Raw genomic sequence first — 144179 nt, 5'->3', positions numbered from 1 at the left:
AAGGTCAATCCTCTCTCACACTCAACTAACATTCCAAATGACAGGTTCTTGACACCCATCTCTCCACACCCATACCCTCATTTGTCACCATCCCACCACAAGCCCCCATGCAACACGCATATTCAACCTCATGCCCTTACAGACTGGACAACCCCTTACCTTCCTCTTCCCAATGCCAAGCTCACTCTGTTTTAATAACTCTCTTCCTTTCTATCTCCCTCTCTCTTTGCTATTTTCCTTCCCCCACTAGCACCCATTGTATCAACTACAACAGGCTTTAATTCTAGTTTTAGAATAATGACAGACATGTTAGGAATTTCAGACTCAGAATCTTGTCCAATTTGCCCCTCTGCCCATTAGTAGCTTGGCCCCTGTGTTATATTTTACTTCACATTTCACAGATCCAGGAAACAGTTGCATCATTACATAAACACAATGTGTTAGGCTGCACATTTTAAAAGCTTAGAACTGTTCCAAGAGATCTGATTGGTTAACATCGGTTGAGCAGAGAAAGACTTCTGAACTGGGTGCTGAGGAGAATTCAGTCTGATTGCAGCACTGGCTGTGAAGATTGAATACTGATGAACCCTGGCTGAGAACAGTGTAACATTGAAAGGCGAACTGGGAAAAGCTGGCAAGGATGAGTGGGTAGTGAGATGGAGTCTCCTATTTGGGCCAAAGTTCTCATCTTAACACCGCCCGTGGCGCCACGGGCGCCACGGACTAAATAAAACGGTAAGGCGTTCTGAGGCGGGATGTGTCCGGGATGAGGAAGGGTCCAGATTGGACCCTTCCTCCGGACAGACAATCGGAGGGACCAATCGGCAGGCGCGAAGCGCCTGCCGATTGGTCCCTCCGATTCCCAGCCCCGAGCAATTGCGAGCCGCCCGCAGCGCGGCTCGCAGTTGCTTCTTTGCCGCCGGCCTGACGCCCCGAGAGGCCAGCCCGCATGGCCACAACAGAAACCTCCGGGTAAACACCAACATAAAAAGAAAAATAAACAGACGAAAAGCGCCATTCCCTGGCGCGCCTCGCATTAAGCAGCCGGCCTGGGGGCTCCCAGCCCACATGGCCGCTAAGGAGACCTCCGGGGAAACACCAACATAAAAAAAAAAAAAGGCCGGCCGCTAGGGAGCCCCCGGCCTGACGCCCCGAGAGGCCAGCCCGCATGGCCCCAACAGAAACCTCCGGGGAAACACCAACATAAAAAAAACAACAACAGACGAAAAGCCCCATTCCTTAGCGCGCCTCGCATTAAGCCGCCGGCCTGGGGGCTCCCAGCCCACATGGCCGCTAAGGAAACTTCCGAGGATAAACAGACATACAAAAAAAAAAACGAAACGCACCATTCCCTGGCGCGCCTCGCATTAAGCCGCCGGCCTGGGGGCTCCCGGCCCGCATGGCTGCTAAGGAAACCTCCGGGGAGACACCGACTTAAAAAAAAAAAAAAAAACAGACGAAAAGCCCCATTCCTTAGCGCGCCTCGCATTAAGCCGCCGGCCTGGGGGCTCCCAGCCCCATGGCCGCAATGAAAACCTCCGGGGAGACACCGACATAAAAAAAAAAAAAAACCTGAAAAGCAACATTACCTGGCTCGCCGTCTATAGCAGTGGTCCCCAACCTGCGGGCCGCGGCCCGGCGCCGGGTCGCGAAGGCCATGGCGCCGGGCCGCAGCTCCCTCTCCCCGCCCCCCCCGCAGTAAAAAACAGTTAAAAAAGCTACTTACTGCGAGAGGGCGGGGAGAGGGAATCAGGGCCGGGCTGCGCCCGTGCAGGCCGCGCCCGCGCGGCCCGTTCCGCGGGCGTGGCTTCCGGACGCGGCCCGATCCGCGGGCATGGCTTCCGGGCGCGGCCCGATCAGCGGGCGTGGCTTCCGGGCGCGGCCCGATCCGAGCCGGGTGCGGCTCGATGCGCGGGCGCGGCCGCCACCAACAACGGGCTGCCCTGAGCGGCTCCAGACTCCAGTAACCAGCTCTCTCCTGCCCTCCAGCCCGGCTGCCTCCGCTTCCTGCCTTGCACACGCACTCCGGTAAGCCACGGGCCGGGGGGCGGGCCAGGATTACTCGCTGCCGCCTCCCCAGATGGCCAACACCTGGCCTCGGTGCTCTGGCCCCGCTGGCACCTCTACCTCCACAGCCTCCCTAGAGCCCGCTGTATTTGGATTACAGCGGGCTTATTTTCTAGTGAGAGGATAATTTTCCTACCCAGTCAAACAGGGAGTTAGCACCGAAGAGTGCAGAAATCCCTTTTGTGCTGTGGTTAGAAACTACCTGCAGAAGCCTTAAGAATCAATTAAAAACTCAGAGCAAATACTAGTGCCTCAAGAGAAGGGGGTTGGGCACTGGAAACTAAAAATAATCAGTGAATACTCCAGGAAAGTACACTGGAATGTTTGGAAAACAATGGAACAAAATCCTTTCAACATAAAGATTTTAAGTCACTCTGAACAGCTTAAGAAACTCTCATTAACCTGAAACATAAGAGCAAAAATCTGTGCATGTACTGGTTTTACCTCAGGATTATCTATACTGAGTTACCTTAAAATTTTCAGCCCCTAATTTCACCTGACCTTTCCCCTCTATATTGAATAACACTTTTTTGTTAATTTTAAATTTCAAAACATCACAAGTGCCATGTTCAGTGGTTTAAGTTAAAATGTGATCTTGACCTTTTCTTCAGGTTCCTGGGCTGAGCCAGCAATAAAATATTATAATGAGAAAGGGTGGGACAGTCAGAGTTCTTCAGGAAAGAAAAAAACAGACTGCTAGGGCTGCTCAGTCAGAAAAGGAAAGAAAAATCTAGGGAACATCTTGCCTTTGAGGGAGGGAAAGGATAGGGGGTAGCCATACATCACAAAAGTCTAAGATGGCATATAAGGCATATACATTAGCTGAAAATACTGAAATGAGTAACAATATGTTAAAAGCAAATAGCAACTAACTGAAATCATAGGGACCAATCAATAGATCATCTTCACATTGACTGGATAAATTGGAACCTAGTTCATGAGAAAGAGACAAAAATTCTACATGCCATAAATAATCATGCTTGGAGCAACGGGCTAGGCAGCTGACCAGAGGGGAAGCTAAACTCAGACTTAATCTTAATGGTGTTCAGAATCTTGTACTGTGTTGTTTTACCAAACAGGAACAGAGGTCATCGTGCTATTTAGTCTGGCATCAATATGAATGGAAGGGTGCCCAAAAGCCCAACATGAGTAATACACATTAGAATTCTGCCAAAATAGAGATTACAATTCAAGTAACTAATTATTAATGATGTGCAATAGAACATGACCAAAGGCCTATAAAGGAAAATATCAAAACAAATACACTGATATATTGAATACATTTCCCCAGATTAATGTAACTTCAGTTGTGTTCTGGAGTAATGGCAGAATTGGATTAATAATGTCAAGGGTCAGAACAAACTTCTGTAACCATCCTGCCAGCATAATTTCCACCAAAGGCAATTGGAGTCAATCTTGTTTTTAGCTTTGCAGACAATGCCTGTTTAGGAACTATCTCCATGACTGAATGTAATGCAAAGAGATGGAGAATATGGCAGAGAACATAGATGGTTCATCTGCAACTGTAGTTTTACGAAGTACTGTAAAGTCAGGTGCCCAATACTGGAAAGTTCATGCCTAAAATATCCTAAAATGTTATAATTAGCCCAAGGGTATTGCTCTAACCCTTCCATACAGACCATAGGGAGAGGTATGTGGCATCATCTTACTTCTTTCAAGAATACATATATTGGAAGTTTGTTGAAATCTGAAAACATTCCAATACCAGGAAACAGCATTTAGACACAGATTCCTATTGTTCCAATTTTGTTCCAAATCTCCCTTGTGCCAAACAATGGATATTATTACCTTAATGTGTCATAAGTAGCCTGGAATTAGTTATAATGCTTGACACCTGTGTGATGACTGTGCAAAATTCTTATGATGCTTGAAAAGCATTGACTAAGCTTCCGGTTATGTTGTGAGATTCCTTTGCCTCTGTGGGCAGATTGAATTTCACGAAGGCAATTAATGGCCTCCTCCTGGGTCACACTAGGAAACCAGGGACAGGCGACTAGTCCTGTGAAGGACACAGGTGGCCACCCACTGTCCCCCACTCCCATGACACCTGCCATTTATCTATATTTATGAAAAGATGGGATCTATATTTCAAAATAGTATCCATGTTGTGACTATCGTGCCCAGATTCTTAATTTGCTATGGCTGCCCCTGAGACTGCTTTGATTCAAAATTATTTTGGGGGGAGGTTTAGCCCAGGCTGAGGATTTCTTTTGTACTCACATGGGAGCTAAATGTTTCCTTAATTTACAGGGTCCTAACAAGGTCTGATGACATAAACTAGTGATTCCCCAGCTTGTCACACTGATGTCTTTCCCGGTACCTGCTTGTTTCTTAAGTCTTGGGATAAAATGTCTTGAATGAGGGAAACAGAAAAACAAACAACTTTTGGCAGCATTTGAGTTGAAAAATTACTGGAGATTTGGGGGTGAAGCCTGGGGAGGATTAGGTCTGGGGAAGAGAAGAACCTCAGTATAATGGAATGCTATAGAATCTACTCTTCAAAGCAGCCATTTCCTCCAGGGAAACTGACTCCATCTGAAGATCAGTTGTAATTCCAAGAGATCTCCAAGCCACACCTGGAAGTTGGCAACCCTAAGACAAGAGCTCCAGTTCACTCTGCACCAGCTGACTGAATAGCAAACATCTGAGTTAATCACAGGCTAGTACATAACAGCCTTATACAACCAGCTCACCACAGAGAGATTGCCTGAGGTTTCTGGGAGTGTCAGCCTCTCCCTGCAGCAATTCAAGGAGCAAACTCCACTTTCTTTGGAAACTGAAACTGAAGAGTGTAGGTTCTCACAAAGAGCAGATGCACTTTCTCAGACTAAGGCCTAGCGCTGACAAGGCAAAAGCTTTATCCTGTTGGATTCTACACACCCATGTGAAGCACTTCAGTCAAACACATGGCAGCTTTGCATGGGAGCAGCCTGGTTTGAACAGGATGCTCTGTGAGTGCAGAATCCTTCCACAGAAGCTTTTGCTTCTCCAGCATCATGTTTAATTAGTTTTAAATCCCTTCCTCAAGCCTGCTATTTACCCTCTGGGAAGATCTTGGTGTAAACTGCACGGAGCTTTTATTCCAACCCCAGATTGATTCAGTCCCTGCCCTCTACACAGAATGAGATTTCCATTTGGATTTTGGGTGATTTAAATTTTCCTTCTGCAGCAAGGATTGATCCGGAGTGACCCTACCTTTATTGTGTGATATCTTAGAGTGCTTTTAATCCTCAATATCCAGGCCCATTCCGCACAAGTAAAATGTAGCAGGAGTGTGGCAAATTGTAAACGCTACTAATTTGCAGTTATGCACGACGTCGCACACAATCTGCCACACTCCTGAAAACGATCAGCAAAAAGCGCTTCATTGTAGTGCTTAAAGGGAAATCCCAAAAAGTGGATTCACCCTCCGAAAAGCGCTACACTCTTGCAAGCAATTTGCAACAGTTCCAAAAAAGACCTGTGCGTTCCCATTGTTGCGGATTCAGCAAAGTCCCTCCCTCTGGCTCTCTCCTCTGATCTTCCAGCGAAGCGATCACCTTTTTTTTTTCTCAGAGCGAGCAGAGAGCAACGAACCGGCGAGCCTTCATTCACCCAGTGAGGCTTCTCTGGCTGCAGTCCCTCCACAGAGCTGATTTAAGTCACCAAGCACAACACAGCCCCGTTTGCAAGTTAACTTTATTTTAGGCCGAAAATCGCGCCCGTGCATGGGGGGGATTTTTTTTCACTCGGGGGAGCGTGGCAATGATTAATTGCCAGCTCATATACCACCTGCCAGCTAGATGGGTCTCTCCGTTGCAACGAATCAACGCAGATTCGTTGCAACGTGTTTTTTTTTAAACCTGTCTTAAAGGGAAAGGGGCTTTTCGGGAGCATGATAACAGCCGCCCATTGGCTGTTCGTTTGAGTGACGGGCAGGGGCAGGACAAAGCACAGAAAAAATCGCTTCCTTTCTAGCGATTTTTTACGAGACCGGAAACCTGTGGGAAACAATTGCAACGCTACTGAATTCAACTACAAAGGCAGGTATTCATAACGCCGAATTCCACTATTTTAAATTCCGGAATTACTTAGTGTAAGCAATTGGCCATATTGATTCTTTTGCGGAATGGGCCCCGAATTGGGAAAGAAGGCTCCGTGGTAGAGAACCTCTGATAGGCTACACCTGGTCATGTGACACACTTGCCTTAAAGGAGAAGCCCCTAATTTCTCTCGGTCCTGGATTTTTCCTCCCTCCTCTGCCTTTTTTATCATCTCCCCCCCCCTCCAAGAAAAGAAAGAGGCTCCCTGCTTGGCTCCTCTTCCCCCCCCCCCTTCAAGAAAAGAAAGAGAGAGGCTTGGCTCCCCCCCCTTCTGAGCTACCCTAACCACGTGCAGAAGACTTTCCTGTTTCAATGGGGGGGGGGGAGGAAGATATGAGTTCAAAGTGATCTGAATTCAACAGGATTGACAATGGAATAAACAAAGTAAGTGCAGACTCTGCCCTTGTCTTAGAGACATTTTGCACATTCAGCCTTACTGATGATGTACTTGTTTTCACATATTTAAAGGTGTGTGTTTAAGGGCGTTTGCCTTCACATGTGATTTTAAAAACCCTGTAGATATATCCATGGATCTCTGCTTTTCCCTAAAAGGTACCATCTCTAGGATCTGATTTAAATGGGATGCTAACAGGCAAGAAGAAATTACCCTTGCGATGTTGGGTGTATCAGTGGAGGGCTAATTTACATGTTAAATAATCCACATGGCAGAAACATGGCCTGTTGACCCAGTATGCTTCAGTTCAGATTGGGACCACAGTGCATGGTGAAAGGAGGTAAAAGCCTCTCAGTCAGTATGCTATTTAATGAACCTAGAAAAGCCCTGTCTCTGAGGGGGGCATATAAGTTTCCTTAATCATGCAAACCGCAATTCCCTATGACCATTTTAGGTTGAGAAAATGCTGCAGGTGGAAAGGTTTAACCCAGGGTACCACAATCTCAATCTGAATCAGCCCCTCCCCCCACACCTGGACAGAATTCTGAGACCACATCTATCAGCCATGCTCATTTTCTGGACTTTTAAACATGTGAATTAGCCTTATTTGTTGATTTATTTTCTCACTAGGACTCAAGGCAGGAATAAAATGGCATAAGAGATCTAATAAGCAATACGATAAGCAATTATTCATTCATTCATTCTTTCATATTTATATACCGCCCTCCCCAAAGGCTCAGGGCGGTTTACATAGAACTGAAAAAATTATACAGGAAACATTAGATATAACATATAATTAACTATAACATTAATATTATTAACTAATAGTAACAGTGTAACCGTATAACACAATACAGTAATATAATAATACAAACAGATCCAGGAATCTTGGTTGGTATCTGTGGGGGAGGGGGGAGAGGGAGAGGGTGGTCAGGGGCCCTGTTGATGCTGTTGACTGGTTGTGCCTGGCCTTAGTCAAATGCCTCAGCCAAACAAGAGATCTAATAAGCAATACGATAAGCAATAAGCATATTCTGTACTTGCTGTGGCTCCTAGAAAATTTGCCTCTGTCATTTACCTTTAAGGTGATATAGATCTTGTTAAATCTGAGAGGCCCAGAAAGGAGAGATGTTGATTTATGGAAAGAATTAAAATTTAAGAGAAATGCTGAAATAGGAAGTGGGGAAAGGGAAGATGTCCAAAGGAACATGACAGTATTTCCCAGGGGAAAGAAGGGAGAATATCAAAGAGCTAAACAAAAGCAACCACATCAGAGAGTCATAGAGAACTGAAAGAAGCCCAGGATATAAGGAGACTATATCAGGTGACGTTGGCCTTGTAAGTAGTATTGGGTGTATGATGTATTGAGAGAGAGCTGTGCTTGTCCAACAAGTCTTTATTCACATATCAGGAACAACTACCATATTTCCCTGAAAACAAGACAGTGTCTTATATTAATTTTAGGTTTAAAAAATGCACTAGGGCTTATTTGCAGGTAGGTCTTATATATATCTTATAAGGGAAAGTCTGCGTGGCTCGCCCGTGGGTATGATGTGTGGGCGGGAGTGGGCGTGGCCTGACCGAGGCAGGTCCAATTAGAGGTAGGTCTTATTTTCAAGGGAGGGCTTATACTAGCAGTGCATGAAAAAGTACCACTAGGTCTTACTTTCGGAGTAGGTCTTATTTTCGGGGAAACACAGTAGCAACAGGCAACAATACATGTGTAACCCTTTGTAATGGGGAAGGTTCAATTCAATAAAAGACAGCACCTTTATGGCCTGACAAAATGAGAAATTACTTCAAAAGAAAAGAAACCATTTCAGGCATTGGATAAATTTAACTATAACAATATTTATCATCAACCCCAGAACTGTAAAACTAGATATATAACAAAATCATAATGGCTATGAGCATAGCAACATTAATGGGAACAAAATCTTCAGTGTCCTTCAAAAAGGGCACTCAGCACAGAACCAATCCTAACACACTGGAAGGAGAAAGTCCAACTTGAAATTATAGAAGTGCCTGGCTGCTGCTTCTGATCTTCAGGAGCTGGCTTGCTGCTGCTGCTGCTGCTGCTGCTGCTGCTGCTGCTGCTCAGGGACTCACTCCCTGGCTTGGCCTGCAAAAGAATTAGCAGTTCCCTCAGTCAAGCTCTGGGCCTTCTCTCTGCTGCTGCAGGGCCAGACTGACTCAGAGGGGAAACGCCTTACTTCCAAACAGAACACAATTGAAAAGAAGAAATTATAAGGTGCAACCTTCCCCCCTGGCCATTATGCCCACCAAGTACCTGCAAAAGAATTAGCAGTTCCCTCAGTCAAGCTCTGGGCCTTCTCTCTGCTGCTGCAGGGCCAGACTGACTGAGGGGTGGGGCTTTTGCACTAATATATGAGCAACTTACTTACTGCTCATGCTCAGTAACCTTTGGCTTCCTAGGCCTAAATCCTAAACTGATGGAATTTATTAAAACAAAAATAACATGGGTTACACATGCACACTCTGCATATGTATAGGCTTAGTTCCCACCCAATTTTCCCACATACAGGAAATCGTCTGCTTGCCTCTAAAGGGGCTGATGCCCAATTCACGCAATACATTACAGGATGGTTTATATTGCATGAGAATTTCAATCAAAGTATGGTGATAGAAGAAGCTCACTAAATTTATTTGGGATTAGCTGTTATTTAAAATTGGACAACTGTTAAAGAAACTGAATTGTTACTGTATCCTACAGTGAAACTGTAAGCTGCTTTGAAAGCTTCGTATTGGAAAAGCAGCATATAAATTTAAATACAATTATAAACAGAGTCTTTTGATCAAAGGTTTCTCATATCTGGAACAGTGGCATTAGTATAGCAATGCATTTGTACCTTTTATAGGGTTGCTAGATACCCACTGGCCACCAGCAATGGATGGAGGGTAGAGTTACTAGATCCATGCTGGGAACTCTTGGATTTAGTTGTGGAGCCTGAAAAGGACAGGGACCTAAGTGCCATAGAGTTCACCCTCCAAAACATCCATTTTCTCCAGGGGAACTGATTTTCTGTAGTTCGAAAATGAGATGTAACTCTACAGTATTCCCAGTTCCCACCTAGGCTGAATCTGCACCGAGCTTTCCCCCCCCCCCTGCTTTCAATTCTGCTGAATTCTGATCAATTTGAACCCGAGTCTTTGTGCTCCCCCCCCCATGACTTAAAACAGAAACCCATCTGCACGAGGCTGCGTGCGAGCGGGGGAGGGGGAGGGCTAGCCGAGCCGAGGACCCAGAATTAAGAGAACTTCCTCCTTGATCTTTCAGCCTCTCCTACCTCACAGGGACTGAATCTGCAGGCGGGTGGGGGAGCCAAGATGAGCAGAGACAAGACAGCAACAGCCTCTCACAGAATGAGGCAAATCTCTGCTGCGAGAAGTGTGGATTGTGGAGCACAGTCACATTAAAGTTTTAAAAAGAACTAAATCTTGAAACCAGAAGTAGGAATTCTTTGAACTGGCACCCAGCCAATCAGGGACGGACTTCTTTGCTACAGTGTTGGAGACATGAGGCAGCAACAAGTTATTTCAGGGAAAGCAGACAGCTGCACCTTTACTAATGCCGATCTTTTCAAATATCGAGGGTTAAAACCACTCCAGGATATCACAGGGAAAAGGTAGGGTCACTCCGGATCAATCATGCTTGTTGCAGATGAAAAATTTAAATCACCCAAAATCAAAATGGAAAAAGCCCTAGATGCTGGTATCCCTAGCTTTTTAGACTCACTGTGTATTCAAAGGGTGATGGTGGATTAGCCACAGGCAGCTTCTCTTGCATGTAGAAAGCTACCCCCCTCAAAAAAAAAAAGCACTGCGGTCAGAGTCAGAGTAATTTTGACAATTATAGGAGGTATGCTTCTTTTGCACATTGCGTTTATTAATGTATGTACCATGATGGAATTTACACTGACTGTTACTTTACTATAATTTTGTTTACTTAGGAAACAACCAGTGATGAAAATTCCACATTGAAAATGGCACAAATCTAGAGTCCATTTTGGTTGCTTCATTAATTATTAAACTACAGATAAGACACATTTTGATGTTTGATTCAGTATCTTATTGATGTGTATTGTATAAATATTATACTATATATGGGTTTGGACAGCCTGGGACAGATTCTCTTTTTTCTGTTGGAAGGCCTATGGCTAAGGCCTGAAGATTACATCTAATATCAGCTGGCCTCCCTGCCTGAACTCATCTATTTACACCTACTTAAGACCTGTTTCTAACTCAGCATTCCCCATATCCTGGGAATAGGAGATGTTTCTTATTGAATTGGTGCCATTCATTTTAAAGTATTGTAATTCCACTTTTAAGTTTTATTTTAAAAAAATTATAATTCATGGTGTAGAAATCCCTTTCTTAATCAATAGTCAGTTCTGGACTGAATGAAGGGTTCCTGAAGGCAGTCAATTCTGGACCGGGTGAAGGTTTCCTGAAGGCACAAACTGGCTATTGAAACATCAAATCCTAAGCTTTCTTCAAATGAAGGAAGTTAGAGATCAGACCAGTCAAATGGAACAGTACCATGCAAATGCATTTGAATTTACAGCAAAAAACTTTCACAGTATGTGCATGAACACAAACAACAAAGGGAGCTACTTCCCTGTGAAATGTTGCAGCACTTATGAGTTCACTGTGATCATGTTTGGCAAGAAGTTTAAGTTATTATCCGATGATATACCAATCTCTCCTGAGGGAGGAGATGGGCTACTCGGTGACCTGCCATGACTATTTGCAAGGCCTGCAAAACAGAGCAAGCTTTGTTCGAGGCCACTGAACCTACTCCACCAAACAGAGGCCCCAGAGGCCCCTCTCACCACCAACTGCACCTGCAGATGGAGAGTCGAACCAAAGCACAGTTAACAGCGACACATTTGTAGAGTTGTAAAGTTGGAATGTTTTACTGTGAAATATTATTCTACTGTTAAATGTTCTACTGTTACAAGTTCTACTGTTAGAAATGTTATACATTCATAATCAAAATCCTTCCTTGTACTGTACCACGAATTTTCATTGTAAACTACTCTGAGTTGCGGTATATAAATGTAATAAAATACATACATTTTGGCTCAGCACTTGACAGACAAAATCTCTCACATCCCTTCCGATTTCGACTACATTCGTGACAGGATCAGATGGTGCTTATTCAGTCTGAGGATATGGACAGGATCTTTGGAAAATTGAGGCCTGCAGCCTACTTTTGTGACTCTTGCCTTTCCTGGGTCTTTTCTGCATATGTAGAATAATGCACTTTCAGTGTACTTTTGTAGCTGGATTTTCCTGTGCAGAACAGGAAAGTCTATTTCTAAATTGCATTGAAAGTATGTCATACCATGGACGAGAATGCTGGAAGGGAAGGGAGCATGTGAAGGGTGGGCGCTACTCAAGCAAGAGCTATTGCATGCTCAATCAATGACTATCCCAGAAAGACGAAAACACTGCAGGAGCTCTAAGAAGCCTATTTGGATGAACAGAGAACTTCAAGAGGAACTAAGAAAGAAAAGGAAAATGTTCAGGAAATGGAGGAAAGGACAGAGTTCTAAAGAAGAGTACCTACATGTTACTAGGCACTGTAGATCAATCATCAGAAAGGACAAAGCTGAGAGTGAGCTAAGATTGGCCAGGGAAGCCCATTGTAACAAGAAAAGATTTTTCAGTTATATGAGGAGCAAACGTAAAGGAGGCAATAGGCCCACTGTTGGGTGCGGATGGACAAACTCTAACGGAAGATGCAGAGAAAGCAGAAAGCCTTAGTGCCTATTTTACATCTGTTTTTTCCCACAGGTCAAAGGGTTTAGGCACATCTAGAGATGGCAGTAGCCAAAGGATAGTGTCTGGGTGGCAGGTTGACATGGATAGAGAGGTTGTCGAAAGGCATTTAGCCGCAATGGATGAGTTCAAATCCCCTGGGCTGGATGAAATGCACCCGAGAGTGCTCAAAGAACTTCCCAGAGAACTTGCACAGCCCTTGTTCATCATCTTTGGGACCTCTTTAAGGACTGGAGATGTCCCAGAGGACTGGAAGAGAGCAAACGTTATTCCGATCTTCAAAAAAGGGAGGAAGGATGACCCGGGAAACTACAGACCAGTGAGTCTGACCTCTGTTGTGGGTAAAATAATGGAGCAGATACTAAAGGGAGCGATCTGCAAACATCTGGAGGACAATTTGGTGATCCAAGGAAGTCAGCATGGATTTGTCTCCAACAGGTCCTGTCAGACCAACCTGGTTTCCTTTTTTGACCAAGTGACAGGTTTGCTGGATCGTGGAAATTCGGTTGATGTCGTTTATTTGGATTTTAGTAAAGCTTTTGATAAGGTTCCCCATGATGTTCTGATGGATAAATTGAAGGACTGCAATCTGGATTTTCAGATAGTTAGGTGGATAGGGAATTGGTTAGAGAACCGCACTCAAAGAGTTGTTGTCAATGGTGTTTCATCAGACTGGAGAGAGGTGAGTAGCGGGGTACCTCAGTGCTCGGCCCGGTACTTTTTAACATATTTATTAATGATCTAGATGAGTGGGTGGAAGGACTACTCATCAAGTTTGCAGATGACACCAAATTGGGAGGACTGGCAAATACTCCGGAAGATAGAGACTGAGTTCAACGAGATCTGAACACAATGGAAAAATGGGCAAATGAGAACAAGATGCAATTTAATAAAGATAAGTGTAAAGTTCTGCATCTGGGTCAGAAAAATGAAAAGCATGCCTACTGGATGGGGGATACGCTTCTAGGTAACACTGTGTGTGAACGAGACCTTGGGGTACTTGTGGATTGTAAACTAAACATGAGCAGGCAGTGTGATGCAGCGGTAAAAAAGGCAAATGCCATTTTGGGCTGTATCAACAGGGGCATCACATCAAAATCACAAGATGCCATAGTCCCATTGTATACAGCACTGGTCAGACCACACCTGGAGTACTGTGTGCAGTTCTGGAGGCCTCACTTCAAGAAGGACGTAGATAAAATTGAAAGGGTACAGAGGAGAGCGACGAAGATGATCTGGGGCCAAGGGACCAAGCCCTATGAAGATAGGTTGAGGGACTTGGGAATGTTCAGCATGGAGAAAAGGAGGTTGAGAGGGGACATGATAGCCCTCTTTAAGTATTTGAAAGGTTGTCACTTGGAGGAGGGCAGGATGCTGTTTCTGTTGGCTGCAGAGGAGAGGACACGCAGTAATGGGTTTAAACTTCAAGTACAACGATATAGGCTAGATATCAGGAAAAAAAATTTCACAGTCAGAGTAGTTCAGCAGTGGAATAGGCATGCCTAAGGAGGTGGTGAACTCCCCCTCACTGGCAGTCTTCAAGCAAAGGTTGGATACATACTTTTCTTGGATGCTTTAGGATGCTTAGAGCTGATCCTGCCTTGAGCAGGGGGTTGGACTAGATGGCCTGTATTGTCCCTTCCGATTCTATGGTTCTATGATTCTAACTAATGTGTGCAGAATGGGCCCATATTACTTAGATCTTCTAGAGGGGGGCTGACTGTCTGGGCTTGAGAGGTAGTTAATGCTTCCTTAACAGTGTGGGTGGTCGCCTCAGCTTTGAAAGAGGCTGTGGTGCTAAAGAAGCCTGTTGAAACTGCAATCAACAAATAATTTGGTGAAGTCAGCCTTGAAGGTCTGTTGTTAAGCTGTTTAAGCAGCTGTACCTGTGTGCTCATGGTGAATCAAATGGTCACAGGTAAGGTTGCATTGGAAAAGCCTTAAGCATATGTCCTGGGGATTCCTTTGTTTGAGATGGACTCCTGCCCACTTCCTCTTTCTTCAGGAAGTACAGATCAGTGTCTGTGCTCTGAAGCAAGGAGCAAATTCCATTAGGCTCTCTGCTCTCTCCGTGCAGTGTGCCTGCAGCCTAGCCACAAGAGGTTTGCAATGTTTTCTTTATAACTATATTTTAAGCTCTTGTACTCTGTTTCAGTAAGGAGATTGAAGCAGATGAATATATGTTTTCTGTAAGTAACCATGCAGTAAAAATTCTTTCTTTTATCTGTGCCTCATCAACCAAGGTAACTAATAACAGCATTCTTTCAAAATGCTCTTTTACTTTAAAATATGTGGATTCATAGGAAGAACACCAGGCTACTGGGCAAAAGAACAGCTCTATTAGTGATATATCATTAGTGAGTACATGTTGTATCAGATGACAAGAAGACTGAGAAACCCTTCAGAAAACCCCAATTAATATACAGAAAGCAGACAATAGGTCTCCCGAGTGTGTTCAGTTGGCCAGATTAGCATTGATTGGTTTAAACTATTTGGTTAGTTACGTGTCTACTTGGATTCTGCCTTGGACCTCAAGCTCAGTCCTCGGAAGATCCACCCGCACAACAGTTACTCTGCAGCCCTATTTTTCTGAAGGGACCTAGGACTGAGACTAGCCTGAAAGTCCCAACACTATCCTCAGACTAGGAGATTGCAGTAATTACTGATAAATCTAAACTGTCAAGTCTGAGCAATATCATTGAACACATGATAGCTCGACAACTCCAAACTTTCCTGGATGAGGCAAATTGTTTAGAAGCCTTCCATTCTGGGTTTAGGCCTGATTATTGCACTCATACAGCATTGATCACCCTGCTGGATTACTTAAACCAGGAGATGGACAAAGGGAGTGCAACTCTGTTGATTATCCTAGACTTATTAACAATTTTTCAAACCAATACCATGGATCATGGTATCCTTCCGGATTGTGTATCTGGGCTAAGATTGGGAGGTATTCTAAGGTGGCTCCTGTCCTACATGGCAGGTAGGTTTCAGAGTGTGCTGCTGGGGGACTACTGCTCATCTCCTTGGCATTTGGTTTATGAGGTCCTACAAGGTTCCATCTTATCCCCCATGCTTTTAAATATCTAAAAGGTAAAGGTAAAGGTATCCCCTGTGCAAGCACCGAGTCATGTCTGACCCTTGGGGTGACGCCCTCTAGCGTTTTCATGGCAGACTCAATACGGGGTGGTTTGCCAGTGCCTTCCCCAGTCATTACCGTTTACCCCCCAGCAAGCTGGGTACTCATTTTACCGACCTCGGAAGGATGGAAGACTGAGTCAACCTTGAGCCGGCTGCTGGGATTGAACTCCCAGCCTCATGGGCAAAGCTTTCAGACAGCTGCCTTACCACTCTGCGCCACAAGAGGCTCTACATCTACAGGAAACCATTTGTTCAGGAAGTTGATTTTAATTGTTTTAAAATGTGATTTCATCATGTATGTTTTAAATTGTTAGGCACCTTGGTGGCTTTTATATAAGCAGAAAGGCAGAATACAAATTTTGCAAATAAATAAACAAAAACAAGCAATCACTTACACAAGGGTAAAATTTATCTGGAACCCCATAAGGAGGAAAAACCTGGGGGAAATCTGGAACAAAAAACTTCTGGTGGGAAAAGGATTTGTCATCAGCCCTCACCAGCAGCTTTTTCTTTAAACAGCTAAGCACTTGCCTGCAATGCATCATTTACTCCTAGGTTTCCAATACATGTAAGTTGGCAATTAACAGCACAATACTTAATAAGTGCAAGAATTTCAGCAATGGGGAGGTAAGTTCTTCAGGGCCTGCAAGATGGAGTTCTTCCACAAGGCTGAGGTTGAGGCGCAGGGGGGGGTGGACCCCTAAACTAGGGGCCCACCCTATCTTAGAATCCTGTAACAATATAACAACTAGTGCTGACTTGTTTGGCTAGATTTAGTATATTGTGTTGGGATAGTTTGTTTCTGCCATCTTGTGGGTCATTATATGTACTGTTAACTGTTTTAATGGGGGGGTCGGTAAAATGAGTACCCAGCTTGCTGGGGGGTAAACGGTAATGACTGGGGAAGGCACTGGCAAACCACCCCGTATTGAGTCTGCCATGAAAACGCTGGAGGGCGTCACCCCAAGGGTCAGACATGACTCGGTGCTTGCACAGGGGATACCTTTACCTTTTACCTTACAGGGTAATTGTTTATGGTTTTAATTGTTAGCCACCTTGAGGCAACAAAACTCGTGAGAGGTGGAATATGAATGAATGAATGAATGAATGAATGAATGAATGAATGAATGAATGAATGAATGAATGAATGAATGAATGAATGAATGAAGCCTACAGTCATTCTTCCAGAGGCATATTAGTTAGTCTGTGCAGAGCAGTCTTGGGTCGCCTTAAAAACATAGAAGGGTTTATTAAGTTTTTGTGCATAAGAGTATTCCTTATGTCTCCCAGATTCCAAAATCAATGCAGCTGAACAGATGACTGAGGTTTAGCATATTTAGATGACTAGTCGAAGGATCCATGTATCCTAGAACAGTGGTCCCCAACCTTTTTATCACCGGGGACCACTCAATGCTTGTCAATTTTACTGAGGCCCGGGGGAGGGGGATTGCCGTTGGCAATCAAGTGAGCGCTCCTAAGCGCTGGGACTCCGGGGGGGCGGGGAAGCCAAGGCGGCACTTCTGCTCAGGGAGGCGGGGTGGCTGGGGCAGGGGAGGGAGGCACAGTAGTCGGCATGCCAGTGAGTGCAGGCACGGAGCTCTGACCCTGCACATGTGCGCCTGCCGGATTGTTGATGAAGTAAAGGAGAGGGGAGAAGGCGTCCTTCATGGCCCACCTCCAATTAGTTGATGGGCCACATGTGGTCAGCGGCCCACAGGTTGGGGATCGCTATCCTAGAATAAAAGCAGTTAGAGCCTAGCTATTCTTTAAATTACTCTCCTGTATCTATCCCAGTCCTGCCAGGAGGACTTTTGTGCAGACATGCTTTGTTTCATGCTTAGTTCCTGGGCATGCATGGCCTATTTGAATTGGTACCACAGGACAGATAACTTCAGCTCCTCCCACATGCCATTTCCCCAACCAGTGTCCACAGGGAACAGTGATCTGGCACATTTGAAACTTACTCATAACTGATGTGTTCATCCCACTACCAAAAAATAGTTCCATACAATAGCCCTCATTACTTATGCTAGTAAGATCCTGCTCAAAATCATACAACAATGTCTAGTAACAACCACTGAAAGAGAATTACCTTGCACAGCTGAGGGAGGCGGTGCAGGATCATGGTGACGGCTGTGCCCTGGGATTGCCATGACTGATAACAACAACAACAACATAACTGATGATCACGAGAAGGTTTCTCCAACAAGGCAAAAAGTCTTTGGGAGGCTTCCATAGGGTTGACCCGCTCTTACCTCCTTGCTGCTTTCTGCAGTTGCTCTGCTTTCTATCCACCAAGCTGCTGCCTGGTTCTGGCATGTGCCCCTTGTTGTGGCTATGGCCAGGCCCAGGATCACCAGAGCAGCTGCTGGAGTTGCACCTGGGAGTCTCCCTCTCATCGTGGGCCCCACCAGATGTTTTGTCGTGCTTGTGGATGCCCCCTCCCTGGTAGGGACAGGACTGCAGTTCAGGACACCAGCTAATTTGGGCACCCAGAATTTTGATCCCCCCTCCCCTGAGTTCTGTTCCTGGTGGAGGGCAGAAGGTTGAAGCTCCCTTGCCCTGCATGTTGTGGTACCAACCTTTGGAAACTGAGTTTCAGTTACAGATATTGAAAAGCACAAATTCTTGCAGTAGCTTTAGGGTGCAAGGATAATGGGTGCATCGGGCTCACCCAGGGCGCCTTTTGGCGGGTGGAGGTCGGAGGGGGGAAAGCAACGACTTCTGCGGCCAAGCCGCAGTCCGTGGAAGTGCGCTGCAGCGGGGCTTAGAGCGTCCCCTTTTAGGATGCTGCCCGTCTCCTTTCCCGCCTCTTTGCCAGCTGTGTGGGGCAAGCTACCCACCCACTCTCCCTTTGTTATTGCAGTATTTGTAGTATTGTTGTTGTTGTTTTTTGTCACAGCGTGTTTTGGCACAAGAGAATGAGCCTGTTTGAGGGGAGCCGGTGTGCGATCGGCCTCCCCAGGGTGACTGGGGCCTCCTTAAGGGGGTGGTGGTAATGAGTCGCAAGCAAACCCTGTGGGGTAGGTTTGGGTAGCTCGTTCATGACCAGATGACTTGGGAGGTAACCAAGGAGGTTTGTGCCCTTTGGACCTCCAACATGGGTCATCTCCCATGAATAGGCTGATCCACATGGGAGACCCGTATTCCCAGCGGGGAAATTGATGGGTTCCTTGAGGATCAGCATGCAGGTGTCGCTGTCAGCAGACTGTGTAGGTCAGGTTCATTCCCTTGTTGCCCCCAACCCTCTGTTTGGGTGTTAATAAAAGCTGTGGCCATTTAATGCCAATAAACTGGAGTCGCGTTTTCTTTCCACAAATCTGACCTCTTTCCTGCCAATGTAATATATAGCTAAGACAATAAATAGTCTACCAGCACAGGTCAGTATTTCGTGAGCATATACTTACTGTTTACTACATGGATGGAAGATATTTAACATGTATGCTAAGCACGTTATTTTTTTAATTTATTATTATAAATGTGTCTTTTATATCTCACCTCCCCATTATCAGGCTCAAGGCAGTTTACATAATGGCAATAAAACATAATATTAAAAGTTCTATAATGACATTAAAACATAATAACATCTGGTACAATCCCACCCCACTTCTCACCAGCCGCACCCCTCCTGCCCACCAATATTGGACCCCTTAAGAAGAAGACAGGGAAAGCAAAAGAAGGGGGGATACAGGGGGGGGAGGCCGCCATGGTGGAAAAATGCCATTTTACAGACCTCCACTGGCAATTCATTCTACCAGGCAGGCCAGGGCCAAGGCAATAAAAGGTTGAGGCCAGGTAGAAATCTTTGGGGTCAGGGATCCCCAAGATCTTGGAATTCATTGAGCATGATACTCTCCATGGAACTTATTGGGAGAGGTGGTCCCTCAGATACACAGGGTCTACACATGCCCTCAAATTATGCCACTTACACTGCAATCCTTGAAGTATTTACACCTTTCTGAGATTATTAAAGCCAAAGGGCTTTGAAGAATGCAACTCTTCTTAAAAAAAATTTTTTTTAATTACATTTGTTAAACAAAAAAAAGCTAGATAAATTATAACAGATACAATGAAACTCCCTTGTGGGAGTTTGAATATTATAATTTTTTCCTAGTCCACCCTCAGTTCTTTTTGCCAAGGAAGTTCGAATAGTAGTACCATTGTTCCTGAAATTCTTGTGTTGGTCTCCCATTAACTTCATTAGTTAGTTTGGCCATTTTTGAAAAGTCTGCAAGTTTGTCAAGCCAGGCCGATATCAAGGGTAGAGTTGATGTTTTCCAATCTCTTGCCAAGATCATTCTGGCTGCTGTTGTGGCGTAGAAGAAGAACATTTCTGCTTGACGGGGTAGATTTCCGGAGCGAGACTCAACAACATATTTTGTTGTTGTTAGGTGCGAAGTCATGTCCGACCCATCGCGACCCCATGGACAATGATCCTCCAGGCCTTCCTGTCCTCTACCATTCCCCGGAGTCCGTTTAAGTTTGCATCTACTGCTCATTCACTGTCGTCCCCTTCTTCTTTTGCCCTCAATCGCTCCCAGCATTAGGCTCTTCTCCAGGGAGTCCTTCCTTCTCATGAGGTGGCCAAAGTATTTGAGTTTCATCTTCAGGATCTGGCCTTCTAAGGAGCAGGCAGGGTTGGATCTCCTCCAGGACTGACTGGTTTGTTCGTTTTGCAGTCCAAGGGACTTGCAAGAGTCTTCTCCAGCACCAGAGTTCAAAAGCCTCAATTCTTTGACGCTCGGCCTTCCTTATGGTCCAACTTTTGCAGCCATACACTGCAACTGGGAAGACCATAGCCTTGACTAAATGCACTTTTGTTGGCAGGGTGATGTCTCTGCTTTTTAGGATGCTGTCCAGATTTGCCATAGCTTTCCTCCCCAGGAGCAAGCATCTTTTAATTTCTTTGCTGCAGTCCTCATCTGCAATGATCTTGGAGCCCAGGAAAATAAAATCCGTCACTATCTCCATTTCTTCCCCATCTATTTGCCAGGAATTGAGTGGGACGGATGCCATGATCTTTGTTTTCTTGATGTTGAGTTTCAAGCCGACTTTTGCACTCTCCTCCTTCACCTGCATCAACAGGCTCTTTAGTTCCACTACTCCATTTCTTCTGCGAGATTCTTGTCCACAGTAGTATACCTGATGGTCATCTGAATTAAATTCACCCATTCCTGTCCATTTTAGTTCACTGATTCCTAAAATGTCGATGTTCAGTCTTGTCATCTCTTGTTTAACCACGTCCAGCTTGCCTTGATTCATGGATCTGACGTTCCAGGTTCCTATGGAATAAAAATCTTTACAGCATCAGACTGTCTTTTCACCACCAGTTACTTCCACAACTGAGCATCCTTTCGGCTTTGGCCTAGTCGCTTCATTTATTCTGGCACTACTCATACTAGCCGTCTGCTCATCCCCAGTAGCATATTGGACACCTTCCGACCTGAGGGGCTCATCTTCCAGCGTCATATCGTTTTGCCTTTTGGACTTGTCCATTGGGTTTTCATGGCAAAGATACTGGAGTGGTTTGCCATTGCCTTCTCCAGTGGATCACCTTTGTCAGAGCTCTCTGCTATGACCTGTCCGTCTTGAGTGGCCCTGCATGGCATAGCTCATAGCTTCACTGAGCTACACAAGCCCCCTTGCCACGGCAAGACAGCGATCCTTGAAGGGGGCAACAACATATGCTCTGGTTTTAAAGGAAATTAAAATATAGCACTGACTGTAATATGACATGTAGTTTTGCCCAAAATTTTGCTATTCTACTACAACTCTACCACATATGAAAAAAGGATCCTGTTTTGTCATTACATTTCCAGCAGGTGTTTTTATACTTTTTTGTAAATTTACTTATAACTTTAGGAGTTATATACCAGCGGTAAAACATTTTACACAAATTCTCTCTTAGCAGTTGACATTTTGCAAATGTGGGTAATCTAAGCCATAGTCTTTCCCATTCTTCTAATAACATATTAAGATCCATTTAACCATGCATGTTCGGTTTCTGTGGGATGCAATTCTTCTGCGGATAGCACTGCTATCAAACTAATACTACACTTTCAGTTTGCACCTTGATACTAATGTCTCTTTTTCAGTCTGAATGAGTTAAAAGCTTTGGATTATAGCAATATTACAGCAGCAAATCCATTAACCTAACTCAGAAATTCTAGCGAGGATTTTCAGCAGCATCTGTCCCTATTGCTTAAATTCACAAGAGCTTGCTATTATTTTGAAATATGAAAGGAAAGGAACTCTCAGTTTCCACATTGCAGCGGTCACAGCACAGCAAACACATCAACCATGTAAATCTGTGATGGGATGAAGTGACAAGTCAACCCCTAAATATCACACACTTAACCTAACATTGTTAAAAAAAATGAGGCTCTAATATTTCGTGTCAAAATATTCTAGGCTGCTGTTTTTAATAAAGCATTTTATTCAGTACAATAGGTGTCTAAGGTTATAACATCTGAAAGGAAAGGTGATATTCTTCATTAAATTATCCATTATTCTAGTAGCTCAAGAAAAAATTGTTAGAGTTTGCAATAGAGCTGCCAAGATTCACTGTGTTGTATGCAAGATAAAAGTAGACCAACTGGGAAGTTCATTCAAATTCAGTTGTTTTTACTGCTGAATAAACATGTTTACTCTGTAAATAAATACTTCAAATCTCAAAGAGAACTCATGTTTTTTCCAGAGTTTTGCTGTGTTAGTTAATACAGTGTGGTGCATTGACCCAGGAAGAGCAAAGAAAGAGTCAGTATAACAAGACTGAATGTACTGGTGGTAGAAGCAGCCTCAGGAGAAAAAATTCCTTGAAGCAGTACTGGGTCAATCAGAAACTTTCATCTCATGAACAGGCTGGGCATATGGTGAGACACTGAGCAATTGCAATTGCTACAACTGGTGATGGTTCAAAAATTTACGTCTAGGGAGAATTTGAAAACAGCTCTTTCAGGTAAGGAAAACAGGGATCAATTATGAACCAACCCTAAACTTTCTCTAACAATTGGAGGGCAAAAATTTGGAAAGGCGTGGATTCCAACTAAGGATGGATGGCTCAAGACTCAATCACTGGGGGAGGCCCTGGGGGTTCAAAGGCTTGAACTACACATTACAATTTGTAACATGACTTTTATGTTGATAGCAGTGGCATATCTAGGGGTGGTAGCAACAGCACATGCTGTGCAAGAGAGATAATGGAGGCTATGATTTGTCCCACCAGTGGGGACTTAATATTCATGCCAGAGGCCAAGTGGCTGCCATGGGGGGGGGGGTCCAAATCCCCAAAATCTGCCTTACAGTGGAGCACAGGAGCAGCAGGCCATCTGGATAACATGGACCCAAGGGAGGGATGCAGCACTCTCCTGCGACAGAGCACCACCCAGGGGCTGTCTGGACTACTGGAAACCGCCACAGACTTCCCTCTAGATTGATGGGGCTCTTGCAGCCTGAGGTGTCTGGCCATTCTGCCCACAAGAAAGGTGGCAGGACATCAGGCAATGGGACAGGCCCGGGTGTGGGCAGACATCTCTCTTGGGTAGTTACGGGGTTTGAGCCCTCACCTCTGCTTTACTGAGCCCCAACCAGCTGTCCTGGCTAGATACACCACTGGTTGATGTCAGGAGTTAGATGTCAGGGTGGGCAGGGAAGATGGTGGCTTAAAGAGTTCACTTTTATGTGAGCTCTCTGATCCAGGCAAGGGCCAAGTACATCTTTTAAACAGAGGCTGGATAGCCATCTGACAGAGAGACTGATTCTGTGAAGGCTCAAGAGGGTGGCAGGTTACAGTAGATTTGAGTGTCCTGCATAGTGCAGAGGGTTGGACTAGATGACCCATGAGGCCCCTTCCAACTCTATTATCCTATGATTCTATAATTCTATGATTTGAGCCTAGCAGAAACAAGCAAGGCACACAAGGCCCACAAAATTCTCCTCCTTAGAGCTCTTGGAGCTCAAGGGGGGCCCATCTGTGGAGACCTGTTCTCCAGATCATAAGCCATTCATGCTTGGGGTTCGGAAGCCGTCTCCGCCATTTTTATCTCTTCTTTTTCTTTCCTCTCTTTTTGTGCCTGTATCGACCTCCTCTCCCTCATGAAAAGACTCGGTCATTTTTAAAATGCTGCCCTGATGTGGATCTGAAGAACCATTCCTTTGATCTTGCCTTGATAAGCATGAGTAACGTTTTTGGCTAAATCGGACTCTCCTGCCCCCCCCCCTTCTCTTCTTGCTCTGACTGATCAGCAGTGGTAAAGAAACCACCACATTCACAGAAGGCATCTCTTCCTGTTCTTTCTGCTTGAAGGGAGGAGCAATGACATTTCGGGGAGATTTTCAAGATATAGAAGAACCCACCTGCTTGTTTACTTTTCAGACATCTTCAGTCTGATACTATTCTATTGCGAGAATATCAGCGAATTCTGTGTATCATCAGTGGAGTTTCCTTACATAAGTACACTGACTAGATTTAAAGCCCATTTTAATTTTAAATAAAATGGGCGCTAGTTGGGCTGGGGGGGAGAGCCCGTCCCCGGCAGAAGCTGGAGAGAAAAGGGGGCTGGGGAAAGGAGGCTTCTGGTGGGGCCGGGATCTCCCTCGGGGAATGGGCGGTAGCCTCTCGCCGCAGGGAGTGCCTCGCAGCCGCGCAGAGCACGGCTGGCCCCAGCTCACTTACCGGGCAGCTGGCGTCGAGGTGGTGCAGCTCCAGATCGGTGAAGAGTAGTCGGCTTGTCCCCGCGGCTGCCTGGCGACTCCCGGGCCTCCGGTGGCGGCGGCGGCTTTTGGGGGCGATTGGCGGCCTGGCGAAGGGAGTGAGGCTGCTGGGCGTGTCCCGGGCCTCGTGCGGCGGCTCCGGCGGCTATTGTGGGCGATTCCCGGGCTGGGTAAGGGAGCGATGCTGGCAGGCGTCTCCCGGGCCTCGTGCGGCGGCGGCGGCGGCTTGAGGGGCCGATTCCTGGCCTGGGCAAGGGAGTGAGTCTGCTGGGCGTCTTCCGGGCCTCGTGCGGCGGTGGCAGCTTTAGGGGCCGATTCCCGGCCTGGGCAAGGGAGGAATGCTGGCGGGCGTCTCCTGGGCCTCGTGCGGCGGCGGCGGCGGTGGCTTTTGGGGCGATTCCCGGCCTGGGCAAGTGAGCGATGCTGCCGGGCGTCTCCTGGGCCTCGTGCGGCGGCAGCGGCAGCTTTAAGGGGCGATTCCCGGCCTGGGCAAGGGAGCAATGCTGCCGGGCGTCTCCTGGGCCTCGTGCGGCAGCGGCGGCTTTAGGGGCCGATTCCCGGCTTGTGCGGCGGGCTGAGGCGTCGGGAGGCGCTTTGTGGCTCTGGCGGCGGCGCGGCTCGCAACAGGGTCAGTGGGGCATGTGAAAGTGGCGGTGGGTGGGCGGCAGGCGAGAAGCCGGTTTGGAGGGCGGCAAGGCAGGCTGCTGGCGGCTGTATGCGGGCCGCTGGCGACAGGAGGAGGCGCTGGTCCTGCTGGAGATGCGTCCAGCTCAGCAGCAAGTGGGGAAATGGCGGATGTGGGTGGCCAGTCCAGGGCGGGCCAAGTGGCCACTTGGCCCTCGAGTGGCACTCGCGGCTCCTGATTGGACACCTCCGAGTTTTTATCCCGGACCGGTCCCGCCCTAACTCCTCCCCACTACCCCGTACTCTTTTATTCAGTCCGTGGCACCCGCGGCGCCTCGGGCTGTGTACAGATAGGAAGCTCCCTCCCACCATCTACAATTCTGCCTGAATTCTGCCAAAATTTTGTTGTTTCTAATTTTTATTCTCTTTCTCTTCCTTGCCCCTTCTGGGTTACTTTTTGCCCTTTTCTTCTCTCCTTATTTTACTCTTTATTTTTTATTTGCCTGTCCCTCCAGGGCATGGAATATAATTCTGTTTTTTTTCTTCTGCTACTTCTTCACAGCTGTGGTGTCTTATGAAATGAAGGGGAAAGCCCCATTAGCTGTCTTCAAGACTGCCCGGCTCCGTTTGGATTTATTTATTTTTTAGTTTTTATCTTTAATTTTTGAATTTTTTCTTTTACTTGTTGATGGAACTGCGATCTTGCAGAAACTAGGATCTTACTTTCTTACTCCTTTTTCCTTTTTTCTATATTTCTGGATTTATTTTCTTTTGGGGAGGTTTAGAATTGGGTTTTTTCTTTTACTTTTGCCCCCGTCTTTTATGGGGAGGGGTTCATTTTATTTGTTAATATTTTGATTATTCAAAATTTTTCTTGGGTGAACCTTTTGAAATTTGGCTGTTTCTTTAATATAGATACTATTCCAGTTGTGTGTCATAACTAAACATTTAAATGGTTGTACCCTTCCTAATTGTCTATTAAATAAGCTTGTCAATTTTGATTGTATTAAGAATTTTGTATTGATGAAACAGCAAAACAATTGTTCACAACTGCTGCTTTATAGTATTTTAGGGGACTAGGTCAACTTGTTAAGATTACGAGTAATAATTGTTATCACTGTTACTATTGTTATTACTGTTAATAGTGGTCTTAGTTTAAAAATCTATTCAAAAGGAGTGATCTAGGTGATTAGCTGGGTTGGTCTGATATTCTGGATGTAACCTGTTCTAATTTTGGGGAAGAAATTAAATACTTTATAGGTTAATGCCAAAACCAAAATCTCTTTACAAGCCATCTAGCTCAGTGGTCCCCAATCCCCAGGCTGTGGCCCGGCGCCGGGCCATGAAGGCCTCGGCACCGGGCCGCGGCGCCCTCTCCCCGCCCCCTCCCGCAGCAAGAAGCTCGCTAAGCCACGAGCAAATCGGCCGCCAAAGCGGCCGATTAACTTGCAGCCCAGCAAGCTTCTTACTTTGGGAAGGGAGGGAGAGGGAAGCGTAGCTGCCAGCATGCTGCCGGCACAAACGTGCATGCGCATACCTGCCACACATGCGTGTTTGCGTCCGGCGGGGCCACAAACGCGCACGTGCGGCAGTTTCGCGCATGTGCGCATGCACAGAACCACCGCACATGTGCATTTGCACCCCGCCGGGAGCTCAAGCGCACATGCACAGCAGGCCCGCACATGTGCGAAACTGCACATGTTTATTTTATTTATTTATTTATTTATTTATTTATTTATTTATTTATTTATTTATTTATTTATTTATTTATATTTATATACTGCCCTCAACCTGAAGGCTCAGGGCGGTTTACAGGGAACAAGAAACAGGTACAGATAACATAAGGAAACACATGTGACAGCAATAACAATACAGCAATAATAATTCCAACATGATAATAGCAGTAATAATAAGATAGAACTGCAAAGGAGCCTCAGCTCAACTCTTACTGGGACCCAGTGCGTTAGGCAGATAGGTGGCGGTCATAATAGGAGGCGGGGGGGGCCTGAAGGCCAATTGGAAGTGATGGTCCAGGTCAACCTCAACCAAATGCCTGGTGGAGGAGCTCCCTTTTGCAGGCCCTGTGGAACTGTTTGGGTTCCATCAGGGCCCTGATCTCCTCTGGGAGCTCGTTCCACCAGGTGGGGGCCAGAATGGAGAAAGCTCTGGCCCTGGTTGAGGTCAAGTGGGCTTCTTTGGGGCCAGGGACCACCAGGAGGTTGGAGGTAGTAGAGCGCAAGGCTCTTTGAAGGGTGTAGGCGGAGAGGCGATCCCTCAGGTATACTGGGCCCAGACCGCGTATGGCCTTAAAGGTGATAACCAAAACCTTGAGCCTGATCCAGAATTCAACTGGGAGCCAGCGCAGCTGCTGAAGAATGGGCTGGATGTGGGACCTCCGAGGTGTTGCTGTGAGGACCCTGGCAGCCGCATTCTGGACCAATTGCAGTTTCCGGATCAAGGATAAGGGTAGTCCAGCCTAGAGGTGACCGTCGCGTGGATCACTGTGGCTAGGTATTCCGGGGCCAAGTAGGGCATTAGTAGTTTGGCTTGGCGAAGGTGGTAAAATGCCAGCCGCACTACCATCGTGATCTGATCCTCCATACAGAGGGAGGCATCAAGTATCACTCCCAGGTTTCTGGTGGAGTGGGCCACTGTTAGCTGCACTCCATCCAGATTGGGTAGGCGCACTTCCTCACTTGGACCTTTCCTGCCCAGCCACAGGACCTCCGTCTTTGAAGGGTTGAGCTTCAGACGACTCTGCTTGAGCCACCTCGCCACCGCTTCCAGGCAGCTGGCTAATGTTTCTGGGGGAGAGTCAGGGTGGCCATCCATCAGGAGGAAGAGTTGGGTATCATCAGCATATTGGTTACAACCCAGCCCAAACCTCTGCATCAGTTGGGCAAGAGGGCGCATAAAGATGTTAAATAGAGTTGGAGAGAGAATTGCCCCTTGGGGGACTCCACAAGCCAGTTGGTGACGGCTTGATGAGCTCTCTCCTAATGCTACCCTCTGTCCGCGATTCCGGAGAAAGGAGATCAGCCATTGAAGGGCAGTCCCTCTGATCCCGGCATCGGCGAGGCAATGAGCTAAAAGCTCATGATCTACTGTGTCGAACGCTGCTGGATGCAAACATGCATGTGCAACTGGTCTGTGCATGCGCATTTGCGCGGGGGCTGCCACGCATGCCCAGGGCCCTGGGTCACCCTCTCCCCCCATCTATCAGCAGCGGTCCGCACCACAAAAGAGGTTGCGGACCACTGATCTAGATCACCTAAAGAAAAAGCAACTTTTGATCTTCTTGCTTTCTGGAGATGCAAGAAGGAAATGGCTGCCTCAAGAAAAGCCAAGAAAGGTAAAGTACAGAAGAAAGAAATAGAGATAGCATCTGAAGAATCTCAAGAAACTCTGGATATGTCTCAAATGGAATGCCTCCTAGAAAAGCAAAGCCAGGAACTGAAAGCATTTGCTGTAAGCTTACATAATCAACAAATCAAGGCAATTCAAGATTGCAGAAAACCCTCTGCGATAGGATTGATGGGCTGAAGGCAGTGGTAGATGATAATACTAAACAGCTGGGAGAACATAAGGATATAATGGAATGAATTAGATTTACAAGATTGGAAAACTTCTGCAGAAGTATAATTTGAAAGTACTGAGGATTAAAGGAGACAATATAGAAACAGAAAAAATGTGGAAAAAATTGGATTACTTAAAGCAAAAGAACTTTAAATGGGCCAACAAACCTGGAAGATGGCTGGCTTACAAACTGCAGGAAAACTTTCAAAAAGAAGCAATCGGTAAATTGAAACACCTTGGGAAATAATATTGTACTGAAGAGGAAATTCAGAGTTGTTTCATTAAATGTTTTTTCAAAATATATTTCAAATAGATAAGGAACAACCAATGGATGGATGTTTTTTTGTTTTTTTGTAAGGATATTCCTATAAACAAGTTTTCAGAAGAACACAACAAAATTTTGAACCAAAGGGTCTCAGCCCAGGAAATAAATGAGGCAATATCAGCAATGAAGTTGCAAAAGGCACCGGGACCGGATGGCCTTTCTTCAACATATTACAAGAAGTTAGCTCAAGTTATCATACCTGTATTACTACAGATTATAAATGATGTAATAGATCACCCGGAAGAGAAGTTACCAGACTCCTGGCAACAAGCATCAATAACTCTCATCCATAAAGATGAAGAATAATATACGCTTGGTTTTAAATGCAATGGGCTTTGCTCGTAAAAACCCACTGCAAACAGCTTTCTTTTTGGGGAGGGGGAGGATGCTGAAAAGGCATTTGATTATGTTCATTGGAAATTTCTGCAAACAACCTTAGACTGGCTAGGTTGTGGAGAAATGTTTTCGAGCTTAATTCAAGAAACTAGAATTCTGACTAATGGAATGCTGACCAAGGATATTATCTAAATTAGAAAAGGCACCAGACAAGGTTGCACACTATCACCATTGTTGTTTCATTTGGTTCTGGAAATGTTAGCTATTAAGATATGAGTATCAGATAAGCTTATGGGAATAAAAGTGGAAGGGGAAGAATTCAAGTTAAAAAGTTATGTAGATGATGTTGTTTGTATATTAACTAATCTGTTGACAACCACAACAGAACTGTTTGATTTGTTTACAATACAATACAAAAACCTTTAATGAAGGAGACAACAGGAAGATGACACCATGCTAGCCCGTTTTGTAACGGGCTCCTGAGCCAAGCAGAGGGCCAGGAGCAGAAGCACCTGGCATACCTGAGCGAGGTGTGCAAATCTCGCTCGCTGGTTGCACCAGGAGCCAGGAACGGCATCCTGAGGGTTCTACAGATCCGCGGAGACTAAGTTCTCCAGATCATCGCTGCTTGTACTCGGGGCCATAATGGCAGAAGCATTAGGAAGGGGACTATCTGAGTCATGGCAAATATCTAATGAAAGCATTATCGGAAAATGGTCACTTTCAGAGAGGTTACCTATCAAGAATTTTGTTACATATTTGCTGCAATCCATGGAAATTATTATTATTATTATTATTATTATTATTATTATTATTATTATTATTATTATTATTATTATTATTATTATTATATTTTATTTGTATCCCGCCTCCCCCCGAAGACTTGATTGTTGAAAGATTTTGGGCTACAATCTGGCTATAAGGTTAATAGAGCTAAAACCAAAATTATATTGATTGGAGTATCAGATGTTGAAGCACAACAGATTAGAGACAGCTCTGGCTGTGAAGTCAATCCAAAGACTGTTAAATATCTTGGAGTACATCTTGCTGTTGATTTTACTATGTTAATGTCAAATAACTACTTAAAGCTTTGGACCAAGATGCAACTGGATTTGGTAAGATGGGCCAAACAAAAGCTTCTATGGTCGGCCCATATGGCAGCAATCAAAATTAATATTTTACCCAAGTTCAATTTTTTGTTTCAAATTTTGCCTTTATCGATAAAAGATGAGACTATTCATAAGTGGCAAGCTGAAATAAATATGTTCATTTGGGATTACAAGAGACCAAGACTGGCCTTTAAAATTTTGCAAGATGAGAAGAAATGAGGTGGTCAAACCATTCCAAATTTGAAACTTTATTTGCATGCAGCTATTCTCACTGCTCTTGCAGATTTGATTACAGACCCGATGGCCAGAGACTTAATTTTGGAAAAAGCTGGTCTTGGAGAAGGACTTCAGAGTATGCTTTCGCCTACATCGAAAAACAAAAAAAAGGAGAAAGTGAGCCTTAGCGAATGGTCGTCTGGATTGCTGAAAATATGGAACAGATACAAAAGCATACTCTTCTCTTCATCCTCCCTGCTGAAGTCCCCAGTAGAACCTTATTTCTCAAGAATACTGCAAAAAGGTTAACTTGTTTAAACTATAAAGACTTGTTACCTAGGATGGGAGAATTTAAGGATATACAATAATTTAAAAAGAGGGAATGGAAATAAAATGGTTAGAATATAATCAATTGCTTTCTAGGTTTAAATCTGAATTCATCAAGAAACCGAAACTGGGAGCACCACCCCCAGAATTTGAGAATATTTTACTGCAAGCTGAATCTCATTTGCAGGGCCAAATCTACAAATCTTTGTTGAGATAAGAAATGGAAACAGAACAGGTTAAGACATGCATGATTAAATGGATGCAAAATCTGGGAACTAATATTGCTATGGAAGACTGGGAATGTATGTGGATTAAGCTCCCAAAATTAACGAATACTCAAATCTTGAGAGAAAATTGGTATAAGATGTTTTATAGATGGTATATAACAATAGTTAAAATGTCCAAGGGCTATAATGATCAGGCTTATGCGATTCGGCCACCGAAGCGGCTGTTCTCTCCGGGCGCAGCCAGCGCCGCGCCGCGGGGGCGAGGGCAGTGCCGGCAGTGGCGTGACAGCGGGCGCAACCAGGCAGGCGCAGAATTCTGCGCCTGCGTGGTTGCGCCCGCTGTCACACCGCTGCCGGCGCCGCCCTCTCCCCAGTGCGGCGCTGGCTGCGCCCAAAGGGAACGGTCGCCAAGCCTAATAATGATGGTTGTTGGAAGTGTAAAGTAAAAGTAGGATCTTTTTTCCATATGTGGTGGATTGGGCAAAAGTACATAATCTTGTAAATCTTGGGCAAAAGTACATAACATATTAAATGGAGGGATCTGTTATTATATGTAACCGCTATCATTATTCTTTTTGTAACTTTGTAAAACAAATAAATATATATATATATATTAAAAAGAGTCAGATGTCAGGAGTGGGAAAATCTTATCTTCCAACTGTTTAGGGTCATAATGTAGACTGGCGCCATGAAATGAAGGAAGAAAGTGCATCAGCTCCCCCATGCTCTTTTCCCATCTGAAACAGCCCTGGGATCACTGTTTGCTCCATGAAAGGCTCAACTCCAGTACATGTGCAGCCCCCCAGCAGGGCAAATAAGGTCTACTTCAGGACAGGAAAGCAGCACAGGAAAGACCAAACCCCCTTGCACCATGGTTCTGATCCAAATTGGGGCTCCATGTGCTTAGAAAACATGATTCTTTGCTCCTGCCATCAAAGTCAGATTGGCAAAAATGCAACCCATGTAGGCCTAAGATGCACATCTATCCATGTGTCACACTAAGCACACAATGATCAAGTCAAACGTCTTGTGTTGCCTACTACACTGAAGCAATTGTTGTTGTCAGCCATTCATTTGTGTCTGACTCTTGGTGATCCCATGGCACAGCTGTTGCCACAATCCCCATATTCTGTACTGCCTCCCTCAGCCATGCAATGTTCTGGCCAGTGTCCATTTTGATTGCATCCAACCACCATGCTCTTTGTCAGCCTGGTTTCCTTTTTCCACTGACCAATCCTAGCATAACTGCTTTCTCCATTGAGCTGGATTGCATGATATGGCTGAAGTAAGTGAGCCGGAGTTTCATGATTTTGCCTACCAATGATATATCAGACTTTATGCACTGTAAGATTTCCTTGTTTGTGACTTTTGCAGTCCATGGAACCCACAGAAGCCTTCTCCAACACCAGAGTTGAAAGTAATCAATTCTTCTCTTGGCCTATTTTTCATCATTCAACTTTCACAGCCATAAGTGGCTATTTGAAATATGATATATCTAACTAATCTACATTTGGTAGTCAGCCTTATTTCTTTGTTTTTCATGTTTGGTTCAAGCTCATCATTATTGAGTTATCCAGAGCAATTTGACTTTTTTCCCATACTGCAATCACCACTCACATCAATTTGCGATCCAAGAAAAATGAATTATTGAACACATTCGATCTCTTCACCATCAACTGTTATTGTGATATGTCTGTTTTTTTCAGTAGTCATTATTTTTGTCTTTCTAGTGTTTAGGAAAAGGTCAAAATTCTAACTTCATTGACCTTTGTTTCTTTAAAAAATAGTTTTCATTGACCTTTGTAATCAGCAGTTCTCGGCCTTCATTAGTTTCTGATAGGAGAGTAGCTTACTGAAAATTATTTATATTCCTTCCTCCAATTTTAATTCCAGTGTTGGATTCTTTGAGTTCAATCTCTCTCATAATGATCTCAGCATAAAAGTGAAACAGGAAGGGGGAAAGAATACAACCTTAGTGCACTCCTTTCTCTATTTTGAACCAGTCAGTGTCACCAAATGTTGTATATACAATGGCTTCTAACTGCTTGCCTTTCTGATTCCAGTAAGCTTCACTGTGTATTCTTGTGGTCCTTTGAAAATCTGGATTTAATTTTCTTGCTTCCTTCCTTTTGCCTGCAGCTTTTGCTGCTTTTCTACATTCAGCAATACTTATAGCTTCATCTTAGAGCCATTATGATCTTTTTTTCTGGCTTCTTGTGCGCATTGTGTTTAACTGCTGTTTCAATAACAGTTGATTGAATTTCTTGCCACAGTTCATCAGGCATCTTCTCTGTTGCATCCAATAGTTGAAATCCTTATTTCACTTCCATTGCATATGAGAGCAGAATTTAATTTACATCAAACTTCCATAACCCTAATTTAGTTTTGATGTTGTGGAGTTTTGTTTAGATTTTAGCCAGTAACAGTTAGCCAGTAGCAGCACCTGGATATGTTTTGACAGCATGGATTGAACTGGACAGGGCCCACCCTCGGGGCCCTTAACCAATTATTTAATCCGCTCCACTAGGAGCAGGTTAAAGATACTAATAGTATGAATAAAAGGAAAACCATTTTTAAAAGAAACACCCACATCAGTGACTATTATCTTCCAGTTTCTTTTAAAATATTGATGTGAAGACTTCATATGCAGCAGCCATAGGTGGCAGCCATCTTTAAACCATGCAATGAAAAATGCAATGGAAATCTGTTACAGAAGTACCTGTTGACTGGCAAAATGTAAAGGACATGGAGACATGAGCCGTAAACCCCCATGAGGCCAAGCAAGCTGGATATGTTAGCATGTTGCTAACTGGAGCAGAATGTGTTTCAATCAGTCTCGTATAATGATGCAGGACCAAAACTGGACTGGCTCAGTCTTAGTGCATGCTACTGCTGGGCAATGAAACTACCAAACCAAGGATGGGAACAGATTTAATTGTGTGAGCACTGAGTATGCCTTTTGCCCTTTCAGAAAGAGAGCAAAAAGAGTTTGTTTCTCCTCAATGATGTTGTTATACAGCCAGATCTGATGGACTACATCAGTGGTCCCCAACCTGCGGGCCGCGGCCCGGCGCTGGGCCACAAAGGCCATGGTGCCGGGCCGCGGCTCCCTCTCCCCGCCCCCCCCCCCCGCAGTAAAAAACTTCCCAGGCCGCAATCTTGCGACCCGGGAAGCTTCTTACTGCGGGAGGGCGGGGAGAGGGAATCAGGGCTGGGCGCCATGGCCTTTGTGGCCCGGCGCCATGGCCTTTGTGGCCATGGCTCGCGGGCGCGGCCCAAAGCGTGGGCGTGGCCCGCGCAGGCGCGGCCCCCGCGGGCGCAGCCCGATGCCCTGCCGGTCCCCAGCCTAATAAAGGTTGGGGACCACTGGACTACATGATGGCAGTATGAATCCTGACTGGCCAGGATGGTGCTGTGAAGAAGACCTTTGCTGTGGAAGAAGGAATTGCTGCTGAAACAAAGCAGAATGATATCAGCTGCTGACAGGCACAAAAATGTCAGGAAAAAATAGAAAGTGAAGGGAGTGGGTCCCCAGGGACCCTTTCACATGCACTCTAAAGTGACGCCTTCACTCTGAAAACCTAATCTCGTGAAAATTTAGCAAAGCACTAAAATAAATGAGGAATAGAAATGGGAAATAGATAAAAAGAAAATCAAAGTGTTCTTGCAAGCACATAAAATGCTCCCAAACCTAAAATGTGACAGTGTCCAAGTGCTAATGGCAAACGAAGGAAAGTAAAGGGGGAAGCAGCATTTCAAAAGCAGCAAGTCAGACAAAAATCAAGGGATCTAACACCTGGCTGAGAGGTGGCCTTTGGCAGTGTTTTTCCCAGACTTTCCCATTGCTGAGGCACATTTCTCTCTGAATTAAAATTGGCAGTGCAGTTAACTCTGACACATTAAAGGTTTCTTTTTGAATGTGAAAGAATAAAAATTATCCACCCGCAGAGGAGCTCACTCCTATTTGGATTTTGTTTTGTTTTTTAGAATTAGTCAATGTTCTGACTATGCCTCCTAAGTGGGAGGGCACTCCAGGGTAGTGACTCATGCATAAAGACACAGGCAGCTTTCTCTGAAAGTAATTCTGTTTACTCATCACAGCGATGGCTAAATGATCCAGGTACACCTGATGCAGTGATGGGACCAAATTGACCCCCTCCTAATACAGTGAGAAGCAAATTAGAAAAAGGCAGAACCAGGAGCAGCCTTCAGTGGCTGTATGTTAGCAGCCAGACCCCTCCACACACTAAGGTGTTGTTTGTAGGCAGATACACAGTGATTACTTACTGCTGGAACAGACAGCAGACAAGGAAGGAAGAGGAGACATCAGCACCTCAAGGAAGAAACTTGCTCATTAGACTTCCCAGCTTCAAGCATAAGGAAGGCATCTGGCATGCAGATGGCCAACTTGGGGCTGTTGTTATTATTCCCAAGGATCACACAAATCATAAATATATGTGTGCACATGCTACTCTGTCTCCAAGCAGGCAGGAGCAAACAGTGTGCGTTTTGAGGAAGCGAAACCTCCTACAAACTCAGCAACAAGGAGGCCTAGAATTCCTGGCCCCCAAGCCACTACGTCCAATCAGAAGCTGAAGGTCCCAAGGCAGGGCAGTCTGTTTTGTCTTGTATCAGCAACTGTAGAAATTAGTTGGGAGAGGTTTCCACAGCTTTTTAAAATCTTCTTCCTCTCAACACTGGGAGGTTAATGGCCCGGAAGGGGGGTAGGTAATGTACAGGGCCCCTTAGAGCTTGGGGCCTGTAGCACATGCTACATGTGCTACATTGTTAAAACAGTACTGTTTATCACCCTTCCAACTCTGTCTTCCTTAGATAATCTTGTGTGTGTGTGTGTGTGTGTATTTGCTTTTTGGTGTGTTTGTACCACTTCAATTATCTTTTTAAAAAGCCAATTTCCAGTTTAAACCTGACAGCTTTATTTGGAGTTTCTTAAGGGGATATCCTGGTATGCATAGGTGGAATTCCCATAGTTACCCACCTCTTGCTAAATCTCCACTTAATTCACTCATTTCACCTAAATTCAGGAGAGCTCCAATGTGGGTAATAATATAGCAGTCTTTAATTCTTTATTTATTCCTTGCTTCTCATTGGCAATTATGTCATGAAAGTATGGTGCTCTGGCACAGTCCGAGAATTACTGGCTTATTTAAGGAGATATAATACAGAGTTAGATGTGTGATCACGTAGGAGCAAGTTAAATGTGGATCTGGGAATCTTAGGTTTATTGTTAGGGTTGCCAACCTCCAAGCAATGGGGATTACATTTGATCCTCAGATGACAGACATCAATCCCTCTGGGAAAAAATGGCTGGTTTGGAGGGTAGACCCCATGCCATTAAATCCCAATGAGGTCCTTCCCCTCCCCAAACCCTGCCCTCTTCAAACTCCACCCCCAAAATCTCCAGGTATTTCCCCATCTAGAGTTGAGAACCTTATTCATGGTCCACCTGACTCTAATCTTCACTGGGCAGTTTTCACTGCTTGCCTCAGTTTCTGGTCTTTTAAAATGGAAATGAATGGTTGCAGGACAGCTGCAGGATTTTGAAGGCCTTCAGGCAAGAGCTAGTGGTGAGAGGTAAGTGAACAAACACACCAACAAATGTCCTGAAAGCAGGCCATCCACCTTTTCCCCACCAGAAGGGTCACCAACTCTGGGTTGGGAAATACTTGGAGATTTAGGGGGAGGGTGTTTCAGCCTGGGGAGGAGAAGAATCTCAGCAGAGAGTCCAAAGCAGCCATATTCTCTAGAAGAACTTATCTTTGTTGCTAAAAACCAGTTATAATAATGGGAGATATCTTGGTGCCACCCAACCTGTCAGCCATCCAATTTCTCTCCCCCTTCTCTCTCCTCTCTCCCAGCATTCTCTTGGACTTAGTCCCAGAAGTCCAGTGTGATATGTTCCTTACCCTTTCTCAGTTGTAGGGACATGGTGTTCTTGTTTTATAGTAGGCTTACTGGAAGGTTGAGAACAGAGTTAGTTACTCTCATGCCTTTCTGACCTCCGAGCAAAGCAAAAATAGCAGCACAGTCTGCTCACTATGCCAAAATTTGCTAGGCCCCAACAGTGACCTTTGGCACCTTGCATAAGGATAACAGTGACCTCTCTCACTGGGAGGTTGTAGGAGCAGAGAGAGTGAGTGGAACTCACAAAAGCTCAGATATAAATAAATGTTGCTCCTCTGCAAGGTGCCAGTCAGGGGGGCAAGAACAAGACACATTGTGGAAGATAATATGTGTTACAACACACTTCGAGTGTCATTGTCTCCATCACTCCCAGGTGGGACTATCTCATTGCAGAGAAACAAGCTCAGGGTGACCATTGATTTGTCATTGTCATGAGTTAAAATTTCCATGAAAATAAAATGTTCCTTATGATCATTGTTGTGGCGTGTCTGTATCTTATTTTGAAGGGTTGTTTAAACATTACCATAGCGATCAGAGAGCATTAGGGCAGTGGTTGAGAGTAGAGGAGTAAACTACCTCCCCACACACCGGGCCTCAGTAAAATTGTCAAGCGTTGAGTGGTCCCCGGTGGTAAAAAGGTTGGGGACCACTGCTGTATGTTACCCCCACTCCTGAAAACGGACATGAAGTCGAAAGGCAACAAAGTCATTCTCAAGCACTATCATCCTGTATAGACTATTTCTCAATGATCTCTTCTTTCATAGAAAGAGTCGCAAGACTTTGGTCCTGTCTGCATTCATCCATCTATACCATCCTTTCTCAATGTTTTTACCATTGAGAAACCCCTGAAACATTCTTCAAATTTCTAGAAACCCCAGAAGTGGAACAATTGTGCAGAATATAGTTGGGAAGCATAGCTTTGCACATGCCCACCCAGGGCCCTGTCCCTTCCTCCCCCATCCAGGCTCATCACTGGCCATTTTTGGAGGGGTGGTCGACATAGCTGTATAAGGCCACATAACGTGATAAATATTTAACACATTTAAAATATATATATTTTAAAGTAATTAACTCCCACTCATTCAAGAAACCTTTCCAGGGCTACCAAGAAAATCCAGGTTTTCACAAAGCCCAGGTTGAGAAAGCCTGATCTATACAATGGCATGCTTTCTGTATTAAAATAAATAGGCGTAATTGTTCAAGGTTTGCATAGTCAGCAAGACTTAACCACCAAGGCTGGTAAGACTGCAGCTTGGTGCAGCTTGTTCCATGGGAAGTAAGCAAATGAATAAAGGTTTTGTTTCCCAATACATTATGGGGCTGTGCATAAAAGCTCTTCAGTCAAGATATTCTCTGAGGGCAGCTTCACACAAGGGCACTTTCCAGCACAGATATAATCACTTCTGTATAACAGGAGATATGCACAGTTCTAAGGAATATGCAAAGAATGCATATAGATCTTTTCCTAAATATATAGGAAAATTTCCTAGGACAATACTCATATGTGATTCTTATTGACTATCAGGCGGCGACTAATAAGGAAGACACTACTCCTGCTGGCAGTGAAATAGCCGCCACTTTTATTATTATCTCCCCTCAACGGAGGGTTGGCACCAAGACCGGATAGGGAACCTGACGGCCTTCAGCCGTCAGGCTGCTCAACTTGTGTGCCTCCGTGGCGCTCGGGGTCCCCGCCTCCCTCCCAGCCGGGAGGGCAGATCACACCGCGTCACAGGAGATTCACTCAGGGAGGCAACCAATGGGTATCCACCTCCATTGGACTCCCCAGTTGCCTGGCCACAGGCCCCTAGCCACCCAGCCGGGTAGGCCGTGCCTTTCAAGTGGCTGGCCTCATTAAAGAGACCCCCCTTTAGTTGGGAGTACCATACGCAGATGGGACTCCATACCAACAGGTTCTTTACTGGTCAAAACTTGCCACTGAACGGGAGCACCACTGCCTTGTTCCCACCAACCCTCAGGAAACAAATTATCCCACAATCCAGCCCTGATATCAAATAACCACAAATCACACCCCCACTCAAATGTACACCATCTTTACGGAACAGGGGCAGCAATCTAAACGAAATTTCAGGATGAATGATTACATCCCAACCCCAAAACAACTTTGCGAGCCACTTTATTAACTTTATGCTTGGCCCAATTAACCCTCTCAAGCCTGACAGCCGAACGCTAAGACAATCTGCCTAGTATGTCAGACCAGAGCAACTTCGTTCTCGGAAGGCGCTGGTGCAGAAGAGGTAAGTCAGCCTTAATGCTAACACCGAGATGTTGGCCGGACATTGAAGGTAAGTCATTTTCCCCTATGTGTCGCACCAAAAAATCAGGTGCTCCATAACGAAAAGCCTCATCGGAAACGACACAAACAAGTCTCGCCAACACAGTCCACGATGTCCCGACCAGATGATTTGGCATGCTGCGTCCAAGCCGAGGTTAGTTCCCCATCCCAAACTTGCTGTGTATCGACAGGCCCAAAACAGAATGCTGTGGCCTAAGATCAGAACGGTTGGCCTCAGTGGAAGAAGACCTACAAAGACCACATGTTAGTCACACAGCTTAGGACATATGTAACACCTGTATGCCTCAGATTTCCATCTCCCCATCTGCTTGATTTGCTGAGGAGAATTACCCAACATATGGGCTTCTGTGGCGGCTCCAATTCTGAAAGAATGAGACCCATAGGCTTCCGCCTGAAGCTCCAGGCATGTCAAACAGGACCGCATGACAGCTGTTAACTGGAAGCGAGACAAGCACTTCCCGTCCCTATGAATAAACAATGGGCCAGGCACGTTAGGCTGTACATGCAAATAATGCAGCATGCAACGCAATGGGCAAATGCCAGACTCTTCAATGGCAGACAACAACACCTGCGAGCCCCTGCACAGCTGGTCACATTTTGAGCTCCACAGGTTGCACGAGACCCCGCTGTTCTCCAACTCAATATTGGAAACTGCCAGGGCCCGTGAACCCATGGGTATGAATGCAGGCGATATAAGCTCTCCAATCCTGAAGGTACCACGGAATGCCAGGCTGAATGCAGCCTGAAATAGGGCAACCTCGAACTTAAAAAAACAAACCCCCTGCATGTGCTTAAACATGGAACGCAAAACTGAAGACGTGATTGGGCGTCTAGAATCAGCCAACCTAGAAGTCTGCTGCCTCCAACCCTTTATGGACCTCTGGGCTAAAAAGGAAGTACCAGGATCCCAAGCACCCACGGCTTTATGGCAAAACGACAGCCCCGACAAAGTTCCTTTTAGTATTTTGTATGACAAACTTTGCCCTCTCAAATAGGCCAGGTATCGTAAGGCCAATTCTTCATTCATAGGCCAAGCAGAGTGCCATCTGGCCCATTTGGCAAAGTCCAAAAGCCCAAAAGCCGCACTCTTGTAGGCTCGGCGAGTCGACGGTGCTAAGGATGATAAGACCCCGTCAACAATTATTCGATGCCAGGACTCCACAGCTCCTCCAGGCATGCATCTGGATCCAGATTCATAGCCGGGGCGAGCCAACGAAACCTCTCTACCTGAAACAGAGAGAGGGCATCAGCTACCTCATTTTGCATCCCCGCTGCATGCTGGGCTGAAAAGGATATGTTAAGCGAAAAGCAAACCAAAGCCATGTGCCTAAGCAGGCGCATCATTCAAAATCCTAACGACAGCTTGGTTGTTGCACCAAAACAATACCTTCTTGTTAGAATATGTGCCCCCCCCCAGCGATACGGCCACCAAAATAGGGGGAAATTCCAAAAATGTCAAATTGTGGCAAACGGCGTCCTACCAATTGTCAGGCCACCGCTCACCACACCACCTATTATTTAAAAACATGCCGAAACCGCTGCTGCCTACAGCGTCAGAATGTACCTGGAGTGTGTCCTGTAACCGATAAGGTGTCTGCCAAATGGCGACCCCATTAAAGCTTCCTAGAAATGTCTCCCATACCATAAGGTCAGCCTTTATTTCCTGGGTCAACCATATGTGATGAAATGGTTTCTGCACACCCCTGGTCACTTGAGCCAGGCGTGCACAAAAAGCCCTGCCGAGAGCTACCACCTTGAGGTGGCCCAAGACAACCTGCAAGTCCCATAAAGTTCATTTGTTCCTTTTTAACAACCCCATCAGCAATCCCCTAAGGATGATCAACTTATCTATAGGCAGTCACCGAATCCATTTCGATACCTAAAAAGGTGAGTCTGGTGGCTGGACCTTCCGTCTTTTCACCTGCCAGGGGCACACCAGTTGTTCCATGACCCACTGAAATAGACGCAACCTGTCCCGGCAAACATCAGAACCCCCTTGGCCTGCTATCAAGAAGTCATTCAAATAATGCACTATGCTTGTGAACCGGACTTTTTCCCACACCAAGAATGAGCTAAACTTCTCAAAAGCCGCACAGGTGATGGAACAGCCCATCAGCATGGCTTTATCTACATACCAGCACTCCTGAAAGTGGAAGCCCAACAGGCAGAAGTCATCAGGGTGTACAGGAAGGAGCCAGAAGGCCAACTGTATGTTGGACTTAGCGAGCATCGCATTCCGTCCACACTCCCGAACCATGTCTACTGCAGCGTCGAATAAAGTGTACTTCACCAAGCACAAGTCTTCCACTATATGGTCGTTCATGGAACTGCCCTGTAGGTAGGAGACTACCCCTCCCAATAGCCGGGCAGCATGGACCAGCCCAGAAGAGGAAGAACGAGAAGAAGGCCTCCCAAGGGAGCCATATCTGCCGATACCCTGTTTCCCCTGTGATTGGTCTGGCCTAGTCCGTCCACAACTGCGGTGACGAGCATCCCTAGAGCCCGCTGCCCTCTTCTGGCTCCCCGTACATGGCTGACAAAGTGGAAACCGGGACCTTGCCTTCCATGCCCGCCGCCTGCCATGCCCTTGTTCATGCCCACTACCACCAGCACTAGGGCTCGAAGAGGTAGTTCGACTGCTGGATGAGGCAGACTCCCTCTGCAAGGCCTTAGACGTACCCAAGGCTCCTTTGGCCTAGTTGTACTTCGTGCCTTGCACACAACAGGCCGAGCCTTCTCTGCGCATGCCTGCGGTGTCACACTGCCACCCTCCTGGGCCCGCTTGGATTTACTGCTGCCTCCCACAGCAACAGCCTTGGGAGCAGGCATGGCCACAGCCCAGGTGTTGCGCGCCCGCAACGCACTGGCCCGCCTTCCTTCTGACACCCTGGTGCCTAAGTGGCTTTCCGTTGTGCAGGGGGAATGGGAAGGGGGACCCCCTTTCGCACGCTTGTCTGCAGCCGCCTTCTTGGCCGAAGCACGACATCCAGGCATCTCCCTACTCTGAGGTAAAAGTTCCTTTTTTAAAAAAGGAAAAAAGGGGCCAGCCGCAGCAAGAACAACCGTGCCAAAGCCCCTGCCACTCACGCCCGCTAATCTCCTCCCGCCTTCCTCTCAGCCCTACCTCCCAAAGCTCAACCAGACAGTATGCTGTCTGGGTGGCTGTGGTGCAGAGAGCCCGGGAAGCCTTGCACTCGGCCTTAAATAGGCCTGTGCCTGGCCCCCACCCGGGCCATGAGGCTCAGCATGAGCCCGCTGCTTCCTTGGCAGCGCCACGGCATCAAAAGGTATCCGTGGTAAGTCCCGGCCTTTTATTTTCAGAAACAGCTGTATTTGTCCACCATCTAGTAAACACCAAAGGTTCTAAGCAATGGTTTCCTACCTACCTCCTGGCCTCTTTGCAAGATCTTTTTTACATAAACAAACAGAAGGATGTTTTTATATGATGATAATGCAAAAATACTTGGGCATAGGCTACTATGGAACCTATATTCTATAAATACATGCATTTCAGATGAAGTGTGTTGATGAGAATTGAGATTTTTTAGTATTTTAAGTTCTCTTTTATGCCACAAACTTCCTAGACAAAAAACAAATATAAACAAATATTTACAAACATTTCTTTTTCTCTTGCCCACAGACTGTCCATTGGAATGCTACCCACTGCTGAAATTTCAGCTTTTATATGTTTTAATCCTGTTTGAATGAAGTTGCACCAGGGTGTAAACTTCACGGAGCTTTTATTCCAATCCCAGGTCGATTCAGTCCCTGCCATCTACACAGAATGCAATTTCCATTTTGATTTTGTCCGATTTAAAATTTCCCTCAGCAACAAACATGATTGATCCAGAGTGACCCTACCTTTTCCTCGCGATTTCCTGGAGTGCTTTTCACCCTCGATATTTTAAAATTTGCATGAGTAAAGGTGCAGTTCTCTGCTTTTCCCCGAATTAACTTGCTGCTGAGCCTACAACATTGTACAAAAGCCCTGCTTGGTCGAGGTGTCAGTTCAAATGCTTCCTGACTGCGAAACTTTCCTCCCAAGATTTTTTTTGCTTTGTTTCCCTCTGGAATCTGTGCTCCAGAACCAGCAGAGATTTGCCTCTTCTCTGAGAGGCTGCTTGCTGGCTCCCCGGCTCCCTCCCCCACGCTTGTTAGAGAAATAGCCCTCGTGCTGCTTTTCCACCGGCTTTCAAAGGAGGAGAAATCCTCCACCCTCCCCTCTCTCCACCTACCTATTCCCCGAATGGTGTAGAGCAGTGGTCCCCAACCCCCGGTCCGGGGACCGGGACCGGTCCGTAGATCAGTCAATATCGGGCCACGGCTCCTCCTTGTCCTCCTCTCCGGCTGCTGCCTCTGTGGCTGTCCTGCCACTGGCTCACCTTTGGTGCTCTCCAGAGGCTGCCCTGTCACCGGCTCACCTTTGTTGCTATACAGTGGCTGCCATGGCTGGGGCTCCCCCTCAGTGTGGCACTGCACAGCGGCTGCTTGCAGAGCCCCCCAACGGACGGTAGGAAGTCAGGGGCGCCGGTGGGAAAGCAAATGGAGCAGGGGCTCAGGCAGTGGCAACGTCCCTCAGCAAAAGACTATCCCCCCCCCGGGCCTCAGTAAAATTGTCAAGCATTGACTGGTCCCCAGTGATAAAAAGGTTGGGGACCACTGGTGTAGAGCACTTTCTGTTTCAAGTTGGTGGAAAGTAATGAGGAAGACCTGAGCTCAAATCGATCTGAATTCAACAGGAATAAACAAAATAAGTGCAGATTCAGCCCAGGATAAGAGTTAGGAACAACATGTGGTATACTTTCCTTTGGGTTCTTTGTATTCATTCTGTCATTTTATTCAACTTTGACCTTGACATCTATTTATCCTAATTTGATTGCGTTAGTTTTATATGCCAGTGCCAATAAAGATATATAGTTTGACAACCTTCATGCGGGGCCTGGAGAGGTCCTAGAATTACCAATGATCTTTAGACTGGTGTTCCCCAACCACCGGGCCACAGCCTGGTACCAGGCCACGGAGGCCTCGGTACCGGGCTGCGGCGGGGGGAAGGAGGCGCAGGTGCTGGCACGGGCGTGCCAGCAGGTACGCCTCCCTCCACCCCATAAGCACTGCACTGTGGGGGGGAGGTGCGCCTGCTGGTTTGCAGGCCTAGTTGTTCCCGGGCCTCTGGAGTAACCAGTTGCTTTTGACGGTGAAATCTGTGGTTTCATATCCACACTAACCCCATATTTTCCCAGGCTCCACCCTCAAATCTCCAGGCATTTTCCAACCCAGAGTTTGTAGCCTGAAATACCATGGAGTCTGTACTCTGAGGCTGCTGTTTTCTTCTTGAGAATTGGTGTCTATAATCTGGAGATCTGTTGCAATTCCAGGTTGGCAACTCTACTACAATGATTTAAGAAAGAACCATAGTTAGGACTGACCTTCATATAGCCATTGTGGGCAGAAATTATATAGTTTAATAATATGATCTCCATGTCTCAGTTTCTGCCAGGAAGTTGGTGGTTGCAGAAATCCTAATATTGGTCCACAGTGTTGTGCTAACATTTTGTACAAGCAACCACAGCAATATTGCTGGACATTCCAAGCCTGGTTTCTATCAAGCAAAGCCATGATAGAGAGTTGAGCCAGAACTGGAGATCATAACAGCCTTTTCTTGTCATTCTCCTGATGGAAGAGGATTTGTTGGGGACAGGCTCAGTGGCAACCATCAGAGACTCACTATCCACATTATGGGGCTGTCCATACAGCTGGGCCCAGAACAGCATAGATGTCTCCAACTGTACCCAAACAAGAACTGTCCGTAGAAGGGAAGGAGGAAAAGCTAAAGATAGGTTGTTAGATAAAGGTTGGTTAGCTGGCAGATGGGAGCAGGAAAATGGGAGAGGCTGTTGGAGGGGGGACCTGTCTTTTTATGGAGTTCAGATAACCCTTGCTGACTCAGTTAAGCCCTGGGGTTATAATGAACCCAATTATATTATTAGAAAAGCAAATTAATGCAGTTTTTTTTGGGGGGGGGCTGATTTTCAACTTTTCCTTGGCCAAAAGATGGTTCCTTAATGTATATGGCTGATCTGGCCACCTGGATCAATAATATCGAGTTGGGACTACTGCAATGAACTAGTATCCCCTCAAAATCAATTTGGAAAGTCCATTTGGTGTGGAATACTGCAACAGGCTGACTCTGTGTGGCTGAAGTTGAATCCAGCAGGATGGAGGTCTTCTGCCTGTGTTGGCACATAGATAGGTGATCTCCCAGCCCTTGATGGAACCCAGCTAACTGATGTATCTATGGAACCATCTGATCCGTTATACCCCTCAAAGAGTTTTACGATTAGCAGATCAAGATCTGCTTAGGATCCCCAGCCCAAAGGAAGTAAAGTTTACCTTAACCAAGGCCAGGGCCTTTTCACCATTGGCCCCAGCCTGCTGGAACACTCTGCTGAAAGACATCAGGGCCCTGCAGAGCTTAAATCAGTTCTGCAAGGCCTGTAAGACAGAACTGTTCCAGAAAGATCAACAAAGAGTGTTGGCCCTGTTGCTGGGATCTTAGGAAGATTGCTCCAGAAAGTTTGAAACCCTCCATTTGACTGTAAATTTGTTTGGGGGACATGGGAATGTTTGTTTTAGATTTTTATGTTTCTGCTGTTATATATTATTGTATTAGAAGAAGAAGAAGAAGAAGAAGAAGAAGAAGAAGAAGAAGAAGAAGAAGAAGAAGAAGAAGAAGAAGAAGAAGAAGAGTTGTTTCTTATATGCCACTTGAGCTCCACAGGAAGGGTGAAATATAAAAATAAAGTTTATTTATTATTTAAATCTCTAAAGCTATATCCAGTTTCTGAAAGTTTACAGCATATTTCTGCTCTAATTATTTAATTTGATATTTATTCCAACAATTTAAACTGAATTGAACTATAAGGGAATTATATAGACAAATAAAACAAAAATAGTCCCAGATAAAATCAATAAAACCTGGCCTTTTATATAGTCCTTTTATATAGTCCCATGTTCATCTGCTGGAATTCCTAATTAAGTGCTAGGTTATTAAAAACACTTAATTATTGTTATTTAAAATTAGAGGAACTGCTTTAAAAGCATCTACACTTTAAAATTGCTCCTCTGAGAGTTTAAATATATCCATGCCTGTCAACCTCTCAGTAAAATCCACTCCAGCAAAGGCAGGACAGACCAAACCAAAGGTGACTAAAACAATTCATAAAAACATAAATAAAATGAATACAATTCAAACACAGGGCATAGTCCTCAAGTGACTTTTTACCAGATGGTCAAAATCGTTAAACATACTCAGGCGAGCAACTAATTAAAAGAGATTAAAACAATTGTTAAAACAGTCGTTTAAATAGTTAAAGCACAACAACACATCAACCACTTTGAGATAAAAACAAAATGAAAACCCTGCACCTGCAAGCTAATTAAGAACAGGCTCATATACAAAGTGCTTTGTGGCCTTTTGCCCACATATCTGTGAGACCACCTCTCCCCCTGTACTCCTCCTTGACAGCTTTGCTGATCAGGGGCCACCACTGCCATACCTGTGCCTTCTCTGTTGCGGCCCCCACCTTATGAAACGGCCTGCCTGAGAAGGTCTGGAAAGCTCCCACTCTCATGGGTTCTGCAAACTGCAAACTGAATTATTAAACTGTACACAGGCAATAGAGGTGCACAGCACCAAACAATTCACAGAGTTGCTTAGAAAAATTATTAGGTAGGGGTTCTGATCTATACTACAGTGTATAGCTTGCAGAAACAAGGATGGAATTTTACATCATTGAACGTGCCATGTCAATATTTATCATTTACTTCAGTTCCATTTCTGGTTGATTCTGCAACCCTAATCCTATCGCATTGTTTATGGAATGCCCCATCCATCAGTCATATTTAACTGAAGTGGACAAGCTGCTGGGGTCGGTGAGGGCAACCACTTGCCACCTGGATCGCTGTCCATCATGGCTGCTCAAATCGGGTGACAGACAGATAGAAGACCCTTTGAGGGAGACTGTCAACCTCTTCATAACGTCAGGCTAAAGGAGGCAGTGGTTCATCCTTTTTTGAAAAAAACCATCAATGGATCCACGTGACCTCACCAGCTATCGCCCGGATTCGCATCTTGTATTCCTGGGAAAGGTGGTTGAGAGGGTCACCATGAACCAGCTCCTGGCATTCTTAGTGGAAACTTTGGCCCTGGATCCATACCTGTCGTGCTTCTGTCCCGGGCACAGGATGTAGACTGCACTGGTCGCTCTTACAGATGATCTCCGGTGCCAGCTGGATCATGGCGGTTCGGCTATCCTTGTGCTTCTAGATCTGTCAGCTGCATTTGATGTGGTCAGCCATGAGTTGTTAGCCCACCACTTCTCCAGGATGGGGATTAGGGGGACAGCCTTACAATGGCAATCTCCTTCCTTAAGAACTGGACACAGAGGGTTACAGTGGGGGAAGAGTTATATGACCCCTTGTGCTCCCTTGTGGAGTGCCGCAAGGGGCGATACTCTCCCCCATGATTTTTAACATCTATATGTGTCCTCTAGCACAGCTGGTCCAGGGTTTTGGGCTAGGCTGTCACCAATATATGGATGACTCCCAGTTCTATCTCCTGATGGAAGGCTGACTGGACTCTCCCCTGGAAACATTCGCCAGTTGTTTGGAAGCAGTGGCTGGATGGCTCAGGCAGAGTCATCTGAAACTCAACCCTTCCAAGATGGAGGTCCTGCAGCTGGTAAGAAGGGGATAGGATCAGGAAGCGTGCCCCCCCCCACCTGGATGGGGTGCAGCTTACACCTGTACCTGCAGCCTTGGAATTTGGGGGTGATCTTTGACACCTCCCTATCTATGGAGGCACAGATCACAAAGGTAGCACAAATGGCTACTAGCACCCTACTTGTCCTCAGAACACTTGGCCACAGTGATCCATGCAATGGTCACTTCCAGACTAGACTTCTGCAACTCACTCTATGTGGGCCTTCCCTTGTCTCTGACCTGAAAATTGCAATTGGTACAAACGCAGCTGCTAGAGTCCTCACAAGGTCACCCTGGAGTAACCCCATCCAGGCTATGCTGAGGCAGCTGCATTGGTTACCTGTTAGCTTCCGGATCAGGTATAAGGTTCTGGTCTTAACCTTTAAGGCTATATGTGGCCTGGGTCCCAGTTATCTAAGGGACCGCTTGTCTCCATATGCTCCCCACTTTTGCTAAGCGGATATGAATCTGCTGGTCATCCCTGGGCCCTGGGAGGCATACTTGGCCTCAACCAAGGCCAGGGCCTTCTTGGTCCTGGCCCCGACCTGGTGGAATGAGCTTAGGGCCCTGTCGGAGCTATCAGTTTTCCGCAGGGCCTGTAAGATGGAGCTATTCCACCAGATGTTTGGTTGAAGCCAGGCTAGGAAGATCGTGTCCCTCCCTCCATAGCCCCCTAGGCCAGACACCGCCAGTGAAAATCCTCTGGGGCAATGGTGACTGCTGTGGTAGGATTGAAACAATGTCATGGGGGATGCTGTAAATTGTTGTGCTAGATTTTTTGCTGCCATTATGGATTTATGTATTGGGGTTTTATGTGGTTTGAATGTTTTATGTAAACCACTACAAGCCAGCCAGGCTGAGAGTGGCAGTCAATAAATATAAATAAAATAATAAATAAGATAAATAAATGTGGCATTATACTCTGCTGAGTTCCCTCCACTCCCCAAACCCCACCCTCCACGGGCTTTACCTTACAAATATATGGATATTTCCCAACTTGGAGTTTGAAGTTATATAACAGCCTGGACCTTTGCAATTCTGGCACAAGATAATGGGCACAATGGGATCTATGGCATTATGGCCTGCTGAAGTCCTCCCAACCTCCCCAGACTCCCCCCCCCCAACCCCCATATCTCCAGGTATTTCCCCATCCAGAGCCAGCAACCTTGGCAAGTAGGGGCAACCACAAAATGGCTGATACAGGAGACTGACTCAACCACATAATGTTATGGAGTAAGGCATAACTTTAACAGTAACTCTTCATTATTTCATGCAGAAGATCTATTTAACAAGGTGACTTTTAAAATTATTGTTTGAAAATATTTTCTTGCATACATTCAGCTTATCTTCAGCCATGCAATGAAGAGTCTTGTACTTTGTGGTGGCAACTGCTACTAAAACAACTTTTAAAAAATCCGTGCAGGCTATCAGATTCCCAGTGCCCAGTCAGAAGTCCTACTCGACAAAATCCCATCTGCTCCTAAAACACTTGGTGGATATTAGGAAAGGTACCAACAGTTGTCATGGTGCCTACAGGCACCACTACCTTGGGGACTCCTTAGTGTACAGAAAACTAGAAACTCCAATAATCAGAGTTCCATTACAGACCATCTCCCTACAGTTGAAGAAATCCGCTGTATTTCTCAAAACAAGCTTGTAGATCCATAGAAAAATAAAAAAACGCAAGTTATATAATACTTTGTATCAGAACCAGTCAAAAATCTGAGAAGTACTGAATTTATCTGTAAGACAGTGTAATTCTTCATTTGGAGGAACAGGCCCTGGAAATCAGGGAACTATTTATATGATTTTATTGGTCTCTGCCCACTTAGCATATTACCCAGTTCAGCTTCCTCTTGCTGCTTATCTAGTATATCATCTAACCTCATCCCCAACTTGTTAATATAAGGACATTATCCATCTGTTTGGGATTTTTAATGCCCTGTATATTCTGAAACATCCCTCCACCCTTCTGCTTTACCATCCAGTTTGATGAAGAATTCTGGAGAACTCAAAAATCATCTTGGGTATTATGATCTTTTGGTTGGTCCTATGACTTGGCAGGCAGGGAGGATTTAGTGTGGATCAGCATAGCTCCCCGTTAGGGATGCAAGTCCCCCAGGTGGAATTATAGATCATCTCCATACTAAAAAGATCAGTTCCCCTGGAGAAAATGGCTGCTTTGGAGAGTGGATTCCATAGCATTTTATTCCACCGAGGACCCTCTCTGCCCCAATTCCTGCCTAGTCCTGCCTCCATCCCCAAAGTCTCCAGCTGGCAACCCTACTCTCTTTTCATAACTTGATCTCCTTAATAACTGACTAGTGATCTGAAAGACCGCGGTCATCTGACTATATACAGCCCTGAGTAGAAACAAGCAGCATTGATTGCAATTTTAAAACAAGCCCTCATGCGGCATACTCTGTGTTCCTGGATTCCTAGGCAAATTGAATCACTGATTCAAGTGGCAAAGGCCTAGTATCTATGTTAGTACACAACAGTGGCATGAAGATTACGTAGAGACAGACTAGCCTCTAGATATTTTTGGCTATCTAACATGAAATGCAATTAGGTTGCTTCAGATTACATTTTTATTAATTTTCATCTTGCTCTGCTTCCACTGCTTGTCAGGGTTACCCCTCCTTCTGGTTATACATCCTTAAAAGGTAAAAATTTTACAAAGAACCTGCTGAGAGAAAATTGGTCTGGAAAACAAATTTCTGGCAGCTGCTGCCTGTCAATTTCTGCCCATGAGTCAGCAGCAGCAGTGAATGGCTGCATGGACGACACTGCTCCATTAATACTCCTCTGGCCCTGGCACTGCCAAGGCCCTTCCCACTGCCAAGAAGACAAATCCATCAGCAAGAGCTGCAGTAAAGACAGCACTGACATTTAAAAACCTGAAGGCAACCTCCATTTGCTGTGTCCATCTTTCTCCTCAAAGCCAGTGGGGGGGGGGGGGGGGCGAGGAGCTCTCAAACCCAATTAGTGTTTTGGTAACAGACTCTTAGTCAAATGAAAAGGAATTTGGTGAGCTTTACTAAAAGCCTGATTTGTCTTTGTTTCTGTGGGAACAACAAGCAATCCTATGACACTTTGAAAATGTGCAGGTTTATTGGGGCATAAGCTTTTGTGGAGCAGGGACTACTTGCTTCTGATATAATTGGTTGTCTTCCCTGAAATCTTATCCTTAACATGCCCGCGGCACCGCGGGCACCACAGACTAAATAATTCGTTAAGCCCTCAGGCGGAGGGCTTTGTCCGTGATGAGGAAGGGGCCTGATTGGCCCCATCCTCCTGACAGACCATCGGCCGGGCCAATTGGCAGGCGTGAAGCGCCTGCCAATTGGCCCGGCCGATTCCTAGGCTGCTGAAGGAAGTAACTGCGAGCCGCGCGGACGCGGCTCGCAGTTGCTTCCTTGAGGGCGGCCTGACGCGTCGGGAGGCGCGAAGTGCCTCTGACGCGTCAGGCCGCCGGCAAGAGAGCCCCCGGCAGCCGCGCAGAGCGCGGCTGCTGGGGGCTCCCTGCCCGCCCGCAAAGGGAACCCCTGGCATTCGCGCGGAGCGCGGCTTCCGGGGGCTCCCTGCCCGCCCGCAAAGGGAACCCCCGGCATTCGCGCGGAGCGCGGCTGCCGGGGGCTCCCTGCCCAACGGCCTGATGCTGTGAGAGACGCAAAGCGCCTCTCGCAGCGTCAGCCCCCTGAGACACGGAGCCCCGGCAGCCGCGCTCCGCGCGAATGCCGGGGGCTCCGTGGTCTAGCGCCCGCTGCATTTAGCTGCAGCGGGCTTGATTACTAGTGCCACAATAAATTGGGTAGGTTTGAGGGTGCCACAAGGTTCCTTTTTCTAGTTTTTGCAACAACAAATGAATATGGCTATCCGTCTGGAATCTTTGTAAATTCTCCAAGAGATTACCATCTTAAAATGAAGTAAGTATTTAAAAATACTGAGAAGGAAGTGAGTAGATATATTTTTTTGTGTCAGCAGTGGTCCCCAACCTTTTTATCACCGGGGACTGGACAATGCTTGACAATTTTACTGAGGCTGGGGGGGGGCAGTCTTTTGCCAAAGGATGTCACTGCCACCTGAGCCCATGCTCCACTTGCTTTCCTGTTGGCGCTCCTGACTTCCCACTACCCGCTGGGGGGCGCTGCCAGCAGCAGCTGTGCAGTGCCATGCCGAGGGGTAGCCACAGCCATAGCAGCCGCTGGAGAGCACCAAAGGTGAGCCAGCGGCAGAGTGGCAGGGCAGCCCCCAAGACAGCAGCTGGGGAGGAGGATGAGGAGGAGCCACGGCCCAGTACCAACTGATCTACCAACCAGTACCGGTCTCTGGACCAGGGGTTGGGAACCACTGAACTATAGAACTTACCATTATGAAGATAACATGTTTAAACCAGTCGACTAGAATTTTAAAAAATAAGACTGAAATAATGCCTTTTCTTTGCTGAGAGAAACAGTCAATAATAATAATAATAATAATAATAATAATAATAATAATAATAATAATAATAATAATAATAATAATAATAGCCCTTCATCCCGCAATTTTCTCTACCCTGCAAAGTTGTGGTAAGAAAGTCCTTCTTTCAGGGCTAGCAAATTACTAGGAGCAACATCCTAGCAGGCTGTAAACTGACGCGCAACTAAGGTCCAGTCAGTCCAGTGTAGAATAGATGCAAATAGTCTATGCCAGTAAAAATCAAAACAGGGAGAAGGTTTATCTTTATCTTTGCCAGAGACTGGGAGGTAGGTGGGTGGGTGGGTGGGTGGGTGGGTGGGATTAAAGGATAGCTAGGTAATGTTCCTCTGTAAAACATGAAGGACAAACAGATCAAAGTTGGCTGCAAGTTATAAATTCTCTGGAAAGGAAAGGAGAGATCTCCTCAGACTCTCTTGCTGTGTTTTTATCTCTGGACTTACGCCAGCTGTCATGAAGGACTCCCTTGAACTCCATTTTGAATAACTATATCCACACAATATGCACAAACCCCAGACTCTAGGTAATGGAAGTTCTCTGAGGGCTTATCACTCCAAGAATTACGTACCTGTTCCTTTAAATATGTCTATATAGGGACACATCTTGTCAGGGTGGAATGCATTACTGTTTGCCATTTTCCAATGTTTGTGCAGTCCTGCTGCCTATATGTGCACAATTCTTTTATTAAATAGAATGCCAAAAGAAACCCCTCCAACACCATGTCCAATTCTCAGTCATGTTTACCAAAGGTGAAGTAAGGAGAAGGGGCAAGCTGATGCCTCCATCCTTGTGGGTGCGAAAGGCTGCCTGCCGATGAACACAGCAAGAAGGCAGAGCAGGCACAAAGTTCCAGAGGGCTGCAATCCCACACTTCCACCCAGGCATACTTTTCTAATTCAGTGAGTAGTGGTGGTGACAAAAGATTTAACCTGAGAATAGAGTAGGCCTGTTACTAGTGGTGACTTGGAGTGTCCTGGAAACCTCTGGATTGCTGATAAGGAAGGAGCCTGGAAGAAGAACAGCTTTTTTTTTGTACCCCACCTTTTACTACCCCATGGACTCTCAATGCGACTTACAAACATCTGTCCTTTCCTTTCCCCACAACAAACAGCCTGGAAGGTAGGCAAGGTTGAGAGAGCTCTGAGAGAACTGTGTCAAGCCCAATGTCACCCAGCTGGCTGTATGTGGAAAAGTGAGGAATCAAACCTGGGTGTAAACTGCACGGAGCTTTTATTCCAATCCCAGGTCGATTCAGTCCCTGCCCTCTACACAGAATGCGATTTCCGTTTGGATTTGGGGCGATTTAAATTTTCCTTCTGCAGCAAGAAGGATTAATCCGGAGTGACCCTACCTTTATTGTGTGATATCTTAGAGTGCTTTTAATCCTGAATATATTCAGAAAATCGCATTGTTTTGAATCTGGGCTCTCCTCCGTGGTAGAGGACCTGTGATTGGCTACAGGTGGTCATGTGACAAGTCTGCCTTAAAGGAGAAGCCCCTAAGTTCTCTCAACTTCTGCCAGCCTTGGATTTTTTTTTTTGTGCCTTCTTCATCCCCCCCCCCCCCACCTTCAAGAAAAGAAAGGATTTTTTCCCTCCCTCCTCTGACTTCTTGGATCCTCTCCCTCCCCCTTCAAGAAAACAAAGAAAGAGTCTCCATTTGCATCCCCCCCTCTTCTGAGCCTCCCTAACCACGTGCAGAAGACTTTCCTGTTTCAATGGGGAAGGGGGGGGGAGAGGAAGACCCGAGTTCAAAGCGATCTGAATTCAACAGGATTGACAATGGAATAAAAAAAGTAAGTGCAGACTCTGCCTAGGTTCTCCAGCTTAGAAGTTGCTGCTCTTAACCACTACACCAAGCTGGAAACCTCTCCACAGTTGATATCACATGAGGGGCTTTCCCATCTAATGCTAGAAATCTATCTGGCTTAAATGAGCTACATTTATATGTTTATTTTAAATATTTATTTGCCCCACCTTACTTCTGAACACTTCAAGACCCAAGGCAGGTGACAACAATATAAAATAAACATTTAAAAACAGAAATAAAAACATTAAGGGCCATTCTGCATGACTTAAATGTAGCCAAACTCTTACCTTTCATGAACGCTATTAATTTAACGTTCCGCATGACATCGTAAGCAAACCGCAAAACTCCCACCGAATTCCTGCAACAATCGGAATTTTATAGCGCTTAGGGGGAAATCCAAAAAAGTGGATTCCCCCTGAAAAAAACGCTACAATTCTGAGCACAAGCTGCAACATATCAGTGAAAGACATGTGCAGTCTCAAAATAGCGGTAGAAAGAATGTCCCTCCCTCACTCTCGCCCCCGAGCTCCCGGAGACACGATTGCCATTTTTTTTCCTTAGCCCAGCCAAAGCAACGAACGAGCAAGGTTTCTCCGGCTAAAGTCCCTCCATAGAAGTGATTAACAGTAAAACAAAGCTCCCTACTGCAAGTGTCTTTAAAGTTCCCAAGCACAATACAGCCCCCTGTTCGACACTGCTCGTAATTTCGGCCACAAATCGCAGGGGGGGGGGGGGTTTACTTGAAGAGCATGTAAAGGATTAAGCGCCAGCTCCTACACCAGCAAAAAGGTCTTTCTGAGACAATGATTGAACAAATATTCGTTGCAACTGGTGTGTTTGCGTTTTTAAAAAACAGTTTTTAAAGGGAAAGGGACTTTTTGGGAGGATGAACACAACAGTCCATTGGCTGTTCTCTTTGATTGATGGCCAGGGGCGGGAAGAAGCACAGAAAAATATTGCTTCTTTTGTTGTGGTTCCAGCAAGACCAGAAACCTGTGTGGAATGAATGACAAAATTCCACTATTAAATCTAGCATTTCTGCATACTGAAAACATTTAGCAACATTGGTCCTTATGCAGAAAGGCCCTAAAAATCAACCTTGAAACATCTCATGCCCACCAGCAGAGTATTCTCTCTTTGCTTGGGTGTAGGCTGCCCTTTACAAAATGGCTTGTTTTGCAGCCTCATCAGAAAGCAAGTGGGATAGGAGCTCCCTGATGTCTTCTGGGAGGCTCTTCCAGAGGCAAGGTGTAGCCACAAAGTATGGGCCAAGGCTGTTGCAAAATGTGCCTTAGACAAGCAAGTGCTGCCAGTAGGCGAACAACGAAAATGCAGGGAATATGTGCTCATGATGGACTTTAAAAGTGAACACCAACACCATGAATTGAATCTGGACCCTGGTAACTAATTGGCAGCCAGTGAAGGGATTTCAGGTATAATTTCTGCTGTTAAAACACATCCATAGCCAGTTTTAGCCACCTGACGTTACTCTGATATATGCAAAGCCGACCAAGCAACCAAACCTTGGAATCTTCAATAAAGAAACAAGATAGTTATGTATTACTCAGTTTCCTGAACAGCATGAAGTTGCAGGGTTTATATTGCACTTTTGCAATTGCACTCGATCCATATTGCACTCAATCCATATCAGTCTGGCTTCCGCCCTGGCCACGGGGTGGAGACGGTGTTGGTCGCCCTGCTGGATGATCTCCGTCGCCAGCTGGATAGAGGCGGGTCAGCCGTGCTGGTCCTTCTGGATCCGTCGGCTGCTTTCGACACCGTGGACCATGAGATATTGGGCCACCACCTCGCCGGTACGGGGATACGGGGTACAGCCTTGCGCTGGATACACTCCTTCCTCCAGAATCGGACCCAGAGGGTTGCAGTGGGGGATGAGCTCTCGCGCCCTTTTGGACTCCCTTGTGGGGTCCCACAGGGCGCGGTTCTCTCCCTCACACTATTTAACATCTTCATGCGCCCTCTGGCCCAGCTGGTATGGAGTTTTGGGTTGGGCTGCCATCAGTACGCTGACGACACCCAGCTCTATCTCCTCATGGACGGCCACCCAGACTCCCCCCCGGAACCATTCGCCAGATGTTTGGAAGCGGTGACAGAATGGTTTGAGCAGAGTCGCCTGAAACTCAACCCCTCCAAGACGGAGGTCCTGTGGCTGGGAAGTAGGGGGCGGGAACAGGAAGCGCATTTACCCACCCTGGCAGGGGCGCATCTTACCATCGCGTCCCAGGCCAGAAACTTGGGTGTGACCATTGATGCCTCCCTGACTATGGAGGCGCGGGTCAGGAAAGTAGCCGGCCAGGCATTTTTCCATCTTCGCCAAGTTCGGCTACTAGCGCCCTACCTGTCCCCGAACACCTGGCCACTGTGATCCATGCAACGGTCACCTCCAGATTAGATTTCTGTAACTCGCTCTACGCGGGCCTATCCCTGTCTCCGGAAACTCCAGCTAGTACAAAATGCAGCCGCTAGGGTCCTCACCGACACACCTTGGAGGGCCCACATCCAGCCTGTGCTGAGGCAGCTGCACTGGTTACCAATTGCTGTCCGGATCCGGTTCAAGGTTCTGGTTCTAACATATAAGGCTTTATGCGGGCTGGGACCCACATACCTGAGGGACCGCCTAGTGCCCTATGCCCCCCGCAGGGCTCTGTGCTCTGCGAGTGAGAATCTTCTGGTCGTTCCCGGCCCTAGGGAAGCACGCCTAGCCTCGACCAGGGCCAGGGCCTTTTCGGTCCTGGCCCCCACCTGGTGGAATGAGCTCCCGGGTGAGCTGCGGGCCCTGCGGGACCTTTCAACGTTCCGCAGGGCCTGCAAGACAGAGCTCTTCTGCCAGGTCTATGGTTGAGGCTGAGGCTGCTGGGGTACATCGACTGCTCTCCCCCGGGCTTCTTGACATCGTTGACCTCCTTCTCCTCCACCACCCCTTTTTTAGGAATGGGGGTAGGAAGGGGATCTTTTTATTGTGCTGCCATGTTGTGACATTTTAAAGTCTTTTAATGGGAGTTTTAATGGGTTTTTTAAGACATTGTAACCCGCCGCGAGCCATTTGGGAGTGGCGGGAAATAAATCGAAATAATAATAATAATAATAATAATAATAATAATAATAATAATAATAATAATAATAATAATATGGGTTTATATGAAACTTTATTTATAAATACAAAAGTAAGGCATAGGTAGAGAAAGAGATCCACTTACCACTCAACTCTGCTTGTCTGCATCTCTTCTTCTCATCCATGCTCCAAACCTGCTGTTCCCCCTCCACATATTTACACATTTGGTCCCCTTCCCCCTATTTTTTTTTGGGGGGGGGGAGATTATTTTTTGCCAAACTCTCATTCAAGACAAGGACCATTGATAGTGTTGCCAGCTGAAGGTTGGGAAATTCCTGGAAATTTTGGGGTGGACTCTAAGGGGGGATAGTATTTGGGGAGGAGCGGGGAGGGGCCTTGGCCAGATATAATGCCATCGAGTCTACCCTGCAAAACATCAATTTTCTTTAGGATAGATCTATGTTACATAAAATCAATTGTAATTCCAGATCTCCAGGTCCAACCTGGAGGATGGCAACCCATCAAGCAGGTTCCCATCGAGGAGGTTATCACTGTTCATACTGAGGCAAAATGAAGCAGTGTAGGCAAACTCATGGTCACAACAGTCAGCACTCCCATAACACCATTTCTCATCCCTGGATTTCTCTTCAGGTAGCTTAGTTGCAGGATGTCGGTGCTCAGAAAGTGGTGTGTTATCAGGGAGAAGCCATTTGTTTCCTGGCTGATCTTCACTGCTTCAAACTATATTATACAAAGATTCCTAGCACCCAGTTCAGATTTTCAGAGATGAGGTAGAACATTACAGATGACTAAACTAAATCTAGCTTGGTATGTTTCCCTTGCCTTGAAAGGTCAACAATTATACTTCAGAAAAAGACTGAGGAAACCACAAAATAAGCCATTTCAGATTAGACCTTGGAGACATACCTTTGTAAATTGTTGCTGGTGCTTTCCATTAAAGGTTAAAAATTACTGTTTGTGGAAATTCAAGGTATAAGCTTTTGTGTGCACAAACACTTCTTCAGATGCAATAAGAAGTTACAATAATCTCCATTTCATTGTATCTGAAGAAGTGTGTGTGCACACAAAACCTCATACCTTGAATAAAACTGTTGGTTTTAAAGGCGCCCCTGGACTGTTCAGCTGCTTCAGACCAACATGGTTACCCACCTGACTCTATCTTCTGGAAAGTTCACAGTGATTGTCCTTTGCTGTCAGTGCCTAACTCCTTGGCAGCAGTTTGTCATTTTTTCCTCCTCTCAGCTGGGGGTCAAGATATCCCTGCAGCAATTCAAGTCATCAGGGCTGGAGTGCTTTCCCAGCTTTTTAAGTGTTGTGGTTGTTTGGATTACTGGAATGGGTTGTTTTAATGATTGACCTTTAGATGTTTTTTCCAGAAAAATCAATGGAGTGTTTTGTTATGTTGCCTCTTGTTCTCCAGTTGGAACTGGACTGAGGATTGGTGGACTATCAAGCTTGGAAACTGGGTTTTCACCTTTATTTGAAAGTTTTTTTTATGGTCAGATCTTTATGTTTCACATTGGTGGTTTCATCTTGAAACCAAACTTTCCTTTTTGGGCTGCCCCCTTTGTTCCTCTTGTCCATTGACCCATGGGCTACTAGGCTATTCTTAGACTGGAAGCACTAGACCATCGGTTGGCTCCTGGCAGGGCTCATAGGATGTGTTCTATACTGTTTTTTTGTATTGTCAGCTGACGGTCTCAAAACATCTTTTGGTCAGGCTAAAACCTGCTATTTAGTGGGCAGATTCTATCCTACTCAGAATATGTGCATGCAGATCTGAGACAACTGAAACTTTATCCCATGTTTTCTTCAGCAGTGTGTTGACTACCCCTTTGAGAGATCTCTGGATACAGCTGGATACAGCTGGCAACCCTCAGGGTGTGGTCCTCTCCCCCACATTGTTTAACATCTTTATGCGCCCTCTGGCCCAGCTGGTACGGAGCTTTGGGCTGGGTTGCCATCAGTACGCTGATGACACCCAGCTCTATCTCCTAATGGACGGTCACCCGAACTCCCCCCCGGAACCATTAGCCAGATGTTTGGAAGCGGTGACAGAATGGTTCGAGCAGAGTCGCCTGAAACTCAACCTCTCCAAGTCCTGTGGCTGGGGGGAAGGGGGCGGGAACAGGTAACGCGTTTACCCACCCTAGCAGGGGTGCAACTTACCATCGTGCCCCAAGCTAGGAATTTGGGTGTGACCCTTGATGCCTCCCTGACTATGGAGGCTCAGGTCAAGAGAGTAGCAGGCCAGGCATTTTTCTACCTTCGCCAGGCCCGGCTACTAGCGCCCTACCTGTCCCCTGACCACTTGGCCACAGTGATCCATGCGACAGTCACCTCCAGAATAGATTTCTGTAACTCGCTCTACGCAGGCCTACCCTTGTCCCTGATCCGGAAACTACAGCTGGTACAAAATGCAGCTGCCAGGGTCCTCACTGGAACATCCTGGAGGGCCCACATCCAGCCGGTGCTGAGGCAGCTGCATTGGCTGCCAATTGCTGCCCGGATCCGGTTCAAGGTTTTGGTTTTAACCTTCAAGGCCATACGCGGGTTGGGACCCACATACCTGAGGGACCGCCTACCGCTCTATGCCCCCTGCAGGGCCTTACGCTCTGTGGGTGAGAACCTGTTGGTTGTCCCCGGCCCGAAGGAAGCACGCCTAGCCTCGACCAGGGCCAGGGCTTTTTCAGTCCTGGCCCCTACCTGGTGGAATGAGCTCCCGGGTGATCTGCGGGCCCTGCGGGATTTGTCAGCTTTCCGCAGGGCCTGTAAAACGGAGCTCTTCCACCAGGTCTATGGTTGAGGCTGGGGTCAGCAAATCAGGGACATCGCTCCCCCCCTAGGAGTTGGAGTGTACGCTACTCCCCTATCCTTTCCTCTTCACCTCTTAATAATTGGGGGAGGGATGGAATTTTTAGCCGCCATGTTAGTAGATTGATATTTTAATGGGAATTTTAATGGGATTAGTTGTTGTGACCCGCCTCGAGCCTATCGGGAGAGGCGGGAAATAAATCTAATACTAATACTAATACTAATACTAATACTAATACTAATAATAATAATAATAATAATAATAATAATAATAATAATAATAATAATTACAGTCTTCAGTCTTACAGTGGCTGGTGACAATTTTGCTCATGACAAAGTCACTATGAGAGAATTAATTTATTAATAACAAATACAGTAATGTACTCTCTCATGGTACTGGTAACTTACAGAGGTTTGAATCATGTGGGCAATTCGCTCCCTTACGCCTTTTCTCCCACAGGGCTTCTGAACCTGGTGTGGGAAGCAGCCCTGTAATCAAGGCTACCCACATGAGCTGTATGTTACCTATATTTGCAAGGAAGCAACAGAGGAACTGATTTGTAGCAGCAATCTCATCACATTGTGAATGGGACTTTAGAGCAGTTAGGTGGAGCCAGTTTGGGTACACTAACACATTGACCTCAACAAATGTGAGAGAGAACTTTCTGTCTGTATCTCACATAAAATTTCTTAAAAGTTCATGAGATTTTGACAAGTGCCACCAGTCTTGCAAAAACTTTGACAGAGGACAATTTGTTACTGGTTCTGAAGTCAATACAAGTTGACTTTTCCAGTATTTTGGCAAACATAATTATATTTATGAAGTCTCCAATTATATTTATGAAGTCTTATGAAGAGCTCAGATTACAACTCACTATTTCCTGTCTCAATTCACTATCCAAAGTCCACCCCCCCGATGGATTTACGAATGTAAGAGCAGCTGTGTTGCATCAGACCAACCATCTAGATTCTGCACATGTTGGATAATGCACTTTCAATACACTTTAGAAGTAGATTATCCTGTTCTGCACAGGAAAATCCAGCTGCAAAAGCACATTTAAAGTCCAATGTGTGCAGAACGGGCAGGGTAGCCAAACTGTGGTTCTCCAGGTATCCATGGGAATTGTAGTTCATAGACATCTGGAGAGCCACAGTCTGGCCACCCCTGATCTAAGCCAACATCCTGTTTCACACTGTAGTCAACTGCATGCACTAGAAGAAATACAAGCAAGTCATGGAAGTCAAAGTCTTTCCCTGTTGTCCCCACCACCATGTAGTCACTGAACAGGTGAGTCACTGTAGCTAACAATCATCAATGGACCTTCAGATGAAATGGTACTTCATCTGAATAAATATTTACAGTGCTGCAAGATAGGTGTTGAACTGCCATCTTGTGAACTCGTGGAGGACAGCATCTCATTCAGTGTTTGCTTTTCCCGTCCACTTGCCTCTGGAAGGACTCTCAGTTGGCAGGTTGGGAAAAACCTACTGCCACCTGAAGCAGACAATTCTGGGTTGCAGAAACTTAGTATAGCACAGGTCTTTTATAAACTTTTATAAACATGTTCCCCTAGATCCTTTGGAATGAGTTTTTCTTCATTCTGCAAGTAAGGTAACTGGCTGTATCCAACATACCTAACATTTGTGCTTATGATCCTAGCCCAAATGTTAACATAAATCCTCCATTAGTATAAACTTTAATCCCCAGCCTACTATGTACTAAGGCAATCTTTATAAATGTCTTTTATAAAACTAACCAAGAGACGAATTTCACCTAAGCTAAGCCATCAATTAATTGGTATTTTTAAGTTCAATAAGACCTTGTAAAGGATTGCAGTACAACCCAGCTTTTTCTCACCAGCATAGCTTAAAATAACTTCCTTAGGGGAGCTGGGCATGAAATGTCAGCTGAGGACACTTTGAATACAGACAGGCTGCACCATTCTGTGCAGCAACTAGTGGGCTCTTAAGGCCAACAAGAGGGATGTTTGCTTGGAGTTACAGTGACTTGTTGGCAACAGGCCTGAGCTAACATCACTTGTTTTGCCTCCTGCCTAAAGACTCTTACCTTTTGAAGTTTTGGAGGCTCTGCAGTTTGTTCGACTAACAGAAAGCTGTTTGCTTTTCATTAGACTGAACTCCAGTTCATCTTTTCTTCATGCATGCAGTAACTGGATGTTGTGACTCTGGATCTTTGCACCGCTACACTGCCTGTATTTCACTTTATATTCCCCTCACAAGGATAAATAATGTCCAAACTAGATAGTAACCCCCCCTCCAGCTGAATTTGGACTGGTAGGCTGCATATGCCCCCTAATGGACAATGTACAAATAATACTACTTGGGGCCATTTCAGATCTGGAAAATGGTGCTGGGTAGAAAGCCTCCACCCAATCTCTCCTTGTGCTGCAGTCCTAGGGATGCCAGCCCCCAGGTGGGACCTGGGGATCCTCCGGTTTTACAGCTCATCTCCAGGTGACAGAGATCAGTTCCCTCCAAAGTCTGCAAGTATTTCCCAAACTTGAGCTGTGCAGTCCTGACATGATTTGGGCCCTTCCAGTATTTGCAAAATGAGATTCCAGCCAACTGGCTGAGGGGAATAAGAGTAGGCTTGAGGGAACAAAGACCCAACTCAGAAAGAAAGTCCCCAAGGGCCAAATTGGATAGTAGACTCAAGTGCATGTAACATGACCCTGGTAAGCAGGACTGGAAAATTAATGAGGAAAGGAGATTTTAAACTCTTCCCATGCAGACCATTTTCCTGCTCCAAATCTCACATGCATACACTGTCTTCCTCCCATCCCCAATTCTGAGTATCAAAAGTGAACAAACATAGATTGTTTTGCAAAGAAGAGTTGAAAATTATGAGGAACAAATTTGCATGTGGGTCACTACACAGGATACAGGGTGTACAAAATGATAGCTCAGTTGGTGGCCGATAATTGACAATAAAGAGCAATGCAACTGGTCACTGTTTCATGTCATTCCAGGACTTTTAAAGCTGTAACATAGAATGAACCCCAAAATAATTGGTTCTTATATAATTCCTTTAACATAAAAAGATAACTCATATTTAGATTCTTTTGATGTCATAAATGAATCTTGGGCAAGTTTTATTTAATTTCAGCATTCTGGCTTTTTAGTCCATCTGCAGTGAAGTGCCATAACAGACACCATATCTCATTGTTCCACTTGAAGTCATGTATATTTGACTTGGCATCGGCTAGAAACTAAGTGTATTTATGCTGTGGCTTTTGCCAGTACGATTCTGCACAAGAAATCTTTCTTGAAGCATTCAAGTATTCAGGAACTTTGAAAACAAAAAATTGGGCCAGTTTGCATGCTGTCAACGCCTATACAAGCAATCCAAGTTATGCAGCTCATGATGATCTAGTTACATAACCGGAAGTAATGTCAAGGCATTGATGGATGCTATTTTTCTCCTGCTGTCCTATGGAGTGGTGGTGAAAACCCCAAGGAATTTGACAGACCAAAGCAAGCAACCAAAACTGCCTAATGCTGGACAATGAATATTCTAATGCAAGCTCATTCTCATGTGGTCTCCATGGGGATTAGCAAGTATATGGCATCTGTGAGTGCCTTATGGGAACTCCATTCTAAGCCTGATTTGAATTGGAGCCACAGCATGGCAAAAGTAGGGGTGCACTCTCCTGCCCAGTGCTGTCCCAGAGGTTTTATAATCATTACTCCACCCAGAAGTCTGCACATGGACTGAATGCTTGCATGTGCTGCTCCACCAGGGGGCAAATAACACCCCAGGGCAATGGTGGGACAATGGTGCTGGGAGAATTGTGGAGCCCTTTCCTAACCCCCAGCATGATCTAGATGCCAATTGGGCCCTTGTGGCACTTTAGAACTTTGTGGCGATCATGTGGCAACCTGCCCAGCACCAGCACTCCTGGGTGGGCAGCAGCAACTGCCTGGCTACGACCCCCACTTTTTGGCAGGGGCAGTGATCTTGCAAGTCTGGAGATCAGCCATCATCCCTTGAAATCTCCAATCCCGACCTGGAGGCTGGTAACCCATGCCCAGTGCCATGTCACTTCTTGGGACGTGGCAGGGAGATGCGGTGAGCTAACATCACTTCCTTATTCCTTGAAACCTGAAAAATATTTCAGCTGTACCTCCATGGTCAAAAGGCTGAGAATGGGTGCTCAGAGAGGGGCGGTTTACAAATCATCAAATCAATAAATAAAAATAGAATAAAATGCCAATAATGACACTGGAGGAGATTATTTTAAAATCATCAGGAAGTTCCTATTCTAACTATTCTGCTGAATACACATCTCCTCTGATGGCCCCTATCCAGCACTCCTCCCAAACTGTCTAGCCCACCAAAGGTCTGTGGCTCAAACCCTGTTCTCTGTGCTTCCATCTTCAGAGATGAGACACATGGGATCGAAAGACAAGACATTTTCTGTAGTAACAACTTGTTTCTGGAATACTCTTTTGTTGAGCTTTTTACCGGACTGTTTCTGTTTTATGGATAACTAGTAATCAAGCCCGCTGCAGCTAAATGCAGCGGGCGCTAGGCACTTACTGTGGGTGGGTGTGTTTCCTCGGCGGTGGCTGGCTTGGTCGGCGGCGGCGGCGTTCTTTCGGCGGCGGCAGCCTGACATGGTGAGAGGCGCTTTGCGCCTCTCGCCACGCCAGGCCGCTAGGCAGGGAGCCCCCAGCAGCCACGCTTCACGCGACTGCCGGGGGCTCCCTGGGGCATCAAGCCGGGGCTGGGAATCGTAGGGACCAATCGGCAGGCGCTTTGCGCCTGCAGATTGGTCCCTCCGATTGTCTGTCATGAGGAAGGGTCCAATTCGGACCCTTCCTCATCACGGACAAAGCCCACCTCAAGGCCCCTTAACCGTTTATTTAGTCCGTGGCGCCCGTGGCGCCACGGGCGGTTTAAAGATGGCGCCCGTGGCGCCACGGGCGGTTTAAAGATTTTTATGCTGATTAAGTCCATTTTTAAAAAATCGTTTGATTTATACTGTGCCATTGTTTTAATTGCATGCCATCTAGAGCAGGACTCTGAACAGGCATCATAGAAACAGCCTAAATAAATAAATAAAATAAAATAATTTTATTAATTTAAAAAAGTTATATGCTACCTTTCCAGAGACCTGCTTGAGAAACATGTATCGCTCCACATGACTGAATGATCTTCCATTTTAAAAATGCTATTTCCTGTATCAATAATATGTTAGGCTAGAACCCTTCTCCCCGACATCTCCCCCTCCCCAAGAGAACGTTTTGAATGAAGAAGCTTTCAATGACGTGAGCACCAATGACTGTCCCAAGTGAGACAGCTCAGGGTCAGATTTTATCAACTCAACAATCCCTTGATCAAACCCTGAGATCCCAGTTAAACTTTACAGCCGCCATACAGAGGCCATCAAAAGGTACTTCCTGTTTACTGGCTATAATCTGTAACTCCTTCTTAGCCTTTGCACCAGCCATTCCTGCAGCTTTTCCAAAGCAGCCATCAGCCAGTTCTGCTGTGGAGAAACAGCGTGCTTTTGGGCAGACATATGGGGTAGCAGGTTTGAAATATAAAAGCCCTTCTATGGAACATCACCATAGATAGGTAAGTGCTTTTTGTGCATTTTTTACAGGACAGATGTAATATTTAAACTGACTCTCAGAGAACATCTGTAAGGGCATTGTTTCCAGGGGTTGTGCATCTTTTGTAAAAGGGAACCCCCCCCCCCCCCCGTTCAGCTATATGTCTGTCTCGAGAAGAAGAATAGTCACAGCGTCTGAATGGTGCCCATGGAGTTCCCATCACTTGGCCTTCTGCTCAGGGAGGAAGATGTTCCTACATTGCTCTCACATCTAGTGTTTAAAGGTTGTCAAATAATGGTTCTGTGTGCTTATTAAAAGCCAACAGTATTTCAAAAAGCTCTTTTTTCCTGATGTCTCTGTATTGACATTCACATATAAAGTGAACATGCCAATCATATCAGTGAGGGAGGCATCACGATTGAGAAGAAGTGTTTGGGTTCTCCATGTCAATATGGATCAGTGTGCAAGGTTATTAACTTTTGCTTACAGATCCTTTAGACATCAAGTCACCCATGACACATAATAAGCTGCTGTACTGGAAGTTGAGAGGCACCACAAAGAGTTTCCATCCCCCTGTTGTGTCCCTCTGGTTTGGAACTCTGGTTCTCTGACAGGACTCTTCTTCTGGGTTTTGAGGTGGAGAATGGCGGAGGGAGAGCAGTAGAAGAGCAGTGGCTGTGGGGACGCTGTCGTGGGCAGAGTGAATAACCACTGACAGCTGATGAGACTTGTGTCTTGGGCCCTTTGACTTTAAGGTAGTGCACATGGGAGAGATGTATGGTGGCAGAAGGACTTAATGTGAGATAATAGGTGTGGGGATATACAAGTACTTATTTAGGGATGCCAGCTGCTAGGTGAGACCTAGGGATTCTCTGGAATTACAGCTCCTCTCGAGACTAGAGATCAGTTTACCCTGAGAAAATGGATGCTTTGGAGCAGATTGTTGCAATGTTTTGACCATGGAGCAGCCCCTGAAATATTTTTTTAGACTTTGAGGAGCCCTGGAACTGGATGAGAGGCGATGTTAGCAAGCGTTGCTTCCCCGTCACATCAGAGGAAGATTGGGGGGGGAGGCAGTTTGAGACAGGAGTATGGCTCTGGCCCCTTTCCTAGGCACAGTTGCCACATGAGAATGCAACCCCCAGGTCAATGGAAGCAGCTGGTTCCCTGCTTTCACGGCAATGCTGGGAATAACTTGTGACCATTAAGGGGAAGGATTTTGAAGGGTGGATATTAAGTCTACGGGTTCAGTAATCACAGACTCCAAGTCTTCAAAACAGCTCTTTTTATTTAGTAACTCCAGCAACAGACTACAACTACTGAACAGAAAAAAACAGGCAAACTCATGCACTTTTATACCTTTCAGGCAGCCAGCTGCTGCCTCTGATTGGCTCTAAGCAGAGCAATCCGAGTGGCCCTAGCAGAGCAATTTGAACAATCCAATTGGCCCTACACAGAGCAATCCGATTGGCCCTAAGCAGAGCAATTGGATTGGCTCTGGCAGAGGGATCAGGTTCCTTGATGGGTTAGTTCCTTGGCTAGCAGAGAATCCTCATTTGCATCTGTGTCCAAATGCCCACAGACATAACAATGGACTCTATGCCATTGCACCCCATTGAGGTCTCTGTCCTCCCTAGGCTCCATTCCCAAACCTCCAGGTGTTTCCCAGCCTAGATCTAGGAGCCCTAGCCCCCCCCCCCATCCCAGGTCTGTGGGGACCCGATAACCCTATGCTTGCTACTTGTATAATCTCTGTTCCATCCTGAGAGAGGCAGGTGACAAGGATCTTAATTCCCCCCCCCACACACACACACATTTGGCCATGGTCATGCTCAGTGCCAGGTATGTGAAAAATTTAGTGTTCACCATCTACGGTTCCAAAGCAGCCACTTTCTCCAAGGGAACTGATCTTAATCATCTGGAGAGTAAAGCTAACAGCAGAAGATCTCCAGGTGTCACCTGGAGATTGTTTACCCTTGCCAACCTAATGAGAGTCAGGACTGTAGGCATGAGGAGAGAAGCCACCCTGAAAGTTCAGTTCTGCTCCAGCAAAGCCAGTTGGAGAGCTGGGAACAGGGCTGTTTGTACTGGCACCTTGGCTTCAGTCCCTGCTTTTAGCTTGTTATGTCTTTGACACACATTCTGGCATTTTGGCCTTGGGCCCAGAAGCTCAAGTAATTTTCCAAACCATGCCCCCCTGTTATCACTGCAAGAGAGCCCACTCCCATTCCCTTCTCAATCATGATTAACAACTGTGAGGACTTCCTGCTTCCATCTCTGCCCCTAACCCACCTCCTCCCTGTCATCTGTCTGCTCAGAGTTGCCACTGAAAGCTTAATGCTGTTTCCAGTTCACCTAAGGGGGAGGGGAGGCTGGCAGTACAGAGGGAGAACAAATCTCTCCTCTGACAGCAGATAACATCATCTTTCCTGTGAAATTAATGAGTCATCTTTGCCACGCACTTTGCCTCTGTCAGCCAGAGACACAAGGTCCCATTTCCCTGACCGAATGTGCTCCAGTTCAACAGCACAGTCCTGTCACTCCTCCCTCCACCCTTTTCTGTCACTTCGTCGTTTATTTTTATGACCAGGATCTTTGCTCAGAGACATGTAGCCCCCGCATAAACATTTTAGATGAGGTTTTTTTTGGGGGGGGGCAGTAGCATTAAGTTTGAACCAATCAGTTTATATTAGTGCCTTTTATAGCACTGCTGCAGACTTGGGGGGTGGTGAGGGATCCCGGATGGCTCTGCAGGAGGGTACGTAAAGGTTCTTTACTGCAATATCTGCAAAGCTAAATGTAGCTCTTGGCTCACTCTTTTTTGGAAAGACAAGACAGAAGGATGCTGTTGTATAGTGGGTTTGATAGGGAATAAGCGAGGCACCGTTGTGCATTACAGCTCTTTATTATTTCTTATAGTGATTCCAGGTTGAAAGGAACCATGCTGACTGGGGACTTGCCTGGACAAGCCCCCAATACATACACATGGCAGAGGTGGACACGCCCTTAGCTGAACCTTGATTGGATCAGTGGAGCCTGATTAATTCAAACTCATTGGCTGTCCTTCGGGGCTGCTTGGATCCTGCTCCAGACCCCAAGCTCAGCCCTCTGCTGCCTCGCATACACAACACCCCTCCCCCCTTAGACAGTCACTCAGGATGTGATGGATGAAGCCCTGTAGATACCTGGGGGTCACGCGGGTCCATCTTGACTGGCATAGCTCTGGTGTCGGCATGCGTTGGCTGTTGCCGGGCTGCGCTGCCGCGATCCTGGGGGCCACCACCATGTCAGCTATCGCTGGCTCTGTCCTGGGCGCCCTCTGCTCAGCTAACGGACTGCAGGGCTGCTGTACCACGCCGGGGGTGGTGTCGGCGGCGGGCCTGGTGGTTCCAAGTGTACGGGGTGGTCTCGGCAGCGCACCTGGTCTACGTGTCGCCAGAGGGTCCGGTCGTCCTCGCCCTGGACCCTGTAGGACTCTGGTCCCATTGCGTGTGTGACGGTTGTTGGAATCCAGTTGGACCTATGACTATAGTTCCGGAAGTAGACCGGGTCGTCTGGTGCAAAGATGTGCAGCTCAGCGGGGTTCTTGTGGCTCCTTGTCCACATCTCATCATGATTGGGGTGTAGGTGATCCAGGAGGGTTCAGAGTTTCCAGCCCATCAGCAGTTCTGCTGGGCTCTTCCTGGTCGCCGAGGATGGTGTGGTATGCTGGCGGGCCATGAACTGTGTGAAGCATGTCTGCCAGTCCCTATGTGTGAGCTTGGACAATGTGTCCTTGGTTGTCCAGACCATCCATTCGGCCTGCCCGTTTGTCGAGGGATGGAAAGGTGCCAAGGTTACCTGGTGGATTAGGTGCTGTTCCAAGTATGCCTGGAATTCTGCAGAAGTAAACTGGGCCTCATTGTCTGAGACGATCATGTCGAGGAGTCCCTGGGTTGCAAAAAGGCGTTGGAGGCTCTTAATGACCACGGCTGATGTCATGGCCATGACTGGAACAACCTCCAGCCATTTAGAGAATGAGTCCACCACGATCAAGAATGTGTGCCCTTGGAATGGCCCAGGAAAGTCAATGTGTAGGCGAGACCAAGGCTTCATGGCCAACTCTCATGTCCGCAGCAGCGCTTGTGGCATATCTGGGTGGATTTCCTGGCAGGTCCGACAGCCATTGACCCAGGATTCAATGCTTTTGTCAATCCCCGGCCACCATACATAGTTGCGAGCCAGCGCCTTCATGTGTAGGATGTCCCCATTCGGCTTGATGGGGGTCATGATCGGGGTTTCCCAACGTGCCTTCGGCATGGGCTCCAGCACGCCTTGCGCCAGGAGCTTGTCCAGCTCTGCGTTGATGAGGGGCTTCAGGGCAAACGGGTGCCACCTGTGGATCGAGGGCCAACAATGTGGCCAAGTGATGCATCACAGACATCCTCTAGCGACATTGTCTGGAGCCGATGGACTTGGTGAATTCCGCTGATTGTGAGTCCCAGCAGCTCAACCCAGTCTAGTCCAAAAAGGCTTCTGCGTTCCCCTTCAACAATTACTAGGGGCAAATTCCCTGCAAAATCCTGGAAACACACGTGGAAGTCCCCCATACCCTTGATCGGCACCCATCCTCCCATGTAGTCCTTGATGATATAGCCCAAGGGGAGGGGTGGCCCCATTCTGGCAGAGCCCCCTGAGGGTCGCGCTCAAAATGATTGAGCATGATGACCCTGTGTTCAGTTGCATGGTGCAAGGGCCCCCCGGTTGCTTTGATCGGGCGTCAGTTGGCGGTATGCGTTTTTGCGTGCTGTCCGGTGGGTCAGGGAATCCTGCTGTGAGTGGCACACCGGACGATATGCCCTTTCTTGTTGCAGATGCAGCATATTATGTCGCGAAATCAGCACGCGCTGCGTGCGTGTGGGCCTGCTCATCCACCGCATGGCCTCGTCAGGGGTACTGCGCGGCAGTGTGGCCAAAGCTCATTGTGGTCCACCTCAGCCTCCTCATCCCCCATCGTCCTCGATCAGGTCCTCATGGTTGACGGCGGTTGTAGGCTGCGCTGCTGGTGGGCGCCTGGATGCCTCGTTGCCTCGGACGTCCCTGGTGCTGCAGTTGGCGGCCTCAGCGTTGGCAGAATCTTCCAGCACGTCTTTGAAGGTCAGCCCCTTCTTTCCAAACAGCCGACGCTGGGTGGCCTCGTCCTAGAGGCCACACACGAAATTATCCCGGAGCGCCTCCTCCATATTGGAGAGCTGGCAGTCTTGGCCAAGGTTGCGGAGCATGGCAGTGAATTCAGTGATTGACTCTCCTTCTCACTGTCCTCATTGGTAGAAGATAGGCCAGCACGCCATCTCCCCTGGCTGTGGGTCGTAGTGCTCATGGAGACGGCAGAGGATCTCATCCAGGTTCGTGGTGTCCACATCATCGGGTGCAAAGAGGTCCTGTGCTAAGTCAAATGTGGCGGCCCCACATGTGCTCAGGAACACTGCCCGTCTTCTTGCTATAGCGGTGATACCGTTGGCCATGAGGAAGTTATGGAAGCGCTTCTCATAGCTTCTCCATCGGTTGGGGCGGCTGGAGTCGAATGGGTCAATCTGCCCCAAGATAGCCATGCTGCGGTGTGCATCCTCTCTGCTTGCCGGCCCAGCTTGAGGATGGTCCCCCCTTCAGATGGCTGGGCTCCGCTCCAGTGGCTCGCAATGCAGGTTGGGTGCTGCTGGACTCATGCTTTTAACTGGCAAAGGATCCTCCTGGAATGGCGGGGCTCTGTCCAGATGCGTGCAGGAGCAGCTTCTCTTCCCTTAGAATCCCACTTTCATTGCCAGTGTTGTATAGTGGGAATAAGCGAGGTGCAGTCGTGCATTACAGCTCTTTATTATTTCTTATAGTGATTCCAGGTTGAAAGGAACCATGCTGACTGGGGACTTGCCTGGAGAAGCCCCCAATACATACACATGGCAGAGGTGGACACGTCCTTAGCTGAGCCTTGATTGGATCAGCGGAGCCTGATTCTTTCAAAATCATTGGCTGTCCTTTGGGGCTGCTTGGATCCTGCTCCGGACCCTAAGTTCAGCCATCTGCTGCCTCGCATAATGTCAAGCGTTGCAAGAACTCACAACAAGCTTCTTTATTAAAGAAAGCGTTTATTGAGAAGTTACTTCATACACCTAAGCTAAAGAAGTCAAATCTGCCTGAGGACCCCATTATTATAAGCAAACTCGGCCATAGGCAGGAGGGCGACCCAATCGTTCTGCTGATGGTTGATGAAACAGCGCAAGTATTGCTCCAATATTTGATTCACCCGTTCTGTCTGCCCATTTGACTCTGGATGATAGCCTGAAGTAAGGTCTTGTTCCACCCCCAACAGTCGTAAAAGCTCCTGCCAGAACTTGGCAACGAACTGGGGACCCCGATCCGAGAGCAATCTCCTAGGGATACCATGTAGTCTAAAAACGTGGGTAATGAACATGGAGGCAAGTTTGGCCGCTGAAGGCAATCCCACACAGGGGACGAAGTGAGCTTGTTTCGAAAAAGCATCTACCACTACCTAAATCACGTTTTTGCCCTGGCTCAACGGTAAATCCGTTATAAAGTCCATAGTCACGTCGGACCAGGGACAGGAGGGGGTGGGCAGGGGCTGCAGTAACCCCCGCTTCTTGCCCCCCAGTGGTTTGGAGGCGAGGCAGATGGGGCACCCTTGCACATATTTCTCCACATCCCCCCTTAGGGATGGCCACCAGTAGTGTCTCCTGACCAAGTGCAGAGTTTTCACAAAACCAAAGTGCCCCGCGGCCTTAGCATCGTGGCACAACTTCAAAACGTCTCTCCCAACACCGCGTGCAGCCAGTCGGTCACCCGGCTGATTCTCTGCTGCAGCTCCTGCACCTCCAGGGTCGCCGCCATTCCACGGTATGGGACCCCCGCGGGCAGTTTGTCTGGCCATAGCTCATCCCCGGTCAGGTGGTTGTACTTCGACAGCCGCCTGCGCTCGGTGATGTGTCTCTCCAGGAACTCTGAGGGCCCAGGGGTCGCTTCACTCAAGGCTCTTGCCATTCCCGAGCCAAACGAGCCCGATACAGCCAGTTCGTCTTGAGTGTAATTCCCGTACAGGTCCTCATCCTGCTCACCATAGGTGTTGCCTTCGTCCTGCATGTTGGCAGGCGAAAGGTGTTGTGAGATTTGACTTAATGTCAAGCGTTTCAAGAACTCACAGCAAGCTTCTTTATTAAAGAAAGCGTTTATTGAGAAGTTACTTCATACACCTAAGCTAAAGAAGTCAAATCTGCCTGAGGACAGATTTGCCTCCCCTTATCAATGCAGTTCTCCCGCCTAAAACTTGAAAGTTCCCAGGGGAGGGGGAAAGGAGGCACCAGGTGCCATAAACCATAGTGTTACAACTCACACGTCCTTGGTCGTCTCCGGACAAGATAAGATGTTATGGTTACAAAAGGCAGACCCAGCCGGGAGGTTCAAAAGACAAATAATTCACAGCTCCCTGTGATAACAGGATGCAGCAACATAGTTTCAGTTTCAAGCATGCAAGCATAATATATGGGCATGGGGCCCCAAGAACAAAGCAGAGAAAAGACAAGGCAAACAAAGATGGAGAAACTCATGCTAACTCATGGCAGGGTTCAGCAACAATCCTGACAGCATACACAACAGATGCTTTCTCACTGCTTAGGAGTAAGGGGAGAATAATAATCCTCTGCCTCAACCTGCCACCAATTTCTCTCCAGCCTTCCCCACCCTCACAGAAAGATGTGGAAGGATGAGTCTGTTGGAGTGATCAATTCAGCATGCCTCAACATTGGGGACGCTACATTCCTCTAGGTGTATACAGGTGTTATGTCTTTGAATGGGATGCCCCTCTTGATCTGCCCTCTGCCCTCTCCTCTCACTTTGTTCTCTTTACTTCACTTGGCCTCCCATCATGGAGATATTCCCACACACATACTGTTGGACAGTGGCCATTTGTGATAGGGGAAGTACTCTTTAGATTAGACCTCTCTCTCTCAACCGCAACCTGAATGGATCTATTTGAATAAATATAAGTTTTTAATCTTTTGCAATATACTTCTTGAGAGATGACTTTACTGAACTTGTGATTGGGCAAAACTCTTTTATAATAACCAAATATCTCAACAGTCAGCACTCTAAAGGGAAATAGATTGAGCACTAGGAGAAGGAAGAAAGTCTGAAATCTTCATTTCACTCTCAACCACCAACTAAGGGTGGGGGTTAGTTTTATTCCTGAATATTCAGTATTTTGAAGTTATATTCCTGAATAGTCATTGCAAATACTTGACTTTCTGGGTGAACAGGTAGCCCTACCAAACCCAAATAGTGAAGCATGCTGTTTGGGCTTGGAGGAGGTGATGTCAAGAAAGCAATGTGAAGCAACTTACACTTTTTCTTCAGTTGGGGGCTGGGGGCTCCTTCTAGGGCAAAAAGTGGGCTTTGTCTTGTTTGGACTGGATGGTAGCTGTACCTTAGGGGGTGGAATAGACGGAGAGATAATTTCAGTGACAGAAACAGGCATTTCCTGTTTCTGTCAGCTACTAGAAGCATGATCAGGTGAAGAGAATAGGTGAGGATGAAGGGAGAAGGAAGAGAGTTAACTGACTACCACTCACAGCTCCAGCAACAGCAGAATCTGCATCCTCACAATAGCATGGCTATAGAGTGTGTTGATAACTTCTTGCTTAAATGGCTTTAAAGGGGGATTTTATAATTTGCTGGAGGTCAGAGCTGTCAGTGGCTCTTGGCCACTATGGCTAAAGTGGAGCTCCATGTTCATCTGAACCCAGCGATAGGTTATGGCTATTGTCTTCAAGCCCAGTTTGTGGGCTTCTCCAACACATCTAATGAAAAATAGGATACTGGACTAGATAGGCATTATGGCTAGTCTTATGCTGTCAATTTACTTAGTATTAAATAGCAAACAATAATATATTTTAAGAGCAGTTTATAGAGTGGCATGACTGTGTTCATAGATGGTGGTGGGTCATTGTCACAGCTAGCAGATGGTTTGGGGCAGATCCGAAGGGCACAACCAGTGCCTGTGAGCCAGGTTGTGGCCCATTTTGTGGGAGCCTCCCTAAGGGGATGCCATGGCACCAGGACGGCTTCACAGGGGGGAAGCCGGCTGCTACACATGGTGGGGCAGCTGAGTAGGCTCCAATCGAGGTTGACCCCCGTGGGGTCCTATCAGTCTTGCCTTCCCAGGGGCTAGTGGCTCTGATGGTTAGCGGGTCTGGACAAACGGTCGACCAGCCCCTGCGACCAGCCCCCGCTATGGGTTTTTATTCCCCTTCCCCTCCGGGGTGTGGCTGGCTGGCTGCAACAGGGAAGGGGCAGTCATGGATCCACCCCTTCACCATGGGTGTGCCAAATCTCATGGCTCAATTTGTACATGTTCAATAAAGCTGTGGCCCTGTTTTGCCAAAGACCTGCTATGCGTGATCATTTGGGTGACAAACATGCCTGCCTGCCTCTGCAACTATAGTAGTGCTACCAACACAGGTCCTCAGACCACAGCCTGGATACATCAGTTTCCTTTTTCTAAAATGTATTAGAATTTGCTATGATGTCATGGTATTTGCTCCCTCTGACCAATGGTTTCCCATCTTTGGAGAGATAAAAGGGAAAAGCAAGACCAGGCAGCTTCAGAAAACATATTATCTCTTCATATAAATCTTCATTAATTGAGTGCCACCGGAAGACATCTATTATTCCTTCCTCTTTTTTACTTGTGAAAGGAGGCTATGGGAAATAGACCTACTTAGTTTATACAGAATTATTAATTTTAATGAATCAAATTTAATGTCTTATGTATTTTAACCCTTCGTGAGCCTCTGGGGAAGGGCAGGGTATAAATGTAAACAATAATAACAATATTGCTGGCTGGACATTCAGATGATTCTTGGAAAATAATATCATGTGGTTCAAAAGATGAAGTCTTCTGCCTCCCTGATGGTGCTCCCTGGGTGAAACTGCAGTTTTGGACAAGTCACCGCTAAGCAGCTTCTGTTTTACAAATATAAAACAGTGACCTGCCTCATACAGCTGGAATACAATGGTTATCCCTTGAAGATTACAAGTGTCACATAAAAGATGAATAGTGGTCTCAGCAGTTCTGGGGAACTCAAAAGCTTGCATGCTATTTTGCGTTGTTTTGAGCTTTTGCTTTGGCCCACTCCTGCTACCGGTATCCTCTCTCAGCTTTCTCTTTTGCGGGTCATTCAGTTGTGCCCTAGTGCTACTAGCTCAAAGAAGACGGCAGTGACATCCTAGGTATCTACCAGATCTGTCTCAGAATCAGCAATAGACAGTCCCAGTCACCATCTTCACATTGACGCTTGTTGTCTGGATAGGTCTTGCCTCATTTTCTCTTGATACCATTTTATTTCCTCAGATGTGAATTTGTTTCTTAGGCCGATTCTACACGGGCAGAAGAGACCAAGAGGGTTGTCATATGGAAGCGGGGCTAATCCCTGCTTCCACATGATGCAGCTGCTGGGCAGGCCCCGTCCTGGGCCAGCTGTGGATTGGACCCTCAGTTGCCCCAGACTAAGGGAATGTGGGAGAATCTGCGTTTTCTCAGCCTGCTGCAGGGGCCAACAGGGTCTGTCCTGTTGTAGGCCTGTGTGGACAGGGAAAGGCCAACCCGTCTCCTCTCTGCCCGACAGTGGCCCAGAGGGGGCAAAACATGCCAGGTCAGCTTTGTGGTGTTTCATTGTACCATGGGGCGGACCAGGACATTTTTTTTATTTTGCAGGAAGGTAGGATTGCATAGAACACAATCCCACCTTCCTGCAAAATACCCCTCTGTGGTCCTCCCCCACACAGTGGAACCATTCTGCTACCACAGTGTTACCTGGGTGGGGGGGCGGGGGGACACACATTTCAGCACTGTAGCAAATCTGGCGCTGAAATGTATCTCCTGTGAGGATACATAATAATGTTGACTGCTGAAGGCTACACAATATTTTTGTTATTAGCATGATCCCTGGAGTTAGGGTGTGAACGGAACATACTTGCACCTCAACAGGGCAGAGCAGGCTGAATTTTCTAAAAGTGTTGTTCAGCCCTCTTTCCCATTTGCACTCCTCATCAACCATCTGAACAATTTACATGTTGCCTTTCTAAGCTGACTGCACCTCTAACCTACATTTGATTTCCTCATGCAAGGGCAGGAAGAATAAAGTTACTTTGTACATGTCTGACAGAAGGACCAAGAACAGATGCTGCCTAGATTGGACTCACAGGAGTGCTACAACGTATATTCCTGATCTACCTGGGGAACACACTTTCACATCACTTGAGAATGGCTGTTTCTTTTAAAACAAACACTCGATCCTCCTCCCACAGGATGCAGTGACACAATTTCTCTGGATGCAGGAGCAGCTTTGGGATAATTAGCATCTTTGTTATTATTATTCGGTAGGTAGGTGCATAGTTGTAGATCATTTGCAAGGAACCAGGTGCGCAGAGGTATATTTAATACCCAGAGGAAGGGCCTTTATTTCTTAATGATCATTTCAATTGGCTCTTGAGGAAATGGCGAGGACATTAAGAGAGGCAATCATCTTAGATAGCTGCTCTGGGGTGACTGGAGCAGCATCTTATTAAATCTTAATGTGAGCTTTATTCCTGGGAAATGTACAAAGCAATTAGGTAGAACTTTCCCATAATATAATTAGAAAAATGTGTGGAAAATCTTATGTCATGTGGCACCACAATTGTACTTGAACCCATTCTCAAAAGACCAAATATCAAAACACAACAGTACAGCAGGCAGGGAAAGCTGGGAATCGAGGAAGCCTCCTAACAAGACTGTTGGTGCCAAGAGTTCAAGATACATCTCATCTGGCCTGAAAGCAGAAATAAGGTACACTTCCATGCACCTGCCTGAATAATCTTTCCCCATAGAGGAACAGGCAGAGACGCAGCTCATTCCAGTTGCTACAAGATAACAAAGATGGGACATTGGAGTCTTTAGTACTACTGAGAGCTTTGTTTTTTTCCCTCATGCCAAGCTACTGCTTGAGACAACACCTGTACCAGAGGGGCATGACTCACTTCACGCCATCAGCAGAATGGGGGCTGGAGGCATCATCTTCCAGACCCACTCTATGTGGTTTCAGGAGCTTGGATTGGAGCCACCTGCTGGTAGTAGCATGGGCTTTACAGAAACTAACACGCTTTTAAGACTATTTAACACCAGTATGCTTGAGCAAATGTAATTCTCTTAAGCTGTGAATTTTGACTTTGTAGCTGCCTTCTGTTCAGTGATGCAAGAATTTCTGTTGAAATTTCTACCAGCTCCTCCATGAAGTTCTAGTCCTTGGTGCATGACTCCTGCCTTGAATACTTTAGTATCCCAGGGACCGTTTATGCACTGGGAACGTCACTGCCCCAGATCCTGTGCAGGAGCACAAATCGGGTCCGGATGAGGCACACCAGACAAAATGCTCCTCCATGTCGGTGCAGGAATAGGTGAGGCAACCTGCCACAACTAAAACTCTAACCTGCAGCCCAGCATGAAACCTCCAGTGCATAAACGGTCAGGGTATGGTGGAAAGGAACATGAGAGACAAGTTTGGACAGCGCCTAAATGGAAGACCCTCTGGGAAACCTACCAATGACACCTGGAGTTCTAGGATGGGATGAAGGTGGAATATAAGTGTAATCATTCAATAATGGGATATTACTCTTTTTGAGAAAGTCCTCTGGTACCTGAAAGAGGAATAGGTTTATTGCAGTCAATGTTTTTGTGAGCTAGAAACCATTCTGTCAAATGCCTAGAGCTGTGGTCATTGCTTATTGGGCTTTTTATATGTTTATGTCATTTGACTGATTGTGTTAGCAGCTTTTGCAGGTCTGACAAAGCAGAAAGGTAAGAGGAGGAGTGGAGTGCTTGCCAATTGTCGAGTTATCTTGTTCTCCTTCACATCCTGTCAGCTACTGCTACTGTTGCTATTCACTTCAGAATGCTGAGTTCAGCCTAGGAAGGCAGAGAGGGATCTGCCCTTCCTTGCAAGCACTATTTCATGCTGTGCCATCAGACTGCAACATACAAGTTGTGTACTAAGATGCCATCTTCTGGAAGCTGACAGTTGCAAAGGAATCCATAGTGACAGGAGAGGAAAATCTGCAAACTGGCTGGGCATCAGCAAAAAGGATTGTACTCGGGGATCTTTTCCTTTTGAGGAAAGGAATAGTTTGAGATCCTTTTTGGAGCATTTCATATTTGCTGGTGACAAATCAATATAAATATTAAAGATGTGTAGAGATGTACATCCAAATCAGAACCTAATCTCTCTCTCTCTCTCTCTCTCTCTCTCTCTCTCTCTCTCTCTCTCTCTCCACCTCATGCCCAGGTTCCTTCCCCTTTTTGTGGCCCATTGGACAGATTATTGACCAATGAATCAAATACTGATTCTCAACTTGCCTCTTCCCTCACGCTTTTGTTGTTTTTAAACACATGTTCAGTAAAATATACATTTGTCCTCCTCCCTTCCACATTTAAAAAAGAACAAAATAATGTTTAAAATACTAAAGAACTGGTGTTGTAAGGAAAAAGGGAAGTGGGTAAGTGGTCTCATTGGTATCAACCAATTAGCACATGGCCTAACTGGCCTCTGCAGCAAAAGAAAGAAAGAGGAACAATGGATTGCCCATGAGCTCAGGGCAGGTGAGAATATTGTATGGCTGACCAAAAAGCAGTGCACGGGCTTGTAGAGCTAGCCCACCACAAAAGCATATGTCTCAGTGCATCCTAAGAAATGAGGTTGTGCATTTGATCCTCAGAAGGTGCAGAAGGTGCAGTTAACTTCCTTGGAAGATCGCTGTCATTACAGATCTTTTCTTTTACACAGACAGCCCCCAATCTCAAACAACACCCACAACAATGCAGCATCTAATGTGAATATGGGCACTGGTACTAGAGCTTGCAACAAACCCAGATGCCAGATTTTCTGCCATATACACACCAATCACCTACACCATCAAAGGCTTATACAATTGTTCATCTACAAACATTGTATATGCCATCAAGTGCCAACAATGCCCCTCTGTTCTCTACGTAGGACAAACAGGTCAAACCCTCTGCCAAAGAATTAATGGACACAAGTCTGACATCAAAAGCCACAAAATTGAAAAACCTGTGGGTGAGCACTTCAACCTTCCAGGACATTCAATAAGGGACCTAAGAGTAGCTGTTTTATTGCAAAGGAACTTCAAGAACAGGCTAGAAAGGGAGACTGCAGAAATGCAAGTTATTACACTCAAAACTATGACATACACTGGACTCAACAAGGACAGAGATTTTTTTATCTCACTATTCATGATAACCTTGTTCAACTCATGTATCCATATTCCTCACAATTTATTTTATTTGTGATAATGTGACCGTAAGGTAATGGTAATGAAATGGAATTTTGAGTTTAACTCCCTGTTCTTGGGAGGAGATAGTTGCCAGCAATTCCCTTACAGGAATGTTTTACACTTGTATGGTGACAGATGTGGCAAGCAGCAAATGGTGAGGTAGGAGCCTTTGAAGAAGAAGAAGAGTTGGTTCTTATATGCCACTTTTCTCTATCTGAAGGAGGCTCAAAGCGGCTTACAGTCGCCTTCCCCTTCCTCTCCCCACAACAGACACCCTGTGGAGTGGGGGAGGCTGAGAGAGCTCTGATATCACTGCTCGGTCAGAACAGATTTATCGGTGCTGTGGTGAGCCCAAGGTCACCCAGCTGGCTGCATGTGAGAAAGTGTAGAATTGAACCCGGCATGCCAGATTAGAAGTCCGCACTCCTAACCGCTACACCAAACTAGTTTTATTTCTCCTATGTTTTTTGTGAACTACAACTGGATTCCAGGGGATTGATTGGCTGTTTTGACAAAGAATTATCATATGTCTGTATTTGGATGTGTAACACAGTTTACTAATTTAACAGAATTAATTTTTGCTATATATTCCCCCTGTCATATAGGGAGTTCTTAGTCTGAGGAAGAGTGCTTGCACTCGAAAGCTCATGCCTTGAATAAATCTTTGTTGGTCTTAAAGGTGCTATTGGACTCTGATTTTATTGTGCTACTTCAGACCAACATGGCTACCCACTTGAATCTCATGTTAACAAATTAAGCAACCTGGTTCATCACCCAGAGAAGGGGTTATACAGTAGATGCCACTGCTGGAGCTCCTTGAATCCAAACACAGAACAAGTCTGTATAAAATAAAAATAATAAGGAAGCAGCTGGAGATGTGCTCTGGGTCTGGATCCAACAGGGAGTTCTGCATGTAGGTACTGACTTCGTTCTGCCCAGCTCATGTGGATGAAGTTGCACATAAAATCATAGAATTATAGAGTTGGAAGGGTTCTCCAGGGTCATCTAGTCCAACCCCATGCAGAATGCAGGAAATTCACAACAATTCACACTATTCATAGAATCATAGAATAGAGATGGAAGGGATCTCATGGGTCATCTAGTCCAACCCCCTGCACTATGCTGGACACTCACATCCCTATCGCTCATCTACTGTAACCTGTCACCCCTTTGCCTTCACAGAATCAGCCTCTCCGTCAGATGGCTATTTAGCCTCTGTTTTAAAATTTCCAAAGATGGAGAACCCACCACCTCCCGAGGAAGCCTGTTCCACTGATAAACCGCTCTAACTGTCAGGAACTTCTTCCATATGTTTAGATGGAATTTCTTTTGAATTAATTTCATCCCACTCATTCTGGTCTGTCCCTCTGGGGCAAGAGAGAACAATTCTGCTCCATCCTTTTTTATGGTACCCTTTTAAATACTTGATGGCTATCAGATCCCCTCTCAGTCATCTCCTCTCTAGGCTAAACAGACCAAGCTCCCCCAACCTTTCTTCATATGACTTGGTCTCCAAACCCCTCACCATCTTTGTTGCCCTCCTCTGGACACATTCCAGTTTGTCAACATCCCTCTTCAACTGGGGTGCCCAAAACTGAACACAGTACTCCAAGTGAGGCCGAACCAGAGCAGAATATAGCAGTAGCATCACCTCCCGTGATCTGGACACAATACTCTGTTTGATACAGCCCCAAATCCCATTTGCCTTCTTAGCCACTCACTGCTGACTCATGTTCAATGTATGGTCTACTAAGACGCCTAGATCCTTTTCGCACATGCTACTGCCAAGACAAGTCTCCCCCATCTTATATTGGTGTATTTGGTTTTTCCTACCTAAATGCAGAACTTTACATTTGTCCCTATTGAACATTTTATTCAGTTTAGCCCACTTCTCGAGCCTATCGAGATAATCCTGTATTCTGTTGCTGTCTTCAGTTGTGTTTGCTACCTCTCCCAGTTTAGTATCGTCTGCAAATTTAATAGGTATCTCCTCTAATCCCTCATCTAAATCATTTATAAATATGTTGAACAACATAGGCCCCAGGACAGATCCTTGGGATACTCCACTTGTCACTCTTTTCCAAGAAGATGCTGAACCATTAACAAGTACCCTCTGGGTACAATTTGTCAACCAGTTATTGATCCACCTGACAGAATTAGGATCCATACCGCATTTTACCAACTTGTGAACAAGAATATCATGTGGAACCTTATCAAAAGCTTTACTGAAATCCAGATAAACTATGTCCACGGCATTCCCCTGATCCAGCAAGGTAGTCACTTTCTCAAAAAAAGAGATAAAGTTGGTCTGACATGACTTGTTCTTGCAAAACCCGTGCTGAGTCTTAAAAATCATAGCTCTCGATTCCAGCTGCTCAAGGACCGGGTGTTTGATTATTTGTTTCAAAATTTTGCCAGCTACAGATGTCAAGCTGACGGGTCGATAATTACCCGGATCCTCCTTTTTCCCTTTCTTGAAGATGGGGACAACATTTGCCCGCCTCCAATCATCTGGCACCTCACCTGTTCTCCAAGAAGTGTCAAAAATAATGGACAGGGGTTCAGAGATGACATCTGCAAGTTCTTTTAGTACCCTTGGATGCAGTTCATCTGGCCCAGAAGACTTTGTTTCATTTAAAGAAACTAGGTGTTTGTGGATTGCTCCAACAGTGATCCTATGCCACTATTCACGTCCCCTGTGTTGTGTTACATTTTTGCCACAATGATCACTATTTCCCTCACAAGAGAAGACCGAGGAGAAATAGGAGTTAAGCAGGTCAGCCCTGTCTTCATCATCTGTTATAATTTCACTTTCTTGTCCTCGCAGTGGTCCTACGGTGTCCCTATTCTTTTTCTTGCTTGAAATATAACTAAAGAAGCCTTTTTTGTTATTAGCATTTCTTGCTAGCCTAAGCTCATATTGAGCTTTAGCTTTTCTAACACTCCCCTACAATTATTATTTGTTTATACCCATCCTTGGTAATAAGGCCTTCCTTCCATTTGCTAAATGACTCTTTTTTATTCCTCAAATTTTTTGACTGGGTAGTAAAAAGCAAGGTACAAAAAACTGGCTCTTCTTCAGCTCTTCAGGCCTTAGTTATTTGTCTAAATGCATCTTCTGGTGCATGCAGGGACATAATTGTAGCTGAGTGTGAGAGCAGCTTTGATCAGTTCCTAGCAAGCTGACACAGTCATTGACAGTCAATGAGACTGAAAGTCAATGTAACTCTAAACCATTTTGTTTTACTATGGCTGTGGCTGGCCTGGAAGAGGGTAAAAAATTTGTTCAGATGAGTAGATAAGTCACCTTATACACATATTACATAGCCATTAGTGAGGAATATACTGTGAAATGTAATGGCTTGGGTTAATGGATGTTGGCATGGCCAATTACAGAGGCACCTGACCCAGGGGTTCATCTAGCACACTGAAATAAGTATCAGTGTGTGTATAAGAGGGACTCTGAATATCAACACATATCACAAGGCAGAGGTTTCTGAGCTGTGTAGTGTGGGGCTGCAGCAGATCTATAATTTCTATTATTTAAAATGAATTTCAAAAAATGTGCAGTTATGACAATATCAAGCAGCAAAAGCTATCACCAGACCCAGTGCTGACCAGAACTAGCTCCAGAGTACCTATCAGTGCAACAGTCAGTGTGTGTTGCTGCATTCAGATGGCAAATGTAACCCTGCTGAAGATAAAAGGAACATGAATGCAACTTGCCATCATGCTCCTAACTGCACTGTTCTCTTCTTGCACACAGGGCAATGAAGGAAGCCTGAGGAGCTGTGACTTAGTGGCAGAGCTTCTACTTGGCATACAGAAGGTCTCAGATTCAATGCCTGGCATCTCAAGTTGAAAGGGACTGGCAGCTGGTGACAGCCTGATACTCTGGAGAGCTGCTGCCAGTCTGAGTGGACAACACTGAGCTTCAAGGACAAAGGGCAGTATAAGGCAGTTTCATGTGTTTATGGTACTCCAGTTATCTGTGAGGACCAAGTGGAAGTGCATATTAAGTGTGGTCCTCTCCTCCTCCCTTAATAAGAATCTAAACCTTGATTAAATGCTTGTCTATGCAAATTCTTCCCACTCAAAAACAACCCCCAATTTTAATTGTCATCCTTGCCTCTATACCAATCATTCTCAATGGGAGCCATATGGCCCCTTGGGGACCCTGGAACATTTGAAGGGGGTCACAACTGGAGCACAGGTGCATGCTGCAACAAGTAAGACCCCTAGGGTTGCATATATTAGTAAAGATTCCTTTTGCAGAACAACCCATAATATTAGACCTTGTCTGAAGAAGAATTTGAAACAGAGACCCACTCCAGAAACTCCAGATTGAAACGCTACTGGATTCCACTACAAAGGCAGGTATGCATAACGCCAAGATAGCACTATTAAAAATAGCGTTTCCGCTTTCAGGGACCAATTGGCAACATTGGTCCTTCTGCGGTATGGGCCTCTGTCTTTTACAAGGTTTATCAGAATAAAGAAAGAAGACATTTTACACAAGTGTCTCTGCATAAACTTTATTTCATGTTGATGTTTAGAACCAACATACGTTCTGGTTTTGGTTACTCACTTAAGGTTTTGGTTATCATCTTTAAGGCCATACACAGTCTGGGTCCAGTGTACCTAAGGGATTGCCTCTCTGCCTACACCCCTCAAAGAGCCTTACACTCCACCAGTTCCAACTTCCTGGTGATCCCTGGCCCCAAGGAAGCTTGCTTGGCTTCAACCAGGGCCAGAGCTTTCTCCATCCTGGCCCCCACCTGGTAGAACGAGCTCCCAGAGGAGATCAGAGCCCTGATGGAACTTGAACAGTTCTGCAGGGCCTGCAAAAGAGTGCCAGGCATTTGGCTGAGGTTCACCAGTACCACCGCTTCCAGTTAGCCCCTCCTTCAACCATCACTGCAAACTTGCCCACCCACTGAGCCATCAGTAAGCATTGATTTATTGTTCTATTGTTCATAATGTTATAGTTATTATTGTATTATTATAAACTGAGTCATTTGTATTGTTTGATGTAAGCTGCCCTGAGCCTTCAGGGAGGGTGGTATATAAATATAATAAATAAATAAATATAAGACACTCTTAGCATGGGCCTTTTGTTAAGCCTAGCTTACTGTACAAGCTACAAGCGGCCAGCCTAGTGTGGGAGCCTGGAACTTGAGAAAAGCTCCTAAAAGGGACATAGCCCAAAAAAAAAGCCTCTCTGTACCATCCAACAATTTCACTGTATTAGTGCAATGCTTATCCAACAAGTCTATCTTCAACCCTTGCCAAATTTCCACAACCCAAAGCTAGTGAAAGCTATCCTATACCGAAAAGGGCAAATCCCATTAATTTCCATACTTTATATGGAAGTTATAACTTTGGAACTGTTAATGATGAAGACCATCTCATTGCTTTCACTTATGCATTCAAGTATGTCACTTCAATTATTTTCAGTCATATTTGTCATCTTTTTCTCTATATGATTTTTCCTCTAGAAAGACTCCTCAGTGTAATGCAATCATATATTCTTACATTTGCACAAAAGAGGGGAGACAACTGCAACTGAGCAAGCGATAGCCAAGAAAATTCCTAGATTGTTCATGCTAGATTTTATCCTAGCGTATATATGAACTCCAAGATTACCCAAAATATTCAACTAAAAGTTTTAATATATATGTTCCAGTAATTAAAATCAATACAATTAGGTAATTTTTGTTTTGTTTTGTTTAACAATCTATGTTCATCACTATATCTAAAAGCATTTCCACACATCGGTAAAAATAGTGTTATGCCGGCTGAATGGTATAGCGCTAAATATTATTGCACTCCCCTCCCGGCCATTCCTGACATTTTTGCTGTCTAGGGCAGAGTCTGCACTTACTTTCTTTATTCCATTGTCAATCCTGTTGAATTCAGATCGCTTTGAACTCAATTCTTCCTTTCCCCCCCCCCTCCCCATTGAAACAGGAAAGTCTTCTACACGTGGTTAGGGAGGCTCAGAAGATGGGGGGGAGCCAAGCCTCTTTCTTTCTTTTCTTGAAGGGTGGGGGGAGAAGAGCCAGGCAGGGCGCCTCTTTCTTTTCTTGGAGGGGAGGGGGAGAGGATCAAAAAAGGCAGAGGAGGGAGGAAAAATCCAGGATCGACAGAAGTTGAGAGAAATTAGGGGCTTCTCCTTTAAGGCAAGCGTGTCACATGACCAGGTGTAGCCTATCAGATGTTCTCTACCATGGAGCTTTCTTTCCCAATGGATATTGAGGCTTAAAAGCACTCTATGATATCGCACAATAAAGGTAGGGTCACTCCGGATCAATCCTTCTTGCTGCAGAAGGAAAATCTAAATCACCCAAAATCCAAACGGAAATCGCATTCTGTGTAGAGGGCAGGGACTGAATCGATCTGGGGTTGGAATAAAAGCTCCGTGCAGTTTACACCCTACTGTAGTCTGCCAAGTTTTCGTGCTTCTCACCCTCCACAACTGCTGCTGGAAATGGCAGAACAGAGCAACACACTTTATACACAACTCTTTTCCACCTGTCAATCAAGCTAGACAGCCAATCCCCTTTCTCCATGTTTTAAAGGTTCTGCGATGCCCACTACTTTTTTAAATTAATATTTCTCCATTTAAACGCCTATACATAGATGCATGGTGCTTTTTGAACACCATCCCTTATGGAATCATGAGTCTTTGATACTTTTAAACATTAATCTAGTTCCTGATTTTTTTAGGGGGTGGGGGGGACTTTAGAGAGGCATGCTTTGTTTCACAACTTCAGGAAAAAAATATTTTGTTTCTGGCATTGCCTGTATGCTTGTCCACCTATTCATTGCTCTAGGCTGTTCTCCATTTTTAAAAAGCACTTCCCATTCCCTGTAAGAAGGGAGAGGGAGGCGGGTGTGAGGGCAGGACATCTGAGATGAACGTAGCACTTCTTCACCTCCATACATTTCTTGTGCTGTTGGCCTGCTGGTTTTCAGCTGGGGGATAGTGCTTTTTAGGTTGGTGAATCCACTTTTGGATATAGTTGCTGGCTGGATGCAAGAGGTTGGCGATGTCACGCGAAGTGCCCAGAATATAGCGTCTTCAGAGGGTAAGTATGATGCTAAAATTATAGTACTGGGCTGCGGCGGGGAGGGAGGGAGGGAGGCACCGGCATACCAGGAAGTGCACCAGGAGCCACCTCCTGGCGCAGAAAGCACCGTGCTGCAAGGGGGAGGTGCCGGCGGGCACTTGCTGGCGCCCGCACCTCCCCTTCACAGTACGCTCCTGGCGCAGTGAGTGCTATGCTGCAGGGGGGGAGGCACGCCTGCTGGTTTGTGGGTGCTGGCACGCTGGCACCTGCATGTCCCTCTCCCCCCCCCCCCACAGTCCCCGGGCCTCCCTCTCTCCTCCCCCGGTCCCCAGCCTGAAAAAGGATATAATGGAGGGATGGAGGGATGGGGGCACCCTCTTCAGGAGCCCCTAGACATGGATCCTGTGGATCAATCATACTTGAATTTGGAGGGGTGTCAGAGAAGCGCCTCTCAGAGGTATCCTGAAAGTTTGGAGACTGTACCTCAAACCCACACCTCCCAGGCCCTGAGAAAGTTGGAAAAGCTGAAATTTCTATTATAGTCAATGGAGGAAGGGGATTGGTTGCCTGAATTGATTGACAGGTGAAAGCATGACGTGTATAAGGTGCATGTTTCTCTTCTGCCATTTCCAGCAGCAGATGTGGAGGATGAGACGCGTGAGAAGGCAGCAGACAAAGGCGAGACAACAAAAAGGTGATGAGGGGCTGGGAAGCGCAATAAAATTTAGTGCTTTGCCATTCAGCTGACATAATACTATTTTTACTGATGTGTGGAAATGCCACTAGAATTGAAATGGTTAATGGCTTTTAAGATGCCTCAAATATGGCCTGGAAGCTTTTAGGAAGTCAATTCAGTTATTTCCATATTGGTGTAATGTGATCCCATCTGCTGACATCAGACAAATTTCCAGCTGCATCATCAACATCATTGATTTTTTACCCACCACTCCTAGCAAGCTGGCTCACAGCGGGTTACAACATAAAAAACCTCACAATAAAATATAATCATCCCCAACTAAAAGCCATTCTTTGTCTGATGACGGACAACCCTCCCCCCACCCTCCTGTTCGACAACACCCATGTCCAATGCCTTAGAAGAAAGGATGTAATGGGGATGTAATGTAATGTCCCTGATGTCCTTGCCGAACTGCGGAGGGGACCTCGAAAAAGCATTCCAGGCTGATGTCAATACCTAGGTTTCCAAGAGTAAAGCAGGGCCCAACAATAGCACTCCCACGCTATGGGCCTGAGCATTCACTGAAAGTGTAATTCTGTATAGGAGATGAGCTTATTGTAGGACATTGCCAAGATCCAGCACTACCACATAAGCCAATATATGTTGCATTCAGTTCAGGTGTTTTGCCATTCAGTCTCTAAGTCATCCTCCTGAACATTTCCTTTCCACCTGCTTACTGGAAAACCAAGGTACCTTTGGACTTACAAACCAGGAACAATCATGGAGATGCCAGATCACTAACGCATTATACAAGTCAGGTCAACAGAAGAGCCTGTCCCTTCATAACAGACATCAGAGAATGTTAAGATTCTGCCTTTTACTGAACAGGACAGTGTTAATAACTTGTGGGGACAGTTACACACTGTCATGGGCCATATTTGTATAATCTGTCCTTGAGATCTGCTGCCCAGTTGCTGTGCCATATTTCTGCTGTATGGTTAGATGAACTCATGTAGTTTGTGTATAATGCACACTTTGTTTTTGGTTATATGTGCATTCTGTAATTGTAATGTTATACTGAGCACATACACATCTGTGTATGTGATCACAACCTCACATTTACCCAGGCATTGGCCCCCAATTTTATTTGTAAAATGAAAAAAATATTTTGTCTTTCTTACAAGCATGCAGGTTGTACATGTGTCCACTGTAACTTGTGAACTGGGTTCCAGTATCATATGGAAATGTGGCAGCTAGGATGGGACACTGACAGTAATTAGAAGCAGCAGGTGGTGCAGGTGTGATGGAATAAGAATGCTTGGGGGAACATAAAAGATGGGCTCCCTAAGAGAAACAAGGATGTGGGAGAGCCAATGTAGTGGTTAAAGAGTGGCAGACCCTCATGTGGAGAACCAGGTTTGATTCCACATGCCTCCAAATGCAGCCAGCTGGGTAACCATGGGCTTGTCACAGTTGTCTTAGAGCTGTTCTCACAAATCAGTTTTGTTAGAGCTCTCTCAGCCCCACCTACCTGACAGGGTGTCTGTGGTGGGAAGAGGAAGGGAAAGGTGGTTGTGATCCACTCTGGAACTCCTTCAGGTAGTGAAAAGCAGGCTATAAAAACCCAGCTCTTCTTCTTCTCTTCAAATCAGTTCAGCCCTTAGCATTAATATCAACTTAATAATGTACTATATTGCATTTACTGAAAAGTAAGGGTTTTTGGGGGGAGGGAGGGAGTAGTCTAGAAAACTAAGATATCAGCTATTTCTGGCTAATCTCAAAACTGTCCCTACTAACCATAATATTTCTTGTTCTGGGCAAAAAACATTGTTTTGTTTTATGGGAAACTCCAAAGGCCCATTTACACTTCATTTTTTATCACTTATGAATCTGGCCCAATGCACCTGATACACATATTCTGCAAAGTGATCTGTCTGTTCGTTCTCTCTATCTCACCCTCCCTGCCCAATGATAAGATACAAATCCCATTAATTTACTCTTCCTATCCAGCAGGCAGCCACTGTAAAATACCCTTGTATGGTACTTATTACGCATTATACTCACATAACACCATATTACTGATATAAAAAGCCATATACCCAAAATGGCATTTATGTGCATTGAGAACCTGAAATTAAGCATTCCTAAGCATTTATTACTACAATTAAAATATACAACCTTACATTTCCTCTCTGCTTTGTCTTCAAGCTGGTTTTGATCCAACAGAAGTAGCACAACAGCCACAGAAAACTGGATACAGGGGAACTGGTAACTTTCCAATATACATATAGCCTTGCCTGAAAGGAGCTAGCATATGCAATTTTAAAAAACACATCACCCTCTTTGGGAAGGGGAAGCATAAATCTTCAAATACAATTTTTAAATGCAGCATTTTATGAAATAGAAATTACTGTTGTTATCAATAGTCTTGAGGCTTTTAAAATCACTAAAAAAGATTATAAGAGCAGTCTATTGAAGCTGTGGGAAGCTCAGTTTTGAAGCAGTCAGAAAGAGCCTGGCTAGAGATGGGTTAAGTTAGTTCATTTGCCATCAATGATACCCACGTCATGGTCAACAGGTGTTCATAATGCCCTCAGAGGTGCAATCCCATAGGCCATACTGGCCTTGCATTTCCCAGGAGTAATACACTATGGTCTGAATGTTGAGGGAAATGTAGCATTCTTACAACAGACTTTCTATCTTGAGGGACAATGTCAAGATTCTATATAGAATACAAGTAATGATCAAAAATAATGCCAAGTGTAGAAAAGGTAGCTTTTTTATAATGGCCCTGAGGAAGAAGTCATTAAAAATAGAGTCTGGGTATTTAAAAAGAACCTGGCTAGCTGATAACCCCAACAACTGTCTGCCTTTCTAATGATTTATTACTGCCAAAAACATGCTGTTCCAAATCGGTAATATGTACACAGTGACAATTTTCATAACAATTTCAGTAGAAGTAGAAGCCATTCACAACTATTTTTAGACATGTAGCTGCTGGCTGGAGTAAGAACTCATTATATCAGTGGCTTGAAAGGAAGGAAAGGCAATAGTGTTTAAGGGCTGCTGCCACCTAAAGATGAGAAATAATAAGAACACCCAAAAAAGTCTTCCAAATATCTTCCGACCACATGATATGATCACCTCAACAAAATAGGGATGTGGGTGGGATGCACTGTATTACCGCAGACCTAACCCCTAGGCACACATCAAGTTTCATCCAAGAAGCGAGAAATGGGGCTATGGAAACCTGTAGTAACACAGGCAAGTTGGAGGAACCAGGAGGGCAATTCGTTTGGAAATATGAATATTCCTTATAGACTTGTGGGCTAGTAGTATTTTCAAGGCTGCAACTGCCAGAAGAAAAACACTTTCCCCAAGAAGTTGCATTAGAGTGTGGTCTATCAGAACCTTCCTATATCTAAAACTTTGCTTTCTGAAGTCTTCTTAGGAAAAAAAGGCATAAGATACTCCTTGTGTTTTGTATTTTTAACTTGCAATTTAGACATTAAGGTAACATAGTTAAGGAAAGCTAAGGTAACAAAGATGGATCACTCATTGCATAGTTATCCACATTTGAGAAATTGAGCAGAGTGCTTTTTTCTAGTTTCTGATAATAAATGGTTACAGCATGGAATGAAAGTGTTTGAGTCCTCAATCTGAACATCTCAATAAAGTGTCTGAATGAGGGACAATTATTAAAAGAGTCTGGGCAGACATGTGACTGCCTAACTGACTTGTAATCTTGAGCTTGTGGACAGTGGGAAGCACTCGGTGTGAGTGAAAAAGGTCATCACAGAGACTAACAAGATTTTGGAGTATAAACTTCTGAGAGTCAAAGCTCCTATTCATATCCTAAAACTAGCTTCAAAGCCCGTTCCTAAGAACGGGCCTTGAAAGGGTCTCCTCCCCCGGCCCCTGACCTGGCAGCTTAACGTGGCCTTGGGCAGCAGCTCATGGGTGGGGCAGCAGCTCATGGGTGGGGTGGGTGGGGGCAGGGCAGCTCATTAGCAGGGTTCCTTAGCCGTCCTTAATGAGCAGTCAGCAGGCAGGAAGCCCTCGTCAGCAGGCCCAGCCTAGCAGGCGGAGAGGCCCTCGTTAGCAAGCCCTTTGCCCAGGGCCTCCCCCCTTACCTGCTGCTGGCTCCAGGCACTGAGGCATCTGAGAGCAAAGAGGCTAAAGTCCAGGGACGGAGGGCGGGAGCTGCAGGGACAGGGCCAATCAGGGCAAAGTTGGCTGCATCCTGATTGGCCTTATTCCAACTTGGACAGCCAGACATGTCCCACCCCCTAGGCTGTTTCATAAATATATAGAAGAACAACAATGGATAAGGATATAGAGAGATATTTTAAATTGACTCTTTTCAGTATATAGCAACTAAGCTGCTCTTTCCCACAAGTTCAGTTAACCAAACTATCTCACTAACTGAAGAACAGTTAGTTTTAATACCCTGATTTTCACTGCCCAAGGGAGTCTCAAAGTGGCTTACAATCACCTTCCCTTCTTCTACCCACAACAGAAACCCTGTGAGGTTGGTGAGGCTGAGAGAGCTCTGACAGGATTGCTCAGCCAGAACAGCATTATCAGGACTGTGACTAGCCCAAGGTCACCCAATTGGCTGCATGTGGAGGAGCAGGGAATCAACCCCAGTTTGCCAGAATAGAAGCTGCCACTCTTAACCACTACGCCACACTGGCTTCAACTTTCCCTCTCACTAACATTCTGTCAGCTCCCATTTGTCATTCTTCATGACAGGTGGGACCTGACTTGCCCATCACAGTCTCTAAGGTGCTACTGCTTTTTTCCTATTAATTCATAGATTAACCCCAGGTTAAGACCCTGACTTTAAATCAAGATAAGAGCAGCGGATCTAGTGCTCAAAATCCTCCCTATTAGAAAACAGATTCATTGGAAACTTTGTGCTAAATAGCTGTACAGTTTGAATTTGCATTTACATTCAATGCAAAAATTCCTTTACTTTTTCCTACAAGGACAACACAGCAAGTTATTTTTTGATGCACTACTATGCATCATCCTCATGACCTCCTTTTACCTGCTGATTCTGTAAGATGACTTTTCTGGTAATTAATTCAGGTCATATTAGGAGTCTAGTAACCTACCCATGGAAAGTTCAATGTTTACAGCTACATAAATAAATCTGATGCTGCTGTCACATGATAAGAGATCTCCGTTTCAAGTCCTTGTGATAAAGAGCAGCAGGCAAACCTCTCTCAACCATAACCCCATCCCCTGAATGTTTACTAGTTTGAAAAGCACCAGCATGACTCACATGGCTGGCAGATGCCCTTGATTTGCTCATACACTCATGATCCTTTGATAAGACACACCTAGAAATACAGTTGAAGGACCATTTGCTTTCACTACATATGTACTCTTCCTCACAGCAAGATGAAGATAAACTGACATTTATCACAGTTTTATCCAGCTCATCCTCCATGGAGCTCCAAGCAGCATATATGGTTCTTCTCTCCTTCACGGTACATTCAGCAACTCTGTGCTATTTTATTAGGATGAGATTCAAGAACACTGCACAGAGCTGAAGGAAGCATAGCTTTGAACCTGACCTCCCCCAGTTCTAGTCCACCATTCTAACTAGCTACTTATGAGCTAGCAGTTCCCAGTTTGTGTACAGATTTGCATCAATGATGTCTTGTGAAGTGGTGCATTCTCAGTAGGGATGCATTTGAAGAAGAACTAAAAGACGAGGATGATAAGCTTAGAGGATTCATGAATCAAGGAAATGTTCTTTGCCACCACATACTCAATGCTGCCTTCCAGTTAGGCAGAATTCTGATTTTAATTACTACCTTTGCTCATGATTGACTTGTTTTCATGGGGACTAGTTTCACAGTTCCCAACACCAAACCAGCAGGACTGTGGCCTAGTTTTAAAAGTGTCTGTTAATCATGAGGTAGCATTTTGTCTTGGATTTTTAAAATACTATGAAGCATCACCCCCTTCAAGGATCGCTGCCTTGTTGTGGCAAGGGGGCTTGCGTAGCTCAGTGAAGCTATGAGCTATGCCGTGCAGGGCCACCCAAGACGGACAGGTCATAGCTGAGAGTTCTGACAAAAGGTGATCCACTGGAGAAGGCAATGGCAAACCACTCCAGTATCTTTGCCATGAAAACTCTATGGACAGTTCCAATAGGCATAACGATATGACGCCGGAAGATGAGCCCCTCAGGTCGGAAGGTGTCCAATATGCTACTGGGGATGAGCAGACGGCTAGTACGAGTAGCGCCAGAATGAATGAAGCGGCTGGGCCAAAGCCGAAAGGACGCTCAGTTGTGGAAGTAACTGGTGGCGAAAAGACAGTCCGATGCTGTAAAGATTTTTATTCCATAGGAACCTGGAACGTCAGATCCATGAATCAAGGCAAGCTGGACGTGGTTAAACAAGAAATGACAAGACTGAACATCGACATTTTAGGAATCAGTGAACTAAAATGGACAGGAATGGGTGAATTTAATTCAGATGACCATCAGGTATACTACTGTGGACAAGAATCTCGCAGAAGAAATGGAGTAGCCTTCATAATCAGTAAGAGAGTAGGAAAAGCAGTCTTGGGATACAATCCCCAAAATGACAGAATGATCTCAGTTCGAATCCAAGGCAAACCATTCAACATCACAGTGATCCAGGTCTATGCCCCAACCACTGCTGCTGAAGAGGATGAAGTTGATCAGTTCTATGAAGCCCTACAACACCTTCTAGAAGCAACGCCAAAAAATGATGTGCTTATCATCATGGGGGATTGGAATGCTAAAGTAGGAAGCCAAAAGATAACTGGGATAACAGGCAAGTTTGGCCTTGGAGTACAAAATGAAGCAGGGCACAGGCTGGTAGAATTTTGTCAAGAGAATACAATGGTCATAGCAAACACTCTTTTCCAACAACCCAAGAGACGACTCTACACATGGACATCACCAGACGGTCAACACAGAAATCAGATTGACTATGTACTCTGCAGCCAAAGATGGAAAAGTTCTATACAGGCAATAAAAACAAGACCAGGAGCTGATTGTGGTTCAGATCATGAGCTTCTTGTTGCAAAATTTAGGCTTAAATTGAAGAAAGTAGGGAAAAGCACTAGGCCACTCAGGTACGAACTAAATCATATCCCCGACGAATATACAGTAGAGGTGACAAATAGATTTAAGGAATTAGATCTGATAGACAGAGTGCCTGAAGAACTATGGACGGAGGTTCGCAACATTGTACAAGAGGTAGCAACTAAAACCATCCCAAAGAAAAAGAAATGCAAGAAATCAAAATGGCTGTCTGAGGAAGCGTTAAAAATAGCTAAGGAGAGAAGGGAAGTGAAAGGCAAGGGAGAAAGAGAAAGATACACCCAATTGAATGCAGAATTCCAGAGAAAAGCTAGAAGAGATAAGAATGCCTTCTTAAATGAACAGTGCAAACAAATAGAAGAAAACAATAGAATGGGGAGGACCAGAGATCTTTTCAAGAAAATTGGAGATATGAAGAGAACATTTCATGCAAAGATGGGTATGATAAGGGACCAAAATGGTAGGGACCTCACAGAAGCAGAAGAGATTAAGCAAAGGTGGCAAAATTATACAGAAGAACTATACAAGAGCGAGCTTAACATCCCTGATGACCACAGTGGGGTAGTTACTGACCTGGAGCCAGACATCCTGGAATGTGAAGTCAAATGGGCCTTAGGAAGTCTGAGCAACAATAAAGCTAGTGGTGGTGACAGCATTCCAGTTGAACTATTCAAAATCTTAAAGGACGATGCAGTAAAAGTGCTACACTCAATATGCCAGCAAATTTGGAAAACTCAGCAATGGCCACAGGATTGGAAAGGGTCAGTTTACATTCCAATCCCAAAGAAGGGCAATGCCAAAGAATGTTCAAACTACCGCACCATTGCACTCATTTCTCATGCTAGCAAAGTTATGCTCAAAATCCTACAAGCTAGGCTCCAGCAATATGTGGACCGAGAACTTCCAGAAGTACAGGCAGGATTTCGAAGAGGTAGAGGAACTAGAGATCAAATTGCCAACATACGCTGGATCATGGAAAAAGCTAGGGAGTTCCAGAAGAACATCTACTTCTGCTTCATTGACTATGCTAAAGCCTTTGATTGTGTGGAGCACAACAAATTGTGGCAAGTTCTTAAAGAGATGGGAATACCAGAGCATCTTATTTGTCTCTTGAGAAATTTATATGCAGGTCAAGAAGCAACAGTGAGAACTGAACATGGAATCACGGATTGGTTCAAAATTGAGAAAGGAGTTCGGCAAGGCTGTATACTGTCGCCTTGCCTATTTAACTTGTATGCGGAGCACATCATGAGAAAGGCGGGATTAGAGGAGTCACAAATTGGGATCAAGATTGCAGGGAGAAATATCAACAACCTCAGATATGCAGATGATACCACTCTAATGGCAGAAAGTGAAGAGGAACTGAAGAGCCTGTTGATGCGGGTGAAGGAGGAGAGTGCAAAAGTTGGCTTGAAACTCAACATCAAGAAAACAAAGATCATGGCAGCCGGCCCTCTCAATTCCTGGCAAATAGATGGGGAAGAAATGGAGGTAGTGACAGATTTTATTTTCCTGGGCTCCAAGATCACTGCAGATGGGGACTGCAGCCAAGAAATTAAAAGACGCTTGCTCCTGGGGAAGAAAGCTATGGCAAATCTAGACAGCATCCTAAAAAGCAGAGACATCACCCTGCCAACAAAAGTGCGTTTAGTCAAGGCTATGGTATTCCCAGTTGCAATGTATGGCTGCGAAAGTTGGACCATAAGGAAGGCCGAGCGTCAAAGAATTGAGGCTTTTGAACTCTGGTGCTGGAGAAGACTCTTGCGAGTCCCTTGGACTGCAAGGCGAACAAACCGGTCAGTCCTAGAGGAGATCAGCCCTGACTGCTCTTTAGAATGCCAGATCCTGAAGATGAAACTCAAATACTTTGGCCACCTCATGAGAAGGAAGGACTCCCTGGAGAAGAGCCTAATGCTGGGAGTGATCGAGGGCAAAAGAAGAAGGGGACGAAAGAGAATGAGGTGGATGGATGGAGTCACTGAAGCAGTAGGTGCAAACTTAAAAGGACTCCAGGGAATGGTAGAGGACAGGAAAGCCTGGAGGATCATTGTCCATGGGGTCGCGATGGGTCGGACACGACTTCGCACATAACAACAACAACAAATGAAGCATCAAGCCTTGGCATGGCCTTACATACTCAAAGCATCGGAAGAAAGTGTTCAATAGTGAGGTAAAAAGCTAGAAAGTCTGGATAGGCTCCCACTCCTCGTGTCCTTTTCTGGCTGTAATACAGAAGAGCAACGGGTACCATTCTATTCACTGCTCTATGGGCTGTATGATGCTAAGCTGTATGTATTGGAAATTCTGCATGTCATTGTTGGACATATGTGGCTAGCTCAGATCACAGAGGCTAAAGGCAGAATCTGTACTGATTTGGTAGAAAGATGAAACCTTAATGTGCTGGACATCTCTTTTGTACAACTTCAAAAAAATCCCTCTTCGTTTGAGCTTACATTTTCACAACTACTCTAGCCTTCAGTCAAAACATATCAAAACAGAATACATGGAGTATGAGGATTAATTTGCATTACTTGTTCAGAGGACAGGTTTTGGACATTTTCTTGTACTTGAAATTTCACAAAGCCGTGATAAGAAGAAAATGCTTGATTTCCTACCAATGAAGGATCAGTGGAGAGGCAAAGTGGCATAGCAGATCAAGTTCAAGAATTGGTGGATAGGAAACTAAGTGGTTGAAGGCAGTTTCTTGCTAGATGTTTTATAAACACACTGTTTCTAATATTTCCCCTCTTAAAATACACAGAAAAGCAATGCTTGAAAGGATTAGATTATTTTTGAGGGAGAAATGGCACTTAAAGCACATCAGATTTGAGCGTTATTGACTGACATGTTTGATTTCTAAAATTCAAGTGTTTTCTGAGAAACAGATTTTTTTTGCTCAGTGCATTCTAATTCAAAGCCAATAATCAGATATGAGGAAAGACTGTAACGTGTCAGCACTGTATCAAAATTTGGTGATTGCTATATACACAGATATGTGTCATTGTTGCAGTAATACACAAGAATAGGACATTCTAGCAGAAAGTTAAGAGACGTGGACCTTTTATTAGTGGATTTTATTTTTTCAGCACACATACACAACCTTAAAATTACTGTCCTTTTAAATGAAAACTATTTAGCAAGCCACTCTTCAAAACAGGCAAACAAGTGAGAAACATTGGTCCACACCTACAAAATTAAGCTGATTAGGACTTACTTCCTGGATGTGGAACCCACTGAAACAGTATTCTTAAAATAGTATTTCCACTTTGGAAATGGCTCCCCACCATTACATCCAATATCTACTCTGGAAGGATGTTCTCTTGCATGGCAAGAGAGCCAAGTTGGGCTGTATCACACTTGTTGCTATGCTTCTGTTTTTAAGACCCAGAGGAATCTTTGGGTTAGGAGTCACTGTGCTTCCTTGTTTTTTCTTGACATATTACATGGCAGTCAGCCATGCAAATCTGAAGGCCTACCTAATGGATCAGCAAATAGAAGGATTGTACCAAGAGACCCAGGCTGAAAACCGAACAATCTCTATCCTAAGCTTCATACCCATAGGCCAGGACTCACAATTCCCAGGATATGTGGCCTAGCCAGATGCACAATAACAGACTGGACAGCTGCCACTACAGATCACAGATGAAATGGAACTTAACTATGGATGAGAGCAAAATGGAATCTGAAAAGTTGTCACAGTTAACTATAGCCTCAAGGAGAGTCAGGCACTTGTGATGGCAAAAATTCATTTACTTGTCTCTTCCCAAAACCTATCTATAAAGAGTTCTTGTGGCTACACATCACATTGATTGCTTCTACACCAAGATTTTGCTCCACACACCCCAAATGGCAGCACTACGGGGGGGGGGGGGGCTCCCTTACAACATCATGCAGTTGGCAAACCATCCATGGTTTTGCTGTATTTTCCTCCTAACTTAATTTGGTATAATCTTTCTTGAAATGTGGGTTTGGGTGAAAGACATGGATTTCTGTATCTCCCTGCTCCTATCCTGCATCACCCCCCTACATTTCTTCCTGGCCATTTTCTAACACTATAGTAATACACTTACAACTAAAACAAGTTGGCCAGGGATCTTGGGGTTTTGGGGGAGGCATCATCTGGGCATGGAATTGGGGTCACTGTGGGTGGACAGTTGTGAATGTCCTGCATTGGACCAGATGACCCTGGAGGCCCCTTCTGATTCTATGATTCTAAGTAAAAATAAGTGGTGGGTGAGGGGTAAGGCAGGCATGAAGGGAAAGCATGGAGACTATTCCCATTCAGAGGCTCCATTGCTTTTGCAACTACCTCCACATTCAGAAGCAGAAACAACTCTAAAGGATAAAGAAATCCAGAAACAATATCGTCTTGGGGGGGGGGGGGGAAACATCCCTCAAAGCTTTACACAAGCTTTGTTATGTATGACCCTGAACCTGAAGTTGCTCCAAGTGAGGAAAAGTTTTTCTGCTTCTCTTCTACAAACTTGAAAGTGTTCTAGAAAACACATTTAAGAAGGAAAAAAAATGTAACACTTGTCAACAATACTAAAAATAGGTTTCTAGTACTGAAAAACTATTTGTTTTAATGGCTTCCCTTCCAAGGAGTTCTGGGATGAGACAGGGGAAACAGAAACTGTTCATTGAAGCCCAATACTAATAATTCACAGGTTTCCATATGGGAAGCCAAGTTAAATCAGTTAAACCAGCCAAGTCTTAACTTGATAGCAGACCCATAGTTGCTACACAATTACACCAATCCTCTTTCACTCTTCTTCTGAAACAACATAGCCATACATAGATTCCACGTAGAGTTTTCTTGCTGGCAAGAATGAGTTGTCTTCCCTCAAGCATCCTTGCAGGAAGATACCAGCATGTCCCAGGGAGGGAAAGATTGTGTCCGTGTTCTGCGAACTGTCCTGATTCAACCTCACATATTATTTTAGATTGTGAACTTCATGTGAGTCTTCGCAGAAAACTTCTGGATCCTCTACTTCGCCCCAGAGGTCTAGTAAATGATGAAGCTACACTCCAGTTTCTGCTTAATGATCTTTCTGCAAAGACCACATTGTGTGTAGCTGAATTTTTAATGGCTGTTTATCGAGCTAGAATTAAGATGTTTTAATCAGCTGATTTTACTGTATTTTAGTCTATAATATTAGCTTATTTTACTGTATTATAATTTTACCCTGCTTGGCTGTACTTGCCTCTTATTGTTATGCCTATATATATATATATATATATAGATTCCAAGTCTTGACATGGCCATAAATGCATACCTTCAGAAGTAAGTGATCTCTCTATCTGATCTAAAGCATTACATAAAAGCTGGCTAGCAACAAAAGCCCATTACCAGATGTCATTTCAATTCATCAGGTGTTAATCTTGCACATGAAATCTTTAAGCTATCCGGCCTTATGGAAGTATCCTAAATAATGGTGCCACTGCTTTCAAATCACATCACTTACCCTGCTGCAGCAGCAACTTCCTTGTGCTGGCTTAAAGTTTGGCCTTCAATATTAAGAAAATTGCTACACTGGGCTGCTATTATTATTATTATTATTATTATTATTATTATTATTATTAAGTTTACATACCACCCTTCCCAACAATGGGCAGTTCAGTGCTTTAACAATCCTAGCAGAACTGATTAATCTTATGGATTTTATTCACTACTTATAGTAGAGATGTACAATGGCCCACATTACGAAGACCAAAGTGTATTTTAGCACAGTACTACTGAATGGAGACACCGGACCAACTTCGTCTTTACACCACTACTATCCCTTCCTTAACACACAGCTACATTCATAAAACAAAACACACAGTCATACCATACCTAACAAAACAATGACAACGGACAGTGAATGTGACAGCGAACCAAAAACATGGCGATTCAGCAAACGTGATCCATGTGCAGAACCAGGCTGCTTCTGGGTCAGCACCATTAAGTACATAAAAGTTCACTGCAGCAGGACAGAACACATCCAGCATAATAATCAACTGGGTGCATCGTCCCATAGCAGCCTGCTCTGTTCGTTGCCTTGCATCCTAGCACTATTTTTTACTTCTGTATGCAGCAGGGTGTGCAATGCTTCTGCTATTCCTCTGGATCTTTGGATTGGTGAAAAAGTGTTCAGGCATTTATCAGAGCTAAGGTCAGAAGAAGAGTGCATGCATACAAAAGCTTATACCCAGAATGACACTTCAATGATCTTAAAGGTGCCCCCTGGACTCAAATTTAGGTCTACGGCAAATAGCAAGACTCAAATTTAGGTCTATTCTGAAAATATAGATGACATTAATTTGATCCAGCATAAAGATAATCAGATAAATAATAAAATGTCTATAGCACACTAAAATCATACCACATTTCAGAAAACTACCCACATATTCACAGCTTGAGACATCCTTGCTAGGTTAAGAAACATTAAAATGAAATATTTCTTATTAAAGATGCCAGGAAACAGGATTTAGTTTTATTGCATGACGTTGCATAAGAAAGTATATTACTGAAAACTGTAAGGCATCATGCAATTATCCAGAAGCTGATTCATTACTATTCTGTGAGAGGCGGTTACACACTCTACATTTATAAAACCAGTTTTGAAAAAAGTACATAAAAATTTAACATGATGAGCATTAAATATGACCAACAAGTCTGTAGGGTTGAGCTGTTAAAAAGAGCATTTGAAAATGTACTGTGCTGCAAAGTCACTCTGTCAAAAGGGGAAAAGAGAGAGAGAGAGATACTGGAGATAACAGACAAGCTATAAATCCCCAAAGACAGTGGTTGGATAAGTCTAGAGTTACAAAATCCAAATTGACAAACTTGCTTAAAATCTGTTTTCAGTCCTTACACTTTAATTTAACACAATTGATACAATAATAAAAAAAATATGCTTTTGTAACCAAAGTCTATTGAGTTCAAGTTATGTACACCAAGCAATCAAATAATGAACAAATTAGATATACTATGAACTAGTATGATTTTGGCATTAATCAATGTATTGGGCCATCCAACGAAATCCTTCACCATAGCCTTGTCTCTTCAGCACACTGCACATGAAGACTTCTAAGGGTCGGGTGTTCAATTCCTTCAGAGGGGCACTGCCCTGAAAAACAAGAGAAGAACATTTCTGATCATAATACCATTGCTTAAAATAGAAATTCTTCGCAATAGAACTATCAATTCCGTATAATCTTAAGATAATGAAGGCTTTTAGTGATTTCATAATTTAAAAGCTATGGAGAGTCAGACTGACTTTTGACAAGTACCACTTCATGGCTAATACATGATCTATTGTACATGTCATTTGCTAAAACAAAGACCCCAAATGTTTACTGTTTCAGGCATGTTGCTTAGGAGGCATAAATTTGCAAGAAGGCTCCTGGGTTTTAATTATATTTGATGGGGCTTGGTAAGGCTGCAGCACCAATACAAGGAAACCTGCTGTGCCCATATGCTGGTGCCAGCAGAGGAGCAGCTGCATGGACAGAGTGGGCTATAGGCAGGGGCCAGCAAGCTGAATTTCATTTAATTTCCTTTCAGCTTCATTCTTACACTTAATTCTTGTCAAGTAGTCATGAATTTTCTTAGGAGGAAGGCTGTTAACTGGTGTCATCTCAGGCTGACATTATTTGGAGAGGGCAATGAAGCAGGAGTTACCTACACAAACATAGCCCTTAATTTTTCATAAGCTGATTATATGGTCACGCTGAAGAGAAACTAAGAAAACAAAGGCCAAGTCCTGGCTTCCAGATGGCCATGCACAATATCTGCATTAGCAAACATGTGTTTGTCACAGACTCATTTTATACTAGGCTACAGATTACAGATGAACATTTTGGGTAAAAAAAAGACAAGTGTTTCAAGGGATCTTTGGTAACAGAAGATGTAGTTCAATTTAAATGGCAGATTTTCACTGAAGATTTGGGAAGGAAACAGTCCCTTCTCTAATGGGGCTTTCCCTCCATATCCCTCAGAAAGCTTGATATATTTTGTGTAAATATATATTTATATATTTACAGTTATAGAGTAAGCTAATGTCTGCTAAACTGAGAACAGAAATAACTCCTGTATATTTAAAAATATACAGAAACAATTTTTGTTGAGATCATGAAAATTACAAGGTACCATATATGCAAAAATAATAGTTAATGGTTCAGACTTCTCATCCTCATAGCCTCATCCAAAACTAATTACTTCAAAGTATGCATGGTTGTTGGAAATTGCAATCCAAGTGACAATACCTCTCTTTAAGCTATCTATGACCAAAAAGCAAGACTGTTTATAACAGCAAAGTTATGGATCAATCTCTTTCCATGGAGGAAGAATGCGTGACGCAGATTTAAAATGTATGCTTTCCATGATCTATGCAAATAGACAATTCTTTGGGAATCCTGTCCAGATTTAATCACTAGGAGCTTCCACTTTTGGGGTCATACTAGGACTATGGAGGCCTTAGTTCAAATCCCTACTTTTGTCATGAATCTCACTGAGTGACTGTGACCTAGCTCCTAACCCAGGGGTAGTCAAACTGCGGCCCTCCAGATGCCCGTGGACTACAATTCCCATGAGCCCCTGCCAGCATTCACTGGCAGGGGCTCATGGGTATTGTAGTCCATGGGCATCTGGGGGGCCGCAATCTGACTACCCCTGTCCTAACCTCTTAACCTTACCTACCTCATAGCGTTGTTGTGGGAAAGTGTGGAAAAGACCATGTATGTTTGTGTTCCTTGGAGGAAGGACAGGATAAACATGCACAGATCAATCATTTTCTATCTACACTGTTGGTCTTTGTTAATGGCTATAAAGGTCCACATATTAACTAACAAAAGCCACCATTACTATACAACCAAGCACTAATAAAGGAAGCTTGATTCCTACTTCACAAGCTTAAGAAATGCTTGAGAAGCCTGCTTCTATACTTTCGTTTTTTACGAAAGATAAGCAAGGTTAAATTAGAAGGATTCAGAAAAAATAGGTTTTACGTTTGAATAACTGATTTTACTGCAATTGGCATTAACATTTCCACAGGATAACAATTAAGATTCACATAGCAGTATAACAGCCTCTTATTTCTAACTAGGTGATTATTCTAGAATTTGGTATTGTGTTAAATCAGCACTTTGTCAAGGCTTAACGAGACGCAAAAGACCAGCAAAGGCACCTTGGTTCCAATACGAACCTTAGATTGGCTTGTACAAATCAGTTCCTTAACTTATTGACAATAACATAAGGGGCGACCTTAAATGTTATGAATGGATTTGCATCTGCCAGTAAAAAACTAATACAACCCTCTACTGATCTGCTGGAATGCAGTATGATCAGAAATAATCTAGTGTGAATAGTATCATAGTGGGGAAAATCTTCAATATGATTGGAGGCCCATGGGTAGAAACGCTGATCTAAGATACATCTATTATCTGCCCTGTAAATAGGCGGAGGGCATTATTTGAAAATGGGCAATTGTAAATGCTCTTCTTAGGCCCACTATGCACGGAGTGGAAGGTCCGCATTCGGGGTGGAATGGCGGCGGCTAAAATCACCAATTAAGCACGCTGCAGGCGGCAACCGGGCACAGAGTCAACGTATGCCGCCGAAAAAGCCGCATTAGCGAGATGCGGAAGAAAGTGGAGCTTCCCGGGACCAGGGCGCAACCAGAAGCAGCTCCGGAGTAGCCGCGTGCATAATCGGATACTCTGGGTTTTGCCGTTGTTGCGTTCCATCCTGTGCATAAGCGGTTTGCTTCGCTTCTTCCTCCTCCGCATTCTCCATGCCGCCGTTTCAGCAGCCGTGCATAATAGGCCATAACGAGGCATCAGAAAAATCTGCTAGGTACTATGAGATAGATTTGGCTGTGTTAAAGTGAGGGTACCATATAGAAAACCTGGAGTGGCAGGGAAATATGCCAAAGCTTGCTGTCCTAACCTGCGCCCCACCCTTAGAAATGTGAGGGTGGAGGCTACGGTAGAGCCGACACTGATGCTGTGCAATGCCAGGTTGATTAACAATAAGTCCTTCACTCTGCGGGAATACTTTGCAGGGCAGATGAGCATGACCAACACTTGCCCAGGGCAAGGCAGGCCCTGAAGGATCTGGCATCAACTGGGTCCTCCGTCAGTCCTGGACCAATGGTGTGTGTGGGTGAGGGGATGGCAATCTTTGTCGGGAAGGCTTTCTCCTACAGGGCTCTCCCAGTGCCAGCTATCTCTGGAGTGGAGTGTGTCGGCATAGGTTGGGGTTCGATGGAGAGTCTTGCCATCTGGTTGGTGTACCCTCCGCCCAACACATCAGGCCAGCCATATCCTTGATTTGATCTTTGGTGCTGGGGGTAGAGGTGGATCTAATGGCAAGTGATGTTGTCCTGTGTTCAGACCACTACACCCTGAGTTCCAGGCTTCGGATATCACCCCCTTCCTGTTTGGGTGGTGGGCATAACTAGATTCCTGAATGCTCTGCGGGACCCAATGCCTCCTGGTGACTCGTTGCCAACCTTGGCAGAGGATGGGCAGTCCCACCTGTTGGCCACCATTGACAAAATCAGTCCCTGATGCCCTCTCCGCTCTCACTTCAAACTATCTTTGTAGTATATGGCAGAGCTGTGGGAGAGGAAGACAGAAGTGAGACAGCTTGAGCAAGTGTGGAAAAAGACTCGCAACGATTGTCAACCTCTCCCTGTCTATTTGGGAGTTCCAAGAGGTGCTGAAGGAGCTGGTGGTTCTTCCCTTACTGAAAAAAACAGCGCTGGATCTGAGAAATCCGGCCAGCTACTGCCTGGTTTCACTTCTTGTGCTTCTGGGAACTGTAGTTGAAAGGGCCGCTGTAGACCAGCTCCTGGCATTCTTGGAGGAAACTTCGGTGCTCAATACATGCCAACTGGGCTTCCATCCTAGCCACGGGGTGGAGATAGTGCTAGACACCTTGACAGATGATCTCCAGCACCAGCTGGATAGGGACAATTTGACTATCTTTGTGATGTTAGATCTGTTGGCTGAATCTGATGTGGCTGACCATGAGTTGTTAACCTATTGCCTCGCTCGGGACAGGATATGGGGGACAGCCCTTCAGTGGCTGCATTCCTTTCTCCTAAACCACACACAGAGGGTGGTGGTGGGGGAGGAGTTCTTTCTATCTCCCCTGCAGGGTTCCTTTTCAGTCTTGGCCCTGACCTGGTGGAATGAGCTCCCAGGATAGCTAGGGGCCTTGACGGGGCTTTCTCAGTTATGCAGAGACTGTAAAATGGAGTTTTTCCATCAGGTCTTCAGTTGAGGCCAGGGCAGTTAAGATCTGCTGAGTCAAGGAGGTCATCATGTTGCTCCCTACTAGCCCCCTGAGTTGCTTATACACCTTTTATTCAGCAGACATGGGAATTTATTGTGGTTTTTATGTTTTAGGGGGATTTTATTGTGGGGCTTAGAATTTTGTTACCTGCCACAAGCTGGTTATGGAAGTGGCGGACTAGAAATTAAATTATTGTAAATAAGAAAGAAAGAAAGAAAGAAAGAAAGAAAGAAAGAAAGAAAGAAAGAAAGAAAGAAAGAAAGAAAGAAAGAAAGAAAGAAAGAAAGAAAGAAAGAAAGAAAGAAAGAAAGAAAGAAAGCAAGAAAGCAAGAAAGAAAGAAAGCAAGAAAGCAAGAAAGCAAGAAAGCAAGAAAGAAAACTGCAGTGAGGAAGAAAATAATCTACACATTCAGAGCACGCTGTGAAATGGAAAATTATTGATACCTTTCCTGTTGTTTGGCCATACAAACCAAACATCTCTCGTAACCTTTCTTCACTGATGGCTTCTGGTCGATCAATCTTGTTTCCCAGAATAAGGATAGGCACATTAGCAATAGTTTCATCTGTCATTAGTGCCTGTGAAGAAGAAACTAATTTCAGGTTTTGTATAGGTCAGACAACGTTACTGAAACAGAACATTTTAAAGTACTAGAAACAGGTCCCTGGCAGAAAAAGCAAACAGTCTGGCATGTGAACAGAAGGATACATACACAATTATATTTTGGACTCAATGATAATTATATATTTGCATTTTAACATTAATGGATCACATGCAAACACTTTCACTCATATCTAGTATTCTGATAGCTGAACGCACATCTTAATGCAACAAAAGTTTTAATTTTTTCTTCTTTTTGAACCAATGAACCATCTATGGATCTAAATAACTATGGAAAATCTCCTAGTTCAGAAAACAGAAAACAAAAAAACCCCAAAGCCCACCAGTTAAGAATCATTTCAAGTTCTGCTCTTTGCACCATTACCTGTAGACGTAATGCAGGTAGTTACCAGAGACAGGGCTGTTTCAATGGTGGCACCTTTGGCATACCCTTTCCCCTCCTGAGGCTTGTCTGTTGCCTACTTTACTTTCACTTCAATGCCAAACTAAAATATTTCTTTTAGTGATGGTTTTAATTATTGGGGTCAGTCTTTTCTAAATTGTTTTATCATCCACTACTAGCTGGAGGACTGTTGTTTGTTTTACATATTTTTATCCTCTGTTTTGTTTTATCGGCAATTGGCTTTTACTATTTTATTGCCTTATTTTTATTATGTTAATTGGCTTTGTTTTACTATTTTACTTGTGAGCTGACTCAAGCAGATCTGGAGAGGCAGTATACACATTTTCTAAATAAATAAAACCATCCTCAAATATGAGCTTCAAAGCATACTGCAGTGATCTGCTGCTGGGACTCTATTTTCAGCAGGGTGTAGTAGTTAAAAGCAGCTGCTTCTAATCTGGTGAGCTGGGTTTGGTTCCCCACTTCTCCACATGCAGCCAGCTGGGTGATGCTGGGCTATTCACAGCGCTGATAATGCCGTTCTGACTGAGCACTCCTGTCAGAGTTCTAACTGCCTTACCTTCCTCATAGGGTGTCTGTTGTGGGGAGAGGAAGGGAAGGTGATTGTAAGATGCTTTGAGACTCTTTCGGGCAGTGAAGAGCAAGGTATTCTTCTAGGATCCCATTTTTAATGCCAACATTTGTCAAAGGGATAGTACTCTCCCTATACAAAATGCTGTTGTGGTGGTATTCCCTTCTTATAGAGGTTTAAAATTAAGTTGAACCGTTCATCATTGACAACTGCCAAGTTGTCCTTCTCCAGTCTACTACTGCTGGAGTATCCATATTCCTCCTAAGTTTTGGCCAAAATTAAATCCTGTTGGAATTACTGACTAGGTCTCTATCATATTTCCTTTTATTTTAAGCATATTGCAAAATAGGATGAGTTGTGGATGTATTTTATAATCAATATTTATTTTTTCAGAGTGTTTTACTTTTGTCTGTAATTAAAGGGGTACCATGGTGCATACATAGAACAAGAAGAAGAATTGTTGGCTGTAGGTAGGAAAGGAACAGATCACCCCACATCCTAATTTAAAACATGGGCTGCATTTGGTCCATGAGGCATTAGTGAGCTTTTCTGTGGACAAAGTCTTGTCGCTTTGCTGTGACCTTCCTAACATGACTGATACAGAATGTGAACTGGAAGCCCCATAGCAGGGGATGACATTTGATGGCTTCAGGCGACTCTCTTTAACCAAAGTGGACAAGTTGCTGGGGTTAGTAGGGCAACCACTTGTCACCTGGATCCCTGTCTGTTGTGGCTGCTCAATTTGGGCAACCAACGGATAGGGGGCACTTTGAGAGATATTGTCAACCTCTCCTTGTCATCTGGAGAGTTCCCCAAAGGGCTTAGGGAGACAGTGGTTCGTCCTCTACTGAAAAAAACATAGCTGGATTCATGGGATCCCATCAGCTACTGCCCGGTCTCATATCTGGCATTTCTGGGTGAGGTGGTTGAGAGGGCCGCAGTGGACCAGCTCCTGGCATTCTTGGAGGAAACTTTGACCCTTGATCCATACTAGTTGGGCTTCCATCCTGGCTATGGGGTGGAGACCATGCTGGTCACCTTGATGGATGATCTCTGAGACCAGCTAGATCAGGGTGGTTCAGCTATCCTTGTGCTTTTGGATCTGTCGGTCACATTTGATGTAATCGACCACGAGTTGTTAACATACCATCTCGCCAGGATGGGGATCAGGGGGATAGCCTTACAGTGGCTGCTCTGCTTACTCCAGAACTGGACACAGAGGGTGGCAGTGGGGGAAGAGTTGTCACGCCCCTTTGCGCTCCCATAGGAGGCAATACTCTCCCCCCATGCTATTCAACATCTGCAAGAGCCCTCTGATATAGCTTGTCCTGAGCTTTGGGCTGGGTTGTCACCAGTATGCAGATGATAACCCAGCTTTATATCCTGATGGAGGGATGGACAGACTCGCCACAGGAAATATTTGCCAGATATTTGTAAGCGGTGTCTGGATGGCTCAGGTGGAGTTGCCTGACACTCAACTTCTCCAGGGAGGTCCTGTGGCTGGGTAGAAGGGGGCAGGACCAGGAAGCGTGCTTACCCTTCCTGGATGGTGTACAGCTTATGGCTGTACCTACTGCCAGGAAACTGGGGGTGATCTTTGATGCCTCACTCTCTATGGAGGTTTTGGATCATGAGGGTAATTCAAGTGGTGTTTTACCATCTGTGCCAGGTGAGGCTACTAATGCCTTACCTGTCCACAGAATATTTGGCCACAACGTTCACATCCATATTAGATTTCTGGAACTCACTCTATGCGAGCCTTCCCTTATCTCTGACCCAGAAATTGCAATTGGTCCAAAATGTGGCTGCTAGGGTCCTTACGAAGTAACCCTGTAGGGCCCATATCCAGCCTGTGCTGAGGCAGCTGCATTGGTTACCAATTAGCTTCCCGATCAGGTTTAAGGTTTTGGTTCTTACCTTTAAGGCCATCCGTGGCCAGGGCTGCTTGTCTGAGGGACTGCTTGTCTCCTTATGCCCCCTACAGGGTCCTCCTCTCTGTGAGTTTGAATCTATTGGCTGGTACGTACACCTGGCTTCGGCCAGGGCCTTTTTGATCCTGGCTCCAACCTTGCAGAATTTGCTCCCGGGAGACTTGAGGGCCCTGCCAGATCTATCACAGTTCTGCAAGATGGAACTCTTCCGGCAGGCATTTGGTTATGGTTCCCTGTATAGGTCCTATAGGTCGGACAGCTGGGCAGAAGATGCCCCCCCCCCCGGGGTGGTGGGGTGTTGCCACTGTCAGACTTGGGCGGGTGGGGAGAGGAGGAGATATTGGATTTTGCCACCAGTATTTGGTATTTTGTACTTTGTATTTTTAAGTGGGTCTTATGTTTTACTGTTTTAACTGTAAAGAGCCATGAGCCGGCCAGGTCCAAGAGTGATGATCAACAAATTGAAATATAAAACGTACTCTTCCAGCTACAAGTACAGGAGTCTGAAACCTTTCTTGTCATATACATTTTTTTGCCATCAAGTCAATGCTGAATTTATGGCAAGCCCATAGGTTTTTAAGGCAAGAAACATTCAGGGATGGTTTGGCATTTCCTGTGTCTTCATCATAATCTTGGTATTCCTTAGAGATCTTCCATTCAAATACTAGCCAGGACTGATCCTGCTTAGTTTCTGAGATCTGTCTGGAGAGATCTAGTATATGGGGAGTTTGCTCAATTAAAGTATAGGGAAATGACAGATTCTCTAGTCTGAAACACAGGGTTAGCTGTAGTTCACAGAGTTATGGAGGAAATTTGAAACAACAAAAACATACCCAAAAGTCCCAATCTACTACTGCTCTTCACCCTAAAATGCTATAGCATGGCCAAAAACATTATAGAACACTGACAAGTTCTTAAAGGCAGTGGTAGCAATTTCTGCCGATTAAGCTCCCTGGCTGAAGCCCACTGAACCTCCCCACAAAGTGGGAAACCAAGTGGGGGGGTCTGCAGTGGGAGGGAGAAATTGACAGGAATCACTGCCTCCTCTCAAGAAAACTTTGGAACATGTCAGATCAAGCCCACAGTTGTAGTGTGGGTGGGAACCTAGGATCCCTAGTGACAAAGGTTATCGATCTGCTAGTGACAAGAACTGGGGGAAGAAGACAGGTGGAGACACAATGTTTTATATGCACTAATGCATGACCTCAACTCTGCCCCACCAAGGGGCCTTGCAATATAATAATGAGCACTACACCTTGATCACAGGCATACTGCCACAGTATTAAATCAAATACATCATAAACTTACATCAAGTTCTTGCTTCGATTCATCCAATCTTTCATGATCTGCACAGTCCACCAGAAAGACAATGCCATTGATGGCAGGCAAGTAGTTTTTCCAAACTCTGCGAGCTAACAAAAAAGAGTAGTAAACAAACTTGAGTAAAATCCTGAATTCATAAATTAATAAATTAAGCAAGATTAAACTAAAAAAAAAGTTTAAAGTAAATCATAGTTTTATGTCATGTCATGTCTGAACTGAGCCAGAGAGGTTAAATTTCATTTTAAAGGAGCACACTTGCTCCAGAAACCTGAACCATTCTAAGGCAATAGCACTGCATTTAGTACATCTCAGGAAATTTCAGCTTTGATTCAGCAAATGCCTTCCATGCAAGCTGAATTTTTCTTAAAATAATACTGATCACTTCAACTTAGTGAAGTTGAATAGACCGGTAGCCCAAAGATATGCATTCAATCAATATACATGATCAGCTTATTAACTTCCCTTGCATTTACACTTTAACCTTAAAAACAGTTATTGGCAATTAACAAAAAAGATGTGTAGTTTTACTCTCTCTGAAGAACTTCCATGCAGTCTTGAACACAATAACATCCTTATAAGTCCACTGAAGTCAATGGGCTTAGAAGGGTGTAATGCTGATTAGGACTGCACCGTTAATGAAAAATGTGAGGCTACATAATACATACTATAAAGTAATTGTGGAAATAAAGTGCTGCCTTTGGCCCGCGGAGGCAGTGGTGATTAATATCACTTAAGTCTGCAGTTTCCAAATGTGGTGTCCATGGACACCATGGCACCTGCTAACCCCTTTCCTGATGCTCACCAAGCCTTTTTAGAAAATGGGAAGGCCAGGTTGGGCTTTGCCCAGCATGACTTCTGACTGGCCACCTGAGGTTTGATTGGCAGTGCAGATTTATAAAAAGCCACCATTACAGCACAAGAATTTTTGGTGTGTGACTGAAGGTAAGCTGCAGCAGCCATTTTGTGGTTGGCTTTCTCCTGTGGCAGCCATTTTTTAGCTGTGCTCACCAGGCTGTGTCAGAGCTCCAAAGGTGCCCACAAGCTCAAAAAGGTTGGGGACTCCAGACTTAAGGTGACATATTTAAGTTGCCTTCATCTCTTTAAGAGCTTTATAGTAGCTAAAGCATTCTGTAGCCCACACTTCAAATCATGACAAATTTCATATAGAAACAAGCAGCAGAGATATCTGGATTTCTACGCAAGAGATTACTATCAAAGTAGGAAGGTTATCAGCATTTGAAACATGTATCCCTAATACAGGGTGAGAAGGAAAGGGTAGTTTTCCCTAAAGATCACTGGGGAAAATAATCCTATGATGCATTGACATCACTTACCTTGGGCATGTCCACCTAGGTCAAAAGTAGTGAAAGTCATACCAGCAATTGTCAGTTCTTCTGAAGCTGCAGGCACAAAATTAGATTTGTTTTATTAAAACATATATTACAGCTAGCATTCTCACAGGTTTCTGGGGGTAGATCTCTTATCACCCTGGCAAATCTTTACTAAACAATCAAATTAGGACAAAATGATTAAATTAAACCATAATAATTGGAACCAAACCAATTTATGTCCTAGGAATAACCTTTTAAATCCAAAGAAAATGTTCTTGCTGTCAAAGAAATCCACACTGAAGACTTGCTGAGGTAAACAGCATAGACCAGGTTATTCTGCTTTAAGCACCCTAGACTTTTTTGAATGCTTACAGAATGTAATCCAGACAAGTTGTGCATATTTAGCTCCCAGGGCATCAACTAGATTGATCTGGGAAGTTAAACAGATGCAATGGGATGCTAATGGCTTGTCACTTACATGTAGCAATCCGCACAGTGAGCAGCAGTGCATGAGCCAATTGCCACATGCTGATATCTTCTATGTGACATCATTGCATATGCTCTAGTCATAACTGAGGGGGATTTTGCAAGCTAGGCAATGTCTCCTGTGGAAATTACCCTTACAATGTGCAAAAATTGCTTCCTTAATAGCAAAAGATGTGAAAAATCAAATACTATCATTATAATATAGTAAAAACTGTTATGCCCTAAATTTAGACATCGGTTTGGATGACAGGAGAAATCACAGGAGGCTACACACAGGGCTGAATCCACAAGTTAATTGCAGACGACTGCTTCATTCCCCAAGCTGTTACTAGGAGGAACATTTCAGAAAACACAGAATTCTGCTCTTCAACTGGAAAACTGCAAAGAGGAAAGATTTGACTGGAGTTACAGGAGGTGGAAATACTTGAAACAATCTCACTCCAAGACCTGGAAGAGTGGCTCCTAGTTACAGGAGGCCACACAGTCCTAGATGGACCAGAAGTCTCATTTACTCTCTGCACTCTAAATTTAGGCAGATTATAATGCAAACCTTGCAATCTATCCACGGTGTCCTCCATAAGCCATGAAGACTGCCTGCTAGTTTAAAACAGCCAAATCAGATGATCTCCAGTATAAGTGACTGGACAATGTATTTTATAAGCTGCAACAGCAAATAAACTATTTATAGGAGACTACCTTGGTCAGGTAGAAGAAAACAGTCCTTAAGAAAAGGGGTGTTGATTCAAGGACACACTTTCCTCATTATGTTGCTAGCTGCACCTTGCATTTCAGCGTTTCTCAAACATTTAAAACTTAACCCACCCCTTCTCTAAACATACTACCCTCTTTCCCTTGACCAACCACAAGACATCACCTGTTCTTCATATGGGTGTAGAAAGGCTTTTCCTTGCCTTAATGCACATACAATGTGCTCCTAAGTCTGAAGGCATGCAACTTACACACAAGGGTTAGAAACTGAATAAAACAGGACTGTCTCCCTTGTAAGACCTCTCACATAGTAACAGAAGAGTAAAGCAACATCAATTTCTGAACCTGCTGATTCTAAGATCATAGTGATTTGGGAAGAATGTGTTGGCTGTCAGGAGAGGGGCATCACCTGCTTCATCGCTTCTCGGAATACACAACCCAGCAGCACTAGGCCAACACTCTAGACCAAGGGTAGTCAAACTGCGGCTCTCCAGATGTCCATGGACTACAATTCCCAAGAGGCCTGTTCCATGGCTTGAGAACAGCTGTTTTATTTCTCACTTGAATTATCCACAAGCCAGTTTTGAAATAAAAATGAATGAAGCGCATTTAAAATGTAAGCTGCACCACGTGTATACAAGAGCAAGGCAATGCTGACTTACTTGGATGTAATGTCGGGACATGCTGTCCAAGTCTGTCATCCTTAAGCATGTGCAAAAGGGTAGTTTTACCAGCATTATCCAATCCAAGAAACACTAATTTGCCAGTTTTCTTGTACAGTCCTGAAAAAGGAAGTTATTTGGTGAGGTGCTGTATCACCTTAGCCAATACTCAGGATGGAGCTGTCAAATTGCTATGAAAACCACATTATCTCAAAACATGTTATGCATGCAAGACTGCCATGCAATGTTTAGGTTCAGACTACTCTGTACCTCATTTATTTGTTTATTTTATTTATTTGCATTTATATACAGCCCTTCCTTGTGGTTCATGGTGGTTAATCAGAAGAATCATGTAAGGGGGGATGCAGATGCCTTCAAAACAGAGCATTTACATTCTTTTTCTAGTTCAATCTGGTCTACCAGAAGTGGGGAAAGGGGTTCCAGTTGAAATTACACTAACTTTGTCTAGCAAAGATATTTCCAGCCACAATTCTGATATATTGGAAGTGTTATGTCCAGTTCAGACAAGGTCAGTCCATAAAACTGCTCTGTGGCCAGTTTTTCAATCCACATTGAAAATAAGCCCCATAGTCCTGACCTAGATAGCCCAGGCTAGCCAGATCTTGAAAGCTAAGCAGAGTTGGCCCTGGTCAGTATTTGGATGGGAGACCTTGAAGAAATACCAGGGTCACTGCAAAGCCAGGCAGTGGCATACCACCTCTGAATGTCCCTCACATTTAAAATCCCATGGAGTCACCATAAGTCAGCAGCAACTTGATGGCAAAAAAGAAAGGAAAAAAGAAGCCATATCAACCAGTCTATAAATATCTGGTAAATTCAAAATGCTCCAAAACTGTTAATTAAATATCATTATAGTCATGTTTCTAAAGACCAAATTTTGTTTAAGGCTGAGGATAAAAAAGATTTTGAAAGGGTTTTGAGCAAACTATGCTAGCTATGTAGACACAAGGGAAAAAGCAAGTTTTCAAACTGCAAGGTCCAAGAAGAAACTGCATGAAGGCATTTGCTAGCTAAATTCTGAAACCCAACAGAAGCTATTTCATCAGTTACAGAACATCTTCGATATGACCTCATTCAGTTACTCCTATTCAATATTTAAATTGTCAGTTGTTTATTGCCCTGAAGGCCCATTAATTTTTGTAGGCTTTCCTCCTCACACCAAAATCTGATCCAAAAGATACCTTCTATTAGTAGTATGCACGATTATGAAACACAGCAATATATTTTCCAAGATAAAGACAGCAACATTGTATTCCCAATTATGGCACAACTTCGCCATAGCAACTAGCTGGACATGACCTCAGTTTTCACTAGATGAGTGTCTAAAGTCACCCCCTTAACTTCACAAAATAAAGAAATTCCTATGTGCCAAATTCTATTCTGGGCACATTCAGAATGTGATGAAAAGGCCCAGGAGACCTTTAAATGAGAGTAAGCTGTCTCCAAAACAATGCTGTGGTATATTTCTTTCAAACTGGCAACAGATATTTGAAGGCTGCCAGTCCTATCTCAAGATGATTGCACTAATGGTGCTAATTTTTCATACACACCTTTTTAAAGAATCTAATCTTCTAAATAGGTGTACATAGTATCCAAAACAAGTAGTGGTTTTTAAAGGTTTCAACTCTGATGAGAGCTGTAATCCCATGTGCTTCTTACATGGAACAAGTTGCACTGAACCCAGTGAGACTGATTTCTGAGTCAATGTGCTCTGGATCAGGCTGTTAAGCCCATCTCCTCTACAGACGACACGTATAGTACCTGTAACCTCCTGGCTTATTTTGGTTGTTACGCTGGTGAGCAAAGCAAAAGTCACTTGAAAAGCTCCTAATAGGCAGTCTGACAAGTTCTTCTACACAAGATATGCCTCCAGCAAAACTATAGCTCTTTTTTGTTGTTGTTGAAAGAACAGCATAATACAAAGGTGCCTGGATTGCCTTTGAACTGGAGAGTGTGGGATGGTCAATTGGAGTTTGTTTTCAGGCAACAGACATAATTCCTTTACTACATTCAAAGCCTTCAGTAATTAGGAGAATGTGTACTTTTCCTTCAGGGAAAATATATACAATGATAATATCTTAAGCAGCCAGTTACCACACAGGAGATGTTTTATAAATTGGAGTGCAAACTAAATGCATTAGATCTGTATTTTCTAATCAGGTCTTATCATATGACAATTAATGAAGCTTTAAACAATAGTAATGATGGATGCAATTTCTTTTCTTTGTCCATGAACCATTAGCAGTATAAAGCTGGGGATCTTTCAGGAGACAGAACGATCATTCCGAAGACTGCTCCCTGATTGGCCAGTTGTGAAGCAACTTCCTTCTCTCCTTGCATATCTCCTGCAACTGATGGCTCAGCTGATGTACTTTGTCCCTTGGCTCCACCATCCATAACAGTCACCTCATTTGTGAAGGAAGCAGAAAAATCTAACTGATACACGGTCCTTGTACAGCAGTTCTTAGCTGCAACTGCCAGAATCAGTAGCAACAAAAGCTTGTAAGTAGGTGGTCAGTAAAAGGGGAACACGTATACACAGCAATCAAAAAGAAATATTAGGCTGACAATGGAGTGATGAGATCTGTCAGCAGGTAGCATCAAGGTGGAGTAGTGGCAAGGTGTAGTATCACTATGGAGGGTAAGTACAGCAAAACTGGAATAAAATGCAACATCTCTCTATTGAGCTCTCAACAGGAGATACAACAGGAGATACACAGCACACATTTTCCCCCAGCACAAGCCCTTTTCAGTAGTTGCAGTTGACCATGTGTATAGGATGAATAAGCATAGGACAAATATGCTACACATGATCCTCTGGATATGTGCAAATACCATTTCTTCTGGATGGGGCAATGTGTGTGTTTTGCGGCCTCATAACTGTCTGGAACCTCGGGGGGGGGGGGATCACAAGTTGCCCCTTTCAGAAGAAGGGGAATATCTGGAGGACTATGTATATCATATTTGTCCCACACAAACAGGCACAAAGAAAAATAACTGAAAAGAGCAAGTGTAACATTGTAAAACAGTAGGCTTTGTTTTAATGTGCATGTCCCACATCAGTATTAATGGCCCCAGGTCAAGGTTGCTTAGGCCTTGCATAATGATGCAGTGCAGTTGTGCATTAACATGCACAATGGGCAACAGAATAAAGTAAAATTACATCTCTGTAGCAAATGGTACAAATTATGAGTAAGCTATGAGTAATATGGCCATTAGCATGTCTTTGCTGTAACTGAAGGCATAACAATATTTGAAGGTAGAGGAGTTATTTGCCAGAATAATTTTAATACCTTTAATGAAGGCAAAAAAAACCCAACTTGCATATATTTCAGCGATGCTTGTTTTTCATGTGGTTCCAATTAACGCCCACAGGGGAATGGAAATGACAGTATCACTGTGGAGTTTAATCTTACCTAAAAACTGCAGTACGCTACTGAAACCGCTATAAATCCAGTCAAATATAAAGGACATATTCAAACCTTACAGGTTCTGAAAGAAACATAAGATAGTCAATATGTTAAATTACATTTAAACTGTACTGAGGCAGCAACATGAAAGAAGTGCAGAATAATGGACAGAACCAAGACTTACAGAGACATCACTTTATGTTATTCCAATAAATTACAGTACTGATCCTTTCAGAATAAAATACCTCTAGTCTTTGCTGTAGAGGAAAACATTTATTTTTTCTTCTTTGAAGAATGTTAGGACTGGAACTTGAAATTACATTTCTCAAACAGTGATTCTCCCATGCTGCCAGGGAAACTGTTTTTATTCTGACAATAACTGGGCAGCTTATGAGGGTGGGGGAACCAAACAGTGTGAACAGTACAAGGTAACGCATAAGTTGTAAATTTTTGCAAGATCACAGATTCCCTTCCAGGAATATGAAAAAGATCAGTTTTCATGGAAGTGAAGCCACCACCATATCATATAAGATATTACTTTCAAGTTGTATAGGGCCCTTTAGCTGGAGTATATATAGACCTCCTTGTGGGGTCCCTCAGGGCGCAGTCCTCTCCCCCACATTATGTAACATCTTTATGCACCCTCTAGCCCAGCTGGTACGTAGATTCGGGCTGGGTTGCCATTAATATGCAGATGACCCCCCAGCTCTATCTCCGCATGGACAGCCACCCAAACTCCCCCCCCCCAGAACCATTCCCCAGATGTTTTGAAGTGGTGACTGAATGGCTCGAGCAGAGTCGTCTGAAACTCAACCTCTCCAAGATGGAGGTCCTGTGACTGGGACAGGCCAGGAAGCGAGACTACCAACCCTGGCAGGAATACAACTTATGACTGCATCCCAGACCAAGAATTTGGGTTTGACCATTGATGCCTCCCTAACTATGGAGGCTCAGGTCAAGAAGGTAGCCGGTCAATCATTTTACCATCTTCGCCAAGCTCGGCTACTAGAGCCCTACCTGTCCACCGAGCACCTGGCCACGGTGATCCATGCGACAGTCACCTCCAGAATAGATTGCTGTAACTCGCTCTACATGGGCCTACCCTTATCCTTGGATCCAGAGATTCCAACTGGTACAAAATGCAGCTGCTAGGGTCTTCACAGGAACACCATGGAGGGCCCACATCCAGCTTCTGCTGAGGCAGCTGCATTGGTTGCCGGTTGCTGTCCGGATCCAGCCCTGCCCAGGCTAGGAGATGACTGGCAGTAAAGGGTGTGGAAATGTGTCCCTCCTTGCCTGTTGATGTTAGACTTCATTGTCATGTTGTCTTTGTGAACTAGTACATGGTTGTTGTGAACTATGGGTAGAAACTCCTGGAATGCCAGAAGTATGGCCAGTTCCAGCTAATTGATATTGCGGTGCATTTCTTGAGTGTACCATTGTCCCTGGTCTGTCTGCCTTTTGCAGTGGGCTCCCCAGCCATGTTGACTGGCATCAGTTGTGACTATCAGTTGCTCTGGTTGTTTGAAGTCCATGCCCCGTTGTAAATGTTGTAAGTGTGCCCACCAACAGAGGTTCACATGAAGCCTTGTTGTCAGAGTCATCTTCCTGCATTTTATTCTAGTGACTAGGGTCAAAGCCCGTTGTATCCAAGAATACAACGGGCACTAGAGCTTGGCAGTGGGAAGAGGAAGTGGAGGAGTTGTTCAGTCTGTAAGGGCATGGGGTTGAATGTGTGTGTTGTGTGGGAGGTTGTGGTGGTGTAGTGGCAAATGAGGGCATGGGTGTGGAGATATGGGTGTTAAGAACCTGTGGTGTAGAATGTTCATTGAGTGTGGGAGGAAACTGACCTTTGGGAATTGTGGCATAGTGGTTACAGATGAGCTTTCCAGAGCCATGTCTTCAGATATGTGAAGGGAAAATCAGACTGGAGACTCTTCTTAGGGGAAGATTACATGGCAACCAATTCCCCACAGTTCTGCATATTTTCCCTTCTTGTGGGAATTAGGCCACATACACCAAAATGCCCCTCTGCCCTAATACACATGGGGTAGTCACAGTACACAGGTGTCCACCCTGTTCCTTCTTCTCTATTTTTTTAACTGTTGATAAAATATTATGTGCCCACATGCTTCTTTCATGGTTGCTCCTTAGAAGAAGAACGGATTTTTGTACCGTGTTGTTTACTACCCAAAGGAGTCTCAAAGCAATTTACAAACACCTTTTACATTTGTCTCCCCACAATAGTCAACCTGTGAGTTATGTGGGGCTGTGAGAGGTCTGAGAGAACTGGGAATGGGCCGTAGTGACCCAGCAGGCCTCAGGTGTCTCAAAGCATTTCCCAATCATCTTCCTTTCCTCTCACTATTTACAGTTTCAGGCTGGAAGTATTTATTTAGATCTTCCCACACTTTCCAGACTCATAGGACTGATGCTGGTCTGCCTGTCTGCGCCCCAGAATACAAACAGTTGCTGGTAAGGGCTGGCCATAACCCATAGGCCAGGAGGGACACTCCTGCACCACTCCCTACCAACTGCAGGCAAAAAAGGCTCATTTGAAGGCTGGACTCTGAGGCATTGTATGATTTTGAAGTCCCACCTCCAAACCTCCAGGAATATTTCCAACCCAGGGGTAGCTAACCTCCAGGTGGAGCCTGGAGAGCTCCTGGAATTACAGCTCACCTGCAGAGTATAAAGATCAGCTCCCCAGGCAGAAAGGGCTACTTTGGACAGGATTGTGGTAGAGAAGAAACATTTAAGGCCTCCCACACAGGTTGTTGTTGTTGAATTGAAAGACTTGAGTCCTACTGCACAGGGTTGTTGTGCAGATGAAACAGGAGACAAAAGAGCCAGTTTCTTCTGCAGAATAACGCTGTGCAGTGGCCTCAAATGTGCAGAGAGTTGCAAAGAAGAAAGACACATGGCTTGGCTGTGTCTAACCCCGGACCAGAGCAGTATTTTAAGTGAGAAGGGGCTTTTCTGTGGACTCCCTGTCAGGCAGCTGTTTGGCAGAAGGGGAAAGTCCCCCCCCCCTCAAAAGGATGGCCCTCAGGCTCCCCTGCGTTGCTCTTGGAAAGTCCTCCTCCCCTCAGTCAGGGCCTGTCAGAGGTTCCTTCGCAGCAGGCCTGAAGGGAGGGGGGAGGGGGAGCACTCTGCAGCCTCCTGCCAGCTCTGTCAGGGTTCTGAGGCAATTTACAGTTGAACTTGACAGTTAGGACAGCCTTGGGGCAAAAAGGGCTGGCACAGCCTGTCCAAACCTCTGTTCTCACTCCCCTTGGCAGCCCTACTGACCTCCTCTCCCTTTGGTGGTCAGGAGCAGACTGTCAGCCATTTCTCCAGATTGCCCCTGGCTGGATGGAATTTTGGTCTGTCCTTCGCGCCTTCCGATTGGCCCCTCCGCTTGTCAGTCCAGGGCCGTGGGACCAATTGTTGCCCCTCCCCATCACAGACTGAGCTCACCCCAACACCCCTTACTGATTTATTAAGAGGGAAAAGATGTTGTTTGAGATGCTGTGCTGAAATGCCCTCCTGAAATTGGCTTACATCCCCAGAACCAAACATGAGGGGCTTACTAGCAGGATTTGCTGGTCCTGTGTGACTCCCACGATGGTGGCAGGTCTGTTCCACAACTTTGCTGTGCTGGGAAGAGATCTTCTGGCGGTGGGCGCTCCCCAGCACACTAAGCTTCTGGCGGAGTCAGCGCCCCCTTTGCTTTTGTGTTTCCTGTAGGGTGCCTCTGCCCCATCCATTGTCTTCTTGCAGCAGGTACGTGTGCCTTTGGAAGAGGACCCACCAAGATTGGCTTGCAGTATGCGTTTCTGTTTCCTCCCAGCTAAGCATTCCATAGGCAAGACAAGCTTCACCCTTGCCATGTACTCCACGGGCAGCACAAATGAGGAGGCTGTGCCTGGGGCTCAGGGCTGCTCCTTGGTGGCTGCGATGATCTTCTGCACTCTTTCCTTTTTGGACAGGGGTGTCCAGCTGCCGAGGAGCTTGGCATCACTGCCATCTTTCCTTCTTCTGCTGTGCCCAACATCATTTAGAGCAGTGGTCCCCAACCTTTTTATCACTGGGGACCGGTCAACGCTTGACAATTTTACTGAGGCACGGGGGGGGGGGGGGGGAGGTAGTCTTTTGCCGAGGGACATCACCACCACCAGCTGAGCCCCTGCTCCACTTGCTTTCCTGTCGGTGTCCCTAACTTCCCGCCGCCCACTGTGGGGCACTGCCAGCAGCAGCTGTGCAGTGCCACATCAAGGGGAAGTCCCAGCCATGGCGACCGCTGGAAAGCACCAAAGGTGAAACGGTGGCAGAGCAGCCCCTGAGGCAGCAGCCAGGGAGGAGGATGAGGAGGAGCTGCAGCCCGGTACCGACTGATCCACAGACCAGTACCGGTCACCGGACCGGGGGTTGGGGACCACTTATCTAGAGAGCTGACTCAAGCTGATGTAGGTCCTCTTCTACCTTGCCTTGCTTTTCTATGTTCCCCTTGTAATGCTTTATTATCTCTTTTATTTTAATGATATTTCCCAAAAGGGCTGAGAGCAGGGCTCAAAATCACCTATTCATGCAGTAGGGTAAATTAAACTGGCAAGCCAAGCTTGGGTTGCTGAGGAAATGACTCTGAAAAATCTACATGAGAATGCCCTACTTGAGCAGACATGTGACCTAACCACCTTGGATGACTACAGCCCCACTGAAGGAGAACGTGTACCAGTTGCATATGTCCATCTTTGTCAGTGTTCAAATACACTGGGCTCAAATTAACCCAGTAGCTGTTAAAACTGCCCCCCCCTTCCCGGATTCTCCTCTCTTGCTCTGCAATATCTAGTTTCATTATCCACAATGTCATGCAATACTTTTCCTGTTCACCACAAATAATTGGGAGGGAAGGGAAAATGCACTATGAAGTCTGTTTACCATGTAGTTGTGACTTAACTACCAAAAGATGCCCCTGTAGTCTGATAGCCTTCCTTTGTCCATGTAGACAAGTTTTAGGTGTGCCTTCAAAATATTTCCATACAATTACTAGCCATCAGCCAATTGCTATTCCACATTTCCAAACTTTCACCAATCTTAAAAGGTCAAATTTAAAAAGGTGCACCAAACTTAAAAGGGTGCATCTCTTTCTCAGATTGCATTGTTAGTTACAATACTTCCTGTTCCAAATTTCTTTGAAGTAACTGATAGTCACCATGGAAAGGAAAGTCTTGTAAATAGTCTTCCTTTAATTCAATATTCCCAGATGATGGCCATTTAGACACAAGTGGGGCCATTGCGCACCTCTAAAAATATAGGTTTAAGCAATCGCAATTGCTTAACTCTATAAAAAAAACGTGTCCCCCCATCATTTCTCACCTCCTCGCTCTCTGTTTCTTCTCACGCTTTCTGACGCTTCCAGGCACTCTGCATGGCTAATTAAAATGACACAGGAGAGGGACTTGCTATACCAGCGAGTCTCCCCCCCCCGCCTGTCAATCATGGCAGCTAGCCAATCAGTTTTCTCCTAGCATTAACGGCAAAGCAATTTTTTTAAAGTAAAACTTCTCCATTGCTATGCCCATTCATATAATCATAGATGCATAGCACATAGTTTAATGCCAGCCCTTTTTGGAAGTTTGACACTTGAAGATGAACAGAAATAATTGTTTCCTGATTTTGGGGGGGAGGGGGATTGACAGGCAAGCTTTGTGTGCCACCTGGTGGGTGGGAATTTTTTTTGTTCTGCCTCTATGGACCAACACATATTCGTTGCTCCAGGCAGCTTGTTACAAAAAAAAAAAAGAAGCCCCATTCCAGGGAGAAGGGAGGTGGGCACGAGGGTGGGCGCTAGAGATAGATCATGCTACTTCTGGCCACTTTGGTTACACACACAGCCATTTTGCTAGTGGTTGCTTGTTGCTCTCCTCCCGAATGTGCAATATAGTTGGGGGAATCCGATTTAAAATGGAGGATGTAGCTGCCCGTTTGCTGCTGGAATGCTGGATGCTGACGTCGAGTAAAACATTTTAAAAAAGGGTCTGCAAGAGGTAACCCTTTCACTTCATTTTCTGGGTACAGAATGGCCCTGGGATTTAAAATGTTGAAACTCAATGATGCTGACCACTAACAATGACGACTTTAAAATGGGATTGGACAGATTCATAGAAGAGAGTCCCACCAATGGTTACTATCTAGAAGTATGATAAATAAATATCTATGGTGATTAAAGGAAACGTCTAGAATGCAGAAATGTTGAACAAGTACAAAAACAGAGCTAACGTATGGAGTGTAACAAAATAAATATTTATATTAATCTTAAAATATCTGTGCGTTAATGTTTACCACCTCAGGAAATAAAAAGACTAATAATCAAAATCTATGCATGTTTACTTGTGGGTAAGTCTCACTGACTTTGCTGAATGTGCGCAGGATCATGTTGTAAAGCTACAATGAAGCACAAGAAACTAACCAGATATTAAGAAATGACACACACAAAAAAATTGATGACAGCAGTCATCACATGAAAGTTACGCAATATCATGTTGAAAAAAACTGTCACTTGCATGGCTGAGAAGCAAAGGTCAAGAACAAGCAAACGCAGCAGAACATACACCATCTGATTTATTTATTGCTTGAACAGAATACCGATCAGAGAAGAGCTTCCAAGAGGCTTAGAAAACTATCACGCCCTATGATAGAGAATGGCTCAGATTGCAGAGGTGAAAACAAGTTATTAAAGTCTAGATGTGCTAAGTTAGAGAGATCCTTTTAGGTAATGGAGGCTTGCAGAAACCCCCTCCCCCATCAGAGGTAAAGATTTTCAGTAGATTTTAAAATAACACCCTAAAGATACAGAATCTATAAGAAGTTTAGCCCACTTCTATTTTATGGAATGGGGGGTGGGGGTGGGGAGATAGCTGAGGATAGCAAAAATAGCTATTTTCATTCCCAGCCATCAAACTTTGTGTAAAGCAATATAGAATTCATTTGTTCATTTTAATTTATTAGCTGCAATGTTCTACAGTGGTGAAAGTTGAGTAGATCTACCAGAAGCAGGAGATCTTAATGGATGTTGCAGTATGGCCATCATGTGAGGTTAAGACTTTTATGTGTTTTATGTAAAAGCCTGCAAAAACACACACACATACACCAGAAAACAATGTGACTTTATGGGCACACAACAAGCACATATACAAACACACTCAGCTAGGCTGGAGTCCTCAATAGCGTGGTGAAAAAATCTAATGGAAGTGTAGGTTACACTTGGAGGAAGGGCAGGCCTGGAGAACTGGGCCCAGTCTCATTTTTCCAGAAGACAAACCAGCGGACTGGAACTTTAGAGAGCTCTCCTACTTACTATTGCCAGAGTGCTACGATGGGGCATGTATATTCTACTTTTTTGTCCATTATTTTAGCAACAAACAATACGTGCAATAGGCAACACAATGATTACTTGGCTGTTACTAAGTGTTTGCTACAGTATGGACATTTATCTAAGGACGTACCATTTACTTTAAAAAAGCAACCCTTTAAACTTTTTAAAATATCACCATGTCAATAGTAAGAAGCCCAAATTTTCTCTTCTGAAGATATTCCAGTTATCATTCCCTCTTACACCATTTATGTTCAAACATATGTCTGTGTGATGGGTGAAAAGTCACCACATTAGACACCTGTCTGGGGGGAAGGTATCTACCAAACTGTTAGAAGGGTTTGGTCTCAGGCCTTACTTTGGGCCACTCTTCCTCCCAGGACAATTGATGATCTGGCAAGGCAGGTAAGTTCTCCAGATGGACCACCACTGAACCTCTACTCTCTCAGCTCCATTTATTCACAATGTGAGGTGGTCTGCCCCTCCATCCACACCTTTAATATTGATACAGTAATCTACAGAGTAAATAAATCCCTTGTTTAAAAATTTAATACATTATATCCTTAGGCTAGGACTCTAGACTTTCAGTCCACACTTTGCCAGTCACACTTCCTGCGCTCCAGTTATATAAAACTACAGCTGCAGTCTACCCTCTGTATACACATAAAACCTGCACTTCTGCTGATTCACATGCCCCTCTCCTCTCTCATTGTCTCCCTCAGATCTGGAAGCCATATGCTGAAATTTAAACTTCTTGGAACCAAAGGAAAAATGCCCACAATTTAATAAGCAACCTACAAGATGCTCTGTCTACTTATATCTTTAAATAGGACAGGGTCCTATTAAATAAAAGAGTAAGGCCACCTGGGGAGGAGTTAGGGCGGGCCCTGTCCAGGATAAAAACTCAGAGGGCCCAATCAGGAGCCGCAAAGTGGCTCCTGATTGGGCCCTCCGAGTGTCCATCCAGGGCCAAGCAGCCAATGGGGAGGCGCGCAAAGTGCCTTCCTATTGGCCCCTCACCAGGACAGACCAAAATTCCATTCACCCAGCCCAGTCTGGCTGCCAGTCTGCCCCAAAGGGAGAGGAGGTCAATAGTGCTACCAAGGGGGATGAGAACAGAGGTTTGGACAGGCTGCACCAGCCTTTTTGCCTCAAGGCTGTCCTAACTGCCATGTCCAACTGTAAATGGCCTCAGAACCCTGACAGAGCTGGCTGGAGGCTGCAGAGTGCTCCCCCTCCCCCCCTTCAGGCCTGCTGCGAAGGAACCTCTGACAGGCCCTGACTGAGGGGAGGAGGACTTTCCAAGAGCAACGCAGGGGAGACTGAGGGCCTTCCTTTTGAGGGGGGGGGACTTTCCCCTTCTGCCAAACAGTTGCCTGACAGGGAGGCCACAGAAAAGCCCCTTCTCACTTAAAATACTGCTCTGGCCGGGGGTTAGACACAGCCAAGCCATGTGTCTTTCTTCTTTGCAACTCTCTGCAGATTTGAGGCCACTGCACAGCGTTATTCTGCAGAGGAAACTGGCTCTTTTGTCTCCTGTGCAGTAGGCCTCAAGTCTTTCAATTCAACAACAACCTGTGTGGGAAGCCTTAAATGTTTCTTCTCTACCACAACCCTTTCCAAAGTAGCCCTTTCTGCCTGGGGAGCTGATCTTTATACTCTGCAGGTGAGCTGTAATTCCAGGAGCTCTCCAGGCTCCACCTGGAGGTTAGCTACCCCTGGGTTGGAAATATTCCTGGAGGTTTGGAGGTGGGACTTCAAAATCATACAATGCCTCAGAGTCCAGCCTTCAAAGGAGCCATTTTTGCCTGCAGTTGGTAGGGAGTGGTGCAGGAGTGTCCCTCCTGGCCTATGGGTTATGGCCAGCCCTTATCAGCAACTGTTTGTATTCTGGGGCGCAGACAAGCAGACCAGCATCAGTCCTGTGAGTCTGGAAAGTGCAGGAAGATCTAAATAAATATTTACAGCCTGAAAGTAAATAGAGAACTAGTAAATGTCTGGAGACACATCATAACTGAAATAGTAACTGGCAAATAACCTTGGCCTGGAAAATAAAAAACAGTATAAAAAACCTTACTAAGGTCAAGACTGCTATGCACAGACAGTCTTCCTCTTAGGGTTGCCAGCTTCCCTGTGAGGCTCGCTACCCCACCTCCTTCATGGGGAGTCTGCTATGGGGAGAGAGGTCAGTCCTCTCCCACAATCAACAAACATTCCACACCACAGGTTCTTGACACCCATATCTCCACACCCATGGCCTCATTTGCCACCATGCCACCACAACCTCCCACACAACACACATGACAACCCCATGCCCTTACAGACTGGACAACTCCTCCCCTTCCTCTTCCCACTGCCAAGCTCTAGCGCCTGTTGTATTCTTGGAGACAACGGGCTTTGCCCCTAGTAAGTCTATAATACTGTAACCATGATGACTTTTCAGAACTGTTTCACAGGATACTCATTGCTCATCTAACCATGTGTCAAACATGAGCATAGCAAGTATGCAAACAAACATGAAAGAAGAATGAAAGATTCAGGAAGGTAGCTGTGTTGATCTGAAGCAGCAGAACAATGTCTGAATCCAGTGACATTTTACAGCCAACAAAGTTTTATTCAAGGTACTAGGGGCAAAACCCATTGTATCCAGGAATAGAGCTAGAGCTTGGCGGTGGGAAGAGGAAGGGGAGAAGTTGTCCAGTCTGTAATGCCAAACCTCCAGGAATATTTCCAACCCAGGAGTAGCCAACCTCTAGGTGGGGCCTAGAGAGCTCCTGGAATAACAGCTCATCTGCAGAGTAGTATAAAGATCAGCTCTCCAGGCAGAAAGGGTGGCTTTGGACAGGGTTGTTATGGAGAAAAAACATTTAAGGCCTCCCACATAGGTTGTTGTTGAGTTGAAACATTTGAGGCCTACTGCACAGAGTTGCTGTGCAGATGAAACAGGAAACAAAAGAACCTCCACAACAGCATCCAGTTTTGTCTGCAGAACAACGCTGTGCAGTAGGCCTCAAATGTGCAGAGTCACAAAGAAGAAATACACATGGCTTGGCTGTTTCTTCCCTCCATCAGCGAGGCGGGACAGAACAGTATTTTAAGTGAGAAGGGGCTTTTCTGTGGCCTTCCTGTCAGTCAACTGTTTGGCAGAAGAGGAAAGCTCCCCCCCCCCTCAAAAAGACAGCACTATCCATGCCCTCAGACTCCCCTGCATTGCTCTCAGAAACACCATCCTCACCTCAGTCAGTGGCTGTCAGAGGCTCCTTCACAGGAGGTCTGAAGGGAGTGGGGAGGGAGCGCACTCACCAGCCACCTGCCAGTTCCCTCAGCAGTCTGAGGCAAGGAGAGGGAAGTTGTTGGATGTGACAATTATGACAGCCTTGGGGTGAAAAGGGCTGGCGCAGCCTGTCCAAGCCTCTATTCTCACACCCCTTGGCAGCCCTACTGACGTCCTCTCCCTGAGGTGGTCAGGGGCAGTCTGGCAGCGATGTTGCCAGATTGCCTCAGGCTGGGGGGCGGGCTGTGTCACGGGCTGTGCCGCCTTCATATTGGTCCAAAGTCGGGGGGGGGGAGCAGGGTCAGTCCGATCTTTGGACCAATTGGAAGGCACTTTGTTCACGCAAAGATCGGACTGCCCCCGCCCAATCTCTACTCACCTAGGCCTTAGCTTATTATACAGCAAAGCTGTTCCAGAAAATTATTTTTTGAAAGGAGCGTAATCTATTGTAATGAAATTTACTCATTGGATCAGAAACCACTTGTTTCTCTTCTGAGCACTATTCTCTGAAGTGTCACCTCCCACCCATCTTGTTTCAGGAAAAAGAGCAAGGACCTCACCTAGTGAGACTTGTGAGTGGCAGGTGATTCTAACCACAAAAAAGATACTGCCAGTGGAACAGGCAAGTTGATAGCCTCCCTGAGGACCAAGCCTCCTGCCAAGGATTTAAGTAAATATGATTCTTTTGGTTGGTAAACACTGTAGGCATTTCCGCATATCAGAAAAAATAACATTACACCAGCTGAATGGCATAGCTCTAAACATTATCGCACCTCCAAGCCCCTCTTCAACTTTTTGCTGTCTCGCCTTTGTTTTCCTTCTTTTTGCGCTTGTTACCCTCCACATCTCCTGCCTGAAATGGCAGAAGACAGCAATGCGCTTTACACACGACTCTCTTGCACCTATCAAGCCAGGCAGCCAATCCCCTTTCTTCATGTTTAAAAGGGCCCGCGATGCCCACTAATTTTTTTTTAATGCATGCTTCTCTGTTTGCTATGCCTATGCATATAATCAAAGATACATAGTCTTTTTTGAACACCACCCCTTACGGGATCATGAGCTAGCAACTGCTAGGCTTGGAAACAACAACAATAATAAAAATATCCCATCATTTGAGGTTCCCAACATGGGGGGGGGGGGGGAAATAAAAGGACTGTGTTGTGTCTAGTGTTGCTGGAAAAATCACAAGATGGGCAGGTTGAAGTAAACGGCTGGGGAAAGCTCTCCCTTTAATCAGTTGCAGCTAGCGAAGTTTCTCCCCCCCTCTCCAAGCTTAGGGAGGGTTGTGAAAGACAGAGAGCAAGGTGGAAAAGATCGGGTGGAGGAGGGGGAGAGATAAAATGGCTTGAGCTAAAGGACCAGCTCCGCCACTGCTCAGGACATCTGGAGGAGTACTGATCTTGACCAGATATGAAGTGAAGTGCTGTTTTGTTTCATACCCTGTGATTAGCTACTCAGTGTTGTTTACTTAGGCAAGCTCACTTCATAGGGGTCGGCGAAATTATAGAGCAAGCTCGATTGGCATCTGAGAGGATCGCAGGGGAGAGACCTATTGTCAGTCTCCGGGAACAAGGGAGAGGGAGGTGGGACAAGGCAGGAGCCTTTAGCGCATTTGAGCCTCCATACCTTCCCTCTGCTGGTTGCTGTCCGGTAGCTAGCGCTAAATGGGTTGGGGAATCCAGTTGATGAGATTCTCCAACTAGCGCTTTAAAATAGAGGATGTTGCCAGCTGTTTGCTGCCTGGATGCTGGATGTTGGCAATGTCATATGGAGGGTCCGGAAAATAATGAGCATTTCACTACATTTAAAGAGTGTGGAAATGACCTGTGAATGCGGAATAATAGAGTGAGTACCTCTGGACTGTTGTATCACAAAGCCTATATCACAGCTGGGCTTGCTGTGGTTTCCCCCACTGCAATTCCCCACTGGAAAAGGTATATTTAAGTGAAGGGCTTTTCTCCAAGTTAAACATTGCTTCTCTCTATCACCTTCATTTTCCTTTCAGCTTTCCTTACTGATATCGGCCTACCCACTGGGGCAAAGTTATTCCAAAAGGTAAGGCAAATGCAGGCATTAACATGGAATATTATATAACAAGAGATTGTTTCTTTAAATAAGAATTTTAATGCACACCACTTTTACAGCAATTTTTTTACAGAATAATCAAGACATGATTTACAAGATGGAGAAATTATTAGCAGAAAAGACTGCATCCAAGGAAGATTCCCATTTTGAAGAGCAAAACTTCCAACAGCTACTGAAGGAGTCCCCCATCTAAACCTGACTGCACTTTAACCCTTGTACTTTACATGTCAGTAATTTCAGGTCCATAATCTCCTCAATACAGCTTGGCAAATGAAAGTTTAAAGTCTACTATATGACTCTGCACATTGCACAGCAGATTTATTTAACTCAGGACTTCACACACTCTCAACACTCCGCAAAACAGCCTGTATTTTGAACAGTTCTCCATATGTGATAGAGTTCTTCTCCTCAGTAAATTCCATTCGTAAGCAATGCAGACAAATATATTACTGTCTGTGTTGGCAAAGCAGCATAGGATTGTACATCAAATGATTTTTTTAAAGTTTCCAGATGAATCTAACCTCATAGAAGGGAAGGTCTCCATCTCCTATTTCTCCTCAGTCTTCTCTTGTGAGGGAAATAGTGATCAATGTGGCAAAAACGTAACACAACACCGGCAACAGAAATGGTGGCCTGGGATCACTGTTGGAGCAGTCCACAAACACCTAGTTTCTTTAAATGAAAGAAAGTCTTTGGGGCCAGATGAACTGCATCCAAGTGTACTAAAATAACTTGCAGATGTAATCTCTGAACCTCTGTCCATTATTTTTGACACTTCTTGGAGAACAGGTGAGGTGCCAGATGATTGGAGGCGGGCAAATGTTGTCCCCATCTTCAAGAAAGGGAAAAAGGAGGATCCGGGTAATTATCGACCCATGCAGGGGGTTGGACTAGATGACTCATGAGGTCCCTTCCAACTCTATGATTCTATGATATCAAGAGATACAAATTCAAATGCTGAACTATGAAATGCTGTGCAGCCATCAGGTTTTGCAGAAAGGAAGAGGAAATACTATTAGGAGTACATTGTACTAACTGCTGTTGCTAAAAACTATTTAAGGGAAATGTGGGTGCTTTATTATGGCAACGGCTGGCTTACCTTATCTTACTTAGATCTGTATTTTGAACAACTGCATTTCTTGCTGCAGTTTCTGAATTTCAAGGCCACCAGGACTCTGCTGTTGGATTCACCTCCCCCCATTCCCCTACATAAAATAACTGCCGAGTGAGGATTCACTTACTGCAGATTTAAAAGTATGCGCCAGTCACTGAGAGCTGATAATCAAAATAAAATGTTGTTAAGTCTTTAATGTGTCATAAGACTCCAGTTTATCTTGTGGGTCAACATTTACCTGTTGAATTAAGTGCCTGCACTCTTATATATTCTTTAAATTGCTCCTTTACCAATAGGGGCTACACGCTACGGGTTCACGCAGACTAAGAGTATGGGTGCCTTAATTACAGCTCTGAGATCAGGAAGAGGCCATAGGATCCTGCACTCCCTTGCCCCTCTCTTCCGGAGAGTTGACTATCCCCTACCTTAACTGTGGTTCTACATTACAACAGCACCAAGAGAGAAGAGGCAACAACCGAAAGGTGTCCTTTCACTGTGTTTGGACCCAGCTCTGGATGACAGCTCCCTCTAGCTCACAGATCAATGACCATCACTGAAACAAGACAGCAAAGCAGTTACAGCCCAGCATCCTCCCTCAGAGATCTCACCAAGCTTTATTTTAATCTGTTTGTATTAATCCATAAATGGCTGTAAACTGCTTTCAGGCAAGTTCTATATTTCTATTGCAGAGTAGCATAGACTAAGTCCAATGAAATCAATGGGCTTTGACAGGGATTGCACTGTTGCCCTAAAATCTCTTGCCCTCAAATCCCTACAGGGTTGCCATAAGTCAGCGGTGACTTGATGGCACTTACCACCACCACCACCAATTAGCTTTGATAGACCAGAATATACTAAGCAAACAAGTGTTAGGCTATCTGTCAAAGAGCCTCCATACATCTCCTAAGAGCCTTCTGTTTGGGCCTAGTCCTTAGACTACTGAACTGATATGGTAACACACTTTAGAAAAAAACTGACATCCTCTGGAAGCTACACTTTGTGTGGGGATATGGCAGGCATGCCATTTTTCAAGCAGGTGATCCACCAGAATACATGATAAACTGTTCCAAAGCCTCTGCTCCATTGTACATATCAAATGGAATTTAATCTCACATTCTTCAACAATCCATTGGAACTCCTCTAATTAGTCTTTGGGTACAGCTTGAGTGTAGTTCTGGGAATATTCCACTGTTGGAATCACATTAGACTGCCACTGACTCCTCAGGATTGAAAGCAATCTGTTTTCCATTCATTTTTATATCTGATTGTATCTCCTGGAGTTTAAAAGCTGTAATCAATTGTCATTTAAGTAACAAAAAGCCTTTGTAGAACAAGTGCTGTTTAGTTAAATCTAACAGCCTACCCAAACAAAAATGATAAATGGAACTTAATATTGATCAGTGCTGAGCCAGAAACTTTACTGACAAAGAAACACACATGCTGGGAAAGAAAAAAGAGCCCAAACAGAAGTGTTAAAGATCAACATGATTCCAGAGGTGAATTTTCACAGATAAAAATCTCCATGATCTCCATGATCATGTTCTTCAGCAAAATTTTATAGCTAGAATTCTATTATTTCATGATGGAATGTAGATGGTGGATATGACAGAAAGGAAGGAGGTGGTACTGGCTTTCTTTCATCATGTGTTTTATTCAATTTTTGATTGAGTAGGTCCACAGGATGGGAAGGTTTGGTGGTAGAAGATGTACTGGTTCAGGAAGACATAGAAGGAGACATGGTGGTGCTCACTGTGAATCTAATCTTCATCATATCCAGGGAAATGTGGGCGGTAAGGCTCTCTCAAATGGCTCCATTTCAAACTTGGTATTGTACAATACCAGATCCGTGAAAAGTTTCTATTATATCTCACCTGTTGTATGAGGAACAATTAGACTCTGCTTGCTTCACTGAAATTTATTTTATCATGTAGTCAGCTTGGCACAACTGGTACCATCTGGGCAAGAATTCCCCAGTAGATGGGGAGGGACAGTCTTTCCTTTCCATGAATCTTTCTCTATTAACAGACATCAATGCAGATAGAGATCAGCTTTGATTGTATGTATCTTGTGTTGCGCAACAGGGGTAGATTAGGCAAATTATGCATCAGCAGGATCCCTAATTTGACAGTGAGGTCCCTGGCTAAACTGATGAAGTCTTGGATTTCTTGATGAAGACTCTTGTGCTTGGGGATCTGTCACGTTCAGAACTTCATGGGTCTGTTTCAGGTTGTGATGGGCCAAACACAAGAACAAAAATATATGCCAGATCTTTTCGGTACCAAGCGGCTTTCTGATGATCCGATTACAGGGCTGGTTCAGCCCATGTCATGGTCAGATCACTATTTTCTGAAGTTGGCAGAACATGGTTGAGTTCTATTCTCTATGTAGACACAGTGTAGGCACAGGCTAATTCAGATTAGAGATTAACAGATCTTTTTAGTTTCTCGTTAATTTGTGGAGGCTCCTGTAGCTTCACAAGATGATGAGCTGGCTATGGGCATAAACATGGTTGCTCCCTTAACATGATTTTCTGTATTCTGATAAGCCCCCAGCTGCACAGCTCTGTGTCATCAGAATCTTATCCAGCTCAGTAGGTTGAATTTATTTCTGGCTTAATAATACCTAAATAATGCCTAAAGTTTATTTGGCCCCAGTACAATGTTTGTGCTAAGTTATTTGCTCACAAATTTTCTCTTACCTGTTTTTCTTGGAGGATAAACTGAGAGCAGGTTGGTCCCCAAGGTATCAGAAACACCTACTTATCTTTTTGTTATGGACAGATTCAAATTGATCTTACCTATGAATCATAGAATCTTTTTTTTTTTTTGGCGATGGCAAAAACTTTATTTAAACCATATAAGCAAATATAAGCAGAATGAGTTCCTAGGTACAACAGCCTCGTTTTCGTTTAAATCATAGAATCTTTAACCGCTCCTAGCGGAGCAGATTAAATAAAGCAGTAAGGGCCCCAAGGGTGGGCGTGAAATCGGGAGGCGCGAAGTTCATGATTCTGAACTGGTACTCTTGGGCCATCATCACTGGCTGAGGCAGAACAATCTAGAGAAGTGGTTCCCAATTTTTTAGGGGCTGATGCCCCCTTGGCTCCCAGGTCATATCCCCACACACATACATCTTTCCTAGTGTTAGGTCTACTGCAAATTCAAAGCACACTATATTGCCTACACTTCTTTTCTGGTTATTGTTCAGTGGCCATATTTTAGTCTGGAAAAATATATAAACTCATTGTAAAAGTCATTGGTAAAAGCCACTTTGGTCCTCATTGGGGGGAGGGAGGGGGAGAGAGAGAGAGAGAGAGAGAGAGAGAGAGAGAGATGGGATGGGATGGGATGGGATGGGATGGGATGGGAGACCACCAAGGAAGTTCAGGGTCGATACTACTTCCACTGCTTGGGAGGGAGTATCATTCACTTCGAGAATCCTTAATTTAGAGGTATGCTGGTCAGGAAATCTGATTTTCTTGACGGATTAGATCCACTGATCCTGGACAGAGTAGACCTGGATTTTATAGAAAAGGTAAAGAGCTTGGGTGTGCTCACAGATCCAGGCCTGGTGTTGAAAAGCTGGTTGGAACAGTGAAAAAATATTTCTCCCATTTTTAAATAGCTACATTAGCTGTCTGTTTGTTAGAATTCAGTTCAAGGACCTAGTTATGTTATTTATAGTTCTTTGCAGCCAGGGGTCCATATAGCTGAAGGACTGTTCTCCTCCCACAGGTTCCTATGTGCTAGCTGTGGTTTTCAGGCTGCTACTTGATGGCTGCTCCCATCAAACATTAGCTAGAGCCCATGCCTTTTCCATCACAGCTACCTCTCTGTAAAACAGGTTTCTAGCTGAGGACAGGAGACACCCCTCATTGGAAAATTTCAGATGGCACTTTAAGCCCTGTTCATATATTAGGGCTTTTGATGAGTATAAACAGCAGGTAACTCTTAAAGAAAGAAGGAAGCTATTTTGTGCTTTCTTATTTAGTTCTGTTTTAATATGTAATATTTTAAGAATTACTTGTTAACCACCTTGAGTCAAGAGGAAAGGTGGGGTGTAAATAAATAACAGTGATATGTTGATGCAACAAACTACTTAACCGTCGCTTGAGATGATGATTTGGATTATGCATTCCAGTTCCTGTTTACAAACTGAAAAGTTCCAAGGCTTGGACAGAATGAGTCTACTGACATTCTTTTGAAGCAAGGTAGATACAACTCTTTGCATTCCTACCATACCTAGTATTTAAAGATTAGCATTCCATCTTATTAAAATGATGACAACACAATCCCAAATAGTTAACTCACAATACACTAAGAAGGGCTTCAAAATTTGAAGATTTTCTTCCACTAGCGTACAATCTATTTTTTATTCTTTATTTGCCGCAGTTCGCAGCCTATTTTGTTTCATATACTTTCTGCATTTTCAATTCATATTTTATTACATCTCCTGCCAGCTTGGTGAAGTGGTTAGGAGTGCGGACATCTAATCTGGCAATCCAAGTTTGATTCTGCGCTCCCCCACATGAAGCCAGCTGGGTGACCTTGGGCTTGCCACAGCACTGATAAAGCTATTCTGATCAAGTAGTACTATCAGGGCTCTCTCAGCCTCCCCTACTTCACAGGGTGTCTGTTGTGGAGAGACAAAAGGGAAGGCAATTGTAAGCCGCTTTGAGACTCCTGGTAGAGAAAAGCAACATATAAGAACCAACTCTTCTTCTACTACTACTTACTGTTATTATTAATTTTTATTGTTGTTATTATTTAGTGTATATTTTCTCAGCAAGAAGGCATAACCTTGCTGGTAGTATAGGGGTTTTATGTTTTATTGCTATTGTAAGCCGTCACGAGTCAGCAGGTCTGAGAGTGGCAATATAAAAATTCAATTAATAAACAAAAGAATAAATAAATAAACTGTCAATATGTAACTGAGTCTTTTGCTTGACTATGCAGAAAAAGATACAAATACCAGAACAAACAATTCACAAACTAAATAGCAACATGCAGCATTAATGAAGTACCTGCAGATGTCTATATGCTGAACCTACAAAACTCCAGCAATTCTTAATATAATTTTTGAAGTTTCTAAACTTTTAAAGATCCCAGGATCCTTTTCCAGGCAAAAAGCAGGAGGCACTCAGCTATATTCCCAGGGAGAGGAGAAGCTGTAAAAAGTCACAGGGCCCAGACAAACATATGTCTTTCAAACACTGCAAACAACAAGCTCTGGTTTCAATGAGGTGTGATTGCTTTCATTGGATCGCACCCAGTGCTTCTAGTCTCTCCCAATTCATAGCGATGTCCATACTGGACAGAGTTGGATGATGATTAAGAACAGACATACCAGAGGTCTTAAGACAAATACATAGTAATCCGGCCCTTGCTCAGTCAATAGATTTCTGCAATCACAGGTTTAGGGACTCTTTGGGAATGATGTTGTAATTGCTTGATCATCTTTGGTAACATCCCAAAGTTGATTCATCTTTTTAACCCAGACTTTAACAGAACAACATGTTTACTTCTAATAATAAAATAGCCTATTTACATTTGGACAACTTCAATTCTAAATCTGAGGAGATACTGAAGTACATTGCAATTTGGCCCAAATGTGTTAAAAGAAAATCAAACTATCAGCTTTCTTAAACCATCTACATTTACAAAATGTAAAAGATAAAATAATATTATAATGTAACTAAATCAAGTAAAGTAAACTCTGGTACAAACTATATCACTTCTGTGTGCAATTCACCTTCAACTCTTGTGAGAAAGGCTGATTATAAATAACATAAGCAAATAAATAAAACGAAAAAATGTGTCTGTTATACAAAGAGGGAACAGGGATAAGTTGCCCAAAAAGTTAATTGTAAAAAATTGGAGTGACATTGTTTCTATTTAGTTAAGAAGAACTGCAGCTTCCATTGATGACATACTGGTTTGTTAGATAAGGAAACCACCACTCCTTAAAGAGGTGGAATTCCTAGTATGAAACTATTGCAGTGATATTAGTCATCAGATTTTTGAAGGTTAAGAAATCACAGAGACAGCCACGCCTGACCTACACAACCTAAGCCTAAGATTGTAAGCCTCCTACGTAACAGCGAGTGATTTTTACAAAGCAATTCCCTGTCAACACTCAATTCACACCACTTATAAATCCTTTAAAACAGCGATAGTCAAACTGTGGTCCTCCATTTAAAGCAGGTTGACTACCCCTGCTTTAAATGCCGGTCACCATGTTTGTGGATAAATATTCTACAATAATTCCAACTATAGATATGATCAGTAGTTAAAGCATGTTAAATGGAGAACTAGATTGTTATGCAACCTTTGAGTATTTACACCTGAAGAAAAGACATGACATTTTGTTTTGTTCCACTAAGTCAATGACCTGACTTTTATATTAGTGGCATGAAACACTTTCAGTTCAAGAGGTTATAAGGAGACAAGTGAATGGAGGCACACATCAGCAACCTGATCATGCTTATGCAAGATGCAGGGTGAATTACCTTCTGAGAAATATAATTGAGGATTGTGTCCCTCGTGGTGTCAGATGCCACTAGAAAATCATTCTGCTATTGGGCCAGAGAGGGTAATAAACAACTCTCACTGCCTAAGACTTTAAATAGCATTACTTAAGTAAAAGGGATATATTAATTATAAATCTGTTGATCTTATTTTGGTCAAGACAGAACATTGTCAAGCCATATCTCAGGCCCCACAACTAAGGAATACATATCTTCCTTCCCATCAGTAATCATCACAAAGCCAACCCAATTTCTAACTTTCAAGTAGCATATGCACCCACTGTACAACATAGTATCTGTGCCAAGTTCTCAGCAGTGAAAATTCATCAGTACTGGATTAACTGTCAAGTTGCCAGCTGCCATTTTCAGTCATGAAGATCGTCATCAGGCTTGCTGTGAGATTCTGGGTAAGTACAACTCACAGAGGTGGAATATTTGGCTTTAGCCTACATTAAAAGCCCTTGCTCATGTAGGAGTTCACCAAATGGCCTTAGGTAAATGACGTAGTTTATAATGAGCGCAATTTCCTTCACACAGTTGTTTTAAGAAAAATCCCATCAGATATCTGGCACATTAAAAGTGATACAGATGCAACACCAACAGAGGCCAATAGACAAATCACCAGGTCTTTTGGTTTCCTCTCTCAGCTCAATTTCTGCACTGACTCACTGTGAGAGGTCGGGCAAGTCAGTTTAATCACCAGTTTCCTCGCTTAATGACAGCTGCGGTCCATTTAGCCAAGAAGCCAAACAGGGCTAATGAACTGAAATTTCCCTATTTATATATATATATATCATTATTATACATACATATATATATATATACACAGAGAGAGAGAGAGACGGGGTGAGGGCAGGTGGAAAGGCAGAGGTCTTGGTGCCCCTGGGGAAGAAGGAGGGAGGCGGGAGGGTCCTGTGGACAAAAGCAGCAGGAGAGAAGCCTTCCCCTACTAAGGAAGGAAGCGAAGCATCTACTTGAGGAGGGAGGGAACAGGTGTAGGGTGACGTCCACGACAAAGGGAGGCAACAGGTGCTATGCCGAGAAGGGGCCATCGGTGGGGCAGGGAAATGGATACGGGGGGCGCAGCATTTGGGAGGGAGCGAGGCTAGGAGTACAGAAGGACGGCCAGGGGGACGCAAAGCGGAGCCGGAGGGAGACCCAGCGCCTTGCCCAGCATCCTTCCCTGCCGCCGCCAGCACCAGGTACTCACCCGCGGTGAAGAGCCTGAGATCCGGGCCGCTCCGTCCACCACGCCAGCCGGCACCAACACAGGAGGCCGCTCCGCTCTTCCCCTCTCCTCTCTCCTGCTCCGCCCCGCCTCCCCTTCCCTCCCCTCGCCGACTCCTTCCGGGCCCTGATGCCCGGCCGGTCAGGGAGCTGCGACGCTCAGGGCAGCAGCAGCAGCGCGATCTCCTTCGGCGGACTGGTCGGGCCGACTGACTTGGGCATCGGGCTCCCTGACGGCTGTTACTCGAATCCAGCACACCAATCCCGGATGTAAAAGTAGGGGCGCGACCAACTATTTGCAGTCCCAGACCAGTCTGCGCAAAGGCACGGATTGCCTTGCTTCTCTCCGCAAACACCACCCCCCCGTGGGGGGGGGGGCACTCAATTCAATCCAGCGGTGGGATTTCGCATTCAGCCTTTCTCCCAATATGTTCAGCTGCATCCAGACCTTACTCTCTCTACCGGTTGCTTTGGACTACAGTAGAGTTGCCAGATCTGGGTTTGGAAATACCAGATTTTGTGGGGTGGAGCCAAGAAAAGGGGGAGGGGGATTTGGGGTGGAAAGGGACCTCAGTGGAGTATAATACTATTAAGTCCACCCTCCAAAGCAGCCACTTTCTTCAAGGAAACTGATCTCTGTTGCCTGTAAAACTGGGGGATCCCTAGGTCCCACCTGGGGACTGGCATCCCTTATTTCCAGGCTTTAAAGTTAATTATTTAGCCAGTTTATACTAGGGATCTGAGAGCAACATTTAAAAAATGAAGAACAATACTGGATCTTGTGATCATCTAGCCAGCATAACTCTGTATGCCTTTTTTAAACTGCTCATGCAACAGTGTTAACTGAACAAGTAGTAAAAGAGTAGATTGTTTCCCTATATTAATTGTAATGATTAGTGAAATAATTAAATAGTATTGATGAGTATTAGTAATTGAGAATGGAAATTAAGGTTCTTTTATCCATTTTATCCACAATGCATCATTAGTTCACCCAAGGAACTCACATAGATCTCCCATTTTGCATTATCCTCACAATAATGCTTTGAGGTAGATTAAGCTGAGAATCACTGGCCACATTAATTGAAGCCTAAATAGAATGTATTCCACAGGTTAGGAAAGGCACTGCGAAATCTAAAAGAAAACAGGATAAGCAGCAGCCCTGGTTAGACATAACTACACTCCATTTACTGAACTCCTTTACCTGTTGTATATCATGCCTTAACAAAAAAATATTTTGTTACAAACTGCACATTTAAATGGATGCACAAAGATTCTACTAATTTAGACCATACAATGAAAAAATATTAGTATAATTTTTAAGAAGCAATTGCATAATCCCACATATGTTAAAGTGCTCATGCAGTCATGAAATCTTCAGTTAAGCAGGGAAAAATACTGTCACACTTATGCAGCAAAATCAGTTCAAATCTTTCTCCCTGTGGACTTCCTGAGAAATTCAAATGTTGTCCTAGGAGAATAGAAGAAAGCTGAAACAATCCAATTCCTGTATTCACTGGTGCATAATCCGAAGACAAGTTTAGGTGAAATGTTTGTACTGAATCCAAATAGCAAGTTAAGGCAAGGCAGACAGGACTCTGGTCAGTTCCTGTTTTGCTAAACTTTTTCTCATGCCAACATGCTCTAACTCAGGGGTAGTCAAACTGCGGCCCTCCAGATGTCTATGGACTACAATTCCCAGGAGCCCCTGCCAGCATTCGCTGGCAGGGGCTCCTGGGAATTGTAGTCCATGGACATCTGGAGGGCCGCAGTTTGACTACCCCTGCTCTAACTGGTACAGCCAAGCACACAGCACCTCAAGTTGTGCACTGGATGCTTCAAACCACCAGTCAGCCTAACGTATATCCCAGGCAAATCAGCAGAAACTGTAATCAGGCAGAATTGTTAGGCACATAGGAGGACAAAGCTTGCAAGGGAGGAAATCAGCATGGCTTTTGCAAAAGGAATCCTGCCTTTCAGAAAGTGAACAAGCAATGGTGACATTTTATATACCTGGACTTTCAAAAGGCTTTGAACAAGGTACCTTACCAAAGACTCTTGAGTAAATTTAACAGTCATGGGATAAAAGGATGGGTTCTCTTATGGACGACAGGAGGCAAAGAGTAGGAATAAATGTACAGTTTTCACAATGGAGGAAAGTAACTAGAATTAAGTAGTGAGGTCCCACAAGGATTGGTATTAGGGCTGGTACTATTTAATTTATTCATAAACTAGAGAACGGGCCTTGAAAGAACGGGCCTTGAACGGGCCTTGAAAGGGTCTCCTCCTCTGGCCCCTGGCCAGTCAGCTTAACGTGGCCTTGGGCGGCAGCTCGCAGCCAGATCAAGTGGGGTGGATGGGGTTGGGCAGCTCGTTAGCAGGGCTGGGACAGAGTTACTTAGGAGTCCTTAATGAGCAGTCAGCAGGCCCAGCCTAGCAGGCCAAGAGGCCCTCGTTAGGAGGCCCTCCACCACAACCCTTTGCCTAGGGCCTCTCCCCTTACCTGCTGCTGGCTCCAGGCACTGAGGCATCTGCAAACAAAGAGGCTAGAGTCCAGGGATGGAGGGCGGGAGCTGCAGGGGCAGGGCCAATCAGGACAAAGCTGGCTGCACCCTGATTGGCCCTATTCCAACTTGGACAGCTGGACACGTCCCCCCCAGGCTGTTTCATAAATATATAGAGGGACAACAATGGATAAGGATGATCTGGAAGTAGGGGTGAGTAGTATAGACACTAAATTTGCAGATGACACAAAATAATTCAGGATGGTGAAACCCAAGTCTGACAGTGTAGAGCTCCAAGAGGACTTCCACAATTTGGGTGACAATGTGGAAAATAAAGTTCAATGTTTGAGACCGAGAGGAAAAAAAGATTTTGTGGTCATTGTACCTCAATGAAAATGTCAACCAGTATGTTACGGCAGTAAAAAAGGCAAACTCGGAGAGAATTTTCAGTTTAGAAAAGAGATGATAAGGGGAAACATGATAAAAGTTTCTAAAATTATGCATGGGTTGGAGAGTTGACAGAGAGCCAGAGCCAGTTTGGTGTAGTGGTTAGTAGTGCAGACTTATCATCTGGCGAGCCGGGTTCAATTCTACGCTCCCCCATCTGCGCTCCCCCACAGCTGGGTGACCTTGGGCTCGCCAGGGCCCTGATAAAACTGCTCTGACCAAGCAGTGATATCAGGACTCTCTCAGCCTCACCCACCTCACAGGGTGTCCATTGTGGGGAGAGGAAAGGGAAGGCAACTGTAAGCCGCTTTGAGCCTCCTTCAGGTAGAGAAAAGCGGCATATAAGAAGCAACTCTTCTTCTTCTTCAAAGAGAATTTTTTCTTTCTCCCAAAATACTGGAACTTGAGGGCATCCAATGAAACTGATGAGGAGCAGATTCAGGATGGACAAAAGGAAATACTACTTTATACAGAGAGTGCTTCAAATGTGGAATTTGTCGCCAGAGGATGTAGTGTTGACCACAGAATGAAAGGGGATTAGATTGATGTATGGAGGCTAAGTCTACCAATGGATATTAGCCATGGCAACTGAGGGGAACCTTCCCATTCAGAGGCTCTAATTATCTGAATCCCAGACTTGGAAAGCAACATCAGAAGGCGGCCTTGGCCCTTTTACCCTATTGTGGGCTGTCCAGAGGAACAGGCTTTCCACTGTGTGAGAGAGGGTGCTGGACTAGATGAACCATTGGTCTGGTCAGGTAGAGCTCTTCTGTTCTTATAATGGTCTGTGACTAAAAAATGTGAAGAGTGACTGGCCTCAGTAATAGTAATGGATACAGCGCAGGCCTGGTCTGACAACTTTTTGTTTTAGTTTGATTTCCTGCATCTTGATTTTATGTCTCAATTCCCAAATGGGATGTATCTAAATTCATACCCTGAATTTGCTGGTTCACAATGAGTCCATTCGTGATCATTTTTAATCAGTCAGTTCTTGGCAGCTAAACTTGACTGCAGATCATTCTAAGGCAGTGGTCTGCAACCTTTTTCAGGTTGCGGACCGGTGGAGGGGAGGGCGATCCGGGCGCTGCGCATGCGTGGCAGCCCGTGCGCAAACGCCACCAGGAGCAGCCCCACCAGAAGCGCAAACATGCTTGTGCGGCAGTTTCACACATGCATGCATGTGCAAAAGTGCATGCACGGACTTGCCGCGCATGCACGTTTGTGCCGGCGGCCGTGTTTCCCTCTCCCCTCCCTGCCGCAGAAAGAAGCTTGCAGGGCCGCTTTGATGGCCAATTTGCTTGCGGCCTGGGAAGTTTCTCACTGCGGGGGGGGGGGCGGGGAGAGGGATCTGCGGCCCAGTGCCGAGACCTTCACAGCCCGGCACCGGGCCACAGCCCAGTGGTTGGGGACCACTGTTCTAAGGTACTGAGTATTCATAGTCCTTACCTCAGCCTAGTTACCGGCTTGCTACTTCTAGAATATTCATCATTTGCCCTACCTCAATACATTGCAAGAAATGTGTAAGGGAAGGTAATATTGATGGCAGTTTTCCTTACTGACTCTGACTGTGCACTTAGAAAGGGCTGCTCTTATTTGTTAGAAGCAGGATTAGGGATGCCAGGTCCCCATGGCCACTGGTGGGGGTGGGAGTAGGGTTGCAGATTCAGGTTATGAAACTCCTAGATATTTGGGGATGGAACCTGGGGAGGACAGGGACCTCAATGGGGTACAATTCCAGAGTTCATCCTCAAAGGCATCCATTTTCTCCAGGGGAGCTGATCTCTGTAGTCTGGAGATAAACTGTAATTTTGAGGGATCCACAGGCCCCATCTGGATGCTGGTATGGACCATTATCCATCCTGCACACACACACACACATATACTGCTCCAAGCCACTGAGTCCCCACTCTTCAGTCCTACCCTGGCATCAAGGGATCCTTGAGTGCAGTG

At 45.0% G+C, this 144179-nt stretch overlaps 1 protein-coding gene and 1 long non-coding RNA gene across 3 annotated transcripts; both read right to left on the bottom strand.

Annotated features, from left to right (window-relative positions):
* Positions 1–30519: 30519 nt before the first annotated feature.
* On the bottom strand, positions 30520–90099 carry LOC143831260 (uncharacterized). The gene is made up of 3 exons (XR_013228773.1): positions 90043–90099; positions 54540–54610; positions 30520–30556 (listed from the first exon to the last, which is right to left on the bottom strand). It is a non-coding gene; the product is annotated as an uncharacterized LOC143831260 (long non-coding RNA).
* Positions 90100–101392: 11293 nt separating this feature from the next.
* SAR1B (secretion associated Ras related GTPase 1B) lies at positions 101393–139744 on the bottom strand. 2 transcript variants are annotated; one of them, XM_077326819.1, is made up of 7 exons: positions 139265–139744; positions 117708–117783; positions 114271–114390; positions 112418–112483; positions 111069–111172; positions 106681–106812; positions 101393–102064 (listed from the first exon to the last, which is right to left on the bottom strand). In XM_077326819.1, exons 2-7 carry the CDS (start codon positions 117763–117765, stop codon positions 101948–101950), a joined length of 597 nt encoding a protein of 198 aa, XP_077182934.1. In that variant the 5' UTR covers positions 117766–117783; positions 139265–139744; the 3' UTR covers positions 101393–101947. The 2 variants fall into 2 exon arrangements, with proteins under 2 accessions (XP_077182934.1, XP_077182935.1); XM_077326820.1 differs by lacking the exon at positions 117708–117783 and having other exon boundaries at positions 139265–139384.
* Between the last annotated feature and the right edge of the window lie 4435 nt (positions 139745–144179).

This window comes from Paroedura picta, chromosome 3 (assembly GCF_049243985.1).
Source record: "Paroedura picta isolate Pp20150507F chromosome 3, Ppicta_v3.0, whole genome shotgun sequence".
Classification (NCBI taxonomy): Eukaryota; Metazoa; Chordata; class Lepidosauria; order Squamata; family Gekkonidae; genus Paroedura; species Paroedura picta.
Note: the sequence above shows the minus strand (reverse complement) of the source record. Positions and strands in the feature narration are given on the sequence as shown.

Coding starts and splice junctions, on each gene's coding strand:
- SAR1B (XM_077326819.1), bottom strand. CDS start 117,765: ATGTCCTTTATATTTGACTGGATTTATAGCGGTTTCAGTAGCGTACTG. Junction 114,391..117,707: donor TAGCGTACTGCAGTTTTTAG/GTAAGATTAAAC, acceptor TTCCTTTTTCAG/GACTGTACAAGAAAACTGGC. Junction 112,484..114,270: donor TGTCCCGACATTACATCCAA/GTAAGTCAGCAT, acceptor TTGTGCCTGCAG/CTTCAGAAGAACTGACAATT.